This window comes from Armigeres subalbatus, chromosome 3 (genome assembly GCF_024139115.2).
Source record: "Armigeres subalbatus isolate Guangzhou_Male chromosome 3, GZ_Asu_2, whole genome shotgun sequence".
NCBI lineage: Eukaryota > Metazoa > Arthropoda > Insecta > Diptera > Culicidae > Armigeres > Armigeres subalbatus.
Genome location: NC_085141.1, coordinates 67,937,253 through 68,045,814, shown reverse-complemented (window position 1 = coordinate 68,045,814; position 108,562 = coordinate 67,937,253). Strand labels below are relative to the sequence as shown.

Here is a 108,562-nt window from a genome sequence, read left to right as displayed (position 1 = left end):
CACCGAAAAAAAATTAAATATACATCATTAGTACAAACTGTGAGTCTAATTTCTACATTCATTATTTTTATCAACACTTCTGAACTCAGCTAGGAGCACCATCATCTAAAAAAAGCACAAAGTCTCATATCATAATTATTTTAACGCCTTTCGCACGCTTTCATATGTGGATCTAAGCATCGTTAAGCCGAATACCATCCAAAGTATGATGTGCTTCTTTTCCATTTTCAAGTTTTAATCACTCCCAACAAGGTTCTAGAATTATGAAGCATGTCAGCACCGCTGAAATGATGTACTCAGATTTGCAACATGTCCGTCACTCGACTGCAATAGCAAACAGCACTATACAGGCCTATATCGTGTAATTTGTGCAATCTGTAGAGTTTTGTGTAGAGTTTTTCCGAACTTCGGTGACCCTAAGATTATCACCCAAGCAGCACGTGCAACATCTTTCAAATAGCTGCTTGCTCCTAATAAACTGCATCATCAGAGCCACTTCCACTTTCAAAAACACAATGTTTCATTTCCGTTCCACTGATGTCGCAATCTACCTCTCAAATAACTTGGACGTTTGGGTTCAATATGTGGCATAGCAGAAGATTAGTTGCACAAATAAAATAACATTTCGGTACATGTTGCAAAAAACTTTGTGCTCAGCTCTGCCGTTCTACGCATACTAAATTCAATTTTAAAAATTTAATAAATTGTACTGCCCACGTGGTTGATTTTGCTAGATCACAATGATTCTTCTTCTTCTTATTGGCATTACATCCCCACACTGGGACAGAGCCGCCTCGCAGCTTAGTGTTCACTTAAGCACTTCCACAGTTATTAACTGCGAGGTTTCTAAGCCAAGTTAGGTACCATTTTTGCATTCGTATATCATGAGGCTAACACGATGATACTTTCATGCCCAGGGAAGTCGAGACAATTTCCAAGCCGAAAATTGTCTAGACCGGCACCGGGAATCGAACCCAGCCACCCTCAGCATGGTCTTGCTTTGTAGCCGCGCGTCTTACCGCACGTTTAAGGAGGGCCCCACAATGATATCATGTAGAATAAAAATCCTTTTAACTAGCCTTGTTCATCTCTAAAAGTGGCTACGCTTGCGAGAACTAAGTATTTAATACAATTTCTACAAGCAACACAAAATAACGATTCTGTCATATTGATGAGCACGAGACAAATATGCGTAGAAATTCAACAATGGGACAAATCGACTTGATGTTTTTTCAGTGAGTTTTCAAACAAAGTTTGATCTCTTCGAGCATTTCCGAGAAAAACACATCGAAATAGAGCGCTTTGTGATAAAAAATCAAAATCTCCAAAAGCTAACAAAATCTCCACAAGCCTATTAACTGCGAGATTTCTAAGCCAAGTTACCATTTTTTCATTGGTATATCATGAGGCTAACACGATGATACTTTTATGCCCAGGGAAGTCGAGACAAACCGAAAACTGTCTAGACCGGCGCCGTGAATCGAACCCAGCCACCCTCAGCATGGTCATGCTTTGTAGCCTCGCGTTTTACCGCACGGCTAAGGAGGTACAATAAAGTTACCAATCACTTTGTTGTTACTATGGTGCACTTGTTGCAAATCTCAAGGTTCATGGTTCAATTTTCAGTTGGATTTTGTGTTTTTATTTTCATTGTGGTCGCAAGATATTTAATAGACTCCACTTCTTGCACTTTTTGTAACACAAAGAAGTTCCACATATGACGCGATGTGCATAATTCAGATCTTTAGTAAGTCACATAACAGTTCCTGTTACTCGTTGAGAAATAAGTAGTGCTGCTTGGGCAGATAGTAGGCTTATAGATTTACTCGAACAGACCTTTGCCGGTAAGCTTTGTCTCTATTTTTAGTTGAATAAGGGAAAAAACCTGTTGGTCCCCTTTTCTTGCGTATTTTGCGCATAAGAAATAGTATGTTGGTCATAGCTTCTGAGCCCACAGTCCGATCTGGTTAAATTTTAATAGCAACATTGCGCCAGGATTCCCCGTCAAATGGAACCTGTTCCATTCATTCGGCCAATGCTAAGTTTCAAAAAGTGTGTATACGAAATTTTGTACACATACACACATACACACACATAACAATCATCACCCCGTGAGGATTGTCCTTAAAATGCTTCATATTCCTGACTGGTTATAAATCTATATACATAAAAATTAATTTCTGTCTGTCCGAACCTTATAGACTCTGTTGTATGCAGAGGTTTTTGGGGCTGGGAAAGATTCTTAAGATGGTTCGACACCCCTCCCACCTTTGGAAAGGGAGGCTCCCATATAAATGAAACACCAATTTCTTCCTAGCTTAAGAATTAATCAGATAATAAATCAATTTTAGGCGTAACAAAGTTCGTCAAGTCTGCTAGTAAATAAATAAAATAAACATGGTTAATAATTATGGCTGAAAATAGTTTGGTCACCTTACAGTTTCTAGAGAAACCCACAAATGATCAATCGAAGAGTAGGTTCACATGCCCAGTAAGGGTACTTACTCTTACTACTACTCTTACTCTTACTCTTACTCTTACTCTTACTCTTACTCTTACTCTTACTATTACTCTTACTCTTACTCTTACTCTTACTCTTACTCTTACTCTTACTCTTACTCTTACTCTTACTCTCACTCTTACTCTTACTCCTACTCTTACACTTATGCTTACTCTTACTCTTACTCTTACTCTTCAACTTACTCTTACTCTTACTCTTACTCTTACTCTTACTCTTACTCTTACTCTTACTCTTACTCTTACTCTTACTCTTACTCTTACTCTTACTCTTACTCTTACTCTTACTCTTACTCTTACTCTTACTCTTACTCTTACTCTTACTCTTACTCTTACTCTTACTCTTACTCTTACTCTTACTCTTACTCTTACTCTTACTCTTACTCTTACTCTTACTCTTATTCTTACTCTTACTCTTACTCTCGCCCTTACTCTTACTCTTACTCTTACTCTTACTCTCATTCTTACTCTTACTCTTACTCTTACTCTTACTCTCACTCTTACTCTCACTCTTACTCTTACTCTTACGCTTACTCTTACTCTTATTCTTACTCTTACTGTAGTACAGAACAAGCGAATATCATGGGTAATTTTCCATCGCCACCATCATTTTTTTTTGCCTTTCTCATATACTAAGTATACGTAAAGGCTTTATGATAACTCCAAAACCAAACTTTTGATAGAAGGCTCGGAGACTCATAGTGTTATTTACCAATCGACTCAGCTCGACGAATTGAGGTGATGTCTGTTTGTGTGTATGTATGTATGTGTATGTGTATGTGCGTATGTGTACAAAATTTTGTAGACTAAGGAACTAAGCGTTGGCCGAATTACTCGCAACAAGTTCCATTCGGCTGAGAATCCTGTCCCATTGTTTGCTATTGAAAATTGGCCAGATTGGACTATGCGATCAGAAGTTATGGCCAGAATACTGTTTTCTATGCGCAAAACACGCTAAAAAGCACTTACTCTTATTTTTTAGTATTTTTTTGCACGAGAAGGGCACCAACACCGCTAGGTGGATTAATCAGGGTTTTAGTGCTGACAATCGATCTTAATTTACTAAATTTTTAGAATTTTTCGTAATTAAATGCCGAAAATTCCTCTAGAAAGTCCCCTGGATATTCGTCCAGGAATCTTCCGGGTATTCTTTAAGGAATTCCTCCTGATATTCTCACTGTAGTACCTTTAAAAATTCCTCCAGAAACTTCTCCGGATATTCGTCGAAGAATTCTTTCGAATATTCCTCCAGTAATTCGTCCTGATCAGGGTTTGCAGAAATCGCTCTCAATAGATAACTAACAACGATAAAAGAGAGGCAAAAACTTTTCCGAATCATAGCAAGCCATGATAACAAATTTATCAAACTTGTACACAAGTGCGAAAAAACAGAATCGGATAAGCAGCCCCACAGAAAAATGGATATTCTCGCTTTGTTTTCGCTCATTTCATGTTGGTTACTACACAGCTGTGTATAACAAGTTGAAATGCATCATCAGAGCCAGTGCTCCCCGCGTTTGGAGCTTTCTAAAAGAAATTTATCATGAGGTATAGCCTCCCTATCATGACAGCTTGCGAAAAAAGTCTCTCGCGGTATGCTACTCATCGTATATGTATACAGAGATGATAAGTGAGAGACTTGTTCATTCTCTTTAGGATTCAATCCCTGGTACAGATATTCATTCAGGAATTCCTCCAGATATTCCTCCAGGAATTCCTTCCGATTTTCCTGCAGGAATTCCTCCTAATATTCTCCCTGGATTTCCTCCGGATATTCCTCCAGAAATTCTTATGGAGGAATATTCCTCCAAGAAATCTTCCGGATAATCCTCCAGGAGTTCCTCCGGATATTTCTCTGAGAATTCTTAAAGATATTTCTCTTAATATTCATCCAGGAATTCTCCCAGATATTCTTTCAACAATTCCTTTGAATATTCCTCCAGATATTCTTTCGAATATTCCTCCTGGAACTTCTCCGGATATTCCACCTTTATTTCCTTCGTATATTCCTCCGGGAATTCATGTAGAATTATTTTTTGAATTCTTCCTGATATTCCTCCCAGAATTCCTGCGGCTATTCCTCTTGAAATTCTTCCGGAAAATCCTCCAGGAGTTCTTCCCAATATTTCTTCAAATATTCGTGTAGGATTTTGTCGGAATATTCTACGGATATTCCTAAGGATATTCCTCCGGACATTCCTCCTGGAATGGTTCCGGATATTCCTCCAGAATTTCCACTGAATTTTCTTCTAAGAATTCGTCTATATATTTCTCCACAAATTCCTCCAAACATTTCTCCGGATATTCGTTCCAGAATTTGTCCGGATACTCGTCCAAGAATTCCTTCGAATATTCCTCCTGAAATATTCCCAAGAATTCCCTTGGGTATTACCCCAGGAAATCTTCCTGGTGTAGTATACGGGCGTATTCCTGTTGGATTATCCGGAGGAATTCCTGGAGGAATATCCGCAAGGAACTCCTGGAGGGTGATCCAAATTAATTCTTGGACGAATATCCGGACAAATTGCTGGAGGAACACTCGAAGTAATATTTGGAGGAATTCATGGAGAAATATTCGGACATATTCCTCGAGGAAATCCAATAGAATTCCTGTAGGAATATCCGGAAGAATTTCTGAAGGAATATCCATAGAAATGTCTAGAAGAATACCGAGGCGAATTCCTGGAGGAATATCCGGAAGAATATCCAGAGGAGGAATATCTAAATGTATTCATGGACTGGACTAATTTCTTGAGGAATATGCGGAGGAATAGAAAAGAGGAATTCCTGGAGGAAAGTCCGGAGAAAATTTCAGTGGAATATCTGGACAAAATCTTGAAGAAATTGGCGGGCCAGTCCGATTCTTGTTACCATCGAAGATGGAGTTCTGGCGATACACGTGAACGTAAGTTCGGTTCAATCTAATTCCATTGAAGGAATACCCTTAGAAACTCCTGGAAACTCCTTTCGTGAAATAATCACACAAATAAAAGTTTTTTTTTCATATATCCAAACGATTTCCTGATGGATTATTCGATGTAATGTTTTGAGGAATTCCTGGTAGAATATTCGGTCGCAATATCTAGACGAATTTCTTGAGAAATATCCGGATGAATTTTCGGAGGGAATTCCTGGAGGAATATCTGGAGGAATTCCTGGAAGAACATCCGGAGGATCTCCTGGAAAAAAAATCCAGAAGAATTTCGGGAGAAATATCCGGAGCAATTCTTGGAATAATATCTGGACAAATTTCTTGAGGAATATCTGAACGAATTCCTGGGGGAATGTCCAGAGGAATGCCATAAAATAAATATCCAGAGGAATGTCTGGAGAAATATCTGGACGAATTCCTGGAGGAATATCCGGCAGAAATTCTGAAGGAAATTACTGGTGGAATATTCTTAGGAACAGAGGAATATCCGGAAAAACTCCTGCTGGAATATCCAGAGGAATTCTTGAAGGAATTTTCACAGGAATTTCTGAGAAATTCTTGGAGGAATTTCCAGAGGAATTTCTGAGAAATTCTTGGAGTAGTATATGGACAAATTCCTGGAGGAATATCCGGACGAGTTCCTGGAGGATTTTCCGGAGGAATATCTGGAGGAGCATCCATAGGAATTTCTGGAGGAATATCTGGACAAATTCCTGGCGAAATATTCGAAATAATACCTGGAGGAATATAGAGATGGTTTTCTGGTGAAATATCTGGAAGAATTCCTAGATGCATATCCGCTCGAATATTTGAAGCAACTCCTTGAGGAATATCCGGAGGAATTTCTGGAGAAATTCTAGACTAACATTTGAAAAGGGCGTAACAGCCAAAATTTATTGCTTCTGATTCTCCGTCTACATATAAAGCTATGTATGGGGACAAAGAATCAGAAGGAATAAATTTTGGCTGTTACGCCCTTTTCAAATGTTGGTCTAGAAATATCTGGAAAAATTCCTTGAGTAATAGATGGACGGATTCCTGAAAGAATATCCAGAATACCTGGAGGAATATCTGGCGGAATTCCTGTAGTAATAATAGGATGGATTTATAGGAATATCTGGACAAATTCCTAGAAGAGTATCCGGAGGAATTCCTATAGGAACATCCAGAAGAATTACTGCAGAAATATCCGAAGGAACACCTGGAGGCGTATCCAGAGGAATTTCTGGTATCCGAAAGAATTTCTGGAGGAATATCTGGCGGAATTCCTGGAATAATATCCAGATGAATTCCTGGATGAATATCCACGAATTCCTGGAGGAATACCCGGAGGATTTCCTGATGGAATTCCTGGAGAAATTCCAGGAGGAATATCTGGAGGAATATCCGAATGAATTCCTGGATGAATATCCGCTCGAGTTCCTGGAGGAACATCCGAAGGGATTCCAGGAGGAATATCTGAACGAATTCCTGGAGAAATATCTGGAGAATTTCCTGGATGAATATCCGGAGGAACTCCTGGAGGCGTATCCAGAGGAATTTCTGGTATCCGAAAGAATTTCTGGAGGAATATCTGGCGGAATTCCTGGAATAATATCCAGATGAATTTCTGGATAAATATCCACTCGAATTCCTTGAGAAATATCCGGAGTATTTCCTGATGGAATTCCTGGAGGAATTTCAGGGGGAATATCTGAAGGAATATCCGAATGAATTTCTGGTGGAATATCCGGAAGAATTCCTGGATGAATATCCGCTCGAGTTCCTGGAGGAACATCCGAAGGGATTCCAGGAGGAATATCTGAACGAATTCCTGGAGGAATATCTGGAGAATTTCCTGGATGAATATCCGGAGGAACTCCTGGAGGAATATCCAGAGGAATTTCTGGTTGAACGTCCGGAAGAATTCCTGGAGGAATATCTGGCGGAATTTCTGGATAAATATTCAGCTGAATTTTTAGTGGAATATCCGGAAACATTTCTGGATGAATATCCACTCGAGTTCCTGAAGGAACATCCGAAGGGATTCCTGGAGGAATATGTGGACGAATTTCTGGAGAAATATCCGGAAAAATTGCTGGACGAATATACGCTCGAATTTCTGGAGGAATAACCGGAGAAAATCCTGAAGGAAATATCTGTTCGAATTCCTGAAGGATTATTTGAAGCAACATCTGGAGGGACATCCGAATTTTCCTATATTTGATTTCAATTTATAGACATATTTGATGAATTCTCGTTTGCAAATGTGAATGTGCTATTTTCTAGTGTCACGCTGGATACAAAATTAATCGCTCTCATCGCTCCTTCCTTGCCATGCGCCACGAGAAAATATGCTGTTTGCAGCTCTCCCAATTTTTGTATGGAATTACTTGGTTAAAGTAAATAGACGTTCGCTCAAAATTGTATGCGGTTGCATATACTTTTTATTACATCAAAATGAGCGTGAGAAAATTTCAAAACTTTTGTCCATTGGGTTTTGCGAAATTCGGTTGCATTGTGCCCCAAATCATTGGAGAGGGGTGCTGAGAAGCGAAAATATCATTTGCACAAAGCTCAGTATTTAGAGCTTAATTTAAATTTGAAAAATAGTAGATCCACGAAATATTCTAGGAACATTTGTCAGCTGGGATTAGCGAAATTCCTTCCCAATTCCGAGATACAAACATTTTAGTTCGAACACAACGCTCTACAGCGAGAGAGCTTTCCTCAGACCTTAAATTCCAGTGTGAAGACAATTTTTTAGCTTTTCTTTGGTATGCATATTGGACCTCTTCATGTTTTCAAAAAGTATCAAAAATTCAACCGGCCAGCCAAGAATCACAATTCTTATGCTAAAATAAGCCTCCTGTCAAATTTTCAGCTAATTCGGGTAAAATTTCGAGGTGGCTCAAGTTGATTTAGTGTTTTTGGGCTATTTTCAATTTTGGAAAAAATCTAACAAGAGATATAAACGCCGAAAACTATCGCAACAACCTCTATATGGAAGCTACTGGTATTCTCTACAAGTCTTGTGAACATTGCGATTCGTTCACGTTTTGACCATGTTAAAGTGATTTTGGGCTTTTCAGTGCATAACAACACTGTTTCCCCTAAAAGTCGTTGTTCTACAAAATTCTTGAATTTATGACAAATCATTGCTTATTTATTATAAAATTCTTCCCCTTTTTTGCCTGGATATTTGAGTAATACAATTTCCGATGTGTGATTTACCGTTAAATTCTTAAAAATCGGAAACTGAACATTTGTCATAAATTTACACGTTAGGATTTCTATAAACAAATTATTCGAACAAAGAAGCATTGGTTTTTGATGATATTTCATGCTTAAAACAAACGATTTTCAGATTTGGTTCATTGCACCATATGTCAAGTGAAAACGAAGCTTTTTTGTTCGAACAACTTGTTTGAAGAAACTCTAGCGTGCAAATTTATGACAAATGTCCAGCTTCTGATTTTCAAGAATTTAACGGTAAATCACACATCGGCAATTATATTACTCAAATGTTCAGGGAAAAAAGAGGAATAATAATATAATAAATAAGCAATGTATTGTCAAAAATCGAAGAATTTTGTAGAACAACGACTTTTAGGGGAAACAGTGTTTTTATGCATCACTTTAACATGGTCAAAACGTGAACGGAACGAATCACAATGTTCACAAGACTTGTAGAGTACACCAAAAGCTTCCGTATAGAGATATTTGCGATATTTTTTGGCGTTTATATCTCTTGTTAGATTTTTTCCAAAATTGAAAATAGCCCAAAAACCACCACGAAATTATACCCAAATTATCTGAAAATTTGACAGGAGGCTTATTTTAGCATAAGAATTGTGATTTTTGGCTGACCGGTTGATTTTTTGATACTTTTTGAAATATGAACTGTTGTTATCAGAAGTCGAGCACATCTGTATATTGGCCTCCATATACAGATGTGCTCGAGTTGCGGTTAGCGGCAGTGAAGAAGTCTAATGCATATGCCCTCTTCTTCTTCTTCTTCTTCTTCTTATTGGCATTACATCCCCACACTGGGACAGCGCCGCCTCGCCAGCTTAGTGTTCATTAAGCACTTCCACAGTTATTAACTGCGAGGTTTCTAAGGCAGGTTACCATTTTTGCATTCGTATATCATGAGGCTAACACGATGATACTTTTATGCCCAGGGAAGTCGAGACAATTTCCAATCCGAAAATTGCCTATACCGGCACCGGGAATCGAACCCAGCCACCCTCAGCATGGTCTTGCTTTGTAGCCGCGCGTCTTACCGCACGGCTAAGGAGGGCATATGCCCTCATATTATGCAACTCAACCCAAACCCAATACAAAGCAATGCAATCGAGCACATTTCCATTCAAAGAATAGATTAAATATCGTTACTAACTATTAGACTTTAAGCTCTGATTTATGCTCTATTCAAAATTGTGTGCACAGAAGCCCTTTCTGCACGGTGTAATGTGCCCACAGTGCACGCTTATGTGAAAACCATGCTTATGACTGCCGTTCTGAAAGAACCTATCTGTTTTTCTTATCATGCAACATAGCCCAATTAAAGGAAGGTAATTTTACCAATAACCGTGCTTTGTAAACATCGCCACAAAATAGTTTACCGTTTACAGAAATACACTAAGCGGCAGCAGCTTTGCCTTTCGCCAATACTGAATAATATTTAGTTTTAGATATCAAGTGCGAATTCCTCTCGATCCCTACCGCCACACACTGCAACCACCGATGACAGTGAGTTATGTACGAACTGAACCGTTCGTATAATTTGTTTACTAGCGCGATTTTACCTCCATCGATATTGCACAGCCACAACCTCTTTGTTGGTAACGCACTTCGCTCTTCACAGCATTCTAGCTTCCCCACAGGCCACAGAAGGGTTTGCTTACCGTACTATTTAGATCTAATTTATAACCATGCTCGGTAGGCAGACAGTGGAAAACGAAACGCAACCAACAGCCGGTTGGTTAATATCGAGAGCGATACTTCAGCATGTTACAGCAGATTCGCTGGGGGCCTGGATACAGTTAGAGATAATCCACTTCAAAAATTTGTTTGCTGTCCATCAAAATTATCGTCCCAGTCGTAATGCTGTCATAGGTACGCAAATCCCGTGTCATCCCAACATCAGTTGCTCCCAAGTTGTTGCGAGCACAGAAAAGGTGATCAGTCTAACGCGAGCAACCGAGCAGATAACAAGGCTGGAGGAAACTTTTAGCGTGCAGTGTTTCTGTGGTCTCACCCCGAACAATCGAAGAATACTTCACATAGTGCTCCAGTGAACGATTCGCAATGCTCACAAGACTTGTAGAGCACACCAAAAGCTTCCGTTAAGAGATTGTTGCGATACATTTCAGCGTTTATATCTCTTGTTAGCTTTTTTAGAAATTGAAAATAGCCCGAAACACTAAATCAACTTGAGCCACCTCGAAATTTTACCCGAATTAGCTGAAAATTTGACAGAAGGCTTATCTTAGCATATGAATTGTGATTCTTGGCTGGCCGGTTGAATTTTTGATACTTTTTGAAAACATGAACTGCCGCTAACCGCAAGTCGAGCACATCTGTATATTGGCCTCCATATACAGATGTGCTCGACTTGCGGTTAGCGGCAGTGAAGAAGTCTAATGCATATGCCCTCTTCTTCTTCTTCTTCTTCTTCTTCTTATTGGCATTACATCCCCACACTGGGACAGCGCCGCCTCGCCAGCTTAGTGTTCATTAAGCACTTCCACAGTTATTAACTGCGAGGTTTCTAAGGCAGGTTACCATTTTTGCATTCGTATATCATGAGGCTAACACGATGATACTTTTATGCCCAGGGAAGTCGAGACAATTTCCAATCCGAAAATTGCCTATACCGGCACCGGGAATCGAACCCAGCCACCCTCAGCATGGTCTTGCTTTGTAGCCGCGCGTCTTACCGCACGGCTAAGGAGGGCATATGCCCTCATATTATGCAACTCAACCCAAACCCAATACAAAGCAATGCAATCGAGCACATTTCCATTCAAAGAATAGATTAAATATCGTTACTAACTATTAGACTTTAAGCTCTGATTTATGCTCTATTCAAAATTGTGTGCACAGAAGCCCTTTCTGCACGGTGTAATGTGCCCACAGTGCACGCTTATGTGAAAACCATGCTTATGACTGCCGTTCTGAAAGAACCTATCTGTTTTTCTTATCATGCAACATAGCCCAATTAAAGGAAGGTAATTTTACCAATAACCGTGCTTTGTAAACATCGCCACAAAATAGTTTACCGTTTACAGAAATACACTAAGCGGCAGCAGCTTTGCCTTCGCCAATACTGAATAATATTTAGTTTTAGATATCAAGTGCGAATTCCTCTCGATCCCTACCGCCACACACTGCAACCACCGATGACAGTGAGTTATGTACGAACTGAACCGTTCGTATAATTTGTTTACTAGCGCGATTTTACCTCCATCGATATTGCACAGCCACAACCTCTTTGTTGGTAACGCACTTCGCTCTTCACAGCATTCTAGCTTCCCCACAGGCCACAGAAGGGTTTGCTTACCGTACTATTTAGATCTAATTTATAACCATGCTCGGTAGGCAGACAGTGGGAAAACGAAACGCAACCAACAGCCGGTTGGTCAATATCGAGAGCGATACTTCAGCATGTTACAGCAGATTCGCTGGGGGCCTGGATACAGTTAGAGATAATCCACTTCAAAAATTTGTTTGCTGTCCATCAAAATTATCGTCCCAGTCGTAATGCTGTCATAGGTACGCAAATCCCGTGTCATCCCAACATCAGTTGCTCCAAAGTTGTTGCGAGCACAGAAAAGGTGATCGCCGGAATCAGTCTAACGCGAGCAACCGAGCAGATAACAAGGCTGGAGGAAACTTTTGGCGAGCAGTGTTTCTGTGGTCTCACCCCGAACAATCGAAGAATACTTCACATAGTGCTCCAGTGAACCCGCGATCACCAAAATGCATTCACCGGGATCATCCGTGTCGGGATATTTGCTGCTGATGTTGGTGCAGATAGTGTTCATAATAGTGTTTGGATTTTTCACGGATTACTCAAAGGATTTGCTACCGCACAATGCAACCGTTGCGATCGAAGAGACTCAAGAGGAGAAACCACTGCCGAAATACCCACGTGAGTGTTGATGTATTATGGTACCTACCTGTGATATAATGTTATAATTACCGAATACGAGCTAATCTTTCAGAAAATATAAAATCTTGTGCAAGATGCGTGGCAACGTGTTGCACATTTTCCGAGGCCGCTACCAATTAAAATTATTTAAATTTCAAAATGTGCGAATCCGTATGTTGAAAGGTAAAGTTTGAAAATATAAGGATCCTAGAAATTTAAACTTATTCACTAAAAGAAAAGAAACGTAAATCTACGACTACGATTATCTCCCTTATGTATTGAGCATTATTAACGGTTACTTTCGTGATTTCCAAGGAAATACGAAACTTTCAAGACTAGTCAAAAAACTATATGTGTTAATTATAGGGTGTCCCAGCAAATAACTATAAGCATGGTTTGAAAAAACGACTTTGGTCTTTAGTTTTTGGAAAAAAAAACTTCTACACAGCTTGCCTGCTCAAGTGACTGCTAAAAATCTCTAATTAATCCACCCAAAGGTGATGATGCCTTATTCGTGAGTTTGAAAAGGCTATACAGCATTTATGAAAAGTCTAACGTATGACTGATAGGCTAATAAGACTTATTTTTCTCCTTCATTTATTCGCACATTGTAAAATTTCACGTCAAACGCAATTCGTTGCGATGATGAGTCTTCTTCATCTTCTTCTTCTTCTTATTGACATTACATACCTCACTGGGACATTGCCGCCTCGCAGCTTAGTGTTCATTTAGCACTTCCACAGTTATAACCCGCGAGGTTTCTAATCCAAGTTACTATTTTTGCATTCATATATCATGAGGCGATGCACGATTATACTTTTATGCCCAGGGAATTCGAGACAATTTCCAAACCGAAAATTGCCTAGACCGGTTTCGGGAATCGAACCCAGCCACCCTCAACATGGTCTTGCCTTATAGCCGCGCGTTTTACCGCTAGGCTAAAGAGGGTCTCTATACGATGATGAGTATGAGTGCCCAAAAAAGTAGTTTTTCCTATACAAAATTTGAAATCAGTATTTTGGCCATAACTTTGAAGCCCACACACACAAGGTCTTCCACACAAAAGTTTATCGTATATAACTTCTTACGGGATATTGTTTTAGCATATACGGCTTCACTTCTTCTTTTGTTTTTCTTATAGTCCATTTTGTATCTTGTTTGGTCGACTTTATTCTTCAGTGTTCTCAGATTTTTCCACATCGAGATCGGAAAAAATATGTTTTAGGGTAAAGCTTGAGCGATTTTCCTATCCAGCATATGGTACGTAAGAACCGATTTATGTCCTAAAATGCAAACTCTCCACTCCTATGGAACGCAACGGATTACAAAATGTCTTGATGCTCTTACTTATCTTCCATTTTCGCTATCTGACCCCTGTGAATGTTGTAAATAGTGCACCATTTGTGCTCGGTCTGTTTGCACTTTTCAAGGAAAAGGCTTGGCATTTTCTTGAGAAACCTTTTCAAAAGTCATTTGTGAATCACAGAGCTTAAGATCGAATTGTAAAAAATGATGCACAGTAATGATCTGATATTTAAACGTCATCTAAAAACAACAGTAGTGCATCGAAATCGCGCTTATACCATCTGAGACAACGCATAGCGGAATGTAAAGTTTTTCATGGATATTTTACCTCATTTATCGAAAGTTGACAAACACAGCTAGCAGATTCCATTACAAAATTGCACAAAATCTAAAGAAATATTATAATTATCAAATTAAAAAAAGTGCTGTTAGCGTGTAACACATTGAGTAAATCGCCTGTTAGCTAGAAAATCTCAGAACGGACTTGGTGGTCATACAACAACTACTTCTTCCTAATACATAGAAAGTCGTGGGTTCAATTCCAGGCTCGTTCCATTCCTCCTCAAGATCTAGCAATTGCTATAACTGGAAAGGGATTTTCATACCGTTTCCATCTTCTATCCTATACCTTCAAGTTGACTCATTCTAGCAAGTAACTGCTAGTTGGTGCTAGTGGGTTTCCAATTAGAATATAACCACTCTTCCATTACTATCACATTGGCAATCCGTTAACCAAGACGAACCTAACCCCCAAGTTCCAATAAAATTCTTCATGATCTCGTACGAGTGCAAAGGACTTCTCGGCTTGCAGTGAACGAGTTATTGTATCATCAATTCCTTCCTATCCCTGATAGACCGTGAGGACGTGGTCAGCGTCGCTATGGACTATGTAAAATCTAGAGCTGTCAGACATTGATATTGCATATCCCATGCTTCTATCCATTGGTTCCCTGTGCAATTGCGATTGTTCTGGTCAGTCACGGAGTAGCAACTACGGAATGCACGGCCATCATGCTCATGTCTATGCCCCAGCCCCATGCTCATGTTAGCTAGAAAATATGAAAATACAATGTATACACATATACATACACTTTTTGCATTGGTATGGAGGAGTAAAGAGATGTTTGGTACATGGCCGGTTAATGCCGTGAACGTGATGACCTTCTGCCTCAAAAAATCCTAAGATATTTAATTTCAATATGGAAATATGAACTACTGAAAAAAAATCAATGAATTATCACGAAAAGAGAGTTGAGTCCTTCTTTCAAGATAAAATGCGAAAGCACAACAATTATTAATTTTTTTATGCACAAAGTTCCTATTTTTTTTCATTGAGAATGACTTCAACGCAAGGAATCGTGTTTATACCTTTAATTATTTATGAGATCTTCTGATCTAACAAAACAATTAAGAAAATTGATATGTCGTACAAGCCTGATACCTACATTTAAAAAGTATGATTCGCCATACAAATAACATGGTGAGCAACCATGCGTCCCCATTACACCAGTCCAGTTTGATATGAGAAGAAAAACATTTTAAGTTCGACAAAACCCTCCCCTCCCCAATCTGGTTGTGCTGGCGCGTATGATTTGAAGTTTGATGGAGTTCTCAGCCGGTTCGAGCTCACATTGACAGGAAATGCAGATTATATGTCAACGACGAATTCCATAGAACATTGAATTAATTAATTAGGTACTTAGTAACCACTTCCCCTATCAGCAAATCAACCGGTCATCCCAGAATCACAGTTCTTATTTAGCAACAAGCCTTCAGTCAAATTTCCAGCTGATTTAGATGGAAATTCAAGGAAGGATGGATGGGCAATATGCCCTAGCTAAGCAAAGACTGCTTTAATGTCTAAACTGTAATTATTTTCATGGGTATTTTATCTCATGCAACAGTTAAACAATACAGTTAACTGATGCCATCTAAAAATTGTAGCATATCTCAATCAAATTGATAATAGTCACATTTAAAAAAATGGAGGCGAGCAAGCCTAGGGCTGAAATTCCCCCTCATAAAATCGTTCATTCAAAATAATTGCCTACATTACGGCTCTTACCAACTATGTATGGTAAATCAACTGAAGGCTTGGCCCAATCTCACCCCTTTTTTGCGTGCATTGCTCGTTGCTACGAAAAACCAGAACCGTTATATAAATATTAATAAAATTCTATAAAACAACAACAGATTATCGTAACATGATAACCAGGTATCCATTGATCTAAAAACTAGTTATGTAATATATTTGTGGGGCATTACTGACACTATTTTAATACGGGTTCATTCGCTCAATAGTTTTACATTCAAATTCCAAGCGTTATCGTACGAGCACAATTAGTTCTTGGAATTTGTTTTGTGATTTCCTATACGTGAATTTTAATATAATTTCGAACCGTTTGAAGTTTTCATCAAAATTCGTAACAGTTTCTAAGAGTTGAAACATTTTTCGTTTTTGGCCCAATCTTACCCCCTAGGCCCAATGTCACCCCGAACGACGGTATTAAGTTTAGTTTTGTTACGGCCATGCCAAATACGGTAAATATACACGCTTAGTTGGGATAACCTAAAAGTCGGTAAAAAATACCGATTATCGAACTAAAGTGCACATACCTAAAAAGTCGGTAATTATCGATTACCTAAAGTTAGGTAATGGTGGTCAACAAAAATTATCGTTAAAAATGACCGATTTCGGAACGTTACTTTTTACCGAAAAAGAGGTTTTTCTTTCTGGTTTTGGTTTTGTGAAAACGTTAGAAATTACCGATAATTAGGTTTTTACTCGGTGGTTTGTTTATGAGAAAAACAATTCTTCCAATAATTTATTTTATTCTTAAATATAATGAATATGGGAGCTAGACATAAAGTATTAATGGTGTTGCCAATGCACATCATTGCGGGACTATCTGGCGGTACCTAATCTCATCTAATCTAATCAAGGACGACCTGGACTTGTAGTATCCGGAAACGGAGTGCGGCGATGAAGGATGAACGACGAGCTCGCATGGCATGTTGCAAGTATTCTTTACGCAGCAATTCTGCAAAAGACCCGGCTGGTCCAATATACCATAAAGTGCAGCTAGCAAGACAGCCAGGCAAGATGTAAAACAACTTGGCCAGCGTGGTGCACAGCCAGGAAAATGGGATATGGCTGCGATCCGAGTATTGTCGCGTCAGATGATGCAATATTAGCTGTATAAATGTAGGCAAAACAAATAAAAAAAAACAATAAAAATCTCACTTTTCAAAACAAACCTTATGAAGAGGACTGTGTTCGAATCCTTGATCCGGTCTAGGAGTTTTTCGGGTGAGAAATTTGTATGACATTCCGGGGGCACAGAATATTCGTGTTTATCGCAAGATATGTGCATTCTTGAATGGCCAACCGGTTGAGAAACCAACCCTGTAAGGATTTGCTCAGTATAATGAACTGCCGCCCCAAAGTTCTAGTCGATGTTCTAGTTCTTGATGGAATATGATACCAAGGAATCATTTTCCGGATTCCTGTAAATCAGCGGTTCTCGACCTGGGGTACATGTACCCATGGGGGTACCTTCGCTGGTGCTAGGGGGTACCTAGTACACAAATGCGTAATGGCGGACGTATTACAATAACAATCCAATCCAAATTTTGTCTTGTACATAATATGCATTATTTATTTATTTATTTATTTTCTAATTATTATTCTAATAATTATTTATTTATTATTACTAAGGCCTGAGTGACCTGTGCAGTGCATAAAAGTGTTCTCCATTCAGCTTGGTTCATGGCTGCATATCGCCAACCACGTAGGCTGCGGAGGTTCCGAAAATCGTCTTTCACCTGATCGATCCAACTTGCACGCTGCGCACCCCGCCTACTTGTTCCCGTCGAATCGTTGTCAAAAACCACTTTCACCAGATTACTACCCGACATTCTGGCTGCGTGCCCAGTCTACCGCAGTCCGATATTCGCGGTGTGTTACCGACTGATCGGAACAATTTGGAAACATGGTAGTCAACTCATAAAATAGGAGGTAAGATGTCTGAGTAGTAACCCCTTTTTGTTGAAAACCCCTTAATACGTCAGTGTTGATCAAACATGTAGCCTACCTATCCCCCTAAAACTATAAAAGTCTTCAACGTTAAGGAGGTGGTACCCCTGATATTAGTTCCTGTGAGAGAAGAGAGATGGTGAAAAAAAAGAGGGAACTGGTAGAAGATTCGGGAGGGACGAACGATCGTGGAGATAGTCTTGAGAAAGCGACGAATACGGACGTAAGCAAGCTAGTTAAAAGCAAGTCAAGAGGAGTGTGTCCGACCGCGTGTGCGAAATTTGGAAACCAGCGCAAGGGAAAAGCTTTAAGAGCCGTTTGTCCACGACAGGCAATTTGGGACCTCAAGGCGAAGAGTAACCGGCGAGTTCATCGCTGGTGGCCAACGAGCAACGCTATCGTTGGGCCACACGCAACGGTTGACGGTAGCCCTCCTTTCAAGAGGCTCGGAAGCCTCCTTTCAAGAGGCTCGGAAGCCTCCTTTCAAGAGGCTCGGAAGCCTCCTTTCAAGAGGCTCGGAAGCCTCCTTTCAAGAGGCTCGGAAGCCTCCTTTCAAGAGGCTCGGAAGCCTCCTTTCAAGAGGCTCAGAAGCCTCTTTTCAAGAAGCCTGGAAGCCTCCTTTCAAGAGGCTCGGAAGCCTCCTTTTAAGAGGCTCGGAAGCCTCCTTTCAAGAGGCTCGGAAGCCTCCTTTCAAGAGGCTCGGAAGCTTCCTTTCAAGAGGCTCGGAAGCTTCCTTTCAAGAGGCTCGGAAGCCTCCTTTCGAGAGGCTCGGAAGCCTCCTTTCAAGAGGCTCGGAAGCCTCCTTTCAAGAGGCTCGGAAGCCTCCTTTCAAGAGGCTCGGAAGCCTCATTTTAAGAGGCTTGGAAGACTCCTGTTAAGAGGCTCTGAAGCCTCAGGTTTCAAGAGGCTCAGAAGCTTCCCTCCAAGAGGCTTGGAAGCATACTTTCAAGAGGCTCAGAAGCCTCCTTTCAAGATGCAAAAGAAGCCTCCTTTTAAGTGGCTCGAAAGCCGCCATGCAAGAGGTTCGAAAGCCCTACAAGAGGCTCAGAAGCCTCTTATCAAGAGGTGTGGAAGCCTACTATTAAGAGATTCAAGGGCTCGGAATTTTTTCCCTGGCCTGGAAGCCTACTTTCAGCAGGGGGTACCTCAATTAATGCAATAGTTCGAAGGGGTACCTCACAAGAAAAAGGTTGAGAACCGCTGCTGTAAATAAACAACAGCTCCTGTACTCGAAAGTTGGTCCTTAACAATGGAACACTTACCATCAATTTTCAATCGTAAATTAGTCCGACGAAAGCAGCAGCAGGAACAGGAAGTGGATATTGCAGGAGATTTATAGGAAAGGAAGTGCACAATAGATAGACAGCAGCAAACAACTGTTTTTTGCAAACACATGAAAAATGTAATTTTAGGTAAAAAATAACGTCCTCGTCTGAAAACGGCAAATACCTAAAAGTAGGTAAAAACTAACGTTAATTATCGTTAATTTTTACCGATATTTGTAGTAAACATCCAGTACCTAATTTTAGGTAAAATAAAAACCTAATTTTAGGTAATCTTATCTAAGCGTGTAAGGGAGTACCAAAACGGCGTTTTGCCTCGGAGAACATTTTGGAGCCTCTTCCACCTACCCATCAAGCATTATCGGAAAGTCTAAGAAAAGGATAAAAATAAAAAAAGTGCGTCCGATTTTTCAAGGTTTATCGAAATTAGATTACATTTAGCAAGGTTAATCTAACTTAAATTTCGACAAAAAGTTTCCTATCACAATCTTTTTGTCAAACAGCGATCCACACAATAATGTAATACACAGGATTTTGTTTTTACACGATTTTTTTCGCTCGTATTTTTGATCGTTTGACTTCAACTTACCACCAAAATCTTCGCAACATGTTTCAAAAAATCCAGAATAAATCAAAGAAAAATCACATGATAATTAATATGCGTTAAACATTCAGGATCAGTACAAAATTGAAAAAATGTAAATCGTGTAAAAACAGAATCCAGTGTATTTATTTTGGTATTTCGATCCAAACAAAACCATCCTTACAAACATTGGATTCCCTATACTCAAACGACTGCATTTGCAATTTTAATAGTTTTTGCAAATTTGGATGTAATTTAATTGTACACACGTCATTTCAAGTTTGTATGGAAATTACTGTGAAAATCGATCCTAATGTATAAGACCGTTCCGTGAGGTGGCCCATGAAATATTCAAATGTAATCAACACGTTTCGAAACAAAGACAACCTGTTTCCTTGTAAAATTTCTTATTTTATCAATTTACTTATATATTTTTAGAGCTTAATTGAGGGGGTTAGAAGCAGAGGGCTGCAAGTGACATTTTTGTCAAAATTGAGTTGGTTATAGCAAAACAATCTTTGGTTCTAGAGTTTTGCGGCAGTATGCCGATCTGGTTTGTACGATGTTTATAATAAATGTGAAAATAGGGAGCGTTAAGGAACGTTTTTCCATAAAAGTTACTGTTTTTATAGTAATTTTCATACAAATTTCAAACTGTGTGTGCTCACTCAAATTACATACAAATTAACTAAAAATTCAGTAGGATCATCAAAATGGCATATAGCATAGCATAGCATATCTGACCGCACACTTTCCTGGGTTGGCTGTCGATAGGGACGTTAGATGCGCCAGAAAAACAGCCTGGGGCTTGGCATGTTTTTCATTCAACGATCCCTTTGTTCAACACCTGGCCAGGTCCTTAAGATCAGTGGGGATTTGGGTGGGAAGTGTTGATTAGATCAGAGCATTAGTGATTAATCATAGATTTAATCATGATTAATGAATAATAGGTTATTTAATCATTATTCATTAATCATAATCATACAAAAAATACGATTCAATCATTAATCACTAATCGTTATTCATAGATTTTTGCATTTAATCATTAATCACTTATCGTATTCATGATTGTTTTGAGTTTATTCATTAATCATCAATTTTAATCATTGCATACATTGCTTTTATTCATTATTCTTTAATCATAATCATACAATTTTTATACCTTTAATAACATAATTTGATAGAAAGGTTACATGATTATAGATCACTATACAAATCAATCAATTTGATTATTCATAATCATTAATCATTAATCATACCGATCGTTAATAATTATTCATACACATATTGTGTCAACATTTAATCACGATCGGTAATCGTTAATCATACTTCAATCGTTTTATTCTTTAATCATAATCGTTAATCATTGTCAAAAATTATTTTAATCGTTAATCATAATCATTAATCATTGTCTACAATGAATAAATCATTAATCATAATCTTTAATCATAGAGTTGAATGGTTTAATCATAAGAAATTTAATCATTCATTGGAAGCTTTATTCATTAACGCTCTGGATTAGATACCTACTTAAGAAGATGCGGAGAACTCGCGAGACCTTCATAGGTATCTGGAGTTGGAGTTTGAATGGGTTATTAAGGAGTGCTTTTCTTGGCGAAAAAGCATAAATATTATATTTTTATTGGTATTGATATTGTAAAAGGTGATGTTTTGTTCTTGAATGTAATATGAATAAATAGATTTTGGCAAAACAATTGCATTGATTTTGCAATCTGCAGCATATTTCTGAAATAATAAATTGTAATAACATTAGACTTTGTAGTGTGATGCTACTTCAGAATCTTCGTCAGCACCCAATGTTTCTGAATGTGAAGATCAATAAATGTTGTTTGGCTAGGTAAATCGTTTATGACAAGATGATTGTTTATAAATGTTTATGCGAGATTATTCAAAATATATGGAGCTCCGTGGTGATTTAAGTATAGAGAAAAATGTTGAAATTTATGAAAATCAAAGGAGAGCAAAATGATCCTTGGTGTGAAACAAACTTCACCAGCAACACTTGCTTCAGCTGAAAAAGGAAATATAAATATCTATATTGGGATTACATTATTTGAAAAATAGTTCACAGTGTCTCTGACCGAAGGACCTCAGCTTCAAGAAATCAGCGTCACCAGATCACTAACTAATCGAGTCTTATTTATATCCGCGGAATCTAGGATAGGATGTGCCAAGTAGTCATTAAAAATCGTACCGATTTTCTGTCACAATCGTTGAAATCGGTTGAAAATGACAGTCGATTACTTGGATTGGCGCCGGCGTGTTTTTCGTAGGGCAGCATGTTGTTAGTTTGGCCATAGATATAGTCGAAGTCGAGTCAAGTACGAGATACTGAAGACAACCTTACTGTTGATGTTGAAATACGTATCTGTCAAGATACAATCAAATGGTGGAATTAAATGGGATAGTAGAAACTCGTCTTATGACAAGTGAATGGGATAAGATTCCGCGTCGAATGCAACATCAACAAAGAATGATTAAATCTAAACTATAAAAGTGTACTCACCTTCCAGTATCTCGCATACAGTAACCTCCCATTACCGCAGGTATTTGTCTCGGGGAAAGTTTTGTTTTGCACTTCCGACGCAAGGTGTCAAACTTTAACACATTCACGTTCCAATCGCACAAGCCTTGGCGTAGCGCTATAGTAGCTGGTACAGAGGGGTTCGTGCACTGGTTGCTCTGGTCCAGTTTACACGTAAGAAATTCCGCATCGAACTTCGCTAGCATCATTTCAACGTCCACCACTGTAAACAACTTCGGAGGGTGACCGTTTCTTTGTTCGTTATTTCTTGAAGGATACAGCGATACTTGTTTAATGTAATTGGGTTCTGGACTGAATTCAACGGTGGATGCTTCCGCTTAAAATATAGAAGTCGACGAAGCAATCGCTTCTACAGATGCAAGTCTTTCTTCGCTATCCATCCAATGCCTTATGATTATTTTACTTATGAAATTATAAATTTGTCCTATAAAAAAAAATTTATAGCGCAAATTGAATAAATTATGTAATTCCAGAACATCTCCGAACAATTATCAAAGTGGCTCCAACACATTGTCTAATGTACTAGTTGTGCTAATTCATTTAAATAAAAAAAATCCTACACTACAGCAGGACTACCCCGAACTCAGAGATCATACTGTTATTTTCAGGTACTTACCATTTAAAACCGTCTTTCCTCACCACTTCGAAAGTGAAGTTGGCCGGAATGTGAACAAGGAAATACGCAGCGTCATATGAAAAACAGCGTCACGTACAATCAGAATACTTGAAAATAAAATAAGTTTTACTGAATTTAATTTAAACTTTAGAATATGGCTTATTATATTTATTTACGAAATTTCGGTGATTTTGATATTTGAACAATAAAAAAAGGGGAAAAAAATCTGTAAAATAATTACCAAACAGTTCTGCTATTGAGTTTTCGGTGAAATTTCTTGAATTATTTATTTTTCTGTTTAATGCTTCCGAATCTTATTGTTGGTAAATTTCTGCTTCTTCTTGCAACTTGACATGCTCGATTGCAGCCTCTCGTGTTGAAAATTTATACTTGTCCATAAAAATACGGAGCCCCCATTCGAATATTAAGATACTGTCAATAAATTCTGTAAACTTTTAAAATAAAAATTCTATTATGAATTAATGTGAATTGATGGAAATATCTGAATCTATCTCCCTAAAGTGCAATTTTGACCTCTCTTATGCGCTTTTCATGTTACATTTGAAATATATAAATCATAATTAATGAAACCTTCTCGGCTAACCTTTAACTTCCCGGTATTAAACATGAATTTGAAAGATAATGCTCATCACAAAAAAAAAACTAATGAAGGAGCATGTGTGCTCCACTGTGTCTGTTTTTTTTTTGTAGGCCTACTCCACAAATATATTAAGATAAGATTTGTCTACATCTTTAGAGTAAAATCAGCAGTGATTCAAATCGTTCGGGGCTGTCAGTTTGAATATGAATCTGAAACATTGAATTTCCCAGCAGCTGTTCTAGATTCAGTTTTTATACCAGTCAACTGTCAAAAAAATAAAACTGGTATAACGCTCCATTCTATTTTCTGCAGATTTGAACCACGATTGAATCACGAGATTCAAATATTTTTCAATTGTTTTGGTGTATGGATGCGTCATTTTATCTACGGATCAATCCACTTTGCAATTCCGGCGCCTTTCTTGGCAGTAACCTAATGATTTCAATTAATTGAAAATTTGAAAAACATGAATAGAACACTGCTGGGGAAACCAGCGAGTTTGTTCTATTTTGCTCCAGATGCAAACTAGAATAGTGGTAGAAAATTTAGAATCAAACTGAATCACTCCTGATTTCACCCTTAGAGTAAAATCAGCAGTGATTCAAATCGTTCGGGGCTGTCAGTTTGAATATGAATCTAGAACATTCATTTTCCCGGCAGCTGTTCTAGATTCATTTTTTATACCAGCCAAATGTCAAAAAAATAAAACTGGTATAACGCTCCGTTCTATTTTCGGCAGATTTGAACCACGATTGAATCACGAGATTCAAATATTTTTCAATGAATCGCCTGCTTTGAGCGTGCTTACAGCGGCACACTAGGAGTTAACTTTTGGAAATCAGTATGGCGAAAGGCTTTATTAATATTTCGAAAATAAGCACCCTAATCGAAAAAATATTTGGTAGGCGTAAGAGCGGACACCTTCCTACATAACTGGTACCAAATAGTTTTTCGTGAAAAGTTCCTACTGGTGAGAAAACCCGCGTTAGATGTTTTTCGCCATACAAATTTCTGGTGGTTAACTCATGCTGGCTATTTTGCGCATATACTATAGCGCCTGGATGTGACAGCGGTGGGTAGGAAATCAACCACTGCCAATAATTCATTGTTTTGGTGTATGAATGCGTCATTTCATCTACGGATCAATCCACTTTGCAATGAATCGCCTGCTTTGAGCGTGCTTACAGCGGCACACTAGGAGTTAACTTTTGGAAATCAGTATGGCGAAAGGCATCTAATGTTAAATATTTCGAAATTAAGCACCTTTATCGAAAAAATATTTGGTAGGCGTAGTAGCGGACACCTTCCTACATAACCGGTACCAAATAGTTTTTCATGAAAAGTTCCTACTGTTGAGAAAACCTGCGTTAGATGTCTTTCGCCATACAAACTTCTGGCGATTAACTCTTGCCGGCTATTTGCGCATATACGATAGCGCCTGGATGTGGTAGCGGCGGGTAGAAAATCAGCCACTGCCAATAATTCATTATGGCGCCTTTCTTGGCAGCAACATAATGATTTCATTTAATTGAAAATTTGAAAAACATGAATGGAACACTGCTGGAGAAACCAACATGTTTGTTCTACAGTGGACCCCCGGTAATATGACCGCTTTTAATCTGAACACTTTTTAATTTGAGACCCGTTCGTTTGAACATCGTTCAAATTAAAAATGGTTCAAACGTCATTTACCACGTGGAATCGAGAAAAGAAAAATGGAGCATCGTGAAACGGAACGCAGAATCAAAACAAACCAGCAAAGAGAGCAGCCAGAAACCAGTTTTTCTGATGCAAATAGAGTAACCAGAAGTTCAAATTAAAAATGAACCCCGTTAATTTGAATGAGGTAGCGTTCAAATTATCGGGGGTCCACGGTATTTTGCTTCAGATGCAAACTAGAATAGTGGTCGAAAATTTAGAATGAAACTGAATCACTACTGATTTCACTCTTAGAGGAACTAAAAGTCCTACAAAAGTAACACAAACATAATATAAATGATAAACAATAAAAAATTACCACTCCTTTTTCTTCTTCTGGCACAAAGTTTTCATCTAGATGCATTGACATCTTGTACTGTTGATCTTCGGTGAGGATTGCTGAAAGCTCTGGTGTGAAAGTGACCAGGTCTACTATATGGTGATGGCGATCACTAATATGTTTATATTTTTCGTAAATTTGTTTCAATTCAGTTTCGTATTTGAATAAAGTTGCAAATATTTCTTCAGGTTTCATATTGTGACAGTCTCTGCGAATGTATCATAGTCAAAGTAAAAATATATATTTCATAGGGAGCATCCATAAATTACGTAACGCTAGGAGAGGGAGGAGGTTGTTCGAAGTGTGACAATCCATAAAAAATTTAAATGATTCATACTAAAAGTGTGACATAGGGGGAGGGGGGTTGAAAATGGTCAACTTCTGCGTTACGTAATTAATGGATCTTCCCATAGGTTGTGTAATTGAAGTAACCTTTTTTCAACTTCAACTATCTGTTTCTCTGGTAATGTCGATAGTAAAGCTTCCAAAACTTCTACCGCTCTCTGCATGCTTTCCAGTGAATTATCACCATCGCCATTCGTAGATACAGGGGCACTTGATAAGGATTCCCCCATTTTTTTATTAGTTATTTTATCTTGACAAGACTTTTTGCGAAATTTTGATTTAATGTGCGGCTGCTGCTGTTCTCTCGTTGAATGTTTTATTTGTATGCTCCGATGATTAAATTTTGGAGGTATATTCATTTTCCTTGCTTTTCGGTTAGTTCTACAGCTTCGTCTTTTCTTATTATAGATATTCTGGATCTTTGCCATCTGACCTTTGATGAGCGTGTTTAGCAAACAATTCAGCAGCTTCTCAAAGCAAACGGAGCATACTAAATGCTTATAGTCCTGAAAATCGATGTACTCTTTCAAACGTGACTTTACCATAGATCTGTTTTCATTAAGAAATTGACGAAATTTGTTCGTAAAAGCCATCTGCAGTAAAATTCCTATTTCCATAGCAGAGCTATTGGGAAAATTATAATTCGCGGCATTATCAAATTTTTTGTGTCGAATGAAGCTGTATTGTATATTTTTTGAACTTTCATCCGAGCACTCCATGTTCAACTTGTCTCTGCAACATGTATGCTCCAGGTTTTAGTTGCGATCCAACAACGTATACCAATGCGTTCAGCTCTGAATTATCGGGTGAGTCAATATGTTCAAAATCAATCGGCTCAAACGGACGTGTCAGTACATCTTCCTCGCATATGTACAACGGGTCGACATTATCATCTGGCTCTATGGGCAACAAAGTTGATGCATCGCTCTCAACGCAATTTGTATTAGAGTCGTTGTCCAAATTTCTTTGGATGCATCCGTATTTAATAGCAACACCGAATTGGTGTGCATTTGGTTGGTCATTGCTACCACATGATCGTCTAACCCGACTGAACTCATTCTCCAGTGGGTCCTGATCAGTGTAGCCAAGACACAAGCACTTGAATCCATGCTGGACATGCAGATTATGCCAGAGAACTTTCAATGCACTTATGTTTTGCAAGTACATATCCTGCAATGCACGGCGGATGCATTTGAACCGGCTTTAAACAAGTTTCAGCATCTTCCAAAGCCTATAAAATTATGTAAATTTAGTGATATAACCTATTTTATCTGTAAGGATTATGGTAGGTAATTCTGTAGAGATACTCTATTACTTAATATACTATATTTCAATACCAAATTTTCAAAACGACTTATCTGCTTTTGTAAACAAAGATTCAAACGTCGATTTGTCGAATCTGAGAGCACTCCCACGCAAACCAACACCGTTAAGAGGATACGAGACGCACGAACAATCAACAAATCGTCATCATTTTCATCATTGAATGCCTATTTTTTTTCTTTCTACAACACATAGGGACTCGGCAGGTATTTTCGTCTGTTCGTCATAGTCTCGAAAACCAATAAAGGAGACGCTTTTTTGCAAAACTCATACGTACCACATCGTAAGCTCAGGAGAAACGTTCTGCTATAGTGGAGTTCTAGCAAATGTACGTTGCTTTCGTTGGTTTTAGCCCCTACGACGATGGACGGAAATACCTGCCGTGTCCCTATGATCTTGAAAAAGTATCAGCGGCGCGTGCTTACTCGCAATCTACATGCTGATACATTTACAGTTACATCAAACAAATGAAAACCGAAATACGCCGAGAGACAAAAGATAGGAAAAAAACATGGTACGTAGTGCTTCCCCGAGTCACCTTAACACATAGATGAAGACCTCGGCTACCTGTTGGTGGTGTTGGTTTGCGTGAGGTGCTCTCAGATTCGACAAATCGACGTTTGAACTTTGTTTAAAAAAGCAGATAAGTCGTTTTGTAAATTTGTAATTCTATCTGCAAACATATAGGGAAACGGTGCGTCCCATCCCATCAAAAACAATGCAATGAAAAGGAGTTTGGTTTGTTTCTTATTTTTGTGTTTTTTTTGTTAGTCGCGTGTTAGCAAAAAGAAGCTCTGGGATTGGTGCTGTATTTCTTTGTTTTGCTATGAGATGAATATATGTTCAATGACATGAAAAACGGAACAGTTCCCCTACTCGAAAAAAAAAAATGGTAGATTTCATATTTTATTGCTAAAACTTCACAATACCAATTGAACAAGAAGAAGAAGAAATTTGGTTTGGTTTATGTTCACGGTTGATATCTCTCTCTTCTGTTCACGGTTGATATATTGTTTGAAATTTGTGGTAGAGAAAGGAGTATGAAATTGATTAAAACCTATTGTTCAGTCCGCATGGCGGACTGAAAGATGAAATTCTTAACCACTAACAGCACGCGCCTCCATACTATCGTTTGATGCACTCGACGCTCAGAACGACGATGGGAACATAAACAGCAACAGCAGCACCGACACGACGTCTATCCATCTAGCGAAGCAGCACCCGTCGCCGACGACGCGAGAGAGTGAGTGTCAGCATATCACCGACACGACGCCGCGGTGAGTACCACTGAAAGCGAGAGATGTGTCACCGTGCAGTGGCGCGCAAGGGCAATCGTCATCATCAATCATCATTGTTATCATCGATAACGTACGCGGTACGCCTGGAATACTCCACGTGCTGCGTGATGTTTCTGGAATGCGCGTCAAAGGGATATAAATATGCGCGCTCGTCGCGCAGTAGAGTCAGTATTATTATGAATTGATGCCTGGCGAAAGGCAAGTATCAGTATTGAATTTGAATTTGACCTGGCTAAAGGTAGTGATAAGTAGTATAAGTATAATTAAGAAATGGCCTGGTAAAAGGCAAGTGATAACAAGTAGTGTCATTATCCGAGCTGGCTAAAGCTCTAATAGTTATATAGTATTAAAAGACCCGGCAAACGGTCTAATGAAGTGTAATTAATGAAAGAGAAAATGCTAATAAATCTAGTATAAATCTGGTTAGAGAAAATCGGTACACCACCAGCTCTTGGGCCACAGCCTGTCGGAAACCAGCAACCGCTGATCATCCAACCATCCCTAACACGTGCCATACCGACATTCGATGGGAAGTATGAGCATTGGGAAAAATTCAAGGTAATGTTCAAAGACGTTGTGGACAGGTCTAATGAGCCAGACCGTATCAAGCTCTATCATCTAGAGAAAGCTCTAGTTGGCGACGCCGCCGGCCTGATTGACGCCAAAACAATCACAGACGGCAATTATGTGCGTGCTTGGCAATTACTCGAGGAACGTTTTTCCGACAAACGACGGATGATCGACAAGCACCTAGCAAGCATGTTAAGCGTGAGAAGACTCACCAATGAATCCTACAGTGAATTGCGAGCATTGGTGGAAACTTTCGATGGTCACGTGGAGAACCTCAAATTTCTGGGTCAGGACTTCGCCGAGATATCGGAGTACATGGTGGTATTTCTGATTGCTCAAGCCTTGGACGATGAAACCAAGAAGCTGTGGGAATCAACCGTCAAGAAAGGAGAGTTACCTGAATATGCAGACACCATACATTTCTTGAAGGAGCGTGTTTCTGTCCTGGAAAGATGTCAAACAGCTAATGACAGCCAGTACAAGCGACGACAGCAAATCAAGACACACCCATCAAAGCATCTCCCAGTGAAGATCAATACTGTTCTATCGCCACCCCCGGCATTACAACATTGTAGCTATTGTACCGAGAGCCATTACACGTTCAAGTGCCCGGCATTCAACGACTTATCAGTCAGCCAAAGAATCGCCATCGTAAAGGAGAAGCGTATCTGCTACAACTGTCTCCGGCGAGGGCATCGGGTCAAAGATTGTTCATCGAAGAAGTCCTGTATCAAGTGCCATCGAAGACACCACTCTTTGCTGCACATGGAAGAGTCAATACAGCCAACGAAGATTAGCAACGAAGCGAAAGAAGCAACGCAGCAACCTGGTCTAGTTGTTCCAGCAGAAGCAGAAGTTCCAGTTCCATTGTGCAAGCCCTCGACTAGCGGCGCTTTTACGAATGCAGTTCATTCATCAGTTCCAGTGCGACAAACGAGTCAAGTGTTCCTGCTCACCGCTGTAGTCGACGTTTTAGATCAGCATTCGAAGCCTCATCAATGCAGAGCCCTGCTCGATAGTGGTTCTCAGGTCAGTTTCATCACGGAATCATTAGCCAACGCAATAGGAATTCCAACAAGAGAGGTGAGTGTTCCCATAACTGGTATTGGTAGTGCTAAATCCACAATCAAGCAAATTTCTGAAGTTCAAATCCGCTCCAAATGCAATAACTTTAAGTTATCCATGGCCTGCCTTGTGTCGCCTAAAATTACCGGTCTTCTACCTTCCTTCACAATTGACATTGAGTCTTGGAATATCCCACCTGGTACTCAACTTGCGGATCCAAGCTTCCATAAAGCAAACCAGATCGATATGCTTATTGGAATGGATCATTTTTATGACATCATTAAACCAGGCTACATGAAGCTATCGGATGATCTTCCCGGACTTCATGATTCCCAATTAGGCTGGCTAGTAGGAGGTAACTATCTTCAGAGTCAGAGTTCAGGTTTAGTTTTGAGATCATTGACTGCTTGTGCAGATTCCGTCAACCCCTCACGGATGTTTTCGGAAATAGAGAGTGTGAACAAGGGGCTAGTGCCAACAACCAAGGAAAAAGTGCGTGAGGACCGATTTTTGGCAACCCATCGTCGTGACGTATCTCAATTGTCATTGAACGACCGTGTAGCGCAATTGTCAGATTCTTGTCATATGACATTGCGTCATTGGCATCTTCTAGAAGCCAAGTTAGTACGAAACCTTGATCTGAAAACCCAATTCGAAGCGTTAATTGAAGATTATGAATCGAGAGAGGTCAAGGCATCCAAAGATCCACCCGATCTAAAGAAATGGTATCTTCTTCATCATGCCAATCTTCGCCCATCGTCAGATAACCCTATTACAGTTTCTCGAGAGCAAACTGCCACTGAGTTGGTTAAGAAGGACATGTGGTGGAATAGATCCAGTGTTCTACATATGAAGCCGATGTTGTCGACCTTCCGGGTGACAACGAGATACCAGAGTTGAAGCCAACTAAAACGTAGCGGAGTGTAACTTACACATTGCATTTCCTGTCCAACTCTCGAGAGAAAAGGGGAAAACGAGATCTTTCATCCTATCTAACCGTTCCTGAACCTAGAGAATCCAGACTGCTTTTGAATGAGTTAGTAAAAGTGAAGACAGGTGACAAAATCATCGACTTAGAAATTTGAATCCCTTTCTCTACATCGATTTGCAACGAGTTGCAAAAAAATTCGACACTCTCAGCTCCCCAATAAGACAAAAGGCCAGTACATCCAACCTGATATAAATCCAGTTACTCGGAACCTTATTGCCGCAGTCCATATCGAGATCTATAGAATTCTCAGCCATTTGCGAGAGCACTTTTGGAGCAGATAGTCCAGAAAATATTTAACGGAGCTTCATGTTAGCGGCCAATGGACTCAAAAGCAAATGAGTGTAAGACCTGGTTTAGTTGTCTTGTTGAAGAAAGATAAAATTCCACCTCAAAACTGGAGACTAGGCCACGTAGACAAGGTACATATATCCAGGAGCGGATGGTTTAGTTAGAGTTGTGGATGTGAAAACCAAGTCGGCGGTATACAAGCGATCCATTTACAAGTTAGCACTACTACCAATACTTGACAACCTCTCATCATCTGAACCAAACGTTGCGGGTACCACTCTTGCGGGGGGAGAATGTTCAGTCCGCATGGCGGACTGAAAGATGAAATTCTTAACCACTAACAGCACGCGCCTCCATACTATCGTTTGATGCACTCGACGCTCAGAACGACGATGGGAACATAAACAGCAACAGCAGCACCGACACGACGTCTATCCATCTAGCGAAGCAGCACCCGTCGCCGACGACGCGAGAGAGTGAGTGTCAGCATATCACCGACACGACGCCGCGGTGAGTACCACTGAAAGCGAGAGATGTGTCACCGTGCAGTGGCGCGCAAGGGCAATCGTCATCATCAATCATCATTGTTATCATCGATAACGTACGCGGTACGCCTGGAATACTCCACGTGCTGCGTGATGTTTCTGGAATGCGCGTCAAAGGGATATAAATATGCGCGCTCGTCGCGCAGTAGAGTCAGTATTATTATGAATTGATGCCTGGCGAAAGGCAAGTATAGTATGAATTTGAATTTGACCTGGCTAAAGGTAGTGATAAGTAGTGATAGTATAGTTAAGAAATGAAGCCTGGTAAAAGGCAAGTGATAACAAGTAGTGTCATTATCCGAGCTGGCTAAAGCTCTAATAGTTATATAGTATTGTAAGGCCCGGGAAACGGTCTAATGAAGTGTAATTAGTGAAAGAGAAAATGCTAATAAATCTAGTGTAAGGTGAATTTATTCCGGTGTTTCGTTTCGAAGTCTGAAGTCCGCCCACATAGTACCGTGGTGCTCTAGGATGAGCACTTCCCTTCCGTAAAGTGTAGTGTTTATTGAGTGTAATTGAGGTGCTGCCAGTCGAGCGAGACTGGTCCAGTCCACCACCATCGAGGTGAAGTCACAGGGACTTCACAGCCTGCGGGCCATCCAGGGAAGGAGTCATCTAGCACTCCTGCTCCCATCCGGCTCCGTCATTGCGGGACGCGAGCAACAATCCCTATCCACAGATCTGCTTCCACACCATCCATGAACCACCTATACAGTCCACTTTTGAGAAATCCAACACCTATCCTATAGTTTTTTGAAAACTGTTTCCAACATGACCCAAGCAGGTGATAAAATTGGAGCACAACTATATAATAAAAATACTTACTTTTGAAGGATCGAAACTTGTATTGGGGACAAAAGTGAGTTCTTGGAAAATTGACTTTACCTCGTCAAGAAACTGCCAGTGGCATGAATCATTTTTGACTGGATTCTGGAGCGGCTAAAAATATTCAATAAACGACTGATTTTATTATTTTTTTCACAAAATACCTTTACAGAATTGACGACTTGACGCGAATTGAATACGTCGAATAGACCATCCATTTTTTCAATAAATGAAGCCGTCGGTAGGGCGCTTTCGTTCAATTTACCGATTTCGACGTAACATCGCAAAGCTTTAGCCGTTGTTCTGCTCAAAGTTTTTACTGCTGTCTTGACATGCATTTTCGAAAATGCGGGTAATGTTACCGCTTTTTTGGACAATCCAGGAGCCAATCTTGGATTTTTATTGACGTCTTCGTTGAAAAGGTGGGTGATATGGCTAAATGATATAATCTCATTATTTATAAGAATGTTCTTCGAGTGTAAATTATTTCTGATGGATTTCATTAAATGCGGATTATCGTAAAATACTACGATTTGTTTTTCATCAACCATAAAATATGGCTTATCTTCAGTTACTCCTAAATCTGAAGCCATTTTTACATTTGTTGGATGCTGATCCATTACCAAAAGAACAGGTGTGAACCCAGCTTTACTTAATAATTTAACGGCTTCACACACAATATTCTTTTGGGCATTACTCCCAAGCGTGGAATTTGCTAAGAAGTAACCGATAACCTGAAAACATTAAAATCTTCGTTTTAGATGAGATGAAACTGAACATGTTTTAAACTATGTAGGAGAGCAAGGGGCTGGTTGGCCTAGTTTTGCTTTCGGAATGTCTTTACTCATTCTGCACAGTATAAAAATTAACAGCATATATCATATTATGATGTAACAAAAAGGCTTCATTTGATTCGACTCATTTTTCCATCTCTTTTTAAAATTACAGGTCGTCGTTACTATGGAGCTTGTATTCAATATTGCATACAAGAAAAAGTTGGATAAATTGGCAAAGTTGGTAAATTGGCAAAGTTTGTTAAATCAAGTGAAATACATTGCATGTATCAGTGGATAATTTTCATAAGTGAAAAAAGGCAGTACATATTGTATTGAAATATCATCACTTTTCAGTCTTTTTGAAAAATTAAGTGAACTTTTTACAATTTTCGCTTTTTTCTTTTTCTCCATCAGCGTACACTTTCGTTCAATATAATTTTCTCTTCCTTCAATTCTACTTGTAATGGGGAATCGGTTAAAATTTGTGACGATTGACATTTACTAAATTTACCAATTCTGTGGGCCAATCAGTCCACAGAAAATTTGGCCACCCTTCTCCAATGGATGATTTCAAGAACAATCACGATTTACAAACACAAAAGTAAAGTTAACCTGGAAAATGTTACAGAATTTTAAATACGTACCATGTTTTTGAAAACCGGATGTAAATTGATTCGTGTTACAAACACTACTTTACAATAGCATAAATTTGCTCACTAGTGCCGAAAACACAAGAAAAATTCTCCTGTGCAAACGGTAACACAAAAACATCTGAAATTTCATCGGTAATATCCCCCCAAAACCAATATAGATGTCGCCACTGTGCTCAAAAGCCTTATCACAAAAGCCACACGACCAACCAGCCCCGGTCTTCCCTACTTGTTATTTTATCTACCAACGGGGCTAAACTGTGACCGATTGTGTATGGATCAAATGGAGATAAATGTCACAAAATCTGTTTCTTTATAAAATCTAAGTTGTTTATATTTTTTATGTTTTTATGACATCTAAGCCGTTTATATTTTTTATTTTATGATAAAGCCAGTGACTGAAGCTTTATTATGTATATTATAATTCAATTTATTAATCTACCTGCTTAAACTGTTTCTGTACGCCGTGGTAAATGCTTCTCACCATCACGGTTATTGCTTCAGTTGCCAACACTTCTGCACAGTTGTCCTCGTACTTAACTTTGTCAGTTCCGTCATTCAGAGATCCATAGAACTTATCTATTTTTGCATTATATTGAATCATTAGTTTGATAGACATTCCATCAATCATAATAGAAACTATCTTTTCTTTTGGTTCCATTGATTTTCCAGCTATCTGCATTCTTGATAAAATTTCTCTGTTAAACCCGGGTTCTATAGAAACCGATTTCTGCCATTTAGTAATTGTCTTGGGATGCGGCATTGTGATCATTTGCGATTTGCGTAGGCATCTATAGCCAGCTGCCGATGTCAGCTTCAGCTTCGTAGCTTGAATTCGAATATTCTTGTATCGCCGTGCATACCTATTTCGTCCCGCATTGGTTACTGATTCGTGCAATATATCATTAGCTTTAATCTCTTCAAGAAGCTTTTCATCTTGTTTCTTGATTTTTTTGCTTTCCTTTAGCTTATTTTTTAAGATTTTGTTGGACGTTATTTTCTTTTTATCGATTTGTTGGTATCTTTAATATTTCCGTTGTAACTGTTTTTTAAATTTTCTCCCCGAAGCCAGCATTTTTAATGTATGGTCAAGTTTTGTCCTTAAAATTTCATTCTGCTTTTTCTCCAACAAGAAAAGCTGCTCATAATCTATAGAAAATTGAACAATAATTTCTTCATTAAGTAAAACAGTAAAATAATAAAGCTTGTTTTAATTGAAGAAAATGTACGTACGCTAGGGTTGACCATTTTCAACCTCCATTCACATGTTCGTAATGCTTTTTGTGTGCACCTTTTTCAATTATTCAAAAAAGGTGTATACATCGTAGCGTAATAATTTTACGTAATTTTCTGATGTATGCTGTATAGATCTTAACATACTACATGGATCTTGAACAAATTATTCAAATTTCAAACGTAAATAGAAAACTGCTGCGGATATCAGCGTTCCATGTTTCTGATTTATATTACAAAAGTGTTCGCAAATTTTTAATGTATTATTACTACCGATTTTACTAGCCTTGAGATTCTACTTATGGATGTTCCTAATTTATCACTAAAAATAAACATTCTAACCTGTGATATCATACGGGTTATTGATGTGTTCTTGAACATGTTCCCAGTCGCCTTCTAAATAATCGACATCAAACATATCATCAAAATGCACCGATTTAGTTTGCTCAATGACTTCTACCTCTCTTGGTACAGCAGTTCTGATTAAGCTGGAAATCAAGTAAAAATAAAAATGCTGTAGTACATATTATTTATTATATCCAAAAGCACCATAATAAGTTCCCGATCAAATCCACCTTTCAATTCACCTAGTGCAGCAAATAGTATATCAGAGAGTAATGTACAAACTAATATGATATATGGCTATAACGTTAATTAAAAAGTGATATTTTGAGTGAAGAACTATAGTTAAAAATTCAACATCATTAGAGATAGAAATGTGTTTTCTGGTGGGAAACATTTTCGACACCTTTGGCATAGCGTATCCATAAAGATAAATTCTCATGTAATGGTGGGCAAAAAAAGCTTTCAATTTATATCTGAGGGATTGCTAACAGAATAACAAGTTGCAATGCAGGCCAAGCTCCAGTTGGATAGTAGATTATGGAAGAATATTAAGATTGATTTAAAAAAGTGATATCTCATAAAAACCTGGGGTCTTCCCATATTCCTTCTACAAACACCTTTTGCAATATGTGCATCACACGAGCATGGAGGCGCATGATTACTTACTATGTTATTTTTCAGAGCGGCCAATCAATGACATTATTTTTGGAAAATTGTATATTCGTAACGGCTTATCCGACATCAGACATCTAAATCGCCGTGATTCCGTGTTGCGGCGACGCATTAGTATTACCTTCGTGAATGGAGCACTAACAGCAACAGCTTTCCAGCGTCCAGCAAACTACTGGTTTCACGACACAGTCGGTTAAAGTGTCTATGTATTAGGTACTTGTTACATGTATGTGATTTTTCTGCGTCTCGTTTGAGATAAGGCGCTTCGAATGAAGTGAGAATTGTCGATACATCCCATTTGAAATATACGGTCGTCTTACGTGAAACGTGTCAAAATCGACAATTCTCGAGTCATTCGAGACGTATAATAAGCACATTGTGTGAATGAACAATACAAATATACCTGATATTCATGTTATTTTAGATCTGTGGATGAGCTAGGCAATTATATGTCCTTATAAGGCATGTGAGGCGCGGATCAAAGACTAAGCTAAAGGACTAGACTAGAACTTTTGGTAAAAGACGTAGAGAGCCATAGTGATGTAATCCAAACGACTAAGTTTTGTCCTGAGAATTTAACGAGATGGTAGTTTTGAAAAAAAAGTGTGTTGTAAAACGATCGATTTGTTTTCGACATACTATAGATATAGTGATTACAAATATTTACCCTTTGGAAGGGTTATCAGCATCTACGAAACACCAAGGTTCGAAGTGCTTCCAGCATAATCTTCGATGCTGGAACTGACTGACTTTTCGCTCTCTTGCTCGTAGATCTTCGTCACATAGAACAAGCCATTTTTCCCCTCCTGTAAAAATAAAATAGGTTTTAATACGCTTATATTATATTTCTTTATCTGGGCAATTCCATATGGTCGAGTAGAGCAAATCTATAGAATTAAGCAACATTAAAGATAAACAGGCAGAACATTTTAAACAATATATGATGTCAACATAAACCGTTGGCATTGCACACGATGCGCCCCTGAATTTGAAACTCGTAATTAATAGAATTCAAGCTACGAAGTTCATGATTGATGAAATATGGTTCATTGAAACCGACACTTCATCTATTGAATTTATAGGTATGCTCAGGGACCCTATGTTAAGCCTTTCCAATCGTCTAACAAAATATACCAGAATCTATTAGGGGAAATTACCTCACAGGATCATGCGGAAACCTAAATAATGAGCCTGGTGCTTTCTGGTTGCATCCAACTGCCGCACATATTTTCCCCATCGTAATCTTCGGAAAGTGCTTCTGCTTCTAGAATAGTACACACTTCTGCAGAGGAATTTGAATTTTTCTCTTGATAAGGCAACAGATGCCAGCAAACATTTTCGTTGTTATTATTGTAAAATGTTGCCATGACATCAGTGCTGAACCTTGTACTAAAGTGCGTTCATAGATTACGTATTGTTTGCTGAGATGACAATTCTGGGTACCGAGGATGTTTCATAGCTTGCGCAACTGGAACCACGAAAAAATCGCTAGTTTCATATTGATTGTTGGTTTGGCCTTGTTGCTGGTTTGTAAAGTTGATATTAATAAATATTAATATTAATAAATATACGTAGATGTCTGAGTTCAAGTTTTTTGGTGCAAAATTTATTTATATTGAACTACAAACTCCATACAAATTATATTCAAGGGTTGCAAGGGTTTAAAACTGTCATTATCATTCACTTTTCTGCCATTTTCGATATCAAAGTCATTAGTTAGTTAGCGAAAATGTGTCTCTGTTAGTCTTTCGCTTCTCTTACATAGATAATGGATGAAATGGAAAGAAGAACATCAAGTTTTGACAAATGATATTTGGAAGATTTTGTTCCCAATTAATTTGGATGCACTGACGGTCACCTCGTCAGAGCAACCGACTAAAAAATAACAAGGCAGTCTCAATTGAATTGTCATATCCTATCCTAGCGCGGAATGAGCATAGATAGTTGAATTAAAAAGTGCTTGAAAAAAATAAAATTATAAAATATAAAGCATTAAATCAACGATAACTATGGATAAATGAAAATATGAAAATATTAGATTATAAGAAAATAAAAAAAGGAAAATATATAAAAAAAATAAAATCACCACGCGGTCACCGTTTCAACTCAACTATAGGTTTCATAGACGAGCTGAGGCGAAGGCGAGTGTAGCCAAACGAACTGTCAGTTAGTGTAGTCAATCGAGCATGACGTAACGATTGCAATCCAAGCAACGGAGCGTGTGACGTCAAATTCACGTGGTACGCTGTGAAAAAGTCGAAAAACACATTTAATCGAAATGACCCAACCGTTCCTGCGCTCGTCTATGGAACCTATAATGTCTATAGGTTCAAACACTTCCAAAATTCACAAGATTTTTTCACATCTCATTCGCGTAACTGTCTGCTTCCGCCTATCCTATATTAAATGTAGTCTGCGTTGAACACCCGGATGAGATTTGATTAATTATTTTAGAGCGTCTTAGGTTACCTTCAGTCGATAACAAAACACTGAAGAAGTTTCCAAGTAGGAAACGAAATACGTATCTGTTTGTTGATACATAAAAATTGAATAGTGGAAGTAAATGGAAGAATAATAGTCTTTTAACCTCGGATGAGATTTGATTGAATTACTGGTATATATGCCTGATGAGTTGTTAAAATCGAGTAGGTAAGCTTCGTCGGGAGTGTTTTGCCTTTCTCGTATACTAAGTATACGGTAAAGGCTATATGATCGCTCCAAAAACAAACTTTTTATAGAAGGCCCGGAGACCCATAGTGTTATATACCAATCGACTCAGTTCGACGAATCGAGGTGATGTCTGTGTGTGTGTGTGTGATGTATGTGTGTGTGTGTGTGTGTGTGTGTGTGTGTGTGTGTGTGTGTGTGTGTGTGTGTGTGTGTGTGTGTGTGTGTGTGTGTGTGTGTGTGTGTGTGTGTGTGTGTGTGTGTGTGTGTGTGTGTGTGTGTGTGTGTGTGTGTGTGTGTGTGTGTGTGTGTGTGTGTGTGTGTGTGTGTGTGTGTGTGTGTGTGTGTGTGTGTGTGTGTGTGTGTGTGTGTGTGTGTGTGTGTGTGTGTGTGTGTGTGTGTGTGTGTGTGTGCGCAAAACTATTCAAAAAATGTCACTCATTTTTCGGGCACTTATCCTCAACCGATTTGCTCGCAACAAGTTGCATTCGACGCAGAATCCTGTCCCATTGTTTCCTATTTGAAATTGGTCAGATCGAACTATGGGATCAGAAGTTATGGCCAAAATACAAATTCATACAAAAAAATCGCGTAAAAAATGTCACTCATTTTTCGGACACTTACCCTCAACCGATTTGCTCGCAACAAGTTGCATTCGACGCAGAATCCTGTCCCATTGTTTCCTATTTGAAATTGGTCAGATCGGACTATGGGATAAGAAGTTATGGCCAAAATACAAATTCATACGAAAAAATCGCGTAAAAAATGTCACTCATTTTTCGGGCACTTATCCTCAACCGATTTGCTCGCAACAAGTTGCATTCAACGCAGAATCCTGTCCCATTGTTTCCTATTTGAAATTGGCCAGATCGGACAATGGGATCAGAAGTTATGGCGAAAATACAAATTCATACGAAAAAATCGCGTAAAAAATGTCACTCATTTTTCGGGCACTTATCCTCAACCGATTTGCTCGCAACAAGTTGCATTCAACGCAGAATCCTGTCCCATTGTTTCCTATTTGAAATTGGTCAGATCGGACTATGGGATCAGATGTTATGGCCAAAATACAAATTCATACGAAAAAATCGCGTAAAAAATGTCACTCATTTTTCGGGCACTTATCCTCAACCGATTTGCTCGCAACAAGTTGCCTTCGATGCAAAATCCTGTCTTATTGTTTCCTATTTCAAATTGGCCAGATCGAACTATGGGATCAGATGTTATGGCCAAAATACAAATTCATACGAAAAAATCGCGTAAAAAATGTCACTCATTTTTCGGGCACTTATCCTCAACCGATTTGCTCGCAACAAGTTGCCTTCGATGCAAAATCCTGTCTTATTGTTTCCTATTTGAAATTGGCCAGATCGAACTATGGGATCAGAAGTTATGGCCAAAATACAAATTCATACGAAAAAATCGCGTAAAAAATGTCACTCATTTTTTCGGGCACTTATCCTCAACCGATTTGCTCGCAACAAGTTGCATTCGACGCAGAATCCTGTCCCATTGTTTCCTATTTGAAATTGGCCAGATCGGACTATGGGATCGAAAGTTATGGCCAAAATACAAATTCATACGAAAAAATCGCGTAAAAAATGTCACTCACTTTTCGGGCACTTATCCTCAACCGATTTGCTCGCAACAAGTTGCATTCAACGCAGAATCTTGTCCCATTGTTTCCTATTTGAAATTGGCCAGATCGGACTATGGGATCAGAAGTTATGGCCAAAATACAAATTCATACGAAAAAATCGCGTAAAAAATGTCACTCATTTTTCGGGCACTTATCCTCAACCGATTTGCTCGCAACAAGTTGCCTTCGATGCAAAATCCTGTCTTATTGTTTCCTATTTGAAATTGGCCAGATCGAACTATGGGATCAGAAGTTATGGCCAAAATACAAATTCATACGAAAAAATCGCGTAAAAAATGTCACTCATTTTTCGGACACTTACCCTCAACCGATTTGCTCGCAACAAGTTGCATTCGACGCAGAATCCTGTCCTATTGTTTCCTATTTGAAATTGGTCAGATCGGACTATGGGATCAGAAGTTATGGCCAAAATACAAATTCATACGAAAAAATCGCGTAAAAAATGTCACTCATTTTTCGGGCACTTATCCTCAACCGATTTGCTCGCAACAAGTTGCCTTCGATGCAAAATCCTGTCTTATTGTTTCCTATTTGAAATTGGTCAGATCGAACTATGGGATCAGATGTTATGGCCAAAATACAAATTCATACGAAAAAATCGCGTAAAAAATGTCACTCATTTTTCGGGCACTTATCCTCAACCGATTTGCTCGCAACAAGTTGCATTCGACGCAGAATCCTGTCCCATTGTTTCCTATTTGAAATTGGCCAGATCGAACTATGGGATCAGAAGTTATGGCCAAAATACAAATTCATACGAAAAAATCGCGTAAAAAATGTCACTCATTTTTCGGACACTTACCCTCAACCGATTTGCTCGCAACAAGTTGCATTCGACGCAGAATCCTGTCCTATTGTTTCCTATTTGAAATTGGTCAGATCGGACTATGGGATCAGAAGTTATGGCCAAAATACAAATTCATACGAAAAAATCGCGTAAAAAATGTCACTCATTTTTCGGGCACTTATCCTCAACCGATTTGCTCGCAACAAGTTGCCTTCGATGCAAAATCCTGTCTTATTTTTTCCTATTTGAAATTGGTCAGATCGAACTATGGGATCAGATGTTATGGCCAAAATACAAATTCATACGAAAAAATCGCGTAAAAAATGTCACTCATTTTTTCGGGCACTTATCCTCAACCGATTTGCTCGCAACAAGTTGCATTCGACGCAGAATCCTGTCCCATTGTTTCCTATTTGAAATTGGCCAGATCGGACTATGGGATCGAAAGTTATGGCCAAAATACAAATTCATACGAAAAAATCGCGTAAAAAATGTCACTAATTTTTCGGGCACTTATCTTCAACCGATTTGCTCGCAAGAGTTGGATCAGACGCAGAATCCTGTCCCATTGTTTCCTATTTGAAATTGGCCAGATCAGACTATGGGATCGAAAATTATGGCCAAAATACAAATTCATACGAAAAAATCGCTAAAAAATGTCACACATTTTTCGGGCACTTATCCTTAGCTGATTTGCTCACAACAAGTTGCATTCGACGTAGAATCCTGTCCCGTTGTTTCCTATTGAAAATTGGCCATATCGGACTATGGGATCGAAAATTATACCATTTTTGCCTTTCTCGTATACTAAGTATACGTAAAGGCTATATGATCGCTCCAAAAACAAACTTTTTATAGAAGGCCCGGAGACCAATAGTGTTATATACCGATCGACTCAGCTCGATGAATTGAGGTGATGTCTGTGTGTATGTGTGTGTGTGTGTGTGTGTGTGTGTGTGTGTGTGTGTGTGTGTGTGTGTGTGTGTGTGTGTGTGTGTGTGTATGTGTGTGTGTCTGTGCGCACCAACCCAAAAAAAAATGTCACTCATTTTTTAGGTACTTATCCTCAACCGATTCACTCGCAACAAGTTGCATTCGACGCAGGATACTCTACCATTGTTTCCTATTGAAAATTGGTCAGATCGAACTATGGGCTCGGAAGTTATGGCCAAAATACCACTTTTTTTATAGAAAAAATGACTTAAAAAAATGTCACTCATTTTTCAGGCATTTATCCTTAACCGATTTACTCGCAACAAGTTGCATTCGACGCAGGGTATTCTACCATTATTTCCTATTGAAAATTGGTCAGAGCGGACTATGGGCTCGGAAGTTACGGCTAAATTACCACTTTTTTATTGAAAAATTGAGCAAAAAAATGTCACTCATTTTTCAGGAACTTATCCTTAACCGATTTACTCGCAACAAGTTGCATTCGACGCAGAATACTCTTCCATTGTTTCCTATTGAAAATTGGCCAGGTCGGACTATTTGCTCAAGAGTAATGGCCAAAATACTATTTTTATAATTCACGAGAAAAGCACGATCACCGCTAGGTGGATTAATCAGGGTTTTTAATGAAAAAATCGCTAAAAAAATGTCACTCATTTTTCAGGCACTTTTCCTCAACCGATTTGCTCGCATTTGCATTCGAAGCAGAATGTCTCATATTTTCTTATTGAAAATTAGCCAGATCGGACTATGGGCTTAGATGTTATGGTCAAATTACTATTTATTGTGAAACAGAGTTCAAAAAAGTCTAGCTCACTTTCTTAGCACTTATACTTCATCTATTCCCCAAGCAACACAATTTCAACAAATCTGGTTGCAGTAACCATATTGTAAGTTACTTGATTGATGTGCAATATGTGTGCTTCTTAGGTCGCTCGCAACAGATTGCATTCGACGCAGAATCTTGTCCCATTGTTTCCTATAGAAACTTGGCCGGATCGTACAGTTGGGTCAAAAGTTATGGCGAAAATACTAATTTTAAAACTACTAAATAAAATGCCATTTTTTGTTCTTATGCTCATCCGATTTGTTTGCAACAAATTGCGTTTGGCGAGAATTTTTTTTATGCATATAAACAAATATGAAAAATAAGATCAATCCACATATTGGTGTTATTTAAGATTTTTCCAAACCTTTTGAACGAACGAGAAAGGCACCATCACCGCTAGGTGGATTAATCTGGGTTTTTACGTTGATTTTCACTGCTACGTCTATTTCAAATTATGAGATTTTGGAAATTTAAAAGTTGAAATATTTTAAGTTTAAGTTGAAAATTTTAAAGTTTGTAACAATAGGAATAAAAAAATATGGCAAAATGTGTACAGAAATTTAATATAAAAAAATAAAAATAAAAAGGTACAGGTAACAGGTAAATATATGAAATTTAAGAATGTGCAACAATAAAAATAAAATATACAATAGAAATAAAAATAAAAATACGAGTTTGCGAAAATATAAAATTATAGAATATGAAAGCATAAAAGTATGAGAACATCTCTAATATGAAAGGATGGTGTCCCAGCTTTCCCTGCTCAGCGAGTTGTGAGGCTTACCCAGTGGTGGAAATCTGCGAACCTTACTCACAAAACCAGAAGTAGGCACTGCAAAAGACTCGCGAACATTTGTTTTGGCTTTTTTTTGCCTACCTACTACTCGCAGAGAAAACAAAAAAACGAACCCCGAAAAATGTTCGTGAAGCTTCGCGAGTCATTCGGGTTAATTTGCTATTTGCCATTTAAGTCATAAAACAACATCGGAACATGTTTCTCACTGATGTTCGAGCAAGAACACAATTGTTTAGTGTTATTGTGTTTATGTCAAGTCAAATTTATCCATTGTATTCGAAGTAATCACAAATACTCGCGACCGTGATTTTTACTCCCGAACAAAACACTGCCCTGCTTTTTGTTTTTGCTTTGCCCGTACTCGCGAACAAATCAAGCGCCAGAAAAATGCAGGCAGTAGGTTCGCGCGAGTGTGACATTTTTGGTAGGCCCAATTACACTCTTTTCTTACTCGTGAAGCGAGTATTTCCACCACTGGGCTTACCTAGAAATGTGAAATTTTTTAATAACTTTATTATTGTGATTTTTCCTATGCTAGTATAAGATGATAACATAGGTGGGCTTTAAAAATTTGAAAACTTAAAATATAACATGAAAATTGAGAAAAATTTACAGAAATAAAAATACAATTCAATAAAAAAATTATAAACATATAAAATATTAAAATATGTAGAGATGGAATTTGATTTTATTCTTTATTAAAGAGGCCCTAGGCTGGCTCACCTCTGGATAGAGATGGAAATTCTGAAATGTACCCTCTATGGAATTTTATCTTCTCTTCTTCTCTCTCTATATATATAAAACAAAGTTGGCATTCGTACGACCGCGCATCACTCAAGACTAGACAACCCAATCATTGCTAATTTATATCCCTTTTCTTCTTCTATTTACGAGGAAAATGTTAAGATAAAATGGAATACTTTAAAGATCAAAGTAGGATCATTAAAATGGCATATGCAATCTTTTAGGCATCGGGAAGTAAGAAAGTAAAAATTTAAATCACTCTAATGAGCACTGCTATACTGGATGAAGGTAAATTGGATTTGGTAGCGCGGTAGCGTGATAGTAATATGGTTAGTGATTTTAAAAGAAACATATTCACTAGTGCCTAATCGACGTCTAATGAAGAATGCAGATTGGACTCATTTTTCCATGTAGTCCATTTTATCATGCGATATGCTCAATTATTGGCATTAAACACATTCGAATCCAAATGTCCTAATTAAATCTAGAGACGCTATTCCGACGAGTTGGCGACAAAAGGCAACAACATATAACGAAGAACATATAAAACAGCTTATTATAGTTTTGTTTCACGCCAATTGACATACCGGTGCGAAGCGCTGATTCAGCGAATACAAATAAAATCGGCGAAAATCACTAAGATGCAAGTTCACACCCAACTCGCACACCTGACAACAAACTGAAACACCAGAAAAGTTTGATATTCATTTCATGTGACGTTGAGTCAGATTAAACTAAAATTCATCAGCAGGTAGCTAATTGGAATGATAGCGTAATAAAGATAACAATTCCGTTGGGCATACGTAATCTCAGTTAAAACAATTCCAAAAGTTTTCTGACGGTGATATGCGACTTGAAATGCCCCCCAGTACCTAAACAAGGTAACTGATAACAAAACTAATTAAAAACATTGAAGAAACTAAGTATTATACTTTTCTTGGCGAAAATAAAATGGTTAAACATATTCTGAATCCTCGACTTAAAATACTATGTGAATAGTTGTACAATAGCCTATGTATTTAGTGAATTTCAATTTTTCTAATTAGACTGGAAGGGTAGATGTGCCAGTCGTGGCTCCATAAAATCTGAAAAACTCAACACTATGAAAAAGTAGACAAGATTATGCATAACCAACCAATTGTAAAAAAACTTAAAAAAAGTTTGGAATATTAACAATTAATTGCATATAATTCGGAAACTCGGCCGTACGAATATTAAAAATAAAACGTTGGAATATAATAAAACCAAGCTAAACCTGTTGAAGAATAATAAAACCAAGTGTGCTTTTAATATGTTTTTCTTTCAGACTTCCAAGATATCCACGTGATGATCTTTATCGGTTTCGGATTCCTGATGACGTTCCTCAAGCGATACGGCTTCAGTGCCACCGGATTTAATCTGCTGGTCGGAGCTCTTGCGATTCAGTGGGCCATCATAATGCGAGGCTGCTACGAAATGGAAGATGGCAAAATTCCACTATCGCTGGATAATCTCATCGGGGCTGACATCGCTGCCGCATCCGTTTTGATCAGCATGGGTGCACTGCTCGGGCGAACATCACCGATGCAATTATTGGTAATGGCCATTCTGGAAATTGCTATCTTTGCAGCGAACGAGTTTCTGCAACTCGAGATGATGCGGATCGCCGATGTCGGAGGCTCGATTACGGTTCACGCTTTTGGGGCTTACTTCGGTCTCGCAGCAAGCTTTATCATGAGACCGAGTAAGGAGAACGCCAAAACTGGACCCATGGAGGGTTCATCGTACAGTTCAGATATCACAGCAATGATTGGTACGATATTTCTTTGGATTTTCTGGCCGAGCTTCAACTCGGCTCTGGTTGATGGGGCTGAACAGGAACGAGCTATTATAAATACCTATCTCTCACTGGCGGGTGCTACCGTTACGACGTTCGTACTGTCAGCTATGGTAGCTCACGAGAAGAAATTCGATATGGTCCATGTGCAGAATTCAACTTTGGCAGGAGGTGTGGCTGTTGGGTCAATTTGCAATCTTCTGATCCATCCATTTGGCGCTCTCTTGGTAGGAGTAATCGCTGGAGTGATTTCAGTACTTGGATATCGATTCCTTACGGTAAGTTACCTACTGGTGTAACAATATGCTTATGATGTTGCAAAAAGCGCCATATTACATTAGTTATGTTAGCCAAACAATATACTATTAAAATTTTTACCTTACAGCCAGCCTTGTTGTCCAAACTACGTATTTCTGACACTTGTGGAGTTAACAACCTGCACGGTATGCCAGCTTTGCTATCAGCGGTGTTCTCTGCCATTTATGCATCCCTTGCAACGACCGAAACTTATGGCAATTCGTTAACCAGTATATTCCCGGCCATGAAGGCAAACTCTACACTAACTGAAGAAGACATGCATGAAACGGTTATCGGGGTAAGGCTGATCGGTGTATCAAAGCAAATTCAACTCTAATATGAATTTTTCTCAGGGGTACGGCCGAAGTGCTGCCAAACAGGGGGCTTTCCAATTATTGGCAATTCTACTCACGGTTCTTATTGCAATCGTCGGAGGTCTGTTCACAGGTATGTAAACCTACATAATCTTTTCGTTTTACCTAACGAATCATTTTGTTCCAAACTAACAAAACACTAACTTAGGGCTCGTCATTCGACACCGTTACCTCGGAATTATTCTAAAACAGAAGAACCATTTCGTAGACGACCTTTGGTGGGCAGTAGAACCCTTAGAAACATTCACAACCACCATCCAGAACGTAGTGAATACGTCACGAGTTGTCCAACTGTCCAGCTCACCACAAGTTCCATTTGTTGTGCTCAAAGCGGATATCATTTTCAAACGAGCGAAGAAAAAATATAACAAGTAATTCGGCTCACACCCATCTAAAATATTTGTGTATGATGATCCTCTTTTCATTTAAAAATTTGCATTGATTTCGTATTTTCGTAATTCATTCCAATTTACACGTCAACTTAAACAGTATATCTTCTTATTACTACTCCACAGGACTAATCATCAAGTCACCGACCATGCGTCAACTGGAAATGGATGAGCATCACAAGGATGACGCTTACTGGGAAACGCCAGCTGAAACGAACTCTACAGAGAAAACCGATTCGAGCTAATTGACTTGGGACGATGACAGGGTCAGTATTGGCCCAAGTAAAAAGCATCCAGTCAGTATTTTTAGAATAAAACAGCTTTAAGCATAATGTGTAAAAGAAAACGAGCTTGAAATAAGTACAATGCAAACGTAGTTGCCATAAAAACAACGAATAAATGTTTGAAAACTATCGAAGATATAAAAAAATAGTTTCATTTTTCTTCCTGAGCAATTCTTGACTGAAAAAGTTTCCATTTGTGCATTCGAACAAATGAAAAAGCACATTGCTAAATAAATTGACCAGCGATATCTGAGTGTTCGAAATATTTGGCGGTATGAGCATGCATGATTTAGCAATGAAATACTTTCATCTCTATAAACTCTATAATCTTTCATAAACCTGGTCGATAGCAACCTATGTAGGTGCGGAGCCGGTTACGATGACATCGATCACGTAGTTTGGTATTGCTCGGAAAATGACGCCTCCAGAGAGCAACTATTGGATACCCTTGTGGCCCGAGGTAAACAACCCTTCCGGGATATAAGAGGTGTTTTGGGAGATCGCGATGTAATATATATGCAGGCCATCTATGCCTTCCTTTGCTTGGCTGACATCAAAGTTTAATGCCTATATTCTTCTCTTTCTCAGTTTTTTTCTTGTCCGATTCTGTTTCTCCGTACCGTGTACCCCGAAGCTCTGGCCATCCGGAAGATGCTCCCTGACGAACCAAAATCGAGCACGACGCCACGCAAAATCGTTTTCAACGTTCAACGTCAAACGCCCGGATGAGCAGCTGAAATAACCTAAACCCAAATCCCTACCCCGTCCGTCCTGTATTAAGTTTTTTAACCTTGAGTCGCCACGAGTATTATGGTCTATGTCCCCTCCCATCTAACTGTTAAGATAAGATGATATACCATGTGAAAATATCATACTTGAGAATTGCGGCTCCGCAAAGTGTCACACACGACTGAGCCTATCAAATAAATGAACTGGTAAAAAAAATGAAATACTTTGCAACTAAATGATGTAGGCACAGTCAGATAGCAATATACCTAAGTATTTTCGAACATCAAACTAACAAAGACCCCGAGCAAACCCGTTTAAAAAAGCGTTTTGATATTTCTGCTTCCATTGTTTTTGGCTTCATTTTTTTTTCTAAATCTGTTTTAAATTTAAGGATAAATACTGCAACAGTTCAATGATAAAATAATACATCAGATATCAATCCGATTTAAAAACGAGCCATGAGTAATGTTTTAACTCTTTCAGGGCGACTTTCTTTACATGGATTTAACGTACAGATTTGGGTTTTTCCGCTCGATCTCGCCAAAACTAGTATAGAAAGAACTAAAAAGGTGTTGAATTTTTTTTTTCAGATGTCCTAGGCCATCCAAATTGTTCTGGAGTTCATATCCTAGAATGCATCAGAAAATATCTCTAAAAACAAACTGTCCAAAGCTAAGAATATGTTCAAAAATATCTATGTGATCTATGTGAAAGACCTATTCTAGACTAGACCCTTTCTGATTTTTCAAAACGTCCTGGAGTTCAAAACATGTGATCTACCCGGTCAACCAAGTCCTGAACGATGTATCCGTGCATTGCTAAACACCTAAGCAGGTCCATTGAGCCGATAGGATTTCACTTATTATGTTTACAAGCTACTACAGTTTGGGTTCTCCAAAATGCCCGGGAGTTCAAAAGATGCGATCTACCCGATCGACCAAGTCCTGAACGATGTATTCGTGCAACGCTGAACTTCCCAGTAGGCCCTTGTCATAAGACGAGTTTGTACAAGTGAGTGAGGACAATTGAGGACATTCGACTAAAAAGCTCAAAATAATTTTCTTAATCCCAGCAGGTACATTGAATCGATAACATTTCATTCAATACTTTTACAAGCTGCTATAGGTCTTGGTGGTTCTTCAAACCGGCCGGGGGCTTAGAAATTGCGATCCACCCGATCAACCAAGCCCTGAACGATGTATTCGTGCAACGCTAAACATTCATTGTGTCGATAGGATTTCACTCATTACTTTTGCAAACTCCTACAGGCCTGGCTCTCGAGAACGTCCTGGAATTTAGAAAAATGAGATCTACGCGATCAACCAAGCTCCGAACGATGTATCCGTGAATTGCTAATCATCCCAGCAGGTCCATTGAGCCGATAAGATTTCACTCAATACTTTTACAAGCTGCTGCAGGCCGCGATCTACCCGATCAACCAAGTCCTGAACGATGTATCCATTTAGCGCCGAACATTACAGTAGGCTTATTTAGTCAATATGATTTCATTCATTATTTTAACAAGCTCTAACATGGCCTCCATGATTTGATGTTCTACGACTCAATATCGACTCGTGGAAGAAAATGATCCTATACTAAAAATCTATTCTCGGTTACTCTGATGGTTCTTTCGAACAATTTTCCAAGGAACTTCTATTACACATCTCGATGTATGCTTGGGTCAATGGTCCTTTCATTAGCGATTCATAGAGGATCGACTGTATAGACTCTTTTTGTAGCTCGGCTTATGTAATCTATGAATGGTGTATGATATGATATCCATTGAGTTGATATGATTTCAATCATTATTCATACAAGCTACTTCAGACCTTTTAGGCTCACCAAAACGTCATGGAAACCGGAACAATTGAGCTACTTGATCATTCAAGTCCATGAACACAGAATAAATCGCAGATTAAACTCATAGTCATTGTACATCTTGACACAAAATCATTTTGGAACACCTTGGACATTCGATCTCATGTTCATGAAAATACGTATCATATGCCTATTACACCGGATTGGTAAAATACCGATGATGAGGATATTGCGAAAGTCTTGATTGATTTGATAGATACTATAAACTAAACTCAAGAATATTTTGGAGTACATTGAAGATCCCGCATTACGAAAATTGGGTTTGCATGATGCGTATATACTTATCGAATAGGATGGGGCTATACTGACGATGAAGACATTGCAAAAGTCTTGATTAATCCGGTAGATACCATTAGTTGAGCTCCAGAACTTTTAGGAGTACCATGAGCATCTCTTTTACAAGAATATAGACTTTGCATATGCTTATTGAACTGAATTGGGGGAGAACCTATACTGACGATGAGGACATTGTTAAAGCCTTGATTGATTTGATAGATACCATAGACTGAACTCCAGCACGTTTTGGAGTACATTTAGCATCCCGTATTCAAGAAAATTGGATTTGTATGACGCTTATTGAACCAGATTGGGTGTATACCAACGATGAGGGCATTGCCAAAGCCTTGATTGAACTGGTAGATACCGTGGGCTGAACTCCAGAACGTGTTGGAGTACCATGAGCATCTCGTATTCAAGAAAAAAGAGGTTTGCATGATGCGTAAATGCTTATTGAACCAGCTTGGTAGTATACCGGTGATGAGGACATTGCATAAACCTTGGTTGGTCCGGAAGATACCGTGGGCTGAGCTCCAGAACGTTTTGGAGTACCTTTATCATCCGTATTCAAGAAAATTGGATTTGCACCATGCCTATGGGCTTATTGAACACCTGGTCTCCCAAGTGGAGTGGTGCTTAAGCCACGGCCCTATGCATATTAGCGATAACTGACCGTGAACTTTTATGTTGTAAAAGATGTAGTCCAATACACAATATTTCTTAAATTTAGTGATTCCATTTTTTAATTTTCGTGACCAAACAAGGGCTTGATGATCCCTCCCCAGGCTATCTGCGAGTTGTGGTGCCTGCATAGGATGTGGTGGGGTATGACAGTGGGCTCTGTAAACTTCTATAAAAAGCTGCATGCATCCGCAAGTAGACTCCACCAAAGCGGCCGTGCGCCGCTCAAATCGCACACACCCAAGTCCTGGTGTTAGGTGGAATGCCAAATAGACCTGACACGACGGCTCCCCGACGAGCCAGAAGGTTTGCGCAGGCCCAATAAGCCGCCTTTTAAAACTACCATTACGAACGACATAGAAGATAATATAACACGATATAATCGGCAACCACCTAGGCGACGAATAAAGGATCACGATTGGAAGCTTGGAACATGGAACTGCAAGTCGCTAGGCTTCGCATGTTGCGACAGGATAATCTACGATGAATTACATCCCCGCAGCTTCGACGTCGCAGCGCTGCAGGAAATCTGCTGGACAAGACAGGAACGGTGGAAAAACGGGCATCGTGCGACTACCTTCTACCAAGGCTATGGCATCACCAACGAGCTGGGAACCGGCTTCATAGTGCTGGGCAGGATGCGCCAACGTGTGATTGGGTGACAGCCAATCAACGCAAGGATGTGCAAGCTGAGGATAAAAGGCCCTTTCTTCAACTATAGCATCATCAACCTGCACTGCCCACACGAAGGGAGACCCGACGACGAGAAAGACGGCAAATCCTTCTCCGACATCACGAACGCCCGCACTTACCGCAGTGCGAATATTGAATCCGACCACTACCTCGTTGCAGTAATTCTGCGCTCAAAACTCTCGACGGTGTACAACACGCGTCGGAGTTATCCGCCGCGGCTAAACATTGAGCGGCTACAAGATGGTAGACTAGCCCAAGACTACACGCCAGCAGGAAGATCGAGATCGTGAAAATAACGCACAAAAGTGCTATGAGAAGTTAAACCGTCCACGTAAGGGCCACGTGCCACAAGCCGATATGTGTAAGGACATAAACGGGAACCTTCTTACAAACGAGCGTGAGGTGATCCAAAGGTGGCGGCAGCACTACGGAGAGCACCTGAATGGTGATGAGGCAGACAACGGTGGCGGTATGGTAATGAACCTAGGAGCACGCGCGCAGGACATACGACTTTTGGCTCCGAATCTCCAGGAAATCCATGAGGAGATCGGCCGGCTGAAAAACAACAAAGCCCCTGAAGTTGATCAACTACCAGGAAAGCTGTTTAAACACGGTTGTGAGGCACTGGCTAGAGCGCTGCACTGGGTGATTACCAAGGTTTGGGAGAATGAGGTTCTACCGCAGGAGTGGATGGAAGGTGTCATGTGTCCCATCTACAAGAAGGGCGATAAGCTAGATTGTAGCAACTACCGCGCAATCACATTGCTGAACGCGGCCTACAAGAGTACCTCCAATTTTATGCCGCCGACTAAGATCAATTGCAAGAGAGCTCGTGGGGCAGTACCAGACGGGATTTATGGGTGAACGCTGTACCACAGATCAGGGGTTCGCCGTACGTCAGGTATTGCAGAAATGCCGCGAATACAACGTGCCCACACATCATCTATTCGTCGACTTCAAAGCCGCATATGATACAATCGATCGGGACCAGCTATGACAGCTAATGCACGAACACGGATTTCCAGATAAACTGACACGGTTGATCAAAGCGACGATGGATGGGTGATATGCGTAGTTCAAGTTTCAGGGGCATTCTCGAGTCCCTTCGAAACGCGCAGAGGGTTACGGCAAGGTGATGCCGAAATGATACCAGCAGAGAAATTCGGAGACGCATAGTGGCTGGAAATCGTACGTACTTTGGACTCCGCAAGACGATCCGATCGAATAGAGTTAGCCGCCGTACCAAACTGACAATCTACAAAACGCTCATCAGACCGGTAGTCCGGACACGAGACCTGGACGATTCTAGTGGAGGACCAACGCGCACTTGGAGTTTTCGAAAGGAAAGTGCTGCGTACCATCTATGGTGGGGTGCAGATGGCGGACGGTACGTGGAGGAGGCGAATGAACCACGAGTTGCATGAGCTGCTGGGAGAACCATCCATCGTTCACACTGCGAAAATCGGAAGACTGCGGTGGGCCGGGCACGTAGCCAGAATGTCGGACAATAACCCGGTGAAAATGGTTCTCGACAACGATTCGACGGGCACAAGAAGGCGAGGTGCGCAGCGGGCAAGGTGGATCGATCAGGTGGAAGATGACTTGCGGACCCTCCGTAGACTGCGTGGTTGGAGACGTGTAGCCATGGACCGAGCCGAATGGAGAAGACTCTCTTTATACCGCACAGGCCAGTTCGGCCTTAGTTTGAATAAATAGAATAGTATCAAGTTCAAAGGTAACAGGAACATTTGCATTCATCTCACATGCGCAACAACTCGGTCATTCAGACTTCTGTAATGATCAATTTGCCATAACCACGTCAATTCAGTACTGTTATATTGTTCTACATTCAACAATTTAGCTGAGTCACGCCGATCAACTGATGGTACATTTTTCACCACATTCTTCTTCTTATCATCTTTCTGCTGCGGCCTCCCTTTCGTAAAATCGTTTCCTTCCGACTTGCAATTTTTTTGAAAATGCTCAATCCTGCCGCACTTATTGAACCTGATGTTTATCGCCGGGCATTGACGAAACTGTTGGACAATACCTATCACAATATTTTCAACAGCACTACATTCCTCATAAAACCAGGAATCTTTATTTCTCATGCTCTAGCAATTGCTAAAACTGGAAATGGACTCCATACTATTTCCATTTTCTATCCTGTACCTTCAACTTGACTATTCAAACAGCATCTGCTAGAATTGGAAATGAACAAAAGCTAGTTCCCTATATACATCCAATTAGAATAGAATACCTCTTAATTCGCTATCACATTGGCAATCTGTCAACCAAGACAAACGTGTCCTCGAATCTAATCCTAAAAATTCCAATAAATTCCGCATGAACTCGTGGAAAGTGCAGAGGTATAATCGGCTTACAGTGGGCGAGTGATTGCATTATCAATTTCTTCTGTGGACATTCCGGAGAAGTTGCAAGCGCCAGTGTGACATAACAAATGATGGCAAATGGACACCTTTACCAACTTATAAATTGACGATTTGCCCCAAACAAACACCAGTTGATTCCCTGTGCAAGAACAGCAGATCTGGTCATAAGTGAGTAGCAACTACGGGTGGTCAATCAAGTACAAGTTGAAAAGCACACTCAGTGGAAGAATGGGTTACTAATGTAACCTGTCAGTGTAACACGCTATGTTACAAGGTATGTTCCTCACCAACCCAAATGAATTGCTAGAACCAGAACGTATGTTCAACCACTTCGAAAATCTTCTGCAAATTTCAACACCCTACCAACCATTAACATCTCAGCATAAGCAGCCGCATGAAAGTCAGGAAGGCTCCCGAAGTCAAGCTAAAAGCGCGAAAGTTACTTCAACTTCATTGAATAGAAAATAAAACCCTTGGTCAAGATATGTGGGTTCCATTAGCCGTGCGGTAAGACCCGTGACTACAAAGCAAGACCATACTGAGGGTGGCTGGGTTCGATTCCCGCAGCCGGTCTAGGAAATTTTCGGTTTGGAAATTGTCTCGACTTCCCTGTGCATAAAAGTATCATCGTGTTAGCCTCATGATATACAAATGCAAAAAATGGTAACTTGGCTTAGAAACCTAGCAGTTATTAACTGTGGAAGTGCTTAATGAACACTAAACTGCGAGGCGGCTCTGTCCCAGTGGGGGATGTAATGCCAATAAGAATAAAAAGAAGATGTAGGCTCCAGGATTTTTGTCAATCGCCATAGGCCGACGGAAATAAACGCAAATAAAAAAGGATTCCGTGCATTAAGATCGTGTATCATACTCCGTATCCACCTTGGAGTAGGTCAATGGATTCCAATAAGTCCATTTATGTATTTGCCATTCATTGACTACGAAAAAACTTTCGATAGTCTGAACCACGAAACTGTGTCACCAAATTGTGGGTTGCACTGGCAACCGGACAGTCAGACGGACGGAACTTCTAAACATTATTTTGTCGTTTGAGAGATACCGAATTCATTTGAAACAAACTCTTTTGTGAAGATAAGTTAAGACGAGCTCGGTGGTCTAGTGGCTACCGCTTCTGCCTTATAGGCAGGAGGTCGTAGGTTCAATTCAAGGCTCGTCCCTCTCCTACTTTGTATTCTTATCTTAGTTCTTTCTGTGTTTCACGTTCTACCAGAACGATTCCTACTGTTACAACCTGCCACACAATCCCATATCCTCCCGAGGCACATATGATAGGTCGTAGAGTTCTCTGCATTTTTTTAAAGTAGGTGTCCAACTAACCATCCTTCCTTTTCCTCAGCAATCGCAAGGACGTGGCCAGGACAGATCTCGACTATTGGAGAGTGCAGTGCTTCCATCTAAGAGATAGTGATTAGTCCCAAATCAATATCTGTGGTAACGAATGAAAATGCTGCTACTCTCATACAATAGTCTTGGCTTGTACCACCTACGAATTTGTGCGAATTGCTCAATGCTAATGTTAATGCTAACTCTTTATGTGAAGATAAGTTTATTTCGGTACCGCTCAAACGTAAAATAAAGAACTCGTGCATATCTGCATGATCCGATATCCAAATCACTGCAAAAACGGTGAAAGGTTTGACGAAATATTTACATTAAATTTTAAAGAAAACTGGTGCAACCTTCTAACAGCGGTTTTATTGCTATGATGAATTTGCTAACTGTTTCAAATCTATTATTTGGAAAATGATTTGAAAGAAGGCAGACCTGGTAACACCATGTACTTTATCAATTGCGAGAAAAGTAATTTTTAAATGAGCCTTCGAGCATAAAACAAGCACACCAAACCATTTCGGCGAAAATGATTTTATCCAAACACATTCAGCAGACATGCCACCCACACGACACCACCAGTATCCCAGCTCAACGAATTTCATTTAGAACACTTTTTTGGAAATTATCAATCATCTTGATCAGTGCACAGCAAGCAGCCGATCAGAATAGCCAGCCTTCCAGTTAGTCTAGAGTTGACGAGCGGCGATAGCCGAAATTAGCAATAAAAATGTCCTCACTGGGATCTTCTGCTTCCGGATATGTGCTGCTTTTGGCGGTGCAGATAGTGTTTATAATAGTGTTTGGATTCTTCACAAATTACTCCGAGGAAATTTTGCCACGGAATGTCAATATGACTGACCCAGAGGGAGAAAAACCGTTAGCTAAGTATCCACGTGAGTGTTCTATGGAATCATGATCTCCTTGTTTCCGTTCGGGGCTGACATTCAGATACCATGTGATTGTGTGGAGATGGTGTTGGGTATGACCACGTACTTAAATTTTTTTCAAAATTGTTCATATAAAAAGAGGTGAATTAAAATATAGTCACGTGGTTCCTAAAGAGCCCTTTCATTAAATATAAATGTGTAATATGCACAATGCATATACATTTTAAAAATCGTCGGATTTGTTAGAGAATGTCTTGATAATTCATGAAATTCACTTTAAATGTATTTATCTTCTTGAAGGCAGAATTTTGACCAAAAAAATGGAAGAGGGTGACTTTATATATAAAAAATAGAATTCGACACGGAATTTCATGTGTTTTTGTCAATTTAAATTTATAATGAAGCAATTTGAATTTTAAATAATAAAATAAAGCGCGTCTGAGAAGTTTCCAAAATAAATCCATGAAATTTTTTTGTCAGGAAGATATTATATCCAGGTGCGAAATTACTATCTATTCAGCGGTAACGAAATAAATAAACCATTAATACTAAGTGATGGATGGAACATTTATAAAACAGCTGCGTAACTAGAAAATTTAAAAAGGTTTAAGGTCAAAGTTGTTTTTATAGGTACGCACGTTTTTTGATCTATTCATGTATAAATGTTACATTTTGAACGCAATTTACATTTTTTGTTAAAACTTCTTATATAGAATTCTAATATAATAGGTATATCAAAAGCAGGTTGGGTGCACATATTGTATATGTTGACTATATATGTAGCAGCAAATCCAGCATTCCTTCTACAATAGAGAAACTTCCATACTTGTTTCCTTCAAAGCATTCAGATAACCCTGCCCTTAAATACAGATTCCCCTCAAATTTTCCTAATAAAAACAAGCCAATTAAAACTACTGAATCACCCGATGACGACGCTTGACGTTGTAGGCGGTGCCTTTCATGCGAATGGTCAAATCAACCAAATAACTGATTACCACGACCCCAACAGAAGTGACACTCAAATTAGCCTGGATTAGCAAATGATCAAATCAAACACGACACTTCTGCAGTCGGCAGGTACCGCACCGATGAATGCAACTATTGTAGCACAAAGATTTTATATGACAAAAGGCAAGCGAGAAAATTATGATTGGTGTGAAAAAATGATGCGTATCAATTAACAAGTGGAGCTCACATAAATCCGCGAAGAACCAGCCTCCTGGCGGGACAGTTTTAGAACGGATTTAGCTAACTTCTCAGCACGAGGCTATTATAAGAAGGTCAAGCTCTAATTGTAAAAGCACTCCATTTTTTTTAATTTGATTTAAAATTTTGGGATTTCATACGGCGTCTGTTATTCTTTGTGCGATAACGTTAAAGAACATTAACTTAGTTTATCAACTAAAAAGATAATGTCAAACAATTGAACCGTATATAATGCACCACTTTAGCAAAATGTATCCTCTTCTATCGGTACACATGCCCTACTGATGGAAATTCCAGTCAATCCTTATTCTAAGGATTTAATTTTCTTCACATATTATATTTCTATTCTAGTCCATGCTATATGTACCATGGATTCACGCGATGTGAAGTGGGTTGCTCGATGAATGGACGCAAGTTCTTTAAGGTCACTCCTGACGGAATCCAAGTTTCAAAGTGTTCGCGTTTTCGGGGGCACACTACTCGATACGGAAGCAACGCATAACTGTCATTTTTGTTATTTCACGCATGCTGCGACGCAGCAAAGCTAAATCAACGAGCTTCATATCATAAGGAACCGGAAATGATAAAATTTTTTTGGAGTGCAATGACCGATCCAACGCTGGATCCAACATATCTGATCGAGACTCTGAAAAATATGATTACCAGTGGGGGAAATATTTCATTAAGGTGATTATAGAATGAAGCCCGTGGTGAATTTCAAATTCACCACACGTTTATCTACATACATTTCCAAAAGCCCAAATCTGGCGTAATAGGTTTCGTACAGTACCGAAACTCAAATTATGATTATTCAGCATAACTAAGCAAACGATCTACCATTATTTCAGCCCCATACGCGTTATGGCTCTTTCATCTCGTGCGCTCGAAAATAATATTGGAAAAGCACGTGGTTTACAAAATGGCCGATTTCTGGCTTTATTCTATAATCACCTTAAGGTGATTATATACAACAAAGCCACAAATCGACCATCTTGCAAAACTCGTGCTTTTCTATAAGTATTTTTCAAGAGCACGAGCTGGTTCTCTTACCACAACGCGCATATGGGTCAAACAATACATAAATAGATAGATCATTTGCTTCCTTATACTGGACAATTGACTTCAATTTCAGCGACAATCTACTAAACAATCTCTGAAAAAATCCCATTTATTTTCTATCTTTCCCAGACTTCCAGGATATCCATGTGATGATCTTCATCGGTTTCGGATTCCTGATGACGTTTCTCAAGCGTTACGGCTTCAGTGCAACGGGACTGAATCTTCTGGTCGCGGCCGTCGCAATCCAGCTGGCCCTGATCATGCGCGGATGTTACGCAATGAAAGACGGAAAGATTCCGATATCGTTGGATAGTCTTATCGGTGCGGACATCGCAGCCGCTTCCGTCCTGATCAGCATGGGTGCACTGCTAGGGAGAACAACACCGATGCAGCTGCTGGTGATGACTGTTTTCGAAATGACAATCTTCGCTGCGAATGAGTTCCTGCAGGTCGAATTGATGCGGATTTCCGATGTTGGGGGGTCGATTACGGTTCACGCTTTCGGAGCCTACTTCGGTCTAGCGGTTAGCTTTATCTTGAGGCCCAGCAAAGAGAACGCCAAAACTGGACCTATGGAAAGTTCATCGTATAGTTCGGACATCACGGCCATGATTGGAACGATCTTTTTGTGGATCTTCTGGCCCAGCTTCAACTCCGCTCTGGTCGATGGAGCTGATCAAGAACGAGCGATTATTAATACTTATTTGTCACTGGCAGGTGCTACTGTAGCAACATTTATATTATCGGCTATGGTGTCTCACGATAAAAAGTTAGAAATGGTTCATGTACAAAACTCAACCTTAGCTGGGGGTGTAGCTGTTGGGTCAGTCTGTAATCTACTAATCCAACCATTTGGAGCTGTATTGGTGGGAATTACTGCTGGAGTGATCTCAGTTCTTGGATATCGAATTTTGACGGTAAGATAATAAAAAAAATATTAGAATAACACTTTATTGCAACCACTGAAAAAAAATCATTCAACAGCCAGCTTTGTTGTCCAAATTTCGTATCTCCGATACTTGTGGAGTTAACAATTTGCACGGCATGCCCGCACTATTGTCTGCCTTATACTCTGCGCTTTATGCTTCCGTTGCAACCCCAGAAGACTACGGAAATACATTGACCAGTATATTCCCAGCAATGAAATTAAATTCTACACTGACTGAAGAGGATTTGCATGAATATATTATTGGAGTAAGATGAGCGATTTGAATTAGGGGCTGTAAAGCTCATCATAAAATAATTAACATTACTTTGCAGGGATACAATCGAAGTGCTATTATGCAAGGAGTTTATCAATTATTGGCCATTTCACTTACAGTGATAATCGCTATTATCGGAGGACTTTTGACAGGTAAGAGTTCTAAAATCGTATATCTTCCATCCACCAGTAACCAGTTGAACACTTTCTGACTCTGCATTGCTTCATCATGTATCAATGTACCCTAAAATGCGTCAATTTTGGGCAATGTTTTATAACAATAAAAAGTGTTATATAACAATTTTTCAATAATATTAAAATAATGAAAATAGAAACATGATACTTAGTGATAATTGCTTGACAAAAAAAACGGAACAAATAATAAGCCATGCATTCATACTATAAAATCCCTCTTTCCGAAACTTACTTTAAAATTATACCGGTATGTATTATCAATACCGGCCGGCGATTAACAAGTTTTTTCTTTTATTTTAGGATTAGTCCTGAAGTCATCGAGTATGCGTCAATTAGAAATGAATGAGCATCATAAGGATGATGTCTACTGGGAAACACCCGCTGAATCAGACACAATGGTGGACATTAACTCTAGTTAAGGTTATGTTACAACAGGATATCCCAACAAACAATTTAACAAGCTTTTTTTGCTGAAGAGGTCAGCAAAATAAACTCTAGCGTCCATTCTCTGTTGGGATGATTGTGAAATAAATCTCAAAAGGTATTACGCGAGGAGAAGTGGATGAACGCTGTCATCAGAGGAAAAGTAGAATCACTGAAATTTAACACGGCAAGGTATAGCCAATGGAATTGAAAATAATTTTAAAAATTACGAATAGAGATTTTTTTGAAAATGATTTATTAGGCGGGATTAGAAATTCAATTAAGATTAAAAGTAATACCATCTCCGGAATCATTTCAAGAAAAAACTTCATTGTCGTTAACAATCAAATTAATATATGTATAATGTAGATAATAAAAATTCTAACCTCATGCTATAAATTATTTATAAATAAATTTTATTTTGAAATTTTGAAAATTATTTTGAAAGCTGCATTCCATACCCAGCTGTGAAATTGTTTTCATGATTCTACTTTTTCTTTTGATGACAGAGTTCATTCTTCTCTTAGCGTTTTGTAGAACTCTTAGTGGTCGCTCAAACTTGGTATGAAATCTTAAAAATAAAGAAATATAGTGCAGAAATGTTGAATGAAATTGTATTGACAATTAAAAAAATGAAATGTACCTAACGCAAATGCATACGATCACACAACACTACTTCATTGAGCGCAGTTGCTGATGAAGCTGTTTGTGAATGCCAGACATAGCTAAATACTCATCCTACTCGATTGGTATTGCACAAAACAATACGTGCGGAAGATTTATAGATTGAAAAATAGATTGCGAAAGTTCGGCTATGTGTCTAGTGTTGGAAATTTGATCTCGTCAGTAGCCTTCTGAGCTGCGGGGCTACTGACGAGATCAAAGGGTGCCAACGACCCGCCACCTTACCCTACCTAATCAATATTTTTATTTTTCCATTGTTTAAAAAGTTTTTTGCTCTAAATAGAACAACAACTAGAACAAATTCAGATTTAACTTTTTGTGCTTGTCTGTGCTCTTGGGTCAATTTTAGTTTTCAACCGATTCTCCTATTTTTGGTAGTTTGGTAAAACTTTCCGGAATATGACCCGAACCACACGTGCAAATTCGCTCGAAAAATAAGCTTGAAAATGAGCGCTACAGCGTACTTTAAAAAAAACTCTTGTCTGTGCTCTATTGACCCTAAATTGAAATCGTTATACCCTTTTGATTGTTTGGCCGATTTCAGATTTTTGGGCTGTTTCGTAAGATAATTTAATAATTTTCTAGGGCGTTACCAGCAGGGGCAGCACGGACTTTGTTCAAGGGCTTGACCATGACCACTCCCCAGGCCATCTGCGAGTTGTGGTCTGCCTAGGATGTGGTGCGGTTTGACAGTGCTCAAAGCGCACAAGCCCAAGACTACGCGCAGCAGCTGTAAGTGGCACTCCCAACGCAAGAGCAGCTAGGCGCAGCGTCTCTTGAAGATGGCTAGAGAAATATTCGATCCGCCATTGGAAGCACCGCAACCGCTGCACTAGGCCCCTGGATCAGTGAAACGACTGGTAAGACGGCGAATGAGAGCAGTTAGTTGAGGAGAAGAATGCAGCATTGGCGAGATTGCTGCAACACCACACGAGGCACGATACAAACGGTTGCGGAACAGACAAAACTCGATTTTTCGGAGGAGAAAGCGCCAGCAGGAAGATCGAGACCGTGAAGAGACGGAGCAGCTGTACCACGTTTATAACGCACGAAAGTTGTATGAGAAGTTAAACGTAAGTGCCGCAGCCCGATATGTGTAAGGACATAAACGCGAACCTTTTCACAAACGAGCGTGAGGTGATCCAAAGGTGAGGGCAGCACTACGAAGAGCACCTGAATGGCGATATGGCAGACGACGGTGGCGGTATGGTAATGAACTTAGGAGCACGCGCGCAGGACATACTACTCCCGGCTCCGAATCTCCAGGAAATCCAGGAGGAGATCGACAGGCTGAAAAACAACAAAGCCCCTGGAGTTGACCAACTACCAGGAGAGCTGTTTAAACACGGTGGTGAGGCACTGGCTAGAGCGCTGCACTGGGTGATTACCAAGGCTTGGGAGGATGAGGTTCTGCCGCAGGAGTGGATGGAAGGTGTCATGTGGCCTATCTACAAAAAGAGAGATATGCTAGATCGTAGCAACTACCGCGCAATCACTTTGCTGAACGCCGCCTACAAGGTACTCTCCCAAATTTTATGCCGCCAATTAACACCAATTGCCACAGAGTTCGTGGGGCAGTACCAGGCGGGATTTATGGGTGAACCACGACCATAGACCACGTGTTCGCCGTACGTCATGTAGTGCAGAAATGCCGGGAATACAACGTGCCCACACATCATCTATTTATCGACTTCAAAGCCGCATATTATACAATCGATCGGGACCAGCTATGGCAGCTAATGCACGAACACGGATTTCCGGATTAACTGATAAGGTTGGTCAAGGCGACGATGGATCGGGTGGTGTGCGTAGTTCGAGATTCGGGGGCATTCTCGAGTCCCTTTGAGATCCGCATAGGGTTACGGCAAGGTGATGGTCTTTCGTGTCTGCTATTCAACTTCGCTTTGGAGGCAGTAATACGAAGGGCAGGGATTGACACGAGTGATTACGAAGTCCGTCCAGCTATTTGGTTTCGCCGATGACATTGATATTATGGCACGTAACTTTGAGAGGATGGAGGAAGCCTACATCAGCCTGAAAAGAGAAGCTAAACGGACTGGACTAGTCATCAACACGTCGAAGACGAAGTACATGATAGAAAGAGGCTCAACAGAGGACAACGTAAGCCACCAATGACGAGTTTGTATTGGTGGTGACGAAATCGGTAGTTGAAGAATTCGTGTACTTGGGCGCACTGGTGACTTCCGATAACGATACCAGCAGAGAAATTCGGAGACGGATCATGGCTGGACGATGCTCATAGAGGACCAACGCGCACTAGGAAAGTGCTGCGTACCAGCTATGGCGGGGTGCACATGGCGAACGGTACGTGGAGGAGGCGAATGAACCACGAGTTGCATCAGTTTTTGGGAGAACCATCCATCGTTCACACCGCGAAAATCGGAAGAGTGCGAATGGACTGTCATGTGACGGAAAAAATAATTAGGAATTTTACAATTAGGTGGCGCAATATTTTTGCATGTGTGAAACATTGCTCAAGCTTGAGATCCTTCGTACCTACACCCAAGTTGTAGACGGCCAAATTGTTCAGGATGTCCAGGACTACAATGTAATGAGCACTTCTTAGAAAAGGCAGCGCTAGTGAGCAGTTATATTTGAGTATATTGTTCCATCGTGAGATCTGCGTAGTATTTTTGGCAAACATAAATTTTGTGGTAGAGTCTGCAATTTTTTTTTGTGTTCAACCTGCTCCAGCGATCCAAATAATACAATGCGCTCTCGAAATATGTTTAGGTCATCCACGAAAACCTTAGATCAGCCAATTTGTAATACCAAGATTAGGATTCATTCTCAGAATATGTTCTTCGTCATCCTATAAATCCCTGGAGTTAAGGCCTTTGAATCTACACGTTCTTCTTCTTCTTCTTATTGGCATTACATCCCCACACTGGGACAGAGCCGCCTCGTAGCTTAGTGTTCATTGAGCACTTCTACAGTTTTTAACTGCGAGGTTTCTAAGCCAGGTTACCATTTTTGCATTCGTACATCATGAGGCTAACACGATGATACATTTATGCCCAGGGAAGTCGAGACAATTTCCAATCCGAAAATTACCTAGACCGGCACCGGGAATTGAACCCAGCCACCCTCAGCATGGTATTGCTTTGTAGCCACGCGTCTTACCGCACGGCTAAGGAGGGCCCGCCGAATCTACACGTGTAACCAGAAACAAGGAAAATTGAGTCTACTACCACAACATGTTTGCCAAAAATACTTCGCACCAAAATACATCAGATCTCACTTGGAACAATATACTCAAATATAATTACGCCACCTCTTGGAAGAAGTGCTCGTTACACTAAGCACCGCTCAGTAGTCCTGTACATTCTGAACAATTTTACTAACTACTACCGCCTAATTGTAAAATTCCCAATTATTTTTTTCCGTCACAAGACAGTCCATTCCCAACAGTTGAACTGTGCTAAAGACATATTTTTACAAATTTCAAATGTGTGCGATAGGAATATTTGAAATGTAGAAAACTCCATATATCAGAATATCTTGAGTTAGTCTAAAATAATGATTTCATAAAAACCACCACCTAGCGGCCAAGTTCTACAACTAGTAATAGCGACTTAAGTCGAGTCAAGTACGAGACACTGAAGACGATTACACAGTTGTGTTCGAAATACGGATCTGCAAAGATATCTAAATAATTGGTGGAATTAAATGGAGTAACTCGTCTTAGACAATGTCTCATGTCAAAGCACACGTCTTCCTCCATAACCTTTTTGAAAAGGTGCAGTTCAAAATGGGTTTGATTTCCAGATATATGCCAAATAAGCATGAAAAATCACTGTTTTGTACCCTTTTTTACGAAAACCCCTCCCCGTGAGATACCCCCACCTAGGTAACGTCCTGAAAGATGATTAAATTATCTTTTGAAACTGCAAAAAAAATCCTAAATAGGCCAAACAATAAAAAAGTTATAGCAATTTCAATTTGGGTCAATATGAGCCTAGAGCACAGACACACAGATAGAAAAAGTTGTTGAAATTTACACGATAGTAATGCACATGAAGGAAATGCCAAAAAGAACGTAATTTTAAACGATATTTTCCCTTGGATGTATGCAATTTGAATTGCATTATGCCACTATTTATTCGATTAAGTGGCATAATGCTATACGAATTGCATAAATTTAGGGTGAAGTGAAGTGAAAGATTCATGTATGCTCAGAATAATGTAATTTTCCGCGTCTGTATTTTTTACGCGCTGATTAGTTTTTATTAGTTTTTTCTGTGCAGGTTAATGAATCAAAAAACTCAAAAAAATCAATAAGTAATAAATTCATTCTATGTGGGTAAGTTCATAGTCGCCATCGGTACTTTCTATCGTCCAGGGCCATGCGTGCGTGCTAAGGATAATCCTTAAATTATGACAAGCACACACGCATGAGACCGGTGCCAACCGGTGACAAGACAACATATTCTGCAGTGCGAAAAGTAACACCAATGTCCATCCAAAACATAGCATACATCACGCAACAGTAACATACATGTTACTAATAGCACCGAAGAAGTCAACAAATTAGTAATGGGTAGCTTCTCATAAGTAATTGCGATTCAACGCTAAGTCTAATGGTTATTAAATCCAATTTATTTTCAAAGTGCTGAAAAAGAAAACCGTGAACGGAAATACCACACCTACTGTCTGTGGGGTCACGCAATGTATTAACTTTCATTTTCGTTCGTGGCTCGGGAGCTTGTGCTACCAACGTTCTACTGAAAATTTATTTAAATGAATCTTAACAAATGCGAAATTATATGATCGGAAGTTTGCCGTTTTTCTTTTATTTCAACTTTTCAAATTAATAACTTATCACCATAGATATATGGGATGTGTTATCGGTTTTGCATCCCATAACTTCACATCTTCAAAAATAAAGAAATGCAATAGAATTTGGTTTATTTATTTTGCCTTTCTTTTTTAACCCTTATGCGGCCGACGGAGTACCCGTGTTCCTTTTTCAAATTCAAGTGACGATATTTCAATGAATTTTTATAAATAGCTGAAAGCTGAAACTCGATGACATCTAAGAACTCCATAAAATGTAGCATCTGTGAGAAAATCACGTTGATACAGTGAGGAGGGACGTGGGGAGGGGCATCTGATTTTTTTACCACGTGGATGGCCGACAGGGTACCCGTGTTCCCATAAATTGATATTTTCATAACTTTAACAATTTTCAACCGAGTTAGATAATTTTGACAGTTTTGGAAACAGAAACTCATATACTTTTTGCCCATTGTCAAGGTTTACAGCTTTTGTCCATGGTTATACAAGAAATCTTTGAAGTAAGGCTTAAGAGTCTACACACGTAACCGAAGGACTATCAACCAGTTTCAAATATATTACATGCTCATTGCGCTTCTTAGAATAGTCGGTGTTCACAGTATATATTATGGGTCTCCAAAAACCCCTGGAGTAAGGCCTAAGTCATCCAAAAAATCCCTGGAATAAGATCTTATGGTCTGCTAACGTAACCAAAGGTCTATCGTGTAAATTCAAAAACGGTACATGCTCTTTATGGTGCTTAGCATATAATGCTTTCACAGTATAAGTTCTGGATCATTTGCATTCCAAGTAGTTCTTATTGCTGTCATTGATTCCAGGTGATCTACGAACTCCATGCAGTCAAGGTCTTCGGATCAATCTCCGTAATGGAGGCAGTTATCGGAGAATAACCAAGTTGCATGATCCCTTCTTGGTATATGTTTGTATTCCAAGTAGTTCCTGTTGTTGTCTTGAGTCCCAGGTAGTCTACGAACTCCACACAGTCAAGGTCTTTGAATCAATCTCCGTAATGGAGGCAGTTATCGAAGAATAAACAAGTTGTGTGACCCCTTCTTGGCATATGTTTGTATTCCAAGTAGTTCTGGTTGTTGTCGTGGGCTCTAGGTAGTCTACGAACTGCATAGATTCAAGGTCGGTGGATCAACCTCCGTAATGAAGGCAGTTATTGAAGAATAAACATGTTTTGTGATCCCTTCTTGGTGTATGTTTGTTTTTCATGTAGTTCTTATTGTTGTCGTGAGTTCCAGGTAGTCTGCGAACTCCATACAGTCAAGGTCTTCGGAACAATCTCCGTAATGGAGGCGTTTATCGAAAAATAAACAAGTTGCGTGACCCCTTTTTGGTATATGTTTGTATTTCATGTAGTTCTTGTTGTTGTCGTGAGCTCCAAGTAGTCTACAAACTCCATACAGTCAAGATCTTCGGATCAATCTCCGTAATGGAGGCAGTTATCGAAGAATAAACAAGCTGCGTGACCTTTTCTTGATATATGTTTGTATTCCAAGTAGTTCTTGTTGTTGTCGTGGGCTCCAGGTAGTATACGAACTCCATACAGTTAAGATCTTCGGATCTATCTTCGTAATGGAGGCAGTTATCGAAGAATAAACAAGTTGCGTGACCCCTTCTTGGTATATGTGTGTATTCCAAGTAGTTCTTGTTGACGTCGAGGACTCCAGGTAGACTACGAACTCCATAGAGTCAAGGTATGGGGTTCGGCCTTGGTAACGGAGGCAGTTATTGAAGAATAAACAAGTTGTGTGACGCCTTCATGATATTTGTTTGTATTCTAAGTAGTTCTTGTTGTCATTGGTTCCAGGTAGTCTACGAACTCCAGTCAAGGTCTGTGGATGAATCTTCGTAATTGAGGCAGTTATTGAAAAATAAACAAGTTTTGTGACCTCTTCTTGGTATATGTTTGTATTCCAAGTAGTTCTTGTTGTCGTGAGCTCCAAGTAGTCTACAAACTCCATACAGTCAAGATCTTCGGATCAATCTCCGTAATGGAGGCAGTTATCGAAGAATAAACAAGCTGCGTGACCTTTTCTTGATATATGTTTGTATTCCAAGTAGTTCTTGTTGTTGTCGTGGGCTCCAGGTAGTCTACGAACTCCATACAGTCAAGATCTTCGGATCAATCTCCGTAATGGAGGCAGTTATCGAAGAATAAACAAGTAGCGTGACCCTTTCTTGGTATATGTTTGTGTTCTAAGTAGTTCTTGTTGTTGTCGTGGGCTCCAGGTAGTCTACGAACTCCATAGAGTCAAGGTCGGTGGATCAACCTCCGTAACGGATGTAGTTATTGAAGATCAACTGGGAGGGACGGAAGGTAGCGGTTTTCCTCCAATACCTTTTCCGAACTTAATCTATCACATGTTGTGCATATGCATAATCGAATTTCAGATAAAGAATTAATTTCCACTCCGGGTGGCTCAATACCCGGAACATAGGCAATTAACTTTGAATTTACTGAACTCGAAAGGCGATCTCTCTTCGCTTATGTGGTCGGGTTGGGATCTGACGACCGACTGGCACAATCTCACACAACCCTTCTTCATCGAGCGCCGTTGGTGATGAAGCAAGTGTGTAGGAGCCAGATAATACTAAATACTCATCCTACGTGGTTGGCATTGTCTTCTTCTTATTGGCATTACATCCATTACACCGTTTTTGCATTCGTATATCATGAGGCTAACACGATGATATTTTTATGCCCAGAGAAGTCGAGACAATTTCTAATCCGAAAATTGCCTAGACCGGCACCGGGAATCGAACCCAGCCACCCTCAGCATGGTCTTGCTTTGTAGTCGCGCGTCTTACCGCACGACTAAGGAGGGCCCACATATATGAGAGTGTTAGTTCTGAGAATGTATTGCGAGAGTTCGGTTCCATGCCCGGTGCTGTGAATTTGGTTTCATCAGTACCCGCTAAGCTGCGGAGGACGATGGAGGTCCTTCGTAGCTTAGTAGGGAAAACACCTGTCTAGCGTACTGGTTTCGTGGGATCAAACGCCACCGAAGTTCTGTAGATTAATCTCCGTAATGGAGGCAGTTATCGAAGAATAAACAAGTTTTGTGACCCCAATTTGGTATATGTTTGTATTCCAAGTAGTTCTTGTTGTTGTTATGAGCTCCAGGTAGTCTATGAAATAGAGTCAAGGTCGATGGATCAACCTCCTTAATGGAGGCAGTTATTTGAAAATAAACAAGTTGTGAGACCCTTTCTTGGTATATGTTTGTATTTTAAGTAGTTGTTTTCATTGTCGTGGGCTCCGTAATAAAAGCCAAGGCAAAATACGTAAATGGAATCCGTATTTTTTGTCGAAGAGACTTACAAACTTTTTAACAGGTACTCATAAATGATTCATAATAAGCTACAGGCAGTGAAAGTTATTTCATGAAAATCTTTATTGTTTGCGGCAAATTGGGTTGAAAACGTAATAAAATCGGGGTAGGCAAAATCAGGGGTAAACAAAATCTGTTCAACAACAAGTGACAAAATCAGGTCAACCTCATCTGAGTGAATGTACGCATTCCTAGGTCTTTTTCAGGGTTTTCTTGGATGACCATGAACATATGCAATGAAGGCGCTAGAGGACTTATCCGAGAGATTTGTTCGATAGCGCAGAACATATGTAGTGATCACATTTGATTTCAAGAAGCACAAAGAGCATATACCACTTTTGAGACAAGTCCATAGACCCATGGTTACGAGTGTAGACCTTAAGGCCTTACTCCAGAGATTTCTTGGATGATTCGGAACATATACTGTGAACGCATTCTATGCTAAGTACCACAAAGAGCATGTACCGTATTTGAATTTGCATAATAGGCCTTTGGTTACGCGAGTAGATCTTTAGGCTTTACTCCAGAGATTTCTCGGATGACTAAGACCTCATTTCAGGGATTTTTGCATTACCCGAAGCATATACTGTGAACACCTTCAATTCTAAGAAGCGCAAAGAGCTTGTAGCATATTTGAAAGTGGTTAAATGGCCTTTGGTTACGCGTGTAGACTCTTAAGCCTTACTTCAAAGATTTCTTGTATAACCATGGACAAAAGCTGTAAACCTTGACAATGGGCAAAAAGTATATGAGTTTCTGTTTCCAAAACTGTCAAAATTATCTAACTCGGTTGAAAATTGTTAAAGTTATGAAAATATCAATTTATGGGAACACGGGTACCCTGTCGGCCATCCACGTGTGTTTTTTTGTTGGCCGCATAAGGGTTAAAAGGCTATAGAATTACTCCAAAACTGAACTTTTGAGTCCTACCAATATAGGAGGCCCTTGAGATCTGTAGTGTTATATACCAATCGACTTAGCTCGACAGAGTATTACTTAAATTACTAAACACCGAATGAGGTGAGGTGATGTCTGTAAGTGTGTACACAAATGTTAGACGTGTAGTTTAGCCGAAGCATGATTTTCTTGAGGTGGTTCATTATTCGATTTGATGGAGCTTTTGATTGAGCCAATGTGTGGAAATATGGATAGGTTTAAAACTTCTTAAGACAAGCTTTTTTCTAGAAATTAAAATTGTTCATGACGCCCTTTCATTGATGGTGTGTCGAGCGATAACACTATTATACTCTTCGAGGCAGATTTTGTTTGCAATTTCGTATTCTTTCCTAATTACCACGGTACCAAGCAAAAACAAGACGCACCCTAACGACGGTAAATATAAATTGCAGTTTGCTCCATCTAAAAAAACACGTCAAAATGAAGTAACTCGCATGCTCACAGTTAAATTAAGTACATTAATTATCAAACAATGCTGTGCAGAATTCCCACTGGGCAGTCCGACAACGTAGCAGTCACTGGGCATCTCGCCCATCAGGACGGTCTAGCCGATAGGACAGATCGTTGATGGATTGGCTTGTGTGAATAGCGAAGGTAGAAATGAAAACAAACTGGTTAAAGTTTCTATCGGCCTAACGTGAAATTTCATTATTCTAAAGTCCATAAAGAATATTTTATTCTATACTAAAAATAATATCGTATCGAAAATACGTGAATTTGAAACGCCTAATTTGGTTTATGTTTAACAAACATCAATAGGGTAACATACTTAAAACTACAGCTCATTTCAAGGCAATAATATGGAATTTATTCTAGGGATTAGATTGTAAAACTAAAAGCTAATGGTTTAAAACTAGTGCGGTTGAAAATTAAGGACAAAGCATCTAAATTAGCCTATGTACAACTATGTGAGTAAAACTGAACTATTACGAACTACAAACTTAAAAATTACCTTAATTAAAATTTGATTAAAAAATGTACAGACTAGATTACCATCACGCGAACCCTACAAATCTGTCGTAGCACGAGGACCTTAAAACAAACTATCAATTGTAAGTTGAACCATAAAATAAGCGTTATTTGAACTAATTACTAAAATAAAACTATAGTTTTAGCTGCTACTAAGAGCCGCTCGAAAACGTTGGTGCATTTATTAAGGTAAATCCGAACATTCTAAAAAATTGATAACGGATCTAACCTCAAACACGATGGTAAAAGCTGGGAGCTTTACGTTAACTCCCTGTGGTGTTTGTTCGGAGGCATCAGAAACCAACGAAGGCATGGTCGGATGCGACGCTTGCGAGCTTTGGTTTCACTTCCGATGCGTTGCAGTTTCGGAAGAGCTCTTGGAAGATGTAGACAAGTGGTTCTGTCCATCAGAGTCCTGCCAGAAGGTGGCGGAAGAAACTCGTAAGAAGACGAATGCTAGCAAGAAAGCAGTGAAGTCCAAGGGAACGAAGTCACGGACACAAGATGAATCGGAATCCAGTGTTAAATCTGATCACCAATCCGCTCCATCGTTGGAGAAACAGTTGAAGGCGCTAGAGCGAGAACAGAAGGCCAAAGAACAAGAAATGGAAATCGAGAAAATCTTGAGAGAGAAGCGGATCGAAATGGATAGAATCTTGAAGGAGAAGCAGTTGAAGATCAATAATGAGCTGAGGGAGAAGGAATTGCAGCTGGAGAAGGAAATGCTCGATAAGGCACTTCACGAGGAGCAGGTTCATGCTGATCGTATGCAGCAGATGCGAGAATCGTATCAAAATGCGATCGAAAACATGAAGACTATGACCGTGAAATCGAAGACAGTCGTCGTACAATCAAAGCTTGAGAAAGCGGAAGTCGCGGGACGTTTTCCGGCTGCAGAAGAAGGATGTTCGTATAAACTACAGAAGGCATTAAGTACGCCGTTGCGCAATCCAGGCGTGTCGCTAAGAGCACTTTCGGAAAAGCAGCGGAAACAACTCCAGGTATCGGAACTATCGTCAGATGAAGATCACGATTCCGTTGACGACAGCGACGACGAAGAATCCGACGAAAATATCAACAATTCGGAGCCGTCATCGGGAGAAGAGCCAAACGAAGAATCGGAGAATGAATCGGAAGAATCGAGTTTGACCAAACGCGAACTACGACGGAGGAAGAAGGCAATGTCACACGGGCTGGGGCGTCGCATAGCAGGTCCAACGAAAGCTCAATTGGCCGCACGCAATGGAATTTCCAGGAAACTCCCCATTTTCTCTGGCAAGCCCGAAGAGTGGCCTCTTTTCATCGGAAGCTACGAAGCCTCTAACGAAGCATGCGGTTTCAACGATGTAGAGAACTTAGTTCGCCTACAGGACAGCCTAAAAGGCTCGGCCTTGGATAGTGTTCGTGGACAATTGTTGTTGCCAAAGTCCGTACCGAAGGTGATCAACAAACTCCGGCAGCTCTACGGTCGTCCGGAACAACTTTTGCATTTCCATCTGGGAAAAGTGAAACAATTGGACGGGCGAAAGCAGATAGATTGGAAACGTTCATTCCTTTCGGAAATGTGGTGGAACAATTATGTGACCATTTGGAGGCAGCTGGGTTGAAAGAGCACTTGATCAATCCGCTCCTCATCCAAGATTTGGTGGATAAGTTGCCGGCAGGTGATAAGCGAGAATGGGTTCGATACCGAAGTAAAAGGAAGACGGCAACATTAAGAACATTTTCCAATTTCATCTCCAAAATCGTAACCGAAGCATGCGCAGCAAATGTGAGCCTTGATAACCGGCCTGGGTACAGGGAAAAATTACCTGTACACGCAAGTAAAGGAAAAGCCAAGGAAAAAGGAGCCGTTTACTCCCATAGTACGAACGTGAATCCGTCAAATGATGCCGCCATAGCCGAGAAGAAGCTAAAACCATGCATAACCTGTAGAAGAACGGATCACCGGCTCCGCTTTTGTCAGGACTTCAAAGCGATGAGTTTTGCTGAACGTGTCAAGATCGTGGAGAGAGGCAAATTATGCAAAATATGTCTGAATGATCATGGTAACGCTTTATGTAAATTTAAGATTCGCTGCAACGTTGGTCAATGTCACGAACGACACCATCCACTACTTCATCCGAGTGGACACCATGTTGTCATGAACACACACATCCGTGCATCTAGCGCTATTCAGTTTCGCATGATTCCGGTGACATTGCATCACAAAGAAAAAACGTCACAACGCTAGCTTTCCTCGATGAAGGATCGTCAATTACACTTGTTGAATGTTCGCTCGTCAACCGACTACGAGCTGAAGGAGTGAAATGGCCGCTAACCATAAAATGGACTGCTGACATTAGTAGGGAAGAACCTGATTCAAGGATGATGAATTTATGGATCTCTGCCGTGGGACAAAAAGAGAAACTCCTCCTCCAATCTGCTCAGACGGTTCATAAGTTGCTACTTCCGAAACAGTCGCTAAATGCGGTTGAAATCTCCGCTAAGTATAGCCATCTGCGGAATCTACCATTAGCGTCATATTCGGACCAACAGCCTGGTCTGCTCATTGGCCTAAATAATCTTCACACGATTGCGCCAATCGAAGCTAAAATACGGAGAGTCGGAGAGCCGATAGCCGTACGATCAAAACTCGGCTGGTCGGTGTATGGTCCTACTTCAGGGCAAACAGATAGCACAATATCCGTCAACCATCATCATGGAATCAGTAATGACGACCTCTACAATTTGCTGAAGAAGCATTACTCTTTGGAGGAATCGGCAGTCGAAATATCGCAAGAAACAAAAGATGAGAAAAGGGCGCGTGAAATTCTGGAACGAACAACCGTTCGTGTCGGTGACCGCTTCGAAACGGGGTTGCTGTGGAAATCGGATGATCGTATGTTTCCCGACAGTCTTCCGATGGCACGTCGGAGACTAAAACAGTTGGAACAACGTCTCGAAAAGTCTCCAGAAATCTACGACAAGATCAGGAAACAGGTCGAAGACTACCAGGCTAAAGGGTATGCCCATCTAGCAACATCGAAGGAGCTAGCGGAAACCGATTCGCAGAAGAGGTGGTACTTGCCACTGAATTACGTACAAAACCCGAAAAAGCCAAACAAAATTCGTCTGGTTTGGGACGCTGCAGCAACAGTCAACGGCGTTTCTCTAAACAGTCAATTATTAAAGGGACCCGACATGCTGACGCCTCTAACAGCGGTTCTCAGCCTTTTCAGAGAGCGACGAATAGCCTTTGGTGGAGATATTCGTGAAATGTACCACCAACTACGAATTCGGGATGCCGACAAGCAAGCGCAGTGTTTCTTGTTCAGGAAAAATCCGGAGGACGCTGAACCAAGTGTGTACGTCATGGACGTAGCTACCTTTGGCTCAACATGTTCTCCGTGCTCGGCTCAGCACGTCAAAAATCGAAATGCGTCAGAATTCTCGTCACGGTACCCGGAAGCAGCAGCAGCCATAGTCCACAAGCATTATGTGGACGACTACTATGATAGTGTCGACACGGTCGAGGAGGCAGTTCGTCGTGCTGAAGAGGTGCGATTCATACACTCAAAGGCAGGTTTCGAGATACGAAATTGGGTGTCGAACTCCTCTGTAGTTCTCCGCAGTCTTGGAGAGCAAAATCTTGCGGAAGACGTGCATTTCAACGTCGATAAAACTACGGAGAACGAGCGAGTCCTCGGGATTATCTGGAGTCCAAGTCAAGACACTTTCTCATTCGCCACTGACCACCGTTCTGAGCTAGAGCCGTACCTCAAAGGTATTCAACGACCCACAAAGCGATTGGTGCTAAGCTGCGTCATGGGATTTTTCGATCCACTTGGACTTCTGGCGCCGTTCACGATCCATGGAAAGATGCTGGTCCAAGACTTGTGGCGAACGGGATGCGGATGGGACGAAGAAATAGACGACAGTGCGATGCAGAAATGGAACCGTTGGGTAGGCCTGTTGCCGCAAGTAGCCGCTATCCGAATTCCCCGCTGCTACATCGGCGATTGCTACTCATCAGAAGTTGATTCACTTCAGCTGCACATCTTCATGGACGCAAGTGAGCACGCATATGGTTGTGTTGCCTACTTCAGGGCGGTCGCAAATGGTCAGGCCAAGATTACGCTGATAACCTCTCGTTCGAAGGTAGCGCCTTTGAAACGACAATCGATTCCGCGCATGGAACTGATGGCGGCAGTTCTGGGATCACGACTGTTGCGCACGGTACAATCACATCACTCCCTCCCAATACACAAATACTTTCTATGGTCGGATTCTCAAACGGTTCTCAGCTGGATTCGTTCAGACCAGTTGAAATACAAGCAGTTCGTGGCCTTTCGCATCGGGGAAATTCAGGAGAACACCAATATCTCCGATTGGCGCTGGGTCCCGTCAAAAATGAACATCGCTGACGTTCTTACTGCAATCCAACAGCCCATGGTTCATTGGTCCATATTTTCTGCTGCAGTCCGAAGATGAGTGGCCACAGGGACAGTTTCCGGCAGTTAATATAAGTGAAGAAATGAGGGCTCAGGTCTTACATCACGACGTCTCTAACATCGGATCAATCATCAATGCTAATTCAACGAATCGTTTTGTTCGTCTTCTCCGAAGTACAGCCAACGTAGTTCGGTTTATTGCAAACTGTCGTCGAAAACTAGCAGGAAATCCGATTGTTGTTTCCAAAGCTACTCCGGGTCAAGAATGCTTGTTAAAAACGAAACCAAAATCTATTCAACAACCTCTTCAACAAAACGAGTTACACGCTGCGGAGTTGATATTGTGGAAACAGGTTCAACGTGATGGATTTACGGAAGAGATAAGAACCTTACAAAGAAATCAAATATGTGAAGGTTCTCCGGGCCGAATAACAAAATCGAGCTTGATTTACAAAATGAATCCTATTCTGGACACCGAAGGCATTCTACGGGTCGGAGGTAGACTACAGCAGGCTGAATTCGTTTCATTTGATATGAAACACCCAGTTATTCTTCCAAAAGACCATGCTATAACCAACATGCTAATCCTGCAGTACCACGAAAAATTTGGTCATGCGAATCGAGAGACCGTGTGCAATGAACTGCGTCAGCGGTTCTACATCCCGAAGGTTCGACAAGCGATTCGGCGGGCTGTGAAAAAATGCATGTGGTGTCGTGTCAACAGATGTAAGCCACTAACTCCCATGATGGCGCCACTGCCAGTGCAACGAGTATCTCCACAACTTCGTCCGTTTAGCTCTGTGGGTGTAGATTATCTAGGACCCATCGAAGTGACTGTGGGCCGCCGAAGGGAAAAAAGATGGGTGGCTCTTTTCACTTGTCTAGCGGTGCGTGCTGTACATTTAGAAGTAGTTCACAATCTAAATACTCAAGCGTGCTTAATGGCGGTTCGGAGATTCGTCTGTAAAAGAGGTGCGCCAAACGAATTCTTCTCTGACAATGGCACCAATTTTAAAGGAGCCAGTAACGAATTGGCAAAGATGAAGCAGATCGACCAAAATTGTGCAGAAGGCTTCACGAGCTCCACATTGAAATGGAATTTCATTCCTCCAAGTACGCCGCACATGGGCGGTGTCTGGGAGCGAATGGTGCGATCGGTAAAGGAGGCATTGAAGGTACTGAACGATGGTCAGAAACTCACTGACTAGATATTGCTAACGTCTTTAGCCGAAGCAGAGGACGCAATCAACACTCGTCCCCTGGTCTACTTACCACAAGATGCAGAAGAGATCGTAGCCATAACACCAAACCATTTTCTTCGTGGTGCTACTAAGGATGCGGATTTTCCGGTAGATGGTTCAGCAGATTTTGCAGAAGCCTTGCGGAACACTTACAAACGGTCACAGTATATAGCTGAAAAAATGTGGCAACGCTGGTGTAGAGAATACTTGCCGACCATCAACAGTCGTTCCAAATGGGTCGACGATCGGAGGCAGATACAGGTAGGAGACTTAGTGTTCGTCGTTAACGATGGACAACGGAAGAACTGGATTCGAGGAATCATCGAGGAGTTGTTCAAAGGGAAAGACGGTAGAATTCGACAGGTGAGTGTCCGAACATCTCGAGGTGTTAATAGGAAAGCTGTGGCCAACCTGGCGGTTATTGAAATTCCTGGTAAATCCGGCGACACCGGCGTGGAGCCGGTACCGGAGTTACGGGCTGGGGTGTGCAGAATTCCCACTGGGCAGTCCGACAACGTAGCAGTCACTGGGCATCTCGCCCATCAGGACGGTCTAGCCGATAGGACAGATCGTTGATGGATTGGCTTGTGTGAATAGCGAAGGTAGAAATGAAAACAAACTGGTTAAAGTTTCTATCGGCCTAACGTGAAATTTCATTATTCTAAAGTCCATAAAGAATATTTTATTCTATACTAAAAATAATATCGTATCGAAAATACGTGAATTTGAAACGCCTAATTTGGTTTATGTTTAACAAACATCAATAGGGTAACATACTTAAAACTACAGCTCATTTCAAGGCAATAATATGGAATTTATTCTAGGGATTAGATTGTAAAACTAAAAGCTAATGGTTTAAAACTAGTGCGGTTGAAAATTAAGGACAAAGCATCTAAATTAGCCTATGTACAACTATGTGAGTAAAACTGAACTATTACGAACTACAAACTTAAAAATTACCCTAATTAACATGTACAGACTAGATTACCATCACGCGAACCCTACAAATCTGTCGTAGCACGAGGACCTTAAAACAAACTATCAATTGTAAGTTGAACCATAAAATAAGCGTTATTTGAACTAATTACTAAAATAAAACTATAGTTTTAGCTGCTACTAAGAGCCGCTCGAAAACGTTGGTGCATTTATTAAGGTAAATCCGAACAAATGCATTTCATTCGTTGAATTGTAAAATACTCATTTTTTTCCGAAACCAAAATTTTATTATGTGCTCATTCTCGACTCGAATACGGAACCTCTAACTTTGAAACTGGCACCCAGACCGAATACGTCAGGTCGACCATGTCTAATCAAAACACATTTATGTACTACCTCCATACCATTATCAAGAAAATGAGTTCAATGCAATGTCGCACAAACGATGGGTACGGTGCCAAGCCCGAGAAGCCATATATAGTGTATGCTAATTTTCCAATATCGTAGTTGCGTTGTTAGGAACGGTGGTCCATTATGAAAATGGGAGACAGTTTTGAAAATATTCGAAAACATTGATAGCAATCACAAATATTGAGGTGTGTTAATAAATTGTTTTGAACGTTTCGTTATTTTACGATTTATTTTTTTTATTGATTAACGAATCCATCCCAACCAACATAAAAGCTGAGTTCAAATTTCAATGGGCTAACTCGTTTTCAGCAACAAACTTGTCAAAAAAAATCTATGACAATAACAACGATTATCTTATGCTTCATAGGTCAGAATACCAATATATTCAAAGATAAAAGCCTAATATAATTTGGAACAAAATCGAAATATGTATGTCTCCTGACTCATTGTGAGGGGTTTCCTAGTCCTCCGCACTAGAAGGAAAAATCATGAAAAATCAGAACGAATGAAGCGCCGTTGTACTGGCAACAAACAACCAAGGAGAAACGAAAAACTGTAATAGATACAAGCACATAAAGCTGGGGAATTTTGAGGCAAATGCCCTTATTCACTTACGCTACGTAATTCTTAACATACAGACTGTTCCTGAATATTAGGAACCTTCTTTACGTCCATGTCTATCTTCTTAATTACTGTTTGCCTTTCTCGTACATATACTGAGAGTACGTTAATGCTAGGATCTCTTCAAAAAACATACTTGTGATAGAAGTCCCAGAGACCCGTAGTGTTAAATACCAATCCACGATCTGAGGTAATGTGTGCATTCTAGAAGTTTTGTTGAGATTTTTTGTTTTTGAAAATTAGAAGCAAAATCAAATATATTAGGAATTAGCGTCATGCGTGCCACCTCCTTTGGAAGATCCATTAATCATGTAACACAAAAAATTACCATTTTCTACTCCCTACCACTATTTCACACTTTTTGAATGAAGCACCCAAAAATTGTGTATGGATTGTCATACTTCAGGCAACTCCTTCTCTCTCTAAGCGTTACGCAATTTATGGATGCTCCCTTTTTGTTTTCAACAGTTTAAGATTGTGAGTCCGCTAAAAAAATAAAAGTTCACTTCAAAACGAACTTTACAAATTAATACTCGAAATTTAATAATTTTGAAGCTTGCACAGATAGAAAAAGTTGTTGAAATTTACACGAAAGTAATGCACATAAAGGGAATGCCAAAAAGAGTGTAATTTTAAACGATATTTTCCCTTGAATGTATGCAATTTGTATTGCATTATGTCACTATTTATTCGATTAAGTGGCACAATGCTATACAATTTGCATACACTCAGGGTGAAATTGATGGAAAAGATTCATGTACGCTCAGAATAGTGTAATTTTCCGCGTCTGTAGTTTTTACGCGCTGATTAGTTTTCATTATTTTTTACTGTGTGGGTTTCGATTTTATGTACATTTACTTTACGGACAACCAACCCTACTCCCCCTTTAGGCTGTATACCGCGTGAAATTGCGCTGAGCTGATAAAGGCTATCCATTGTTGTGCATTATTATTAGCGTAAATTTCAATGGATTTGTGTAAACTATCTATATGTATAAACAAAACACGCTAAAAACTGCTCACTCACATTTTCGGCATATAAAATGCATGGAAAACCCACCAACTAGGCAAGGATGTTATCGATCATTTAGTAATTTGCGATAGTTCATTTAGTAGTTTGTCAATAATTCTGAATTTCAAAATGTGTTGTATGGTGGACTTCTAGTGCGAAGGTTTTTCCACAACTCTACCTAATGGTTCGTTGTTAGACTATTAACTTAAAACTAATCAGCGCGTAAAAAATACAGACGCGGAAAATTACACTATTCTGAGCATACATGAATCTTTCAGTTCACTTCACCCTAAATTTATGCAATTCGTATAGCATTATGCCACTTAATCGAATAAATAGTGGCATAATGCAATACAAATTGCATACATCCAAGGGAAAATATCGTTTAAAATTACGTTCTTTTTGGCATTCCCTTTATGTGCATTACTATCGTGTAAATTTCAACAACTTTTTCTATCTGTGTAATAACGAGTTATAGCGCTAGTTGCAGTAACTTAAACTAAATGATTGGAATTTTGTTATCATTTAATCTAAGTTACTGAAACTATAGCTAAAACTTCGTTACTAGTGGAATTCAAACAACGAGCCATTTGGTAGAGTTGTAGAAAAACCTTCGCACTAGAAGTCCACCATACAACACATTTTGAAATTCAGCTTCTGGAATGAGTTATTGACAAACTACTAAATGATCGAACGGAAATTACTAAATGATCAATAACATCCTTGCAACTAGGTGTATCATTTAGAGTTTTTCCTATCCGAAACATTTTGGGACAACTTCTCCTAAGCAATGCAAATCAGAGAAAGCACGAATGATTCCTATTGTATAGTCGGGCAGGTACATCGTTGTCCACCTGTAACAGTCGTTGCTTTACACCTGTCGCGTAATGTTAAACACCGCGTGCATAGTCGCTAATATTGCCGAGCTGTTCTTAATTACTCCAATCAGACGATAATCGAGGCACATAACGATAGCAACCGGGACGGATCAAACTATGCCGATGGGAAGTAAATGATGCAAAGAATTCGAAATCGTGTTGGTGTTTTGTCAACAGAAATCCGCACGGTAGCATAATCACATCGTGAGATTTTTGCTGGTTACTGGAACTTTAGTCGATGCGTTCGATGCGGTGCAGTGTGATGCACGACTTGAACCTACATAGAAAAGTGCAATCAAACATAACGATGATCCATCGATGGAAGTGAGAGTGGATTTGGATACACATAACCGATCATAAGTATGATAGACATACCTAAGGAGTGGTACCGTTGCGTCTATAGAGCTGGTAGACAGTGCAATGTGGTATGCGTGGGAAAACAGCAAGGGAATGGTGATTGGAGGTGCTGACGCGTAAAAGAACATTGCTTCGAGCGGGATTGCATAAACAAATTAATGCTGAATTTGCGAAGGTGAACGTATTTTCGGTACATAAAATTAGCTGATTGTATTTTGCTCGAACATATTGAGCAACCCTACCACCCACAGCACAATACATGGACACGAATAAAAGGAAATATCGAAGCGGATACACACGACATGCGCTCCATGTTGTGGTAAAGCTTTGAAAAACGGTTTGTCAGATACTGCCACTGTAAGCGAGAAGCATAAATGGTACATGAAACTATTTCTCTAATATGGAATCTACATAGACCAGAATATTTTGTCGAAAAGATTTCCAGCTCAACAGTACTTATTTTGATATGAAGATTAACCATGATGTGCAGAGTATAATTAAGGATTTTCCAAACCCCAATCCAATTTTCAGCGGTCTTTCAGACGCGCTTTGTGATTTTCCAAACCACAATCCATTTTCCAGCAGTCTTCCAGACGCGTTACGTGATTTTCCAGCTGTCTTCCAGACGCGCTTTGTGATTTACCAAACAACAATCTATTTTCCAGCGGTCTTTCAGATATGCTTTGTGATTTTCCACACAACAAACCTTTTTTCAGCGTCTTTCAGACACGATTTGTGATTTTCTAAACCACAAACCATTTTCTAGAAGCCTTCCAGACACGATTTGTGATTTTCCAAACCACAATCCATTTTCCAATGGTCTCCCATACACGCTTTGTGATTATTCAAACCACAATCCATTTTCCAGTGGTCTTTCAGGCGCGCTTTGTAGCAACACAAACCACTTTGCCTTGTGATTTTTTAAACCATCAAATATTTTATTTTTTGCACATTAACCACTTGAATTCAACTTGCCTTTGAATTCAGCGTTAGGATTCAAAAATAATTACTATGTCTGAAACTCGATTGTGCATATGTACAACATGTGATAGATTTAGTTCGGAAAAGGTATTGGAGGGTAACCGCCCCTTCGGTGGGCTTTGATCCCACGACCCCGGTACGCTAGACAGGTGCTTAATGTTGAGTTCGTTTTTGTATAGAAATAAATGTGATGATTCTAAATCAGGGCCGCCCAACGTACGGCCCGCGGCCGGATGCTGCCCTCGGCTCCATTTTTTGTGGCCCGCGGCGCGTAAAAAATAAACTCAGGCCCACCAGCTTTTCTATCTGGCTCGAGCTGCTCATATTCCGAACGCTAAGTCTTACCCGAGCAGCACAAGTTAGACAAAAATGGTTGAAGCAACTTGATTGTGACTGAATCTGGTCAAATAAAAGTTGCACTAACCTATGTGGAACATGTGTGCTACTAGGGTAGCGTCTATGTGCCCTAAAACTAAAACTTTTATCGGTTTTCCATACTGAGGATCAATATTACAAACGAATTCGAGTTCCTGTGGAGAAAATTGAACGATTAAAGCCAAAATGACCATTTAAAAGCGAGTGTTCGGAATATGAGTCATAAACAGAATATGAGTCAAAACGGTAAGTTTTAAATCAAAGCTTGAAACGAAAAATAATATTTTTAATAATTTGAAATGATTGCATTAAGCGATCCCAAGACACAAAAGGTTGATGTGGCACATTGCGTTTTTAATAAGGATTGGTTTTGCTTAATTTGTTCATTGATGGATGCTATATTGATGGAATAAAATCTGAATCCAAGCATTCTATGAAATATGATATTTGAAAAGACTCAGGAAGGAAACAAAAATTGGTAGAGCTTCAAAGGTAGGGCACTCAATCTTTCTTCACTTAAGCAAATACGAAGTCAGAAAATGCAGTACGGACCAGTTTTGCTGTTACACTCAACCCTCTTTTTACGGCAGTTTTTTTTACGTCACTTCGTTTTACGGCCTCCTTTTTACGGCACGTGACGTAAAAAGAATTTGAAACATTATTGACATCCAAAAGTAAGCCTATAAGGAGGCACTCTTAGAAACCCTAAGAACAAAGTAGATGCTATGTATACACATCATTTGCCTTCAACAATTGTTCCGTTCCAGGTCATCCAACAATTTCCTGGAGTCTACACGCGTAACCGAGGACCTAAGGTCTACAAGCGTGGCGAAAGAGCTGTTATCTATTGTAAAAAATGGTTTATGCCCAATTTGATATATTGAACCAAATTCCGTTCCAGGTCATACAAGAATTCCCTGGATTATAGGTCTTGAGGTCTACCCACGATACCGAAGGGCTGTTATAATTCATGATTTATATGATCTATTAAACCAAACTCAATATGCCTTAAGCAGCCGTTCCTTTCCTGGTCATCCAAGAATTCCTTAGACTTCTCAGTCGCGAATTCATCCCAAATATGTCCTTCGAGTATTTGTCTTTCACTTGCGTCTCAAATGTAGGCATATGAGTGGTTCTAAGTTCTCCAAATTGCCCTTGAGTTTGAATCAAATGGTCTGCCGAATCAACCAAGACTTCCATGATGTCCATAGCTCCGGCAATGACCCAATTATGTCCTCCGAGTATTTTACTTTCACTTGGGTCTCAAATCCAGACATATGAGATGTAGTAAGATCTCCAAATCGTCCTGGAGTTTGAATCAAATGGTGTGCCGAATCAACCGAGGCTTCCATGATGTCCCCAGCCACGGTATCAACCCAATTATGTCCTCCGAGTATTTGTCTTTCACTTGGGTCCCAAATCCAGACATACAAGATGTAGTAAGATCTCCAAATCGTCCTGGAGTTTGAATCAAATGGTCTGCTGAATCAACCGAGGCTTCCATGATGTCCCCAGCCGCGGTATCAACCCAATTATGTCCTCCGAGTATTTGTCTTTCACTTGGGTCTCAAATCCAGACATATGAGATGTAGTAAGATCTCCAAATCGTCCTGGAGTTTGAATCAAATGGTCTGCCGAATCAACCGAGGCTTCCATGATGTCCCCAGCCGCGGTATCAACCCAATTATGTCCTCCGAGTATTTGTCTTTCACTTGGGTCTCAAATCCAGACATATAAGATGTAGCAAGATCTCCAAATCGTCCTGGAGTTTGAATCAAATGGTCTGCCGAATCAACCAAGGCTTGCATGATGTCCATAGCTGCGGTATCAACTCAATTATGTCCTCCGAGTAATTTTTTTTCACTTGCATCTCAAATCCAGACATATAAGATGTAGTAAGATCTCCAAATCGTCCTGGAGTTTGAATCAAATGGTTTGCTGAATCAACCGAGGCTTCCATGATGTCCCCAGCCGCGGTATCAACCCAATTATGTCCTCCGAGTATTTGTCTTTCACTTGGGTCTCAAATCCAGACATATGAGATGTAGTAAGATCTCCAAATCGTCCTGGAGTTTGAATCAAATGGTCTGCCGAATCCACCAAGGCTTCCGTGATGTCCATAGCTGCGGTATCAACCCAATTATGTCCTCCCAGTAATTTTCTTTCACTTGCGTCTCAAATCCAGACATATGAGATGTGGTAAGATTTCCAAATCGTCCTGGAGCTTGAATCAAATGGTCTGCCGAATCAACCGAGGCTTCCATGATGTCCCCAGCCGCGGTATCAACCCAATTATGTCCGCCGAGTATTTGTCTTTCACTTGGGTCTCAAATCCAGACATATGAGATGTAGTAAGATCTCCAAATCGTCCTGGAGTTTGAATCAAATGGTCTGCCGAATCAACCGAGGCTTCCATGATGTCCCCAGCCGCGGTATCAACCCAATTATGTCCTCCGAGTATTTGTCTTTCACTTGGGTCTCAAATCCAGACATATAAGATGTAGTAAGATCTCCAAATCGTCCTGGAGTTTGAATCAAATGGTCTGCCGAATCAACCGAGGCTTCCATGACGTCCCAGCCGCGGTATCAACCCAATAATGTCCTCCGAGTATTTGTCTTTCAAATGCGTCTCAAATCCAGACATATAAGATGTAGTAAGATCTCCAAATCGTCCTGGAGTTTGAATCAAATGGTCTGCCGAATCCACCAAGGCTTCCATGATGTCCATAGCTGCGGTATCAACCCAATTATGTCCTCCGAATAATTTTCTTTCACTTGCGTCGTAAAACCAGACATATGAGATGTAGTAAGATCTCCAAATCGTCCTGACGTTTGAATCAAATGGTCTGCTGAATCAACCGAGGCTTCCATGATGTCCCCAGCCGCGGTATCAACCCAATTATGTTCTCCGAGTATTTGTCTTTCACTTGGGTCTCAAATCAAGACATTTAAGATGTAGTAAGATCTCCAAATCTTCCTGGGGTTTGAATCAAATGGTCTGCCGAATCCATCAAGGCTTCCGTGATGTCCATAGCTGCGGTATCAACCCAATTATGTCCTCCGAGTAATTTTCTTTCACTTGCGTCTCAAATCCAGACATATGAGATGTGGTAAGATCTCCAAATCGTCCAGGAGTATGAATCAAATGGTCTGCCGAATCAACCGTGGCTTCCGTGATGTCCATAGCTGCGGTATCAACCCAATTATGTCCTCCCAGTAATTTTCTTTCACTTGCGTCTCAAATCCAGACATATGAGATGTGGTAAGATTTCCAAATCGTCCAGGAGCTTGAATCAAATGGTCTGCCGAATCAACCGAGGCTTCCATGATGTCCCCAGCCGCGGTATCAACCCAATTATGTCCTCCGAGTATTTGTCTTTCACTTGGGTCTCAAATCCAGACATATAAGATGTAGTAAGATCTCCAAATCGTCCTGGAGTTTGAATCAAATGGTCTGATGAATCAACCGAGGCTTCCATGACGTCCCAGCCGCGGTATCAACCCAATAATGTCCTCCGAGTATTTGTCTTTCAAATGCGTCTCAAATCCAGACATATAAGATGTAGTAGGATCTCCAAATCGTCCTGGAGTTTGAATCAAATGGTCTGCCGAATCCACCAAGGCTTCCATGATGTCCATAGCTGCGGTATCAACCCAATTATGTCCTCCGAATAATTTTCTTTCACTTGCGTCGTAAAACCAGACATATGAGATGTAGTAAGATCTCCAAATCGTCCTGGAGTTTGAATCAAATGGTCTGCTGAATCAACCGAGGCTTCCATGATGTCCCCAGCCGCGGTATCAACCCAATTATGTCCTCCGAGTATTTGTCTTTCACTTGGGTCTCAAATCCAGACATATGAGATGTAGTAAGATCTCCAAATCGTCCTGGAGTTTGAATCAAATGGTCTGCCGAATCCACCAAGGCCTTCATGATGTCTCCAGCAACCCCAGTAACAACCTGCGCAGCACAAGTCAGACAATCATCCCAAGGAACATTTTTAGTTCTATAACGGTCATGAAAGCCATTATTGGCTCTACATGACTTCGGTGAAATCAGCATAAAACTAAAATGTTTGTTGGGATGGTTCTAGCAATTTGATTGTGACTAAATTCGGCAATTCATATAGGCCATGCCCTTTTTGATCCATAGAACTAAAGTGAATACGGCTTCAACTATTGTTCCATTGCAGATCATCCATGAATATCATCCATCCCTGAAATATAAGCTTTACGGTCAACACGCGTAACCAAAAGGCTGTTATCACTTTAAAAAATTTTGCTCATACCCGTTTTGATCCATAGGACTAAATTGGATACCTCTTCAACTATTGTTCCATTCCAGGTAATTTAAGAAAGTCATGGAGTACTGGTCTTTAGGTCTACAGGATTATTATTTCTAAATGGTTCATCCCATTTTGATCCATATGAGATCGCATTTAACAATTATTCCACTCCAGGTCATCGAAAAAATATCTGAAGGCTAGACTTTGTGGCCGGGGACATAATGGAAGCCTTGATTGATTCGGTAGACCATTTGATTCAATCTCTAGAACAATTGGGAGATCTTACAATATGTTACATGTCAGAATTTGAGACGCAATTCGCAAACTATCCAAATTCCAGGAAAACTTTAAGATCTTACAACACGTCATATGCCTTGATTTAAGACGAGTGAAAGACAAACACTCGGGGAATATAATTGAGTTGATACCGCGAGTGAAGAAATCATGAATGCCTTGGTTGATTTGGTAGACCATTTGATTCAAACTCCAGGACAATTTGAAGATCTTACAACATCTTACATGCTGAAATTTGTGACTCAAGTGAAAGACTAATACTCAGAAGACACCGTGGTTGGGGGAACCATGGTAGCCTTGGTGGATTCATTAGACCATTCGATTCAAACTCCAGGACAATTTGGAGATCTTACAACACCTCATATGTCTTGTTTTGAGATGCAAGTGACAGAAACATATTTAGAGAACATATTGGAGTTGATACCACGGCTTAGGACATCATGAAATCTTTGGTTGATTCGATAGATCATTTGATTTAAGCTCCAGGACAATTTGGAGATCTTAGAACATCTCATATGCCTGTATTTGAGACGTTAGTAAAAGACCAATGCTCAGAAGACAAAATTGGGTTGACACCGCGGCTGGGGACATCGTGAAAGCTTTGTTTGATTCGGCAGAACATTTGATTCAAACTCCAGAAAAATTGGGAGATCTTAAAACGTATCATATGCAGGTATTTGAGACGTAAGTGAAAGACAAATAATAGGAGGACATAATTGGTTTGATATCGCTGCTGGGGCACCATGAAAGCGTTGGTTGATTCATTACACCATTTGATTCAAACTCAAGGACAATTTGGAGATCTTAAAACACCTGATATGTCTTGTTTTGAGACGCAAGTAAAAGACTAATACTCAGAGAACCTAATTGAGTTGATACCACGGCTTAGGACATCGTGAAGGCTTTGGTTGATTCGATAGACCATTTGATTCAAACTCCAGGACAATTAGGGGATCTTACAATATCGAATATGCCTGTATTTGAGACGTTAGTAAAAGACCAACACTCAGAAGACACAATTGGGTTGACATCGAGGCTGGGGACATCGTGGAAGCCTTGTTTGATTCTGTAGACCATTTGATTCAAACTCCAGGGCAATTTGGAGATCTTAAAACATCTCATATACTTGGACTTGAGACGCAGGTGAAAGGCAAATACTCGGAAGACATGATTGGGAAGATACCGCGGCTGAGGACATCATGCCAGTCTCAGTAGATTCGGTAGACCATTTGATTCAAACTCCAGGACGATTTGGAGATCTTACAACTTCATACATGCAAGAATTGAAGACGGATGTGAAAGACAAATAATCGGAGGACAAAATTGGGTTGACGCCGAGACTGGGGACATCATGGAAGCCTTGGTTGATTCGGTGGACCATTTGATTTAAACTTCAGAACAATTTGGAGATCTTACAACACCTCATATGTCTTGTTTTGAGACGCAAGTGAAAGACAAATCCTCGGAGGACATAATTGAATTGATACCACGACTTGGGATATCATGAAACCTTTGGTTGATTCGGTAGACCATTTGATTCAAACTTCAGGACGATTTGGAGATCTTACAACTTCATACATACAAGAATTGAAAACGGATGGGAAAGACAAATAATCGGAGGACAAAACTGGGTTGACACCGAGACTGGAGACATCATGGAAGCCTTTGTTGATTTGGTGGACCATTTGACTCAAACTTCAAGACAATTTGGAGATCTTACAACACGTCATATGTCTTGTTTTGAGACGCAAGTGAAAGACAAATCCTCGGAGGACATAATTGAATTAATACCACGACTTGGAACATCATGAAGGGTTTGGTTGATTTGGTAGACCATTTGATTTGAAGACGGATGTGAAAGACAAATAATCGGAGGACAAAATTGGGTTGACGCCGAGACTGGGGACATCATGGAAGCCTTGGTTGATTCGGTAGACCATTTGATTCAAACTTCAGGACAATTTGGAGATCTTACAACACCTCATATGTCTTTTTTTGAGACGCAAGTGAAAGAAAATTACTCGGAGGACATAATTGAATTGATACCACGACTTGGGACATCATGAAACCTTTGGTTGATTCGGTAGACCATTTGATTCAAACTCCAGGACAATTTGGAGATCTTATAACATCTGCAGGGTTCGGAGAGATCTTACAATACCTCATGTAAGACGCAAGTGAATGTATTTGAAAGTATCCTAACTATCAATAAATTAAGTGAAATACTAGAAATTTTAGCAAAAATTCTTTTTACGTCACATTCGATTTACGTCCCCCCAATAAGTGACGTAAAAAGAGGGTTGAGTGTAGTAAGATTTTGGCAAAGCAGATGAAAACTTTCCAGGACAGAGAGTTTATTAAGGAAATCATTTCGGTTGTTGTTTACATCGTGTGTTCAAGAGTCAGTTAAGAGTGGCGACACTGTCAGAATTGTAACAAAATTCATTCTGTCATTCTGTCAAAAGAGCAGGAGACATGTCAAGTGCGGCACATGTCGCCACTCTTAAGTACATACACTCTGGTGTGTCCTATTAGGAACACTTAAAGGAAATGGCCTCCTTCAGAAGCATTAGTTTGCGCGGAACACGATGAAAAATAAAAGTTCTCGCTGGAGATTTGAAATCTACGTTACTTGAAAAAAAAAAAACGCCGGCTTCGTATTCTATTCTCTCGCAAATGATGAAAATACTGACGTGAAAAACGTGGCATAGAGATGAGCCAGCCCTGGGTTGCAAGCCTCTCTAACAAAGACAAAAAACGTGGCAAAGGTTACTGTCTTCATAATGGTCATCTTCGAATGGCAGAGAAATTGACAGCTTTCCCTATGCAGAGAACAATTAAACAGGAAAACCTGAGGGCTGATAAGACCTGTATGAAGGAACTTTTTTTCTGCTTCGAAAACTTAACTGCCGCTAACCGCAAGTCGAGCACATATTGATATGGACGCCATATACAGATGTGCTCGACTTGCGGTTAGCGGCAGTTAAGTGATCTTACGATTGACGGAATACCAGCAATCAATGACAGACAATTCTAAGCTTGGAAACACAATCACAAAGGTATGGCGATATTTCCTTGCCATAATGCATATTCACCCAAAGAATCGATGTGTGAAAACGATCAATATTCCTCAAGTATTGACGCTTGTTATTAAGACAATCAACTTTATCAACGTTAGGGATTTCAACCACCACCAATCATAAATCATGTTGACGGAAATGACGAATACGGATACCTACTGTATTATTACGAAGTTCATTGACTAATCCTTGGTAGGGTAACAATGGTATTTTGGACATCTGAATATATTTTGGACTTTTGGCTATACTTTCTTCAATTTTTGTTACCACCATTGGGGGGTGACAATTGGTCGGGGGGGGGGGTGAGAATGGTTCATCGCTCTCACCGACAGCCTGGAGGTCGTAGGGCAAAATAGTTCAAAAAGGTCTCTTATATTTTAGTCTTCTTGCCCTGAGATACATTCAATCCATTCTACAAGCATTCTAAGTAGTTGAAACAGTGACCCATTCTCACCCCCATTTGACCCATTGCCACCCCGACGACGGTACATCAATATGGTTAAAATGTGATTATGACAGAGACTAATCGGACACATGATTCTTATTTCTTTGGAAACTAAGTGGAAAAACACCCAAAATATAGCCAAAAGTCCAAAATACATTGAGATATCCAAAGTACATAATTTGCCCTACCATGCTTGAGAGATTTTTTTTGCGAAGAGAAAATGCACTATTTTTACAAAATAAAAGAAAATCACTATTATTATTATTATTTATTCAGACTAAGGCCGAAGTGGCCTGTGCGGTATGTAAGAGTCTTCTCCATTCGGCTCGGTCCATGGCAACACGTCGCCAGCCACGCAGTCTACGGAAATCACTGCTCGAGCTGAATGATCCTGAATAGATGAGTGAATTGGCTTTTCTAGCATATATCGCCAAACATCTCAATGATGAACATAACGCACTTTGGCACTTTGGTAAAGTAACGAAAACCCAATTTTATCAACACCGTTTACTGATGTGAATAATTTACCTGAAATGTGACAAACGGGCTCCTAAAGCAACGACGAAAACAAAACAAATTTTGTTTAAACGCAATAAAATCTTGCTTAGTTTTTTTTAGAAAATTAAAAAAACGCTGATAATTTTGACAATAATCAGAAGGTATGTACCGAATATTTTCTGGCCCGCCAACAAGTGCGAATTCTAAAAATTGCCCAGTGGCTTGAAAAGGTTGGGCAGGCCTGTTCTAAATGAACTCCTAGACTTCATTAATTATATCTCGTACAGAAAAAAGCGTAATGAATGTTATTAGTTTAAAATTGTCGATTTCTCAGAAGAAATTATTACCTTTCATAAATTTCAAAGTAAGGCAAATAGATAGACCCTAATGAATGACATGAATGATTCAATTTTTAAACAATTTTTTAATATATTTAGAATTAAAAAACTGAAGAGCTGATCCAAGGAGCTGACTCTTTTCAATGAGCTGAACGGATCAGATCTGCTCACTGCAATGAGCTATTTTGCCCACCTCTAACCAGAGTTACAACAAACATGTTTCAATGGAGTTCTCTGTTGAGCTGACATTTCGCGTTCCTTGGTTACAAAAGGGCATCGTGTTTTGCTGAAATAGTTAGCTTTGCTAAGAGCGTTACACTGTTGAATGCAAATTTATTTTGTCTTGTACACTAGCCTTGACGTACGGCTATACGATTACTCCAAAACTGACCTGACTGACGAGAACAGTAAAAGCAATAGTATTTATTAAAACGACTGCTAGCACTAATTAGAGTTGATGCAAAAGTATAAGATTGCTAATGTCGCTCCTATTCGCGTCACCAACATCTTTGCTTATAGCCACAAGCTTAGCCAACAGTTTACTTGACCAACAAACACCAACAGTTTGCTTGGCCCTAGCAGCCAATGCAGCCAATGTACTATAAGCTTTAAACCGATGTGGGTGATAAAATCAAACATGCCCTACAACATGATGTATAAAACACAGCCAAACGTAGCTTGTTGAAACATATTTTGACGAAATACAGTCGCCTCTGCACATCTCGATATTTAAGGGATCACGAGATAAGGAGAGATCGGGGAATGGTAGGAAAAATGAAATGGTTACTAGATCGAAAAAAGCTCGTCGCTTTGAAAAACGACAACAAAACAAATATCATCTCTTGTTTTTTATGTGTATGTTAGTGAAGATCCATTAATTACGTAACGCAAAAATTTGCCATTTTCAACCCCACTCCCCCCTATGTTACACTTTTTGTATGAAGTCTCTAAAATGTTTGTATGGATTGTCACACTACGGGTAACCCCCCCCCCCCCAAGCGTTACGTAATTAATGGATGATCCCTTATTCTCCAAAGATGGTCTAGCAGCCTAGAAATATGAATATATCGACATAGGGAGGGATAATCCTGAACAAAATACGACCAAAACACATCGAGATAGAGAGATATCAAGATAGAGAAATTATCGAGATGTATACACTTAATTTTTTTTACCGGGATCTCAGCAAAATGTTGAACTTTTATCGAGAATCGCACAACCGTGCCCCAGCAAACATGTTTTTTGCCGAGATTTCTGTCAAAATTGCTGATAATCAGCAATTAATTTGCCGAAAATCAGCTAACAAACGCTATTTTTGCCGGAATATCAGTTATTTATTTTGCTGGCGCACGGCTGTGCGGATTTTTTCCGAACTACAGAAATAAAAACTGAGTGTGTAGGAAGCCAAAATCTACGTAGATTGAAGGTACCAAGAAAGCCATCGACATAGGGAAAGATATCGAGGTATAGAGTATCGAGATGTAGAGAGTCGACTGTACCTAAAATATCTACAGCGCTACTGCCGTTCTAGTACTTGCGCTTGTGAAGATTCACAGAGATTTGCACCAGCGCACAGAGAGATTTGAGTAAAGAGTATTTACCGTTTTGAATCGAAGTCCGGACACCTAAAGCACTACGGAATTTTTAGTAGTTCAATATTTCAAACGGAATTAAGTACTTGACACTGAGTGATACCACACCCTATCAAGATTAACTTATCAAATTTGCTGTAGTGTACTGAAAATGACATTTTGTATGCACAAAATAGCCAATATAATCGAAAACATTGAACATCGCTTGCTTCGAAATCCGGCTACAGTATGAGGGATGCTTCAAATACCGGACAATTTTGCTTCGAGTTTCCGGACACTTCAATTTTGGCAATATGGATTCTCAAATACTCAATTGATTCAAATACGACTAGCATAAAGCATTCATATTTCTCGATAATTATAAGTCCGTAATGTAAGGTTTTTATACAGATCTGTATGGAAATCTGGCATCCCCCCGTTGTATGTACCATTCGAAGTTTTTGATCCGTGATTAACCAGGACTGCCAAAAAACAGTAATGAAACCAAGCGGGAGCATACAACTGCAATGTACAACATTGGGAATCTAATAATTTCACACCGCCCCTCCCACTCTTAAGGTAGAACCCTTTTTGGGCATTTGACGTATGGGTGAAATATTTCCAAAACTGGACAATGAGTCTCTGAAACAATAGGAAGGATTAGATGACCAAAATTCTTTTCTAAGGAATCATGTCAAAAATAATCACGATAAGGGGAAACTGGGAAACGATTGCAATAATTAATTCATGTGGATTGATAAATCCGGGCGCGTCCGAGAAATGTTGAGTTTTTTTTATTTGACTGGTGTCGTTCACAACGTGCCTGTAGAACTGATACAATTCTTTTAAAAAGCTAGTTTTACGAACTTATTTTTTTTACAAAAATGTGAATGATTAAAAAACACTTTTGAAGACAACCTTTCACTAGAAACTGAAAGCAAGTTTTGGTACTTGTGTAAAGTAATTAAAAAACGGATACCACTAGCAATATGTGTATAAATATGTATCGATAAGCTGAGAATAAGCAATGTTCCTTTTGAGGTGTAGCAACTCAAATCCAATAAAATTGTAACTACCGTGCGGGACCGAAATCCGTACAGCACCGAAATACGTCCACCTCATGAGATATCAATGAATTAAAGGGTGTTAAAGGTAATTAATGTAGAAATAATTTATCTTATCCTGTTCAGATACTTGGCAGTATGCTTCTAGGGGAAAGAAATGGAAAAAAGGCTTTAAAATTAAAACAGCAAAAATCAAAAACAAATCGCCACCCACCAAACGCGGAGTTTTTGCCGCCATTTTGATTTCGGGTAGAGCATAATTGCACCAAAAGTAACTGTGTTTTAATTGATATTTGCGAATCATTACATAAGACAAGCGGAATACAAATCGAAGAGATCGCTCCTCAAGGTGCGTATCGAACTATTTACAGTGTTAGTTTAGTCAATCAGACTGCTTCAATTTAAATATTTAGTTAAATAATAGCTGTACGGATTTTGATCCTTTGATTCGAAATCCGTCCACGGTGGACGGATTTCGAGTCAGGAGTAGTAGATTTTATATATTATTTTATCATGTTTTTCGTAGTTTTTAATGAGTAAATGTAAAACACTTCAAAACTAGAAGCCTTCATGCTCCTGTGTCAGTGGCAAACGTTTTATTTACATTTGATTCCTATTTTCTATTGACTTTTTCATATACTAAGGTGCTTAAGTGTACGGATTTCGATGCCCCACGGTATGCTTGCTCATTACGAATTATTTCAATTCAATTAGCTTAATTGATAAACAGTTGTTTAACGTCATTTCATCATGTCCGGAAATCGAAGCAATTCTAAAAACTTGCCTCGTAGTCCGGACATAAAGAAAATGTAATAAAAATTATAAAGCTATGAATTCCCAAGCAATTTATCTAATTCATAACAAAGATTGCTTTCATACTGTGTTAATAAATCACTAATACCCCTTGCAAATGATAGACTATAGAAATTATGAGCTTTTTTTTTTTTTTGTCTTTATTTAGGAGACTTTCAGCCCGAGGCTGGCTCATCTCCGCAATTATTATTATGAGCTTAGTTTTTCTAATGTTGAGTCTTCAACTGCATCCTAAGAAAAATGATGTTCCAAACGAGCAGGAGATCTGTCAAATGCGGCACATGTCGCCACTCTTAATTACATACACTCTAAAAATATGCATTCATATATCGTAATAAAAAGTGGAATGTAATAGAAAAGTCTAGTAACTAACAATTTTAGCACGCCTTTATAACACCATTTTGATAAAAATAATTTCCTTTACTTGCTACTGATGATTCATTCATTCCCTCACGCATTTAGCGTTTCGCATTCAACCGCAGTCCGCATAAGCAGCTCACCGTGTTCGCATATGCGGCTCTCGCAGTCCTCCAATCACTATTTCTGTATCTAAGTATAGTATCATCACCGCGACTTCGAAGCCGAGTCGATGATCTCACGCGGCGCGGCAGCCCAGTGCTCAAGTGGGTATCACCAAATTATATCGGTACCTCCGAACAGACACTTGCAGCCGAAATGCGTTCAAGTTTCGCGTGATATACCCACGGCACGAGTCATTCCAGTGTTTGAAAAAGAAAATTGCATCGACGTTTTTCGTGACAGCTCACATGCCCAATAATGACGCAAAAGCAGTTCTAATCTAGAAAATTGGTCGAATAGCTGGTGAAGAACAACATTTATGGAGTACCTAGACTGCAATAGTTCCTCAACATAGTCGAAGTGATGTCGCAACGAGTAAAGTGTCAATACGAATCAAGTGCTAATACGGTGAATCAGGTGCAAATAATATTTTAATTGCCCGGAAACGCTTTAGGGAGGTGCCTTGATTGGGATAATACGAACAAAACTGTTCAATTTCACGGTCACCGGAGCATTGAACAAGTGAAGCAGTGCTGCGTTGGGTGGGGTAGCTGCAAGATAGAAGTAACAGATTTTGTGCCGCTGGATGCAATAATAGAATGTGAAATCCAATAGAGCATCCCGTTTGCTGATAATCTCTCCATCAAACAGATTGTTGGCTGATAGATATTGCACATGCAATCAATGTTATATATCTAAGTGGGTTAGTACACAGCAGTACAGTGGAACCGGATAATAATTTGTGTGAACTAAATATGGGAAGCAATTATTTTTTTCAAAAGCGTCTATTTGTACGTATAAACAGCTCTTAAAACCGCAATAACAGACGAAAGTGTTATGAGTTTAAACTCCCTATATGTCATGGAGACCACTGTGTACAAGTGAACTAACGAATCAAATAATTTTCGCTGTTTTTTGCGCGTTTGCCTTCTTCTGTACGAAGCAAAACCTCCCACTTGGCAGCAATGCATTTACTGAAGTAATTGGCCCTGAACAAGAAACATATCGATACATGTGAGTAATAAGGCTGGTGAAAATCGAGTCTTAGCAAGAAAAAAAGCTTACAAAAAAGTTAAACATCGAACAAATTTGAAGTACACGGTGAGAAAGCACAATGAAGTCATAAACGAACCTACAGAACGGAGTAATAGTCTTTTTCCAAGATAATAAATCAAATGACGACTAAGGTACAAAATGGATGCGCAGGGCAGCTATGTGATAAAAATCAACATCAACAATTAAGTCCCTAGGATAAAGCAAATGATATACCGAGGTAAGTAGTCATCTTGCATGCCGCTTATTATTGCTCATATTGGAGCTTTCAACCCTGCGTATCACTTTGTGTATTTCACTTATAAATTTCTTGTAAATTAATATTAGATGCTTTATGCACTAAACTCTAAATGCTATCAAGGTTCATGTATCAATGCTTTGTATATGTCGTATATCAATGCAATTCAAGATGATTTGTTAATTACCTTTGTTGTTAATTACCAATAAATGCAAAAATAATTCAGAACACAATAAACTAACTCAAATAGTTGATTTCAGAAACTATGCGGTAGCTATTTTGAGCATTTTCCGCATTTTTCTCCTCGAATTGTTGATTTATTGGTTGAAGTTAATAATTAGTTGAAAACTTGAATCGCATCTTCTAGCTAAGAATATTGCAACTCATATTATTTTCAAACTCACTTCGTATGACTTGATCAAAGGGAAATTTCAGTACTTATTTATACAAAGTGATTTCGACATTAATACCTACCTGAGCTGCCCATGATCGCATATTTGTAACACTCGCATTTTTGTTCATTTTGTAAAAAAGCCTGTGAATCGATCAGAAAGCTCAATTTACATCATCTAATCCCACAACAGTAAAATAGGCTTTGATATCTTGGTTATCTGTGGTAAACTGGAAATGATTGAGTTTGTGTAGAGGATTGACAAACGATTTACAAAATCAATCAAAATGCAGTTGTTACAAATATGCGATCATGGGCAGTGAATGCCTGGTTGGCTGTAGCATCGATACACCTATGCCTGGCATATTGTAGAGGTCTGATTCCACCGCGTACAGGCAGCGTATTCGTGGCCTTCCACGAAGCCTGGGCAGAAACCATGAACAGAATAACAGAACATAATACGAACTCTGTTGATATAAGGGATAAAAGAACAGGCAACAATATCAAAAAAAAGCACCATGTCCATATCTCATGATCATGATCATATCTCATTTTGCTATCTAATCAACATTTGATATTATTGAGCTATTTTTGTCTACTCGAGAGTCGCTAGCCTCTATCCGGTTCTCCCTTGAATATTATTTTTGCTATTCTTGCTTCCGATATTCGCACTAAGTGACCAATCCACTAAAGTGAAAGTCTGTCGTATTTCATACGATTCACAATATTTACTTCCACTACTTTATTGTACCTTTCACAGATACGTATTTCGACCTCAACAGTAAAGTCGAGTCAAGTATGAGACACACAAGTATGTTGAGGTCGAAATACGTATCTGTCAAGGGTCCAATAAAGTAGTTGAATTAAATGGAATAGTACAAACTCGTCAAGACGAGTCATAAGTATGACAAGTGAATACATTCCACTAAAAGCCTAAAACAATTCTGTTATCAATATTTTCTTCTTTGAACACAGCTTGATTCGTGCGTCTGCGCCACACACCATTTTCTAGTTTCCCTCCAAGTATTGTACACAGTACTTTCACTCGAAAACCCCGAAAGCTCTCCGATCCACCTATTTTAACGTCCATGCTTCATGTCCGTATAATCAGAGTTTTATACAGAGCAAATTACGTTTCCGTCTGCATGTTGCGGAAACTATGCTGGTTACATAATCCGAAGAAGGTTATTCGCATATTCGCAGCATCAATACATTTTATCACTTCACGGGAAACGTCATTGTCACATGTCACAAGCATTCCATAAATTCTTCAACATCCCCACTAAGCACTACCTCAGCACCAACACCACTAGGTCTTCATCAATCTCTACCCGCAACCATGTACTTTCTCTTGGTACAGTTAATAGTTCAGCCTATCCTCGCAGTCTCCCTCTTCAGAACAAAACCCTCCACTACTGGTTTGTGATCGATTCCAATTAGCTCAATGTCTTCCGCAAAGCCCAGAAGTATATGCGAACGTATGATGATCATCTACACGCCAGCAATCCGAATGCTCGATTTCGAGCCATCAAGCGTTGCACGAATCAGTCTAATCACTTTCGCCAGAAAACCATGTTCTGACATTATCTGCCACAGCTCATTTTTTTCACTGAATCGTACGCTGCTTTGAAATTATTTAACAGATGGTGAGTTTGCAAGTTGCACTCTCAGAATTTTGCAAGTTGCACTCTCAGAATTTGTCAAGCATCATCCGCAGGCTGAACATCTGATCCGTCGTTGATCAGCCCTCACCTACCTGTTATTCGCCGACGGTGAACTTCTCAAGCGGTCTCAGTATGTTAAACCGCCGAGTTCAAAAGGGTGATCCCTCTGTATTTGGCCCACTCTAGTCTGTGCCCTATCTTATAGATTGGGCTTATGACAGGTTAACAGAAAACCTACATAGCTAAAAGGAATACTCAAGAGCTTTCACTCAGCAGAAACCGCATCTTAATTAATCGTTCCAATAATTTAGTAATCGAATTTAATCTATACCGTAGTTTTCTGGAACTAATTGCGGGCAACATTGTTGCTCGTTGCGCGAAAGATACTGAAAGCATAAGTACTACAACGCTAGTGGCTAGTGAAACGGCTTGTGCTAAGTCAGTTTTAATCGATTATTTATTATTTATTCAGACTAAGGCCGAAGTGGCCTGTGCGGTATATAAGAGTCTTCTCCATTCGGCTCGGTTCATGGCTACACGTCGCCAACACGCAGTCTACAGAGGGTCCGCAAGTCATCTTCCACCTGATCGATCCACCTTGCCCGCTGCGCACCTCGCCTTCTTGTGCCCGTCGAATCGTTGTCGAGAACCATTTTCACCGGGTTACTGTCCGACATTCTGGCTACGTGCCCGGCCCACCGCAGTCGTCCGATTTTCGCAGTGTGAACGATGGGTGGTTCTCCCAGCAGCTCATGCAACTCGTGGTTCATTCGCCTCCTCCACGTACCGTCCGTCATCTGCACCCCACCATAGATGGTACGCAGCACTTTCCTTTTGAAAACTCCAAGTGCGCGTTGATCCTCCACGAGCATCGTCCAGGTCTCGTGTCCATAGAGAACTATTGGTCTTAAAAGCGATTTGTAGATAGTCAGTTTGGTACAGCGGCGAACTCTATTCGATCAGAGCGTCTTACGGAGTCCAAAGTACGTACGATTTCCAGCCATTATGCGCCTCCGAATTTCTCTGCTGGTATCGTTATCGGCGGTCACCAGTGAGCCCAAGTACACGAATTCATCAATCACCTCGATTTCGTCACCACCGATAGAAACTCGTGGTGGGTGGCTTACATTGACCTCTCTTGAGCCTCTTCCTATCACGTACTTCGTCTTCGACGTGTTGATGACTAGTACAATCCGTTTAGCTTCGCTTTTCAGTCTGATGTAGGCTTCCTCCATCCTCTCAAAGTTACGTGCCATGATATCAATGTCGTCGGCGAAACCAAATAACTGGACGGACTTCGTGAAAATCGTACCACTCGTGTCAATCCCTGCCCTTCGTATTACTCCCTCCAAAGCGATGTTGAATAGCAGACACGAAAGACCATCACTTTGCCGTAACCCTCTACGCGTTTCGAAGGGACTCGAGAATGCCCCTGAAACTCGAACTACGCGCATCACCCGATCCATCGTCGCCTTGATCAACCGTATCAGTTTATCCGGAAATCCGTTTTCGTGCATTAGCTGCCATAGCTAGTCCCGATCAATTGTATCATATGCGGTCATATATGAAGATGTGTGGACACGTTGTATTCGCGGCATTTCTGCAATACCTGACGTATGGCGAACACCTGGTCTGTGGTAGAGCGTTCACCCATAAATCCCGCCGGGTACTGCCCCACGAACTCTCTTGCAATTGGTGTTAGTCGGCGGCATAAAATTTGGGAGAGTACCTTGTAGGCGGCGTTCAGCAATGTGATTGCGCGGTAGTTGCTACAATCCAGCTTATCGCTCCTTTTGTAGATGGGACAAACGACACCTTCCATCCACTCCTGCGGTAGAACCTCATCCTCCCAAACCTTGGTAATCACCCAGTGCAGCGCTCTAGCCAATGCCTCACCACCGTGTTTAAACAGCTCTCCTGGTAGCTGGTCAACTCCAGGGGCTTTGTTGTTTTTCAGCCGGCCGATCTCCTCCTGGATTTCCTGGAGATTCGGAACCGGAAGTCGCATGTCCTGCGCGCGTGCTCCTAGGTTCATTACCATGCCGCCACCGTTGTCTGCCATATCGCCATTCAGGTGCTCTTCGTAGTGCTGCCGCCACCTTTGGATCACCTCTCACTCGTTTGTAAGAAGGTTCCCGTTTATGTCCTTACACATATCGGACTGTGGCACGTGGCCCTTACGTAAACGGTTCAACTTCTCATAGAACTTTCGTGCGTTATTAGCGCGGTACAGTTCCTCCGTCTCTTCACGGTCTCGATATTCCTGCTGGCGCTTTTTCCTCCGGAAAATCGAGTTTTGTCTGTTCCGCGCCCGTTTGTATCGTGCCTTGTTCGCCCTCGTGCGGTGTTGCAGCAATCTCGCCCATGCTGCATTCTTCTCCTCAACTAACTGCTCACATTCGCCGTCATACCAGTCGTTTCTCTGATCCGGAGCCACCGTGCCTAGTGCAGCGGTTGCGGTGCTTCCAATGGCGGATCGAATATCTCTCCAGCCATCTTCAAGAGATGCTGCGCCTAGCTGCTCTTCCGTTGGGAGTGCCACTTCCAGCTGCTGCGCGTAGTCTTGGGCTAGTCTACCGTCTTGTAGCCGCCCAATGTTTAGCCGCGGCGGACGACTCCGACGCGTGTTGATCACGGTCGAGAGTTTTGAGCGCAAGCATACGGCAACGAGGTAGTGGTCGGATTCAATATTCGCACTGCGGTAAGTGCGTACGTTCGTGATGTCGGAGAAGAATTTACCGTCGATTAGAACGTGGTCGATTTGGTTTTCCGTTACTTGATTAGGTGATTTCCATGTGGCCTTGTGGATATTCTTGCGGGGGAAGAAAGTGCTTCGGACTACCATTCCGCGGGAGGCTGCAAAGTTTATACATCGTTGGCCGTTGTCGTTCGATACGGTATGCAGACTATCCGGTCCGATGACCGGTCTATACATTTCCTCCCTTCCTACCTGAGCGTTCATGTCACCGATGACGATTTTGACGTCCCTCAATGGGCATCCATCGTATGTCTGCTCCAGCCGCGCATAGAACGCTTCTTTCTCGTCGTCGGATCTCCCTTCGTGTGGGCAGTGCACGTTGATGATGCTATAGTTGAAGAAACGGCCTTTTATCCTCAGCTTGCACATCCTTGCGTTGATTGGCTGCCACCCAATCACGCGTTGGCGCATCTTTCCCAGCACTATGAAGCCGGTTCCCAGCTCGTTGGTGGTGCCACAGCTTTGGTAGAAGGTAGCCGCTCGATGCCCGCTTTTCCACACTTTCTGTCCTGTCCAGCAGATTTCCTGCAGCGCTACGACATCGAAGTTGCGGGGATGTAATTCATCGTAGATTATCCTGTCGCAACCTGCGAAGCCTAGCGACTTACAGTTCCATGTTCCAAGCTTCCAATCGTGATCCTTTATTCGTCGCCTAGATCGTTGCCGATTGTATCGAGTCGTATTGTCTTCTATGTCGTTCGTAATAGTTGTTTTTAAAGGCGGCTTATTGGGCCTGCGCAAACCTCCTGTCTCGTCGGAGGGCCGTCGTGTCAGGGCTGTTTAGCGTCACACCTAACACCAGGACTTGGGCTTGTGCGCTTTGAGCGGCACACGGTCGCTTTGGCGGAGCCTACTTGCGGATTCATGCAGCTTTTTATAGAGGTTTAACAGGGCCCACTGTCAAACCCCACCACATCCTAGGCAGGCGCCACAACTCGCAGATGGCATGGGGAGGGATCGTCAAGCCCTTGGACATAGTCCCTGCTGCCCCCTATGGAACCTATAGTGTCTATATTGAAAACCATTCCTAGAGCGGAATAAAACTTGAAATGTTACTTGGGTAGCTTCTAATCCCGTCTGTCTAGTTCTGAATAGAAATCTCGCTTGACTTTTCAAAAGGTCCTAAGTAACATTTTTTTCATGAATTAATTTGAGTACTGCAATCAAAAGCTTTCATGTTGTTCTGTTGATTGCGCTATTTAAATTAATTCATGTTACTTAGGTCTTTTTGAAAAGTTAAGCGAGAAATGCTAAGGGATTCCCCGTCGAACGCTACTTTTTGCGAGCCAATCGGTTAAGGATAATTGCACTCGAGTCGAGTCAAGTACGAGACAATGAAGACGACCTTACTGTTGAGGTCGAAATACGTATCTGTCAAGGTACAATCAAGTGGCGGAATTAAATGAAATGGTACAAAATCGTCTTATGATAAGCTCTCTTATATGTTTTTTTCCTTACATTTTCTAATACACGAGAGAGGCACCAGCACCGCTAGGTGGATTATTCTGGATTTTTTCAACCTCGAAAAAGAAATTCCCAGAAACTGCTGCAATGCATTCAAATGGCCGCAAATAGATATAAATTGTTTGGAAGAGATAAATCTATCCTAAATTGCTCTCTTATGCATTTTTCTCTTGTTTATTATGCGCAAAAAAGGCACCACATCAGAGTTTTTGGAATAGGAACAACGAAAGCTCTTCTCCATTTTTCTGGGATGCTATTTGCAATCCTCGTTTCAACATAGGTATTTTCAAATTCTTCCAGTATTCCTTCGTCTGCGTATTTCAACAATTCGTCTTGGATTACATCTGGTCCCACCGTTTTCCCATTTTCACAGCCCTTTAGAATCGTGTCTATATATACAGTGTCTGGTACATATATATTCTTGGTCACACACTCGACTCGTATTTTCTATCAACTGTAGAAGTACACAGAAAAAAAAATATTAAATTTCAACGGCATGTAAACAGAACAAGCTGTAATAACATAGCACTTGAATTTGTTATTTGATTGAAATTTCCATCGAAATCGATGCACATATTTAGAGCATTGAAAAAGATATAAAATTACACGGCTCATTGCTCATTTTTCAGATACATCAAAATGCATTTATTTTTCCATCAATAAAACTTTATTTTTACACGATCGTGTAAATTTCAACCCATGTACTTTAAAATATTAAAACAACATGGAGGCAAAACTCATCGTCAACTCGTCGTCAATATATTGTGAGATAAGTAAAATAGTATGTACGTGTGCCGAAAACATTTGTTAGTGAAAAAGATTAACCTAAACAGCGGAGCAACTACGATGATGGTGAGATTAATTTTGGTGAATATTATTTCATATCTCAGAAGTCATCTATTGCTTATTTTGCAGCCAATTTGTTTGACCTGGCGCGGCTCTCAATTTCAGCTTGAGAAAGCTCCGCGAATGTCTACCAATCAGACATTTATGCATATGCAACAGTTTACAGGATAATTCCATACCATATCGAGCGGATAGATATAATCTATATAAGTTTTTATATTTATGATTTTTATTGTGCGAAAAATAAAAAAAATGAATGATGAAACAAAATTTTATTTAATTCAAAGTTTGATTGAATTTGGGAAAGAGGGAATCAAAGGTCGTCGTCTATTGATTTTTACATTCATTTAATTTTACACGTGTGTGTCATATTGAACGTGTGAAATTCAACGATCTTAATTGAATTTTAAAGTGATGTAAATTTAACAGCTAACTTAATTTTAGATGTATTTCGATGCTCCAAATATGTGCATCAAAATAAACGTAAATTTACACAGAAATTTTAAGTGTGTAGGTTAATGGACGGAGGTTCTAGAAAATGATACAGTGAGATGTCTATGTGGTTTCTTTTTCTTGAATTTTCTTGAAGTTGTACTTGAATGTCCTGGTCATCCTTTCTCCAGTTTTAAAAATGCTTCAGATTATTGAAAAACTCGAATTCTTCTTCCCTTTCGTTTTCTTCACAAATGTTCCTGCACCTAACCGGTGATTGTTTGATTTTCTAACAATTTTGTATAGGAACCTCCCAAAACCTGTATAAGAACTGGGCAATGGGAATATGCGAAAATGCTATATTCTTATACAAATATTGTAAGAGACCCTACAATTTTGCAAGCTTCTTTTACAATATTTGTTTGTGAGCTTATATTTTTTGTATAAGAATCTAACAATTTCGCATATACCCGGTTCTTATACAGGTTACAGAACTGTTAGAAAACTTAGCAGTCGCTGGTTGGGTGTGTAGTTGCACTCTGCTTCATAAAGGTTCTGGAGCTTACGTTTATTGCATGGACATCGATTTCTCCAAAACACTGTTTCATCTTAGCGGAAGCTAATCTCTGTTTTTGAGAGAGTTTGGAATTTTTGGTCACTTCCTTTTTCATTTTAAACTCTGTTGTAATTTGTTCTAATTATGTGATAACTCAATAACAGACATTTTTTAAGTTTTATTTTTTTTGTTGGCAATTACATCACACAGTTATCAATAGCGGAGATAATGTGATCAATTTCTCAATCTGTTAGTTTGTTTTCATCCATAGCATATATCTTGTTATTTAAATGCTATTTCGGAAAGAAGTCGAGACGATTTCAATCCAAACGGGGAATCGTACCCAGCCACCCTGTGAATATAAAATTTGCTTTTTGTGGTCGAAGATAAAATTTAATTCACATTCAAATATCATATATACACCGTTTAATCTTCGTATCGTTTACTTTCCCACAGATGAATCACCCAAAGATGGAAATAACGCTCTCGGTGGATGAGGAAAACGCGCTGACCTTGTACGAAGAACTTGAGCGAACCGACATCAACACCTTGAACCTGAACGTGGACTGCTGTTGCGGTCTGCTTCGGACGTCCCCCTTCCACCAGCCCAAATCCAAATCGAGCTCTCGGGAAAGGCTTCGTGCCGACTCCGGAGTGTCCAGTGACGACGAGTTACACGCCGACAATTGTTCACAGACCTCAGAGCACAATAGCGAAAGTCGCGAATCGGAATGCGATCACGACCACGAACACCATGACCACCATTTATTTCATCTTCGGCCGAGCGGTAGAGCACACCATGGACATCGCAGTAGATCGAGTCTGGATCGAAGGAACGAACGGTACCGCAGTTTTGGTCTGCTGGAGTCGAACATTTTAAACTCGTTTCAGTTGCAAAATTTTCGACGGAAAACTACGGGTGGTTACGACTCTGCTAGTTCGTCCGGGCAAACCAGTTATAGTTCTACTACGTCGAGCATGATTGAGGACATTTCTGATAAAATAGAGGAGATTGGAAAACTGGACACCAACATTCACTCGCTCATGTACAAATCAGTTGAGGTGCATAATGATATTTTGGTAAGTAATTTATACAGCGCTTTCAAGTTAAAGAAAATAATATTTAAATTTCATTGCAGTCGCTTGAGGCAACTACAAATCGTCTATTGGCGGATACCAAACAGCTATCAGATGACCTTGACGATGTTCGTTACCTGGACGAGCTGATAACGATTCTGAACGGCGACATTGGGCCCGTCATACACCGCGAGTGGCCGTACGAAATCCTATTCGACACACCGATAGAAGAAGGCACCCCGGTTACGTGAAGCAGCGTGGTGTCTGCAAACTGGTCACGCTCCCTACGTTAGCCGATAAGTCTTATTATTCGCGACAGAGTGAGAGCGATTTTAGGAAGTTTTCAATAGCTGTACTGAACAGAGTGAAATTATAATTTTATGGGTGGACATTATTGAAACAGTTACCAATGTCAAAGTGGTGCGATAATCCTATAGTCAACGTCCACCACCGAGAGAAAAACAAACATATACAAGTACGCTAGCCAAAGAATTCTTAGACAAGTTTGTACGCGTAAGAGCAGAAAACAATGAAATATAAGTCAACCATATTTACCTAAATAGATATAAATTAACATCCGGTTCTTAATTGGATTGTGTCTTTTTATTTGGTATGTCTACACTTGTTGCGGTTTTATTCGTAGTAGGAAATGATTTCGTTGTAGCACCACCAACCGGATTGAAAACGGAACGCGAAAAGCGTGGTGTCGCAATGGGCGACATATTCGCACCACACTATTAGCACCATGGATTTTCCTTGATGAATAGTGTTAGCGCGACGTGATTGTCTGGAAAGGTAAAACACTAGCACGTAATGTGGATCATACAGACATTCGAGCAATTGACTTGTTATTTATAGGCACACATGCTGAATCCTTGGAGCTCGGATTAGTGGGTATTATGGAATCAATTTTATAAGTAATGTATGATTAGGAGACAATTGTTAACAGGAGAGTACGTGTGTTCCACTTGTGAGACGTAAATTATTATGTCGATAATTGTTATCACATTTTTGAACATAACACCCTAAAAACAAATCTGACAATTATTGTATAAAATCTGGGCATATGAAATTCTGTAAGCTTTTTATACAAATATTGTATTAAAATAATACAAATCTGTATTATTTTAATACAATATTTGTATAAAAAGCTTACAGAATTGTATATGCCCAATTATTATACAGTTTCTGTAAGGTTCTTATGCAGAACTGTATTAAAATCTGCCATACCCTGGTTGGGTGAAGATAATCTAATTATCAAATGTACATCGAACCTAATAATTTTAAAAGGAATCTCGATTCAAAAAGGCACACCCAATTTGATCGTTAAGATAGTACCTATTTTTGACAAAATTATTAGTTAAATATCTACCTCCTCAATAGGGTGGCTCAAAAAACACTTTTTCAAATTTTTTGATGGGCCGCACTCTTATTCGGTTCTATTTGATGCCCTGTCAACGTTCAGGCGGTGCTAAACTCGTTGGAAGTTTATATGGAAAAATGCATGCAGAAACATTCAAAAACAGTTATTTGCAGTTGGACGGCACAATTTACGATCAAGAAGCATGATGCTCATTCAGTTCTTGTAGAATTAAATACAGAATGTTATGCTGAAAAGCGCGAGAACAAATAGAACCGAACAAGAGGGCGGCCAATAAAAAAATTGAAAAAAGTTTTTCCCATACTAATTTGAGCCACCCTACTCCTTAACCTCCTGAGGGTTCAAGTCCCTCCAAGACACGTGGATTCTTTTTCGCAAATTTCATATCAATTTATCCATTTCGAAACATGTGCTGTGCATATGCACAGCCAAGATATTTAACAAAAAAATGGTTGTCGTACGGCCGAGTTGCCGAATAATATGCAATTAGGCTAGATGTACCAGTTGTGGCTATAGCACCAGTTGTCGCACTAGTGCTTTATATGCCAAATGGCCAATCAAATCACCGCAAACCAAGTTCATATCGATAAAGCATACTCATATGATACGATAGCACCTTCATTACCATTACACACATTGATTACCTCCAAACTAAGAAAAGCATAATTGTAA

At 40.0% G+C, this 108,562-nt stretch overlaps 4 protein-coding genes and 2 long non-coding RNA genes across 6 annotated transcripts; all 6 read left to right on the top strand.

Annotated features, from left to right (window-relative positions):
* The first annotated feature begins 12,127 nt into the window (after positions 1 to 12,127).
* On the top strand, positions 12,128 to 48,273 carry LOC134227653 (ammonium transporter Rh type A-like). Its single transcript, XM_062709305.1, has 5 exons — positions 12,128 to 12,587; positions 46,282 to 47,069; positions 47,177 to 47,386; positions 47,442 to 47,535; positions 47,978 to 48,273. Exons 1-5 carry the CDS (start codon positions 12,416 to 12,418, stop codon positions 48,094 to 48,096), a joined length of 1,383 nt encoding a protein of 460 aa, XP_062565289.1. The 5' UTR covers positions 12,128 to 12,415; the 3' UTR covers positions 48,097 to 48,273.
* Positions 48,274 to 59,391: 11,118 nt separating this feature from the next.
* LOC134221697 (ammonium transporter Rh type B-like) lies at positions 59,392 to 61,133 on the top strand (the record flags this gene model as incomplete). Its single annotated transcript, XM_062700884.1, has 4 exons — positions 59,392 to 60,207; positions 60,275 to 60,484; positions 60,551 to 60,644; positions 60,987 to 61,133. Coding segments are annotated over 4 exons (1,239 nt in total), but the record flags the coding sequence as incomplete, so codon positions are not given.
* Positions 61,134 to 71,507: 10,374 nt separating this feature from the next.
* On the top strand, positions 71,508 to 72,154 carry LOC134219426 (uncharacterized). Its single transcript, XR_009981558.1, has 4 exons — positions 71,508 to 71,669; positions 71,726 to 71,817; positions 71,893 to 71,961; positions 72,019 to 72,154. It is a non-coding gene; the product is annotated as an uncharacterized LOC134219426 (long non-coding RNA).
* A 2,091-nt stretch (positions 72,155 to 74,245) lies between these two features.
* Positions 74,246 to 76,351, top strand: LOC134221695 (uncharacterized). The gene has a single exon (XM_062700883.1). It carries the CDS (start codon positions 74,246 to 74,248, stop codon positions 76,349 to 76,351), a length of 2,106 nt encoding a protein of 701 aa, XP_062556867.1.
* Positions 76,352 to 78,079: 1,728 nt separating this feature from the next.
* Positions 78,080 to 78,713, top strand: LOC134220282 (uncharacterized). The gene is made up of 4 exons (XR_009981838.1): positions 78,080 to 78,320; positions 78,377 to 78,468; positions 78,531 to 78,599; positions 78,657 to 78,713. It is a non-coding gene; the product is annotated as an uncharacterized LOC134220282 (long non-coding RNA).
* A 17,275-nt stretch (positions 78,714 to 95,988) lies between these two features.
* LOC134225733 (uncharacterized) lies at positions 95,989 to 106,892 on the top strand. The gene is made up of 3 exons (XM_062706047.1): positions 95,989 to 97,303; positions 105,889 to 106,512; positions 106,572 to 106,892. Exons 2-3 carry the CDS (start codon positions 105,889 to 105,891, stop codon positions 106,758 to 106,760), a joined length of 813 nt encoding a protein of 270 aa, XP_062562031.1. The 5' UTR covers positions 95,989 to 97,303; the 3' UTR covers positions 106,761 to 106,892.
* The last annotated feature ends 1,670 nt before the right edge of the window (positions 106,893 to 108,562 follow it).

What these genes read in the sequence shown, in the direction of transcription:
- LOC134227653 (XM_062709305.1), top strand. Translation starts at nt 12,416, where the DNA reads ATGCATTCACCGGGATCATCCGTGTCGGGATATTTGCTGCTGATGTTG. An exon ending in TTGGATATCGATTCCTTACG is followed by an intron (nt 47,070 to 47,176) that starts GTAAGTTACCTA and finishes TTTACCTTACAG; the next exon opens with CCAGCCTTGTTGTCCAAACT. An exon ending in CGTCGGAGGTCTGTTCACAG is followed by an intron (nt 47,536 to 47,977) that starts GTATGTAAACCT and finishes ACTACTCCACAG; the next exon opens with GACTAATCATCAAGTCACCG.
- LOC134221695 (XM_062700883.1), top strand. Translation starts at nt 74,246, where the DNA reads ATGATGAATTTATGGATCTCTGCCGTGGGACAAAAAGAGAAACTCCTC.
- LOC134225733 (XM_062706047.1), top strand. Translation starts at nt 105,889, where the DNA reads ATGAATCACCCAAAGATGGAAATAACGCTCTCGGTGGATGAGGAAAAC. An exon ending in AGGTGCATAATGATATTTTG is followed by an intron (nt 106,513 to 106,571) that starts GTAAGTAATTTA and finishes ATTTCATTGCAG; the next exon opens with TCGCTTGAGGCAACTACAAA.